This window comes from Tamandua tetradactyla, chromosome 9, assembly GCF_023851605.1.
Source record: "Tamandua tetradactyla isolate mTamTet1 chromosome 9, mTamTet1.pri, whole genome shotgun sequence".
NCBI lineage: Eukaryota > Metazoa > Chordata > Mammalia > Pilosa > Myrmecophagidae > Tamandua > Tamandua tetradactyla.
In genome coordinates, this window is record NC_135335.1 from 13,619,792 (window position 1) to 13,762,859 (window position 143,068).

A 143,068-nucleotide genomic window follows, 5' to 3' on the forward strand; every position below is an offset into this window, starting at 1 on the left:
TCTGGTTGTGCGCGCACCAGGGCGGCGGGTTCCAAGGAGAAGGAGTCGAGGACGCAGGAAGCGCAGCGACCGTACCAAGGTCGCGCCCAGTGGCAGCGCCGGCGCGGGGCCCTCTGGGCAAGTGGGTCTCAACGAGAGGCTGAGAGGTGCGGTGCGGTCAATCCCGGCCGCTCACCTCCTCCTGCGTGCGACCCATCTCCCCCACTGAGGCCACTTCAGGAAAGTAACTTGGGAAACTGTCACTTCCTGGTCTCTTTCGGGGTGGGTCCCATCTGGGGACTGGGGGGTGGGGTGGGTGGGGCGTGGATCCCAGGACTTTGTTCCCCACGTCCTCCCCCCACATTGGCCAAGAGGTCATTCATTCTCACTGGTGCGCTTATACCCTCACCTCCCACGGTCAAGGTCTGTGGTCGCTGTGGATGGACCGAGCTCCATCCTCTGGTGTCTGCTCCTGAGAGCCATTTTCCCCTGCCTTCCCCCCTCCAGTTTAGTTGTCCTGCCCCAGCTCCTGGGGGGAAATGCTCACTACCATTTTCTGAGCGCTTATGATGGGCCAAGCACCGAGACTTGCATTTCAGCTTTGCAGCACACCTCTGATACCCAATTTTAGAGTGATGGAAATGGAGGCTCCCAAAGGATAACTTGCTCAAAATCATCCAGTTGATAAGTGGCTGGGATTCTAAGCCAGGCAATACAACTCCAAAGCATGTACTCTTAACCATACACCACATCAATGAATGGAAACATGGGGTCACCTCGCCTCTGATCATGAATTTTCTCACCGTGGAGCTGGTGCTCTGTGTTGCTTTAACAGTCAGGATGAAATTGCAAGCAAGGAAAAGATGCTCAACATCATTAGCCACTGGGGAAATGCAAATCCAAACCACAATGGTATATACCACTTACCACCCACTATGATGGCTATTATCAGAAAAACAGAAAATAGCAAATGTTGGCAAGGATGTGGAGAAATTGGAAACCTCATGCATTGCTGATGAAAATGTAAAATGGTGCAGCAGGAAACAGATTGGCTGTTCTCCAAAAAGTTAAGCAAAATTACCATATGACCTGGCAATTCCATTTGGAGCTATATATCCCAGAGGATTGAAAAGAGGGACTCAGACTCATGTATGCCAACGTTCATAGCAGCATTATTCACGATACCCAGACACGGAAACAACCCAAGTGTCCCATTCCATTTTCAGCCCAACCCATTCATCGGTAGATGAATGGCTATGCAAAATGTGGTATATCTGCACAGTGGAATCCAGCCATAAAAAGGAACAAGGATCTGATGCATATGTTAAAACATGGATGAAGCTTGAAAACATTATGCTAAGGGAAATAAGCCAGAGACAAAAAGAATAGATAATGTATAATTCCACTTACATAAGAAATATCTAAAATAAGCAAAAGCATAGAGACAGAGAGTAGATTACAAGTTACCAAGGGCCTGGAGGAGAAGAGGGAATGGGGAGTTGTTGCTTAAAGGGTACAGAGTTTTTATTTGGGGTAAGGGATTTGGAAATAGATAGCGGTGATGGTTGCACAGTATTGTGAAACTAATTAATGCCGTTGAACTTAAATACGGTGAAAATGGCAAATTTTATGTTACCATAATTTTTTTTAAGAAGTCAGGTATCAGGTGGGCCACAGTGGCTCAGTGGGCAGGTTTCTCCCCTGTCATGCAGGAGACGCGAGTTCGATTCCCAATACCTGCCCGTGCAAAAAAATAATAATTCTTATATATTAAAAAAAAAGAGTTAGGTATTAAAGCAGCCCCAAAGGGATTAGGGAACTAGAGTTGAGGTCACAGCCAGGATGTTGGGATCTGCTGGGTCCAGAGTGTGTGCCCTTCCCCCACCCCCGTCCCCCTCCCCCATAGCATGTTGCCTGATCAGCCTTGCCAGCTGGGGTGGCCCATATAACTGGCCAAAAGGGCCCCAAATACGGCAGTCCCCTGTCCCTCGACCTACCGCCACCCCCTTCCCTGCTGCAGGGGGTCGGGGGGGAGACCGGCCCAAGGGCAGAGGGGTTATTGCCAATGCAAAGCAAAGGAAGTCACCTGCTGGGGCATAAGGCTTGCAGACAGGAGTGTTTGTCTCTCCCATAGCTGACCCGAGCTCTGGCACAGAGGTGGTACTCAATGAAAAGTTTTAACGTTATAAAAATGGACTCAACTTGGCCTATTGTGGAATGCACAGAACTTAAGGATACAATTGGATGAGTTGTGACATTTGCATTACCCCAGAGTGTTCCTCCTCTTTCAGTCCACCCCCACCTCCCAAAGGTATTTTTTTAGTTTTACCTGTTCCCGAATTTCAAATAAATGAAATTATTCAGTGGATACTTCTCCTCCAACCCCCCCCCCCCAAGCTCCCCCTAGCAGTTTCCCCCCGGGGAACTTCCACTATAGAGAGAGCTTCACCAGCCCACCCTCACAGCGTGTGCTCAGAGCTGACCCTCCTGCTTCAGGAGGCCTCAGGGGATCCTGTCGGCACAGGAAGGCACCGCGTGAACCCCCGCACACGGGCCCCAGGCTGGCATAGCTGCTGGGAGCCGAAGGTACTAGGAACCAGCCCTCTTCTTTCTCTGAGTCTTTGGCGTGCTTTGGGTAGCCCCCGTACCTTCGCCTCCCACCAGGCCCTTCTCAGCAGGTAAAGGTAAAATGTGCTGGCGTCCGGGCCCACGCAGGCTGGCAGCGGGACAATCACCGCGATGAATCACCTAATGAATTAGCCTCGCCCCCAGCACGGGGCCTCTCAGCCTTTCCTGGCTCCCCAGGGAGGTAGGAAACTGAGATGGGGGTGGGGGGCAGCAGGGAGGAGGGGGGACACCCGCAGCTCGGGGAAGGGGCCCAGAGCCCTGCCACCCAACACACACACAGACGGAAAAGACACCTAAAGCCCAAACATCCACAGGCCCCCCGAATTGGACCCACCCTTCCCCAACCACCCCAAACCTGCATTTTGAAAAAGAAGTTCTTGACATACAGAAAAAAGTACAGGGTTTTCCGTAATCACCACCCATTTGCCCAGCATGCAGCGTTGATGATTGTTCCCGTAGCGTCGTCACACTTGCTTCAAGCCTATTTTCTTTTAAATGAAGGGAAGAAAACAGCACACATAATAGAGAAGTCTCCTTTGTTTCCCTTCTCAAAACCCCAGAGGCGCCCTCTGATTACCCTCCTCCCTTTCCTGGAACCCGGGCCCCTGTGTCTGCTGAGACTTGAATAAGATCATGGAACATTAGCATCGTGGGTTCTTAGAAAGCAAGGATTTGAGCCTATCGGAGCCAACCACAAAATGTCAGAGCAGGGAGACGGCTTAGCTCCTCCAAGCCTCGTCCCAGAAAAACACACAGAGGCTGGGACTGGCCCAGCTATGCACACAATTCCCAGGAGTACGTGGTCTCCTGGGGCTCAACAGAACCCAAGCTAGTCTGGTCCAACTCCGTCCTTTGACAAAAAAGGGAAAGTGAAGCTTTCCTACTTGCCACTCCCCTTACCGTACTGGACCAGAACTGGAGTCCCCACCTACATTCGGTTATTCATTCAACAAACGTCCAGCACTTACTTCTATGCCTCGCCTCCGGGGATGACTGTGAAGGTGAACAAAAAAGACAAAAATCCCTGCCTTTGTGAAACTTAGGGAGAAATGAAGAAAAGCACCAAAATAAATTTTAGAGCGTTTCAGCTGGTGGTGAATGCTATGGAAGAAATAAAGCAAGGAAGGGAGGGGGCACATCACGGGAGCTAGTGGTCTTTGCAAACTTCGGCTTTGACTCTGGTTGAGAGGCCATTGGAGGATCCCTTTGGCTGCAGCCACAGGAAAAGGTGTGTGTGTGTGTTGGAGGAGGGGGTGTCCTTGCCAAGAGAATGGGGAGTTGGGGTATCTCGCACCCCTCTTTTCTTGCCTCTTCTCTACCTGATGATGGGAGTGGTCATTTACTGAGCACCTACAGGGTATCTAATTTACTTTTCACCACAGCTCTGCTAGGCAGGGACTATTTGCCCCACTTTTCAGATGAGTAGACACATTCAGAGAGGTTAAGTAACTTGATCAACGTCACACAGCTGGTAAGAGGCAAAACCAAGATTCGAACCCAGTCTATCCTATTTCAATGCTGGGGCTTTTCCCACTATGCCGGTCTTGGCTAGGAGAAAACAGAGTAACCTCCCATGGTGCCCAAATTCTTCCCCACATCCAGTACACAGCAAATCACTTTCCAGGACTGCCCTTCTTGGAGATTTTGGTGTTTTCAGAAACACTAAGGTGCCTAAGAGTCCTCTCCCCTTTTCCCATCCCAGCCCCCAGAGCTCAGTGTGTTTGCTCACCCGAGGAGTATTCTGGAACCCACAGGACCAGACTAGGACCCCAAAACAGGTTCAGGTGGACAAGGACAGAAAGATCCCCAAATCCAGGGGCACCCCAGGACTGCAAATTCCAGGCAGCCTCTGGCCCACCATTGGCCCAGGGCATTCTTTCGCTAGCCAAACTCACAAGGCTAGCTCAGCAACTCCAACCTGCCCCCAAGACTCTACTAGAAACCGGAGCTCAGACACACTCTAGAGATCAAATTCCCTGGAACCCTAGCCCTGTAAGTGACCGGCCTGTGGCTGCTGAAAGCTGAGACACCCTTGGTCCCTCCTAGGGACACCAGAGCCAACACCGCAGAGGCCGAGGGAATATGAGGACCAGGAGAGGTTGATTTAGTGTGCAGTGCCACAACTCCATGCCGTGGACAAGAAACTGACACCCTGGTGGCTTCTGGTAGACCACCACGTGGCAAAATGGGTTCCAGCTCGATAGTCCTTCCTCCTGGGAAGAGGGCGCAGTGGTCACAGCTGGCAGCTGCCCTTATGTTAATAGCCCCCCTCGACCTGTGGCCAAGGACAGATTAGATCTCCCCACACCCCTATTCCAGATCTTCCCGCACTGCAGTGAGAATACAGATCTGAGTCCCAACACTGACTTCCACGGACGTGCCTGGCCCAGCCCCTCTCTCTGTGGCAGGGGCTACTGAGCCTCACCAACCTCCGCTCACCCCCTCTTCTTTTGGGGTGCTCAGCTACACAACCTTTCCAGGTCCCTTACTGGTTGGCAGGGCCCTGTGACAAGCAATGAGTCACTGGAATGGGCAGAAGTGATGTGTCACTTCACCAGCAAGTCTCTGCTCTCTTTTATCTCCTGCAGTGTTCCGGAAAGAAAGGAGCCTGGATCCCTGAATCACCAAGTGGAGACGAGTCCCCTGACCCACATTAGACAGAGGTGAATGAGAAATGAACTTTCAATGGGTTTAGCCACTTAGACTTTAGGGCTGTTTTCTTACAGAATCAGCCTGCCCTGATTAGCACACTGCCTCTCAGCTTCTCAAACTTCTCAGCTGCTCTCCACCCCAGGACCTTTGCACACGCTGTTCTTTCAGCTTTGAGCCCTCTTCCTCCCACTCTGCCTGGCTCACATTACTCACCCTTTAGGTTCCAGCTAAAATGTTCCTCTCCCAGAGACTCTTTCTGGGATTCTCCAGATTATGGCAGACCCCCAGGTTACGAAGTCTTGAACCCCCACATTTCTAGCTCAAAGCACTTATACCAATTATGATTAAATCCATAATTAACTGTGAATTCTTTCACTGACATCTGTTTCCCCTTTACTATGGGATGTGAGTTCTAGGAGAGCAGGGACCTTGTTCCCTGACGTTCGTAGCTTGCAGTAGGGTGCCACCTGCCTGGCCTTTGCTTAAAGGGTTCCTCTGGGGCCGTTTGTTCCACTTGAGCTAGTCACCCCTGCGAGCCTCAATTCTCGCATCTGGAGAATGGGCCCCCGGCAGGGACTACAGGGAGGTGAGTGAGGCGCTTGTCCTGGGCACAAAATTTAAAGGGCACCCCCCAAAATTCAGTAATTGAGACAAATACTAGTTCAGGGCAATATGCTAAACAATCAACCTCAATGCAAAGAAAAAAATCCATAATGAACAAAATACTAAACTTTCGAATAAAGACAGGATCATTACAGAACAGGGCTGAGCTACACTGAGGCTGGAGGCCAAAGGAAAAATCAGTCTTTATTGAAACGTTGACATTTCGTTCATTGTGGATTTTTTGCGTTATTTTTTTTTAGTTATAATCTTTTTTTTTTTCATAATAAACTTTATACTTAGAGCAGTTTTAGGCCCACAGAAAAATTGCACACAAAGTATAGAGTTCCTATATACGTACACACACACACCTTCCCTTATTAATAGCATCTTACATTATTTTAATTAATGTTATTTCATTAACTATTATTTATTGCAATTATTGAATTTTGGGGCACCCCTTAAATTTTGTAGCTGGGGCATATGCCTCACTTGCCTCACGCTACTCCTGCCCCTGGAATCGGTGCAATCACCCTCTACTTGGAAGATAATCATGAAGCCTCAGGGGGATCCTATGGGAAGTGTTTATTGTATTTTGAGATATTAAGCAATGGTCTACCTGTCCACACCCTCCTCGTATCCGCTCCCCTCCATCCAGATGACATTCAGATTCCCAGTTCTCCAAGAGGAATGCAGAACAAAGAGGCAAATCTTCAGCTTTAAGTTGCAAAAGAAGCTTTGAAATCCAGAGCTGAGACTACAGGCTTGCAAGAGCTGGGCTTTGAGAGAGAGAGAAATATTTATTTTGTAGTTCCGAAAGCTTCGCTTTGAACTTGTGAGAGCAGAGAGTGATGCATAAACCCTGGAAGTGGGGAGACACTTGTTATCACAGATGCACAGCTCCCTCCCAAAAACAGATACAGGATCAGCTGGCAGGTGGGAGAGAAGCTGTGGTGCAGCGCCCCTCAACTTGGATGGTGGCCCAAGATAAGTTCCTCAGCCCCATCCTGGAGTAGCACCAGGGCAGAGAGTACCTGGCCTTCCCTACCAGGTGTGGCCTGAGGATGCAACAGATCTCCCACACACCCCTTTCCTATATGAAGAGAGCTCAGTAGTGTAGAAGTGGTGCTTAGCCAGCCCTTCCCCTGAACCCTCTACATATCCCTATGTCAAGAGGGGATGTGTGCTGATTGGAAAGGATGTATGTCCCCTAGAAAAGCCATGTTTTCATCTAAATCCCATTTCATAAATGCAGAATAATCCCTATTCAATACTGTATGTTTGAAACTGTAATCAGATCATTTCCCTGGAGATGTGATTTAATCAAGAGGGGTTATTAAGCTGGATGAGGTGATGACATGTCTCCACCCATTTGGGTGGGTCTTGATAAGTTTCTGGAGTCCTATCAAAGAGGAAATATTTTGGAGAACGAAAGATGCAGAGAGAGCAGAGCAGAACGACATAGCCACGAGAAGCAGAGTCCACCAGCCAGTGACCTTTGGAGATGAAGAAGGAAAATGCCCCCCAGGGAGCTTCGTGAAACAGGAAGTCAGGAGAAGAAACTAGCAGGTGACACGTGTTCACCATGTGCCTTCTCACTTGAGAGAGAAACCTTGAATGTCATTAGCCTTCTTGAACAAAGGTATCTTTTCCTGGATGCCTTAGATTGGACATTTCTATAGACTTGTTTTAATTGGGACATTTTCTCAGCCTTAGAACTGTAAACTAGCAACTCATTAAATTCCCCTTTTTAAAAGCCATTCCATTTCTGGTATACTGCATTCCAGCAGCTAGCAAACTAGAACAAGGAGCATCTGAACAAATGTTAAAACAAACTGAGTAGATTGAAATGCTAGTGATCAATGAAAGGGAGGGGTAAGGGGTATCGTATATATGATTTTTTTTCTGTTTTCTTTTTATTTCTTTTTCTGAATAGATGCAAGTGTTCCAAGAAATGATCATGATGATGAATATGCAACTATGTGATGATATTGTGAATTACTGATTATATACGTAGAACGGAATGATCAACAGTCAAGAATGTTTGCGTTTGGTGTTTTTTGGTATTTAAAATAAATAAATAAATAAATTTAAAAAATAAAAAAATGAAAGAGTCTTGAGGAAAGGTGCCTTTTTCCATGTCCCACAAAGGCACCTTACGGGCCAGCAACCTCCCTGCCAGGTGTGCGCAGCACCTGGCTTACAGGTGGCCCTCCACAGGTGCTCAGCTACTTCTTGATGACAACCCACATGTGATGGATGATTGACTTCTCATCAGCCTCCAGGGTGTAAACTCCCCTCCCATCTTGGAGAATCCCAACCACTTTCCAAAGCAGAACCCACACCTTCCACCATGGACGCCAAAAGGGCTGGGAACTCACTGCCAGCTTTCCTCGCAGGTTGGGTACAAGGACCTGGGGGCCACCCATCAGAAGCCCCCACCCCAGATTTTGAATCTGAAATGACAGGCCCAGCAGAAGGGACCAGACAGACCCCGGTGACTCTGGCTGGGGCTCCTGGCTGAGGAACCTCCAAGCTTTGTTCTCAGGTCCACCCGAAGATCCAGTGCCCACCAAATCCTTTTAATAAATACCTTTTCTGCTTAAATCACCCAGAGTCGGCTTCCGTTGCAAAGAACTCTGCCCCCCACCCCCACCCCACCTAGTCGGCCTTCATCAGCCTGTGATTACTATTACTCAGGGAATCACATCATTTTCGTCTCGCTGGCGCCAAGGGATCACTGCCTGTTCTAGTTTGCTAGCTGCCTGAATGCAACACACCAGAAACAGAACGGCTTTTAAAAAATGGGAATTTAATAAATTGCAAGTTTCCAGTTCTAAGGCTACAAAAACGTCCCAATTAAAGCAAGTCTATAAAAATGTCACTAAGGAATCACCAAGAGGTTACCATCGCTCAAGAAAGGCTGATGATCTCTCCAAGCCCAACTCTCCAAGTGAAATCATTGTCCTCTCCCCTACGTGGGACATGACATCCAGGGGTGAAAGTCTCCCTGGCAACGTGGGAGAGGACTCCCTGGGATGAATCCAGACCTGACACCATGGGATCAACAATTCCATCCTGACCAAAAAGGGGTAAAGAAGTGTAATTAATAAAGTATCAGTGGCAGAGAGAGTTCAAATAGAGTCAAGAGGCTACTCTGGAGGTTGCTCTTATGTAAGCTTTGGGTAGACCTTGCTACCTATCATAACCTGCCAACCCCCAACCAGAACCATTCCAGCCAATCCTAAAAAACACCTAGGGCAATATATAAGATTCCACAAGGGTTCCAGGCACTAGAGTAACTTTCCAGAAACCTACACCCTCCAGATGGGTCCCTGGTCCAGGTAAGTCCTGAAACCTAGCCCAGCCTCTCCAGAACATCAGATAGTTCCATCTCCCTACTCCATATTAGTAACAGACCCTTCCAATATCAAAAATTTAGAATTGCCATAGCCCAAACAACCCCAAAGAGAGGTATGGAAAGATTGGAAAGATCAAAGGTGATGGTGGAGTTATACATAGAAGATAGGACTTAAATGAATATGAATGCTGAATCATTGAATCGATATCTCTTTTAGTCTCCAGTATTTTAGAGCAGCTAGAAATAAAAAACCTGAAACTGTGAAATTGTAACCCAATCAAAGTCTGAAGTATGTTCTACCATTAATTGTGGTGCTGTGCTTTGAAAGTTGTTGGTTTTTTTGTATACATGTGTTATTGTTCACAAAAAAAAGAAGGAAAAAAGTCGATTATGATGATAAAAAAAAGTATTTAAGCCCTCTAGCCTCCTATATTCTGGAGCAATTAAAAGGAAAAATATGAGAGGATCGTATGGTAGCCCGTGACAAACTCTGGGATCTGTCCTGTAACCACTTGTTGAAGAGTGCTTTGAAAACGATTGCTGTTTTATTTCTCTGCTTTGTATACATGTAATACTGTATAATAAAAAAGAAGTTAAAAAAAAAAAGAAAGGCTGATGAAATTCAAGGTTTCTGTCTCAAATGGAAATGCACATGGTAAACATGCTGACGTCTGCTAGCTTTCTCTCCAGGCTTCTTGCTTCGTGAAGCTTCCCGGGGACATTTTCCTTCTTCATCTCCAAAGGTCTCCGGCTGCATGGGCTCCCCTGGTTCTTGTGGCTCTGTCCTCTCGTGGCTCTCTTGCTCTCTCCAAAATGCTTTTTCTAAAGCATCTTTTAAAGGATCCCAGTAAACTAGTCAAGACCCGCCTGGAATGGGTGGAGTCACAACTCTGTCTAATCAAAAAGTGAATACCCACAATTGGGTGAGTCACATCTCCATGAAAATGATCTCATCAAAAGATCCAACCTACACTATTGAGTAAGGATGAAAAGAAACCTTGCTCCCCCAAGATTGGATCAGGGTTAAAGCATGGCTTTCAAATTAGCACACTGCCCCCTACCCAGGCCCCCGCCCCAGTGTTGCTCCCTGGAGTCTCCACCCTGGGAGATGCCTCCTCACATGTGCTCAGGGAATAAGTCTGCCCATGTTCTTTAATGCCAGCCTCATGCCCTGGTGCCAGAGCCCACCAGGAGACCCCTGCTTTTGGCACGGCCACCTACCATAAGTCCACACCTGGCCACTGGGCCCCAGGCAGGCTGCTTGAGCCCAGAGGCTCACAAAGTCTTTCCTGGACAAGTGTCTCACTCAATCTCTCTGTCCTGCTCCTTCCCTGGGGACCTCTGAACCCATCCACAGATGCATGCACACACAGACACATGCTCCTTCCAGCAAGAGGAATCAAAGGATTCGTGCTTATCATTGGCTGCAAATGCCATTGATGCCTGACTCTCCTTGAAGAAGTTCAGGTCCCGCCCAAGACCCACAGTTATGGAATATGGGGAGGAGCCCCATGTTCAGAGCAGAGACCCAAGCAGGTGCTCAGGAAGCCATGTGGCTCCGTCTCCCTGACTCAGGGTGACTTGGTTGTCCCAAAGGTTCTTGCAGGAGTAACGTTTTATGACTCAAAGAACTTTCTCGGCAGAGCCCTGTTTTTTAGCAGCGTCTTGAGAAAGTGAGGAGGCACCACCCCCAGGGGCATCGTGGGGACCACCCCACCCCCACCCCAGACCATTTCCTGGATCTGACTCAGTCCTTGATTATTTGGTCGTTCAGGCCAACTGTTCTGCAGGATGGGTGACCCTCTGGCTGGTCAAAGAGGTCACTGGGGAACCAATGCAGCGTTTCACATGGCCAGTGTGCATGTGTGAAACACATTCTCCTGGCGACCTGTGGCCTCCGGCTTCCTGAGACACCCCCTCCCGCCCCCACCCCAGACCTCCAGGTCCCACAGACAGATGCCTTTGCCCCTGGGGGGGGGCCCGATTTCCCCAGTTGACCAGCTGTCAAGCCCACGGGCTGGCGGCTCAGCATGTCATCACGTGACCCAGGCCAGATGGCACCTGTCAGCACCAGCTGCCCCCGTGCCGTGCCGGGCCGCCGCCTGGCACACAGCCGCCTGCGTCAGAAGTGGGGCGATGGCACAGCCCCCACGTCAGTCCCGACGTCGCTGCCCCATCAACCTTCCACGGCCCCCACTCACCCACACACCCACCCACCCACCCACCCGCGCCATCAGCACAGCACCCACCAGCGTCCCCAGACTTCCTCCGGAGAGAGGCCTCTCCAAGTTTGCACTAAAAAAATGAAAACCCATGGCAGGCTGTGGGGGCCTTCATAAAGCTTAATCACCGTCCCTGCACACCTCGGGAAGTTTTCTAAAAACATCCGCGGGGAGAGGCGGGATGCTTGTGGTGGAAGCTTGCTGGAAGGGGTGACTCGGCTGAATTCCCAAAGCCAGGCTATGGGGGAGGTAGGAAGCTTCCAAAAAGGGCCTGGAAGAGGCTGGACCTAGGAGCAGGGTGTGCCTGGCCCCCTGGAGGTGCAGCCAAGGCCCTGGTCTAATGCTGTACAGGTTCATCACCAACCATGCAATCCCAGAGCAGGGTCTTGAGGGGACCTCTGTGGAGCCGAGCAGGAGGACGCAAAGGCCAGTCTGCAATGTGACCCTGGTTAAGTCCCCACGCTTCTCTGGGCCTCCATTTCCTCAGCTCTGGCAGCAAAGCAGCCCCTATTTGCATGGTAAGCCCTCTACCTGCATCATCTCGTTCGACCGCGAGGTAGGTGCTGCTGTCAGCCGAAGCTCAGAACGGTTAGGTGACCTGTTGCAGGTCACACAGCAGGGTGGCGGGCAGCAGCCTCGGGCTGTGGCAGCGCTGGGATTTGAACCCAGACTGCACAATTCCTCCACTCATGCCGGTGGCAGCCACTTTCTGCAGACTGCTTGGCCCAAGAGAGGAAAGGATGCTGGGCTGATACTGGCCTGAGTTCAGGTCAGAGGCCAAGGCAAAGCCAGCCAAGGGGACAGGGCCACCAAGCATAAATGAGGCTGCACTGTCACAGCCTCACCTGTTCCTCTTATCAGGGAAGTCCCTAAGGGGCTTCCTGCTCCCCACCTCTTCCGGATTCTCATCATTCCCATCCCATGCTCACCTGGCCAGACAGAATAGGAGAGTGTCATGGCAAAGACCACATAGCAGAATGGACCCTTCCATGGGTTTCCAGTGTCCTGAGCAGCCACCTGCGCCTCCCACCCTGGGGGTGCAGGAAGGATGGCTCAACCCTGTCTCTTCCTTGGTCTCAGAACCCACCTAAGTCAAAGTTAGGATGTGGAGACCCTTGGGCCACTCCACTGGGTGCCTGGTTGGGGTTGACCAGAGGCTGGGTATGGTGTAGAGAGATGGGAGTGGCAAGTCATGGAGCAGCCTGGGGGTGGGGGGGGGGGGTGGGATGGGCCACAGCCATGGCAACCAGGAAAGTGAGGGGTGGCACAGCAGTTCTCAGCTGCAAGGCTGCACAGGTGCCAGGGAGCATAGATGGCCAACATCTTGGCATCTGGATGGATGAGGCAGTGAAGCCAAGTGCTGGCAGGCAGTGCTCATTCCTTCCTTCCTTCCGTCATCTTAACATTTACTGAGCACCTACACATGGGCCAGCCACTGTCGTGGACTTTGGAATCTCAGCTGCGAACAAGGCAGACCTGACCTCTGCCCTCATCGAGCTTCATAGTCCAGGAGAGGTCAGAGAAGGGCTCCTTAGCTTGCAGCCTGGCTTTCATGGCCCCCTGAAATCTGACCTGCCCGCTTTCTCCACTGGGATGCTGTACTTATTGTCCCCCTTTCTAGCCAAGTGTCTGGAGCCAGTCCTTACCCACCAGCCTGGTCTCCTCTGTGCACCCCGCTGGCCACTTGGCCCGTCTAATAACTCCATTTCCTGGAGGGCAGTGGTGGGGACACTGAGTGTGGGTTGGTGTTGACTCATCCCCTACCGGGCCTTGGCCGCTCGGAGCTCCCACGCCGCCCCTTGGCCCACCTGTCTCCTGGGCTGTGAGATGGGAAGGTCCAGCAGGGGCGCCTGAGCCCCCGAGGTCCTGGCCTTGGCCCCTCCTGGGCACCTGTCATCATCTGCCAGGGCCGCTATGACAAATCCTGCAGGCAGTCAGCTTAAAACAACAGGAATTTATTGTCTCACACATTTTGGAGGCTTGGCGTACCAAACTTGGGGTCTCAACAGGCCATGCCTTCTCCCGAGTCTGTAGCTTTTGGGGCGCAGCTTGCTGGCAGTCTCTGCCTCCGTCAGTCCGTGACGTGTCCCCCTCGGTTTCCACCTGTGGCTTCTGCTTCACCTGCCCAGTTATCTGTCTCTCTGGATTCCCTCCCATTATGGGGACTCAGGGGATATAGGATTAAGACCCATCTTCATTCAATTTAGCCCCACCTAACAGGGATCTTTGGAGATCTTATTTACTAATGAGTCCATCGCTGCAGGACTAGGGGATTAAGCCCAAAACAAGTCTTTGTGGGGGACCCCATTCAATCTACCACACCCCTCTCCCTGCCACCCCTTGCCCTGGGCTGCTTTGTCCTCACACAACCCCTTGGGCTCGAACCCAGAACCCAAACACAGTGGCCTGGATGGACCATCTGCGGAGGGACTGCAGGAGCCTGCTCTGAATTGGAGCAGGGAGCAAGGGCGGGGGAGGGACAGGCGGAGCACAGGGGGTGCTGCCTGGCCCCCCTGCCCTTGTGGGGTTGAAAGCTCCAGCTCAGGAATCAACCCAAGGGCTGGTCCCGGCTCACACATCCTCGAAGCCGAGTCACAGCACAGCGGGCCGGGGGTGGGGGGAGGCGATGGGGAGAGGGTGCGGCTGGTTCCCACGGCCCTGCGACCACACCCCACACCCCACACCCTCCCCTGGTGCAACTGCATGTACATGCGTCTTGGGTGTTTGTGCGAACGTGTGTTTGCATACACGATTGTTTTCCATTTCCTTATGTTTCTGAGAGTGTGGTTGAGTCAATGAGCCTACATATGCTTTTGGTATTTATGTGCCTATACGTGTGTTTGTATGTGCGTGTCTCCAAGGGGTCTGAATTTGTGTGCTTTTGTGTTGACAGTGTGTGCATGTGTGTGGGGGGGGGGTAGGGGCTGGTGGATCCCCCCCTCCAACACCCTCTCCTCACAATGGCCAAAACATCCCTGGGGTCCAGCCTGGCATCTCCGGTTTGGTGACTCACCCCTAATCCTGGGTCCACGGAGCAGCCAAGGGTCTCCCTCCCCCCCACAGTCGGCGGGGCTCTGGGTCCCGAGCCTGCCTGGGTTTTCAGCCAAGAGACGCCGTGTCCCCTACCCCCGTCCCCCAGTGCTAGAACCAGCTGGAGCCACCCACATCCCCCATGGAGCCCCAGCCTGGCTGAGGGCCGGCGGAGCGGCTCCCGCACACACCCACTGAGGACCAGGGGTGGAGGCGGAGAGAGGGGCAGCTGCGGGGCTGCTGAGGCTGCCCCTCTGCGTGCCGGGCTGGGCTGCGGGTGCAGGCAGCGCCCCCAGCCCGGGGCTTCTGCTCTTCCTCACCGCCCTCGGTCCAGGTTTCTCACTGACAAAAACAAGGGGGCTGGTGCCAGCAGGACCACAGCGTACAGTTGCAGAGCCGTGCACTGCACAAACGCCCCTGGTTGAAGTGACCAGCGGCGCTGAGAGCCAGCCCGGCTTCTGCCTGGCGGACTGGGGCCCTCGGAGGAAGGGATGCCTTTTCCTTCCCACAAGACATAAGTTAGCTCACGAGGGCCTGAGCCCTCACGGGGTGTCCATTTGGAGGTTGGTGGACATGGGGAGAGAGGGGGCCTTGTACTAGTTCTCAGGAAGGGGCTGCCCCACCCTTCTGGCTGCGGCTGGAGCAGGGGTTGGCACCAGACTTGAGGACCAGCCCCACCCCACCCCACCCCATGTCCCGGTGTCCTTTGAGCTCTCTCCATCTCTCTCTGCAGAGAGATCTCTGTGACTCTTTCTGGCCCTGCTGCCCTTGACTCTTCTTCAAACCTTCTGGTGTAAGACCCAGCAGCACCCCCAGAGCCCTGCCCTGACCCCCTCTCCTCCCATTTTATAGACCAGGGACTGAGGCCCAGGGAAGTGCGTTGGCTGGCCCTCAAGTCCCCCTCCCTGCCCACATCTGCGACCCCTCTGGCCCCCTGCCCACCATGCCCGGCTCCCCTCCCACTTGGCCAAGTGCTTTTCCAGACCACACAGGTCTTAGCAGGGCAGAGATATAGGGAAGGAAATGGTGGCTCCAGAGGGAACAGCCTCGTCCACAGTTCCACAGTCAGGTTCAGACCCGGCCTCTCGGACTCCAATGCTGCACCCACTGCCCCTCACCTCTGCCCTAGCCACCCACTATGCCCCTACACGCTGCACTCATTGCCCCTCACCCCTGCACTCTGTGCCACTCGCCTGCACCCACCACCCCTCACCCCTGCACCCACTGCCCTTCCACCTGTTTCACTACGCTTCTACCTGCACCCGCCACCCCTCCACCTGTGCCTGCCGCCCCTCAACCCTGTACCTGATGCCTCTCACCCACACAGTCACCTTCCCTCACCCCATGACCTCCTAGCCACCCCTGACAGCGACACACGTTTCTCTGCTTTGCTACTCTTTATTTTGTTAGGAAAGTAGCTTGGGGGTGCCCGTTGAGGTGGGGAGTGGAGGACAGTAAGTAGCCCGCTCCCGTCCTGTTGGGTTGGAAAACCTGTGGGACACAGGGATGAGGCCATGAGGATGAGAGGCCCCCAGGTGGCCCTGTGCACTCCCCCACACCTGGGAGGCCCTCTGACCTCCTGTCCCCCACTCTAGGCTGGGGCCCTGGGGCATGCAGCGTTGCCCCCCTCCCAGGGCCACCCTCACCTGGGGACAGCTACAGGGGGCGGGTCCCCGGGCCCCTTACCCAGCCTCGGGCTCAGCTGGGCGCATTGAAGCGGTTGCTGTGTGGGGCGTCTCGGTAGAAGGGGTCAGCTGAGGTCAGGGTCCTGCAGGGGACCAGGGGGGCACCAGTGAGGGAGGGGTGGGGGTGGGAACAGGCCTCAAAGGGTCTGCCCGCCCCTCCCGCACACGGCCCGTGCTCAGCCCCGGGGGTCCAAGCCCCAAGCCTTCTTCGCTGGCCAACGCTGGGCCATGGACAGTACAAATAAAATTTTTGTGGAACCAAATTGAGCAGAGAGGAGGCAGAACCACAGTCCATTCCTCTTTGGGTCCCCCACCCCCACCCCCCACGCTGGAGGAGGGAGGCGCCACCTTCCCACGTGGGGGTGCAGATGCCGCAGGTTCTCCACGGGGCTGGGGGTGGCCTCCACGCGGGTGACCGGCTGGTTGAGGGCGTAGCCCCCCGGCTTCTGGGGCTGGATGCCCCCTCGAGTCCAGCCCTCCCGGTCCAGGCCCTTGGGAATGTTCTCGAAGTACCTGGAATGGGGGAGGGGGTGGGGTGTTGCCACGGGGGAGGGGCACTCAGGCTCACGGTCATCCGGTCCCCACAGCCTGCCCTGGGCCTACCTCACCCCTTCTAATGCATCGCCACTCGCCCTGCCCTGCGCTGGGACAGTCGCCGCTGTTGCCGCAGGTGGAAGCTGTTCCACCACGGCTCCCTGTCCCTGTCCTCACTCTTGCCAATCCCTCACTCCCAGGAGGGATTTCAAAGTGTGTGCCACCCCCCACACACTCCCCCCCCCCGGGTTGAAATCTTCCAGGGACTCTCTAGCACAGCACCCCCTTTGCCCTGGACCTCTGCTGACCCTGTAGCCTGTCCCCAGAGGGAATCGTGGCTCCCCAGGCTGCTGGCCTTTTCCCCCCTTCTGTTCCCAGCACTGTCTAAACTCAGGCCCACTCGGCTGGGCTCCTCCCCCTCCCCCTGAGCTGAGTGCCCTTTGCGCCCTACCCTGCCCCCAGCATCCCGACCCAGAGATGGCACATTAGATGGTAAAGTGTCACCTCTCTTCCTGGCCTGGGGGCATCTGAGGGTGTGTGTGGGGGGAGGTGAGGACCCCATCAGTTAAAATCTGCTTGATGGATGCATTCCATGGGGCATCCTACAGCAGAGATGGGATCAGGGGAGGATTTCTTGAGTTGGGCAGGATCTAGAGAGGGAGTCTGGTTAGATGGGGTGGGGGTGGAGCATCTTGTAGGCATGTGGAATTGGAGATTTGGGGGCAGGATGGAGAGAGATGACTCCCTCTCCATCCTGCCCTGTGAATGGAGGTTTGGGTTTCCCAGCTCAGAGGCTTTTTCCCTCCTAAGAATTATGCTTACTCTATCCTTATCCTGTAATGCCTTCCCCCACCCATTCCTAGCCCCGTGGTCCTTGCCTGTGGCTCTAAGGCCACCTCCTCCTGGAAGCCCTCCCTGATACACAGGACACTCATCCTTTGCCCAGGGCTCCCACCACACAGAGCTGACCTTTTGTGCTGATTTGAAAGGATGTATGCCCCCTAGAAAAGCCATGTTTTAATCTAAATCCCATTCCGTAAAGGCAGAATAATTCCTATTCAATACTGTATGCTTGAATCTGTAATTAGATCATCTCCCTGGAGATGTAAACTGATCAAGAGTGGTTGTTAAGCTGGATTGGGGGAAATGTGTCTCCACCCATAGGGGTGGGTCTTGATTACTTTCTGAAGTCCTATAAAAGAGGAAACATTTTGGAGAATGAGAGATCTGAGAGAGAGCAGAGCAGAGCGACATAGCCACGTGAAGCAGAGTCCACCAGCCAGTGACCTTTGGAGATGCAGAAAGGAACCACCCTGGGGAAAGTTGTTGGAACCCAGAGGCCTGGAGAGAAGGCCAGCAGAGATCACCCTGTGCCTTCCCACGTAAGAAAGACCCTCAGTGGAAAGTTAGCTGCCTTTTCTCTGAAGAACTATACCTTAACTAAATAAATCCCCTTTTATTGAAAGCTAATTCATCTCTGGTGTGTTGCATTCCGGCAGTCAGCAAACTACATCACCTTTAGAGACAGCACCGTGCCCATCTACTGTGGACAGGACGTGGTATGTCAGTAGATGCATTTCTTTGCCCCATTCAGACCCCCTGTTCTTCCCAAGCCCCATAGACTGACCGCCAATAGTCCACATTGCAGCTCTGTTGGGGGGCTACTCTTGGGTTGCCTGAGCAAGGAGGTACCCGGGACTTAATGTCACTCCTGGGGACAGTCTTTAACCAATGATAATTCCAAGTTGGACATTTTGCACTGCTTTGGGGAGTCTCCCCATGGGATATCTGGCTTATTTACGCACCCGTTATTGCCTGTTTTCCCTTCTCCTTTCCACTTCCCTACTCCTCCACACCCCCAATAAGCTGCCTGCATGCTCATCCTTGGGTCAGGGTCTGCATTTGGAGAAACCATGCTGGGACATTGTTGATCTTCTCCGCCAAGGCTGTGAGCTCATTGTGTTCGGCCCAGCCTCAGTCTCCCCATCTGTGAAATGGGTGCCAACTTTGCACCCCCAGACTTGGGCAGGGAAGGAGGGGTTCACCTTTGGTTGTAGGTGGTCAGGTACCGGTTATCCATGTCAGGGTCATAGGGGCTCCGGACGTAGCTGGGGTTGTTAAGGGTGAACCCTGTGGGCTTCTGCAGAAGAAGGGTGGGGGGTGGGGGGTGGGACGTCAGACCAGAAGGAGGGACGCTTAGGGGCGTGGGGGTGGGGGTGGGGGGTTGAGTGCACCAGGTCTCACCTTGTCCCCCACAGTCTCCTGGCCAAGCAGGGCCACGTTTGTCTGCTGCACCCTCTGGGGTGCCTGGAATTGCCAGGGTTTCATGCTGCTGGGTTCTGAGCAGGGAGGGGGTACCTGCAGGGGGGATGGAGGCAGGGTGGCAGGGCTGGCCAGGGGTGGGTGTAGCAAGGATGGATGGAGGGAGGGAGGGAGGGCAGAGGCTGGTGCAGCCCCGGGGTGCTCCAGCCTCACTCTCCCTAGCCATTCTTCCTTCTCCCCAGCCTGATGCACCGGTTCAGAGCTCACCCTTCACCTCCCAGCTCTGGGTCTTTATCCCTCTACCTGGGAAGCCCTCCCCCCGCTTCCACCCCGGGGCATCTCCAAGCACCCTCCTTCTCCCCACCCTTAGGTGCTGGTGGAGGGCCACCCTGACTGCTCCTCTTGGAGCATTCTCTTCTCTGAACCACTCACCCTGGGGGCCAGGGTCCTTTCATTTCCCCGGCTGAAACCAGTCTCCCGCTCGGACCCCCGGGTCAGCCCAGGCAGGAACTCATCTCCCTGGAGGGAGAAGAGCAAAGTAATGTGCAAACTGCCCCTACGGGAGGAACCCAAACCCCACCTCTCCCCACCCCACCCCTGCCACCCACTGCAGGTCTCTGCCCCCTGCTCCCGCCTCCAGCTCAGCCCCAGCTTACATGAAAGTGGGCCGTGGGAAGGAAATCCGACTTGGTGACACTCCTGCCCGGGAGAAGGGTCTGGAAAAGAGGCCCAGAGAGGAACCTTAGCCCAGCCGAGGCAGCTTGGCAGGACAAGCCTCTTGCCCTCCACCCTGCCTCTAGGCCCTCCCCACCGCGGCTGCCCCCAGCACAAATGGGTGCAATTGAGGTAACTGAGAAGAGCCGAGTTTGGGAGCCAAGAGCAGAAGGCGTGACTCTAAATGGGAACCAGCAGATCGGGGCTCTTGTCTGAACCCTGAGGGACCTTCTCCAGACCCCTTCTCCTCTTCAGGCTTCACTCTTCTCAGCTGTAAAATGGGGAGATTTTTTTACCCAGAACAGCTGCTCTTTCATCTTGTGTTGGAACAAAAGGTTCCCCGGCTCACTTTCTTTTTTTTTTAAAGCCAGAAACCCTAGAGTGGAGTATCTCCTGCAAGCTGGTGGGGCCCAGCCTGACTTACGGGGTCCCCAGGGAGAACCTGGGAGGGTAGCTGGAAGACAGTGGGGTTCTTGGCAGACCCTTCGGTGAAGCCCGTCCCCTCCTTAGCGCCGATTGATTTCTTCTGCAGCAGATCTGAAAAAGAGAGCGCCTGGTGCAGCCCCCAGGCCTTCTGGCCCCGGCCACATGGCCTCCAGGGACTAAGTCTGCAGGCAGGTGGGGAGGGGGGCTCAACTGGAGATCTGGAGACCTGACCCCCCCAGGATTGTGTTCCCAGGGCAAGGACTCCAGAAGCCAGGCCAGAGAACAAGAGAGGCAAGTGAAGGAAAGGTGGAGGTGGCAGGCCAGGAGCTGGCTGTGGCCAAGCCCAAGCAGCCTGCAAAGCAAGCCAAGTCCTTCTTTTTTGGGGGGGTGAAGGGTGGAGGGGGGGTGGCAGGACTGAGGCACCAACGTCATCCTGGGGGAGACTGTTCCCCCAAACCACCCACACATCCTTCTTTTTTCTCGCTCCAGGACCCCCTGAAGGTCTCTCTTAGGGCTCAAGAGGGAAGAGATGGGGCAAGGGAGATGGTTAGGAGCTCTAGGTGAGCCTACCTGGCTGGTTTGACGGCTCGTTGAGGTACTTGGAATTGTACTCAGAGGACATGAAACGAGGGCCCTGGAACCAGAGGCACAGAGTAAAGGGGACACGGGTTGGGGTGATGGCTTTTCGTGGTCTGAGCTCTGAGCTGCCTTGAGCAGACCTAGTGGGGTGTTCTGAGAAGCAAGACCCAGTGCAGCAGCGCTGCCATCGCTGGGACGGGGCATCGCAGTGCCAGAAACCCCACCATCAGCTGGCAGGTTCCCTTGCAACAATGAGCCCTCAGGTACTTACCACCCCGGGCTCCTAGGAAGGAGCGAGGGGACCCAGAGTCCCCAGGACCCAGACTTAAATGAGAGGAGAGAGACCCTGGGCTCTCGGGGTGCCAGGATGGCACAAGGGAGAGCAGAAGGCTTGGGTGTTAAATCACAAAATACATACAAGGGGCCCAGGGCAAGCCCTTGGATGCTGTGGTTTGTTTTGCTTTGTTTTGTTTTCAAAGAATTGAATCGTTTATATGTAATATCCATAAACACTGCTATTCTCTACCTCTTCAGGGAGGTAATTTTCTCTTATTATCATTTTGTTTCATTTTTTATAAACAACAACTTGAATTCGGCTTGCATGAAAGGGTTTCTGATATACTTTTGTTAACCAAACAGAACATGGATATATATATATATATTTTGGGGGGGTGCATAGTCCGGGAATCGAACCCAGGTCTCCCACATGGGAGGCTAGCATTTTACCACTGAACCGCCCATGCACCCAGAGCACAGATATTTTGTTTTACAACTTGCACCTAAGATACCCGTCCACATAGCCGGGCCGTTAGTTGTCACAGCAATTTGGAACTATTGTTCGAGATATGCATGGCAGTTTACATTTCCAAATCTCACTGAGAAAGGATGACTGTGATATGGCAAAGCTGTTTTGTAAATATCAGATCCTTCACCCTCCCCAGCTTTACTGGTGTCCTGAACCCACACAACATCAGCTTCTTAAGTGAGCATGTGTCTACCCAGGCTCGAGGAGGGAGAAGGAGGGGGATCCCGCCCCCATGCCCGGCCCCACAGCCCTCGGCCAGCCGGGCCCCACCCCACTCACATGCTGGCCATTCTCCCACTCCGGCGAGCCCTTGGCCTGCTGCTGGCGCAGCAGGGGCACGTCCTCGGGCTCCAGCCCCACGATGCCCTGTGCTCCATAGTCCCGGGTATCGAAATGGACCTTCCTGACCTAGGAGAAGGGAATAGCCCGTGAATCTCCAGGACCAGGCAACAGGATTGCAGTTACCTCCTCACTCAGGTTCTGCTCCAGAGACTCTTCCCCACAGCTGCAGGGGCCCCTTTTCAATGAAGTCAGGTCACGCCCCTCCTTGGCTCAGAGCCTGCGGTGCCCCCATCGCGGTCAGAACCCCCACAGCCTGACACAGATTGGCAGGGGCTCCCCACGCCCCTCCAGCCACCCTCTTACTCGCTGTCTCTCATCATGTCCCCGCCTCAGGGCCTTTGCATTTGTTGTTTCCAATGGCGTGGAACATGCTTCCTCCGGAAAGCTGCAGACCTCCCTCAAATCTGTCAAATGTCACTGTAGCAAGCTCTTTCCTGACCCTCCTGATCGGCAGTTACGGTCTCCTCACCCCTGCTGCACCCCTTACTTCTTCCCTGTTGTAATTTTCTCCCAGCACTTATTGCCTTCAAATATAGAGAGATGTTCAGGATATATTGGTTGAATGAATGAATGAATGAATGAGTCTCCATTATGTCAGTGATGATGACAATACAAATGCTAAAGATGATGGCAATATTGATGCTAGAAATGAAGAAGATGGGGATGATACGGACAAAAGTGTGACAATAGTGATGGGTCAATGGTGGCGGCGACAGAGATATGGGCTCAGAGACGCAGAGGGGAGTGGGAGGAAGTGGTGGGGCTGGGGACGGGGACAGGGATGAAGGTGATAAAGGTGAGTGGACCCCCCCATCCCCCCCACCCCACCCCACACTGTGCCCAGACATCTCAGCCCTGCCCACGCGCTGAGAGTGCAGTCCCAGCCTGCTGGAGGGATTCCCACCTCTCCCCTCTCCCATCCTAGGGCTGCCCCCCTCTCCCCTGGCCCTGCTCCAGCACTGACCTCCTTGGTGAGGGGACCCACACTGGCCTTCTCCCGTGTGTAGCCAGAACCTGTCCGGTGCATGTTCCAGGGCAGTGGGCTCCGGCCATCGGGCACCTCCAGCGGGCAGTAACTCTGATCGGTCACTGTCTGGAAGTTGTCCCGGACTTGCTCCCTGAAGGTGGGGCAGGAGCAGGAGCTAGGACCCACCAGAGCCACCCGCCTGTGCCGTTGGGGGCTACACTGCTTGACCCCCTGGGAGTTTCTCCTACCTCCCTCAAACCCCCCCTGCAGAAGCTTCAGGGTCCCAGCCCCAGGTCGGGCAAAACTCAGCTTCCCATCCGCGGGGCCTGGAGTGGGTCTGATGAGCTCTGATGTCCCTAAGAGTTAAGTCCTAGTTGGTGGCGGCCGAGGAGGAGGAAGTTGTACAGACCGTACCCCATAGCTGGGTTGTCCAGAGCGTCCAGATTGGCTTGGTAGGAGACCATGGGCCGGTAATTGGATTTGTAGCCTGTGCCTACGTGGTTGCCCGTTCGGGGCCTGAACTCCTCCCGACCTGCCAGGGAGTAAACGGGGAGGCCACGGGTCACGGTGCTGGGTCAGGAAAGAGCAGGGCTTCCCAGCTGGGGAAGCCCCCGAGGAGCCCAGGGGTCCATGAGCAGGAGTGGGTGGACAGGGCCTGGAACAGAAACTGGTCTCTTGGGACTGTGACAGCAGGAGGTGGTGTCGACACAATGGGGACGAAGTCACCGAGACAGAATCCCAAGAATCCCACCGACAGCATCAGAGGAGGGGGCAGCGTTGGGGGGAGGGGGTGCCAGCCTGCCGATATGGTTGTGGGCATGCTCTCCGGCCGGAGGGGGGCTCAGGAACCAGCGGGGCTGCCCCTCTTCAGTGTCCTGGAAGGGGACCCCAAACAAAGGCGTCCTCACCATAGGCCGTGCAATAGCTGGTGGCGTAGAATTTCAGGGGGTCCGTGCAGCCCCCTGAGCTCATCTTCACATAAGGGGAGACGATCCCCAGGGGAAGTTTCCCCATCATGATGCTGAAGGGCTTGGGGCCCAGGGGGGCCTAGGAAGGAAGCACAAAGAGCCTGGTCAGCCCAGCAGCCCAGGGGGCCTCTGACCTGTCCCAAACCCTGCCTGTGGCCACCCCAGAGGTGACAATCAACCCCCAGGGTGGTCGTCCCTCCTCCCGGAGGGGGGGTTGCCTCTCTTCCCACCCTCCCGTCTGAGGCCAGGAAAGAGCAGACAATCGTCACCACTCACCTCGGGTTGACTTGTGTTTCATTTCACCCGCCCCGCCCCTGCGTGGTAATTCTCCCTATCCCCCGTTTACAGCTGGGGGAAACGAGGCTCCATGGAATTAAGAATCTGCTCCCAGGAAGGGGTGAACCCAGGAATCGAACCCAGGATATCTGACTCCTGCGCCCCCCAGTTTTAACTACCACATGCCCTCCTCTTGGGAAATGAATGACCGGAGAACTTTTGGCCACGCCCCCCACCCTACCCCTAAAACCCCAACCCCAACCCCAACCCCCCCATCCCCTTTGTCTGCCCCTCAGCTCCCTCTGCCTTCTCTGCCTCCCCCTGGAAGTCCGCCCCACTCTCCCGGGGCCCAATCGCACGGGCTCCACCCTCACCTGCCCTCCACAGTGGCTCTGAGGTCCCAGCCAGAGGCGGCAGGAGGCAGGAGCTGCTCCAGAGAAGCGGGAGGTGGCCCAGCCTGGAGAAACAGTACGTTGCCTAGCAACCGGCGCCTAGCAACGGCGTCCCCACGCCTCTTGGTGGGCGGGTGGGGGCAGAGCCCTCAGAGGGGCTGACCTGACCAGGATCGGGCGTGGGGGGGGGTGGGATGGGGAGGGATGGGGGCCCCCCTACGGCCCCCCACCCCCACGTGCCCAGCCTTCCTCGACAGAGCCCGAAGCGTTGCCGTTAGCGAGTGACATGAAATAAAAGACAAGCCCTCGCATTCATCCAGTGCCCGCTTCTCGCCGGGCCCTTTACCTCCCTCACCACCCCCAGCCCTCTGAGCCGCTCTGCCTAGGAAGCTATGATCAACCCCTTGTTTTCACGGGGGGAAATTGAGGCTTGGACGAGCCAAGCGAGGTGACTGGTCCGAGAGAGCCGCGGAGTTAGGATTCAGGGCGTGGGTGCAGCCCACCCCACCCTCACCCTCTTCTGCCTCTTAGTAAATTAGCATTTTACTAGGTTCGCCCAGAGCCAAATCTGTGCGGCTCACTTTTTCTCATTGACTCCTGCACGCCCCAGAACCACCTGTGAACAGGGTACGATTATTCTTGAGCCAATGAAGCACAGCTGTGGAGAGCAGCGCCAACCCCGAGATCTGTCACCCCCGATGGGGTGCTTAGCCTCTCCAAGCCCACAATTCTTCTCTCCTCCCCAGCCGGGGGAGGGAGCTGCTCCCGCCTCCACGGGCTGCTGGAGAATTTAATGAGAGTGGCCATCGGGCCCCCGGCAGATAGGAAATGCTCCCTGGCGAAAAGCTGAGATCCTTTGCCTCATTTGGCAGACGGTAAGCATGAAGTTGGGGGGCAAAGGGTGGGTAGAGGCAGAGAGAGCTGGACGCCACTGTGCAGGGCCCCTCCTGGGTCCCCCTCTGCCCCACCCCACCCCACCACCACATTGGCCTTCCGGCTTGTAGATGCTTCACATCTGGGTTTAGGGTGCACCTGCCAGCCTCCGTGGTGTGAACCCTCCCGTGAAGGCTGATTTCAAGTTACCCACACAATGTCACCGAGCAGGGAGTTCGGGGGGAGGAACCCACCGCTGTGACAGTCACCACCAAACAGAAGCATTTAGGCAGAAGTAATCTTAAGAGCATAAATAAGAGCGACGCGTAGAAAAATCATCCGGACGTGACGAGTTCTGAGTTTTTGCCTTTCTTTGTAATTTAATTGATTGCATTGTAAGTGTCTGTAATGGAATTTGTAATATTGGCTGCATGTAACAACTGGCCTGCAAATTTCCTGAAAACTTCAACTTCAGCTCTCCTGGGCCGATGTGCGCTGGCTCCAGCACGGTCCAGCTCCTAGGGGGAAGGAGCGGGGGGGGGGGGGGGGGGTGAGGGGAGGCCATTGGCAGAGTGCCACCAGATGGCTTTGCAGTGCTCACCCTGCAGTGAGCAGGCTTGCTGGGTGGCTTGTGGTCACATCTGACCCCTGCACCCTTTACAGAGAGGCCCTGGGTTCTGAGGGCTCAGGTCCCAGTGGGGGAATACCGAGCAAGCAGAGGGGCGGCAGGGACCCACCCTAAGCAGAGGCAGTCCTGTTCAGGACCAGAGGCTGCAAGGACGCAGCCGTGAACGTGTCCAGCCCTGCCCTCCAGTGAGGGCTGGCTCCCGGTATGGTGAGGCAGGCTCACATGTCCTCCACCCAGAAAACACAAGGGAGGGTGAGATGGTCACAGGTGGGTGCCTACCCAAGCCAAGGGAGAGGGTGGCCCTCCTCAGTGCATTGCTAGAGAGAGACGTGGTTACAACCAAGAGCTCTGAATCTGCAGCCAGCTGGCATGGGCCCTGGCTCTGCCACTTAGTAGCTATAAGACCTTGTCCATGCTACTGGTGCCTCAGTTTCCCCATCTGGAAAACGGGGTGGTCATGCTACCTTCCTGTGGAGCTGTGGTACATATAAGCCCCTCAGCCCAGCTCCCAGCACATGGTAAGTGCCATCTATGGGTCAGGGAAAAGCCCTGGGGAGGGGTGCCTGTTGGGGGTAAATTCTGAGATGCTGAACTATTTGCATATACCTGGAACTTCAGGTATTTGTGTGACACCTGAGACTCAGAGTTAGAACTCTGAAGGTATGAAAGTCAACATTGCCCTATACAGCAACTGTTTAAAAAGTTGCAAAAGTGACCAGACTTCAACTCGAGATATGAATGAAACTGATCTGGATAGGACTAAGGTAAGTTAGAATACAGGGTAAAAGATGATAGAGTCTATATTTTAAAACTTCAACTTCTGTGTGAGACCAAAGGAAGAGATGTTTACTTGGTGCAGAATTTATATTTTTGGTAGTGCATTATCTAATTTATCTCGCATGGTCAGTTTATTCAGACACTAAAATTATATGGAATCTTGACTAGGGCATGAGATCTTGTTGGTTTGTACAGGTTAGTGTGATGCCCCAATATATCCCAGAGTAATTTTTGGCAGAGAATAAGAAATTATTTGCAAAGTCCCCTTGGGGGACCAGGAAGAAATGAGGAAATACTGAACTTCCCAAGCTGAGGAATTCCTGATATTCTCACGAGCAGTGGGGACAACCAATTCAATAGGCTGAGCCCTTGATCTTGGGATTCACCCCTAGGAAACCTATTCCTGCAAAGGAGAAGCTAAGCCTACTTAAAATTATGTCTAAGAGTCACCCCCAGAGAACCTCTTCTGTTGCTCAGATGTGACCTCTCTCTCTAGGCCAACTCGGCAGGTGAACTCACTGCCCTCCCCTCTACATGGGACATGATTCCCAGGTATGTAAATTTCCCTGCCAACGTGGGACAGGACTTCTGGGATAAGCCGGAACCCGGCATCGTGGGATTGAGAAAGCCTTATTGACCAAAAGGGGGAAGAGAGAAATTAGACAAAATAAAGTTTCAGTGGCTGAGAGATTTCAAACAGAGTTGAGAGGTTAACCTGGAGGTTATTCGTACACATTATATAAAATAGATATCCCTTTCTAGTTTATGGTGTATTGGAGTGGCTGAGGGAATTACCTGAAACTGCTGAACAGTATTCCAGTAGATTTGATTCTTTTTTAAAAAAATTTTTTTTATTGTGAAATATGTATACAAAAAAAGCAATAAATTTCCAAGTACATTTTAACAAGTAGTTATACAACAGATTTTAAAGTTTGGTATGGGTTACATTTCCACGATTTTTCGGTTTTTCTTTTAGTTGCTCCATGACACTGGAGAGCAAAAGAAATATCAATATAATGATTCAGCAGTCATACTCATTTGTTAAATCTTATCTTCTCCGTTATACTCCTTTTTTTTTTCTGTGATAAACAACATATATACAAAAAGGCAATAAATTTCATAGTACATCACAACAATTAGTTGAAGAATAGATTTCAGAGCTTGGTATGGGCTACAGTTTCAGGTTTTTACTTCTGGCTGTTCTAAGGTACCAGAGACTAAAAGAAATATCAGTATAATGATTCAGCACTCATACTCATTTGTTAAACCCTACCTTCTCTATATAAGTCCACCATCATCTTTGATCTTTCCCCCACTCTTTAGGGGTATTTGGGCTATGCCCATTCTAACTTTTTCATGTTGGAAGGGGCTGTTGATAATATGGGGTAGGGGGATGGAACTAGTTGATGTTCTGGAGAGGCTGGGCCCTCTGCAGTTCAGATCTTATCTGGTTCAGGGACCCAGGTTTCTGGAAAGTTACCCTACTCCATGGAATCTTTGTAGAATCTTACATAACGCCCTAGGTGTTCTTTAGGATTGGCAGGAATGGTTTTGGCTGGGGTTTGGCAAGTTATGGTGGGTAGCAATGTCTAACTGAGGCTTCCATAAGAGTGGCCTCCAGAGTAGCCTCTTGCCTCCGAACTCTCTCAGCCACTGATACCTTTTTAGTTGAAGTTCTTTTCCTCCTTTTGGTCAGGATGGCATTGTTGATCCCACACTGCCAGGGTCAAGCTCATCCTTGGGAGTCATCTCCCATATCACCACCAGGGAGGACTTCACCCCTGGATTATCCTTGATTCCTTTTTTTTTATTTTTTTGTTTTCCATGGGCAGGCACCCGGAATCGAACCCGAGTCCTCTGGCATGGCAGGCGAGCGTTCTTGCCTGCTGAGCCACCGTGGCCCGTCCTAGCCTTGATTCTTGAAGACAATTGTATACCCATACAGCTTTCACAGTGTGACCGGGAATTGTGAAAACCTTGTGGCTGATGCTCCCTTTATCCAGGATATGGACAGATGAGAAAATAAAAATAAGGACAATAAATAAATAAATAATGGAGGGAGGGATAAGGGGTTAAAAAAATTGGGTAGATTGCCACAACAGTGGTCAATGAGAGGGAGGGGGCAGGAGTACAGGATGTATGGGATTTTTCTTTTGTCTTTTTATTTCTTTTTCTAGAGTGATGGAAATGTTGTAAAAATGATCACGGTGATGAATACACAACTATGTGATGATAGTGTGAGCCACTGATTGCATAATGTGGATGGAGTGTATGTGCATGCAAATATCTCAAGACAAAAATAAAAAGTAAAAGAACCGGCTTCTGCTCCTGGCTACCCGTGTAACTCTGGGCTTCACCTCAAGGAAGGTGTTTCTCTACCTGGAAGCTGCAGGGATGCTGGGTGAAATGCCTTCTGCAAAGTGTCCCTGGGCAGGTGGGGGCATTGCACAAGGCTGGGGGTGGGGTGGGGGGCACACCAGGTGGAAGACGCCCCGCAGGGGCAGAGGTGGGGAAGTGCCCCCATGCTAGAGTTGGGATGGTTTCCTGCTGCTGCAGCACGGGGTGTGAACAGGAGGGCTCACCAGGGAAAGAAACCTCCGGGGAGGGGGACGCTGCAGCCAGGTTTTCCTTTTAGCATTTGCTGGAGTGGGGGTGGGGGGGAGAGGGTGTTCAGAAAGGTGCGAAATCTTTCCTTAGGGCTGTGAGGGAAACTTATGGCTGCAGAGGCGCGCCTGGCCCCTAAGCTAACGAAAGACTTGCAGAAATTCGGTGACCCGGCGGGCTCACGTTCCCCTAGGCAGCTGGGCGGGCCTCCCCGTGGCCTGTGTTTTTTTGCTGTGTGGCGGCACCCAGCGGTTCTTTCTCGGAACTGCAGGACAAGCCACAGGTGCTGCCCTAATAAGGCAGGAGGTGACCCCAGCCACAAGCCCTGGCGCCTGCCTCAACCCCCAACCCTCCAACCCCTGCTCTCTATAGCAGAAGTGGGGGAGGGAGGCTGGGCGCCTAGGGGCCGGCTCACCTGGGTGCTGGTCCCAGCTGTAACCGAATTGCTGTGGGAATTTTGGATCTCTTGTCTCTGACCTCCGTTTTCTATCTGCAAAATGAAAGAATGGACTAAACGATCTTTCCAGATTTGATTCCAGGTTGGAGATTCTGGGCCCACCGCACCCCACTTCCTTCCCATTTATTAAACATTTCCTTCTGTTAGAGGCTGAACTAAGCGTTTCAGATGCGTCCCATGTTACATATGCAGGAACTGCCTGAGACGTCACAGGCAGTAAGGGGTGGAGCCAGGATCCAAACTTGGGCTCCACCCCAGGCCTTCTCAATGGACCCCATTTGCAAATTCAAGTGCAAGTGCTGGGACTGTAGCAGTGAACTTTTATCACCACATGGTCAAGCTCAGTGATTTTCCAAAGGGAGAGACTGCTCAGGCCTCCCTTTCTAAGCCTGCCCAGTTCTGAGCAATGAGATTTGCTCTTGTTTCCTTCTTTTAAGAAGGTCAGGGGGCATGGAGCCACTGGCGCCGGCCGGCTACCTCCCCTCTGAAGCCTGGAAGGTTGAAGCCCATGGAGCTCCTTAGCAGCCCCAATGACCAATCCTGGCTGCGCCTGATGCAGTCTCTGAGGCCAAAGGGCACAACCATTCGACTGAGTCCTGAACTGAGACAGATTCAGTGGTCTGGGCTGCGTGGGCTTCGGTCCCGAACAGAGGATTAAGTCGGGCAGATGAGAAAGCACGAAACCAAAGCGTTTGTCGTTTTGCTTTGGTTGACACTTGTCTTCCTGGCTGGTGTCAGAGAACAGAGCCCAAATTCTTATCAGACAGAGACACATAAGCAGGTCTCAGCTGAATGCAAGGAAAAGCTTTTTTTCTTTTTTTTAACATGGGCAGGCACCGGGAATCGAACCCGGGTCCTCTGGCATGGCAGGCAAGCAGTCTTGCCTGCTGAGCCACTGTGGCCCGCCCAAGGAAAAGCTTCTTAACACACCAAACCATCTAACAGGGGAACGGGCTGCTTTGGGAGAGTGAGTTCTCCATCCTAGGAGGCAACCAAGTAGGAGCTGGATAGGATAGCAAACTCTCACTCAGGGTTTATAAGGCACCAGGCCCTGGTTTCTCAGGGTTTCACACTGTTAGCAAATTTCAGCCTTGCCATATTCCTATATGGTGTGTAGTAACAACATCTCGATTTTACAGATGAAGGAATTGAGGCACCAGAGAGGCTGAGTAACTGGCCACCCAGCTGGTAGGAGGGGAGCTGGGATTAGACAGCAGGCAGGCTGGCTGCAAAGGTCATGATGGCGGCCACTTCGTCACTGCTTCTTGGGTTGAGCTTAAGGTTTTCCAAGTTATTTTCAAAATCTGACCTTCAATGACAGTTTAGAAAAACACTTTTTTTAAAAAAAAAAGTCATTCCTCCTGTGCTCTCCCTTGCACCCCAGCTCCTTGGCCTGTGTCGGGCACTGCTGGGCAAGAATCCACACAAACATAAAAGATTCGAAATCATCCAAATCAGCCAAAATGATTATGAAGCTGGAAGCAGGTCTCTAAGGTGCAGGTGAGGGAACTGGGCACTCATGACCAGGAAGCAGGGGTGGTGGTGCAGATGGGTCTTAATTGTACTCATATGTTGAGGCTGGGGCAGGCACAAAGGGCAAGGGGGTGCTGGAGCAGGGGCTGGGAGCAGGGGATTAGATCAGAGGCTGTGCCCAGGGAAGGCCTGGGAGGAAAAAGCAGGGGCATGAGTGCTGAGTAAACCGAGGACACAACTCTGGCTCCTTCCTGAGCCTCTTCTACAGCATGGGCTTCAAGTCCAACTCCAGCATGAACAGTGCTGTGTGACCTTCGTTAAGTAACCACCCCTCTCTGGACCCATTGCCTGTGAAATGAAGGGGTTAGGTCAGAACTGGAGGTTTAGCCAGTTCGTTTGTTTTGAGTTTGGGTTGGGTTGTTTATTTGGCCTCAGAACTCTTTCTTCAAGTGGATATTTGGCTCCGATATCCAAATGATGGTGGGCTCCATGTCCCCCTCCCCTTCTCTGAGCCAGCAGGATTCCAGTCCACCCTGTTGCAAGGTCTTTCCTTGCTGCCTTACAGCAGGGGAGGCAGAGGGCAGTTTGCCCTGAGCTAGCCCTCTGGGGTCTGCTAACCCTGCACTGACAGTTTCTCCCAGGACCCCAATGTTCTGCAAATAGAGCTTACCAAACCCCTCATTCTACCGATGGGAAAACCATTTCTGAACCATTCTGGATTCTTCTGTGCCGAGCTTGACAAGCCTCCACCAGTTCAGGTGCCCTACTGTGTGATCACTGCAAACTGGGCTGCTCCAATTGCCCCTTCCTGGTGGGACATGGACTAAAGGGGACCAGGGCTCATTTGGGGGAACATCAGGAACCAGGGTTGGATGGGGATCTGGAGGTCACTGGGTGGTCTGAGTTCTTGCAACCACTTCTCGGTTTAGTCCTGGACAGAGGAAGGTGCTCCACCCGCTGGGCTCAGCTACTCTGAGAATGTTCTGGAAACCGAGCCAGGGAAAGTGGACTCAGAGGGTCTTGGGTCTGAGTGACGTAGCTGTGAAGAGCTTGGCTTGGGGACCCCGCAAGGTCCTGCATTCGGACCTTAGCTCCTTCGCCTCCCTCTCCTTGCCTGTGACATGAGGATGGCAGCTGCTCCCTATTGGGAGAGCTAAATGAGGCGAGATAAGAAAGGTGCTGGGCATGTGTTTGTCCAGGAGGCCATGGGGGGACTGTGGGTATGAAGACTGGACCCAGGGAGTGGAATAGAAGCTGGCCAGGGCTGCAGCTTCCACTGTCCACCTGTCACCCGTTCCCAGTTTCCCTCTACTGTGACTCGGTGCCCTCCAAAGGACCACTGCCTTAGCCAGGCGGGAGAGCTGCCCAGGACTGGGGTCTTAAAACGCCCACCTTTAGAAAATGCTTTTCCAACTCTGTTCACTGCTCCATGTCACTGCTGGGAGCTAAAATAGCCCCAGTCTACTGGTCCAGCCTCCCTTTTTTCTCTTTCCTGAAAGGCAATGCTTCCCTTGTTGGGCTCGCCACCCGGTGTCGGTTTTTGTAGCTCATTCCCTGCCCCCTCTGAGGGTGTTTCCTGGAAGAACTCCATTGAGTGTGCTGGTGGACTCTCTGTTTCTGCCTGTTCTGCTCTTTACTGTCTCCTCTGCATGCACTGGTTGATCTCACCAAAGGATGAAAAATTCATGACTCCTGGGAACGATGAAACGAGACGGAGTGCAATATAAGAATCCAATCCCGGTGCTCGAATGGGATATGGAGATATTCTTGGCCGCGGGATCAGCAAGTAGGTCCAGTAGAGAGGTAAAGAGGGTGGGTCCTGAGAGTACCGAGGTCTGGGTTCAAATCTCAAGCCCTTTATTAGGTAGGTAGCCTGGGAGAACTCACTCAACCTCTCTCAGCCCGTCTCCTTCACTGTAAAACAGGGTCACAGATGACCCAAGTTCGTAGAGTGAGCTGAGAACTCAGTAAGGCGATGTTCCCGAGCTCAGTACACAGCCTGACCATATAGAAAGCACCCAGTAGCTGTTTATGATCATCATCCCATTCTCTGGTCTCTTCTGCTGCCAGATATGGGCCACGTCATCAGTTCAGGCCAACTTGCCATGCGAGGGATTGACAAATATTGCTCCCATGAGGTGCTTAAGAGTGGGGGGTGTGTCTTCAGTCTCTCTGGGTGAAGAGCATCCACTGAGATGGCAGAACCAAAAGAGAGAAGGCGCCTGGGCCACTCAGTCATTGCATGGGGGTCAGCTGCCCAAGGAGTGCCACCTTGCTTGCACTGGTCTGTGAGGGGATAGAGAGATGAATCTTGTGGCTTTGAGCCCCTGAGATTTGGGGCTTCTTTTGTTACTGCCACATGAGCAAAGACAAGAAGACTTGAGAACCTTGGGAAGGAAGTTTGGATGTGATCCTGGCATATGGAACTCACTGGAAGCAGGGAGATGAGCGGCCCACTGGAATTTTGAGGGAACGGGAATGCCAAAGAGCCTGGTCTTTCAAAAGCCTGTGACTTCTTGAGCCTTAAAACTTCCCTGGGCAGGAAGTGAGCTGAGAAATCAGCCCAACCCTCAAGGAGGGCAGAGCCCACTACATACACATCAGAAGGGACCGAGGGGGACAGTAAAGAAGGCAGAGCTGCTGCATGTAGACAAAGTTGCAGCGAGCTCCTTCTAGAGAGTTGAATCAGAGCTCTTTCCCCATGCCACTGCAGAAGCCTTCCCAGTACCTTCCCAGTGACTGCTGGTGCCTCCTATTCTTCCCTCTTCCTAGTGGGTCAGGCTACCCTGCCCCTCCTCCCTGTTTGAGTATTGAGTGTATGGGGAGAGCAGATCACTTGCCTTGTACATTCATGCATCTTTAGATCAAGGAGACACCTCTAGGCCTGCTAAAGAGAACTCAGGACCTCCCTTAAGTCCCTGGACTCTTGCCTGGAGGTGGTGGCTACACATCGGTTGGGATTTTCTTTCTTGGAAAGGGGGTAAATGGGTGCTGTGTAGGAAGGAGGAGGAAGAGTGAATCAAATGCAGTATTTGGAGACCAGAGGGTAGACTGTGGTGAGACTTCTAGCAGTCAGCCATATCCAATTCTCTTGTCCTTCTTGGACACCCAGAGAAAGACACTTCTCATGCCCCATGCAACTTTGGGGTTGAGGCATTTGAGAATGGGTGTGAATTCTCCATCCTCTCTCATCCCCTCTGGTGGCGACTGGGGAACCCCGCGTTGAGATGGTAGAGCTCAAGGACGTAAGGAGGCTGGATCCCTGGGTCACCATACAAAGAGTTGCCTTGTTCACATTGGGCTTGGTCCAAGAAGGAACAAACCTTGCTTTATTAAGTCATGAAAACTTGGAGGTTTATTTATCACCGTCAATACCACAGTCCTCTGAAGGGAAGCTTGTGGTGAGCCTGCACGAAACAACCCAGGGAAAGCATAGGGTCCCCTGACTGGTGGGCCTCTCTAGTGGACTTTTCTCTTGGAAGGCAGGGAACAGTCCTGTCTGGGAAGACAATCAGAGGGATGTGCTCTAGTTTGTAAGCTGCCGGGATGTGATATACCAGAAATGGAACTCCTAAGGGTTTCGGCAGCAGATTGGAGCTGATGAAAGGATAAGCAAAATGTGGTATACATATGCAATGGAATATTATTCAGTTGTAAAAAGGAATGAAGTTCTAATACGTGGACAACATATATGAACCTTGGAGTCATTACGTTGTGTGAAAAAAAAAAAAGCCAGATACCAAAGGACAGATGTTGTATGATCTCACAGTTCTAGTTTGCTAGCTGCTGGAATGCAACACACCAAGAGATGGATTGGCTTTTAATCAAAGGGGATTTATTTCTTTAAAAACATGTAAGCCTTCAGAGGAAAGGCAGCTAACTTTCAACTGAGGTTCTTTCTTACACGGAAAGGCACAGGGTGACCTCTGCTGGCCTTCTCTCCAGGCCTCTGGGTTCCAACAACTTTCCCCGGGGTGATTCCTTTCTGCATCTCCAAAGGCCTGGGCTGAGCTGCGAGTGCTGAGATGAGGTATGCTGAGCTGCTTGGGCTGTGCTACATTGCGCTCTCTCATTGAAGTGCCAGCCAATTAAATCAAACATCATTCATTGCAGCAGGCACACCTCCTAGCCGACTGCAGATGTTATCAGCAACAGATGAGGTTCACATGCCATTGGCTCATGTCCACAACAACAGAACTAGGCACCTTCACCTGGCCAAGTTGACACCTGAACCTAACTACCACACTCACTGATAGGAAATAATTAGAATAAACAAATTCAGAGGCTCAGAAACAAGAATACAAGTTACCAGGGACAGGGGGAGAAAATGGAATGGGGAGTTATTGCTTAACTGGTAGAGTTTGTGTTTGGAGTAACAGAAAAGTTTTGGTAATGGATAGTGGTGCTAGTAGTACATAGTGAACGTAATTTAACACCACTGAATTATATATTTGAAAGGGCATAGTGGAAAGGGCAAATTTTAGGTTGTATATACGTTGCTAGAATAAAAATTTTTAGAGTACCATGGAATTGCACAACATAGAAAGCTCCAGTGTAAATGATAGACTATAGTTAATAGTATAATTATGATAATATTGTTCCATCAATTGTAACAGAAGTACCACACTAACGCAAAATGTTAATAATAGGGACATCTGTGTTTGTGGGAGTCGTGGTTTGTTTCTGCATGACTGCTCTGTAAATCTACAACTTCTCTAATAAAAGAAATTTCTTTTTGCAAAATGTACTACAAAATTCAAGAGTCCAGGGGAGGGACAGTGATTGTGGGGGACAGACTAATGAACCCTCAAAGATGTCCACATTGAAAAAAAAAAAGAATCTACCACATATCTGCCAACAGATGAATGAGTAAACAAAATGTGGTATATCCATACAATGGAATATAACTCAACCATAAAAAGGAATGAAGTAGAGTAGCTAGCAATGCTGAATGGTGTGTGAATGTGGTGGAAAGGGGTAGTGTAGAGTCATGTATGTCACTGGAAGGAAAGTTGGAGGTTAAACCATCAGAATATGTAACACAGTCAATCTTTTGGTGGATATGTGTTAGATTTCTCTAGAGAAAGAGAACCAACAGGAGAGACCTGTAAATATAGATTGATAAAGGTGTCTCACACAGCCATGGGAATGGAAGAGTGCAAAATCCGTAGGGCAGGCTGTGAAGCTGGTGGCTCCAATGAAGGGTCTGGATGAACTCCAGAGGAGAAGCTCTCTGGCTGAAGAAGCAGTGCAAGAGTCTCTCTTCTTCCTTAAAAGCCTTCAACTGATTGGACTATCTCGTGGGAGACATGCCTTGGCTTAGTTGATTGCAGATGTTATCAGCCACAGAAGCAATCAACTGACTGATGATGTAATACACCAGCCTTCTGGTTTATCCACCAGCCATGGAATATCCTCACAGCAACGGTCAGGCCAGTGCTTGTTTGACCATACAACGGTGCACCGTCACTTGGCCAAGTTGTCACCAGAACCCCATTACAGTGGGCAATATCTGTGATTAACTGTACAAATATTAAAAAGTTCTTTCATGAACTAGAATAGATGTACGACATGAGTACAAGGAGTTAATGATAGAAGGGTATGTGGGGGGAAATGTCCCTGTTGCAAACTATGGGCTTTCATTAACAGTAATATTTTAACACTCTTTCATCAATAGTAACAAACGTATCATATGAACCCCATGGGTCAATAATATGGGGGGATAAGGAATATGGGAGGATTAGGGTTTTATTTATTTATTCTTTTAGTATTTCTTTTCTGGAGTAGTGAAAATGTCCTAATTTTGACATGCGGCTACATGCAAAGCTATCTGATGATACGGGGAACCAGTGATCAAACACTTTGGATGGTTTCTATGCTATGTTGTTGTATCTCAATAAAATTACATTTTTTAAAAAAGGGAATGAAGCGCTGAAACATGTTACAATGTGGATGTATGTTGGAAACATTGTAGTAAGTGAAAGAATTCACACCAAGCACCAAAGGCCACATACTCTATGATTCCAGTTATGTGAACTCTTCAGAATAGGTTAAATCCATAACAACAGAAAGCAGATTAGTGGTGCCAGGAGTTGGGGGACAAGGAAATGCAGAGTAACTGCTTAAGGAATACCGGGTTTTATTTGGGGTAATGAAAATGTTTAGGAACTAGATAGCTAGAAATGAATTACTTTTATGCCAATGAATTACTAAATGCCATTTGAGTTACTAAATGCCACTGAACTGTTCATTTTTAAATGGTTACTGCTATGTCCTGTGAATTTCATCTCAATTTTTAAAAAAATGAGCAGCAGAGGGAGTGGGGAAGAAGCTATCATACAATCTTAAAATTGATGCAGGGGGCGGGCCACGGTGGCTCAGCAGGCAAGAATGCTCACCTGCCATGCCAGAGGACCTGGGTTCAATTGCCGGTGCCTGCCCATGCAGAAAAAATATATATAAAATTGATGCAGAACAAGGGAAATTATTCGTAGGATGTTAAAGATATGTGTGCCTGGTGTGGGGACAGGATTACCAAGCAGGACTGGATATCCTACTGCCTGCTCTCAGGGGATCATTGGCTGACACACATGGATAAATCCTTACTTCCCATCTGGAGAGTCACTTATTCCTCCTGGAGAGGGGCCCCCTGGGATATGGCTTGTAACTTACCCACTGCTCTGCCTCCTGTGTCTGGCACTAGGTCTAGGCTGGGGGGTAGATGATTTATGCTTGGGAATCTACGAAACAAAGGGTGAAAGAATAAACGGTGCATTCCTTAAGGACAGAGGAGATGCATTCTCCTCTGATTCCCCAGCATCTGGTGAAGGCCGTTATAATGTATCTTTTTGTTATAATGTATCTTTCAAATTAGATTTCTGAGCATTGCTTTTCCTGTTTGGACCAGGCAGTCTTCCTATTTCTACTTATGCTGGAAACACAGTATCTAGTGCAACATTTATTAAAACCCTCTCAATCCTGCATGACCCCTGTTAAAGGGGTGAGAGCCAAGAGAAACAGGGAAGTGAGGGGCCTGCCTGGTAATCTTTCTGGCATCAGGGTCTCTGGCCCTATGAGGAACCAGCACTGGCTAAAGAGCTGGAACCAATGGGTGTGATGGGGACAAGTTCACAAGTACTTCCTGACTAGGCACACCCCCCTCTCAGAGCCAAGCCAACTTGGAGGGAAAGGACAGCCAGTGACTGAGAGATCCAGAAAGCATTAAACTTTATCTTTATGCTCAGGATGAGGACAAAATCCATAAAGTAGGGCAGAATCTGAGCCCTTAACCCTAGCTGTCCCCAAATCCAAAGGAAGTGTCTCTGAATTCCAAACCATCACCTGGAGAGCTGGGTTGCACTCATCCTGCTTGGGAGACTGAGGTGGTTAAGTCTGGAGTTCTACCAAGGCTGGGATGTGATCTCCATGAGGGTTGCAGCTCTAGGGTGTCCCCCCCCCCCCCACCCCAGAAATCAAGAGAGGGTAGCTAAATCCGTGCAAAGGTTTCTGCACCAGCAAGCCTCCAGGGGCTAGGACAAGTCATGGGCAGAGTGAAGTGTAAAGATGATGGCTTTTGTATCTGGGCCTCAGTGCATGGATGCTGGGTGCCCACGGCAGGCTGCAGACTCAAATTCCACCACTTTCTATCTGTGACTTCAAGCAAATGACTTAACTTCGCCAAGCCTCACTCTCCTTCTCTGTACAAAGGGAATAAAAACGGTACCTATCCTGTAGTGGTGTTGTGAGGATTAACTGGTATGATGGAGCTTCTTAGCAGTGCTGGAAATTTGGTAAGCAATCAGGAAATGCCAGCTATCAAGTGTTAATGAAGGGGCCGCCTACTGTGTCAGCACTTCACATGAATGATGTCATTTAATCTTCACACCCACACTGGGAGATTAGGTTTCTTCTCTTTCCTTTTCCCAGATGAGAACTACAAGCATGGGAGGTTAAAACCATGCCCCAGACTACCCAGCTGGATGGAGATGTGGGAGCCTAAGTTATGTCTGATCCTCAAGCAGCTATTCTTAACTACACCACTCTATATCCCCTGGATGTGTGTCCCGGAGCATTGCCCAATGTGAACATTTCATTAAATACTAACTAAATAACCCGAAATACACTGGGAAACAAAAGGTACATATTAACATCATAATTGGCTTTTTAAATATGTGTGCTGTGATGTATAGTTAGGTAGAGTGATGTATCCATTTACTCTTTCTAGAGAGAACATATCTCCTCTTTGGTGGGAGTAATCTGAATCCCAGCAAGACCTGAAATGCAGCCAAGGATTTACGCTCTTCTTTTGTGGCTACAGGTTATGGGGCAGATCTTTTTCTCCCTTGGAGCCTGACAGCGTCTTGGATAAGTTAAACTTTTTTACAATCCCCTACAGAAGTACTACCTACCTTAAGCCACCTGTCCCTCCAGTGTCATTTCACCTAAGTGGCGAAGATCCTGATTATTATTATTATTATTATTTTTTGTGGCCAGGCACTGGGAATCAAACCCGGGTCTCTTGCATGGCAGGCGAGAAATCTGCCTGCTGAGCCACCGTGGCCTGCCTGATCCTAATTCTAATCTTCATTCCCAGACGGCTCCCTGGAAAACTGAGGTGGCGTTAGGTGGCTTGACTGGGAGCTAATCAGTCTTCAACTTGACATCTGCAGGAAGCTGAGTCTACCATCCTCGGGTACTATAAGGATGTATTAAAATAAAGAGACTGGCTCCTCTAAGCCCAACCAACCTGCTTTGTTATTTAAGCTTCCTTATCAGTGAATCTTCCTCTCTTCATTTAGCCCTGACAGCAGCAGATGGGCTGAAGGATAAATATGAGACTCTCAACTATGCAAGTGGGATCTCTTTCCCTGGTGATGTTTAAAAATATGAACCAGGTTTGTACCAGGCTGCCCTAGCGGGAGCCAAAGGCCTAAACCAGATGACTTTTAGATAATGCTCAAAGCCAGTTAAGAGGTGCCTTTATAATGACCCCCCAAAAATATACTCCATTTAAGGCAAAGAGAGCATGGGCACATGGTATTGGCTTATAGGTTTTTTTGGGGGGGTGCCTGGTGCGGGAATCGAACCCCGGTCTCCCGCATGGAAGGCAAGCATTCTACCACTGAACCATCCATGCGCCAGCTTATAGGTTTTAAAGACTTAAAATGACTAAGAGAAGAAACAATGGGAAAAGAGTAGCCTTTACTGACCCACTTTGACATGTCCCATGGGAGCCCATGTAATGGGACTCCCAAGACCCCTTAAGATCTGTTAGGGCACAACCGGGTGCTCATCAGGCCAGGGCAGGGGCTCTATGAGGCCAGCGGGCACTGATGAGTCCATGTCAGACTGAAAGGGATGAGCCCAGTTTCTGTTCTTCATGGGTCCTTGCGGGGCTGCAGGCTCTTGCTATGTGATTACTAATTTTTAAAAGATGTGCTGTGGCCAGCCTAGTTTTATGTAATGCCTAATAAAGGGAAAAACTGTTTACGTAGCAGCCCTGGCCTGACACTGAGCAGCTGAAGTTAGCAAGATCCTTCACTTGCAAAGATGAGACAAGCCAGCAGCCTGGGAAGAAAACATTTCCCTTCGAAGCACGCCATTCCCAGGTGAACGTGGCAGCAGTTGAACATCATGTTAAAGATGACAAAATCCGGGTAAGAAGGGATCAGACCTCAGGGGGAACAAAAGCCCAAACTGCATAGTTGGCGACCAAGGTTTGCTGTGTAACATGTTGAGGACGGATGGGTAAGCCACTGCCCAAGTCACGTGCACCTCTTACAGCCCAGATACATTTCTATATATAAACTCTCCGCCTGTTTCCCCTTCTCTCCACAGCACATCAAACGAGGCCTGAGAGAATGGCCAGAGTCTTTGGTAAGCTCCCAGGGTGACGTCTTCTCATCTGCCCTGCTTCTGCCTCTCACTTTGTACCTCCATTCCTTGCTTAGGTGAGAGTGCTACAGATTTTTCCATCAAAGGTCTCCTCGCCGGGGTCTGCTTTCTCTCCAGTCTTCGCTGGCCAGTGTGACATCCTTGTGGTTATTTTAATAGGCTCGGCTTTTCTATCTGTAGGTGGCACAGCCCTACATAGCTGTGGTGGCACCAGTGGCCTGCCAGAAAACGTGTGTTAGGGGACACGTTAGATGACTAAATGCTGACATTTAACATTTACTGAGTGTTTATTGTGCGCTAGGGACCAGGTGAGGGATGTACATGCTTTCTCTCATCTAAACTCATCTCTGCTGTTGGTGACATGGAGCATTTTAGAGAGGAAGAAACTGAGGCTCAGGTCAATTCATTTATCCCACAAGCAAGCAGCAAAGCTCTTAACTGGTGCCCTGGATGCTTCCTTCTTTAGGAAAGCTACCCAGGGTGGGCAAGTTCAAATTTTCTCACCTTAGGGAGCATCTGGCAGCTTCTGACACCCTACCCAACAAGAAGGCTGTGATGGTTGGGTTCCGGTGACAATTTGGCCAAGTGGTGATGCCCAGTTGTCTGGTCAGGTAAGCACGGGTCTGACCGTTGCTGCAAGGATATTTCGTGGCTGGCTGATAAACCGGAAGCTGGTGTATTAAATCATCAGTCAGTTGATTGCATCTGTGGCTGGTTACATCCGTGATCAACTAAAGCCCACCCCCCCCATAAGATAATCCAATCAGTTGCAGGCTTTTAAGGAAAAAAAGAGACTTTCACTGCTTCTTCTTCAGCCAGCGAGCCTCTCCTATGGAGTTTGTCCAGACCCTCCATTGGAGCCACCAGCTTCACAGCCTGCCCTGCAGATTTCAGATTCTTCCATTCCCACGGTTATGTGAGAAACCTTTCTATCATATTTACGTCTCTCTCCTATTGGTTCTGTTCCTCTAGAGAACCCTGACAAACACAGAGGCTGTGCCTTAGAATTGTTGAGTTTCTTTGCTGTAACTTTTCCAGGCAGAGATTTCAACCAAATTTCCAGCAATAAAGGAAATGTGTTCTAATAGAAATTTCTGTTCATGAGCTTTGGAAGCAGATAGGGCTAAATCACATTCTGGCTTTTTTGACTAAATAGCTACATGATCGTGGACAGATTACTTAATCTGATTACTGAGCCCACTTTCTCATCTTAAAATAGACATACCACCAATTCTCTAGAGGAGTGCTTGAGGATTTAATGAGATAATGTAAGGAAAGGTTGGTTCTCTGCCCTTATCTTTGCCTCTTTAACCAGGACCCAGGACAAGGCTCTGCAGTGGCTCAGCAACACTGGACATGCGTATTTACCTGCTGTGTGCAGCTCTTGTGATTACCAGCCATGTGCTTCCAATTTTGGCTTTCCTTCTTCTGGGCAACACCTGTAGATGTTCCCAGCCTCAGTGACTGACTTTTCTGATTGGATTATGGCCTTTTGTTCCAGGGAGACCACCACTAATCAATCACAAAGATGTCTTCCAGGCCTAGAGCGAAAGGCTTCCAACTAATTCATTCCGACATATATATATATATAAATGCAATTTTATCGAGATATATTCACACACCATACAATCTATCCAAAGTATACAGTCAGTGGTTCACAATATCATCACATAGCTGGGCATTTTCATATTATTCTTAGGTTTTATTATTATGTCCATTAAAATAATTGTGAGGATTGCAAAAATACAGAAAAAGTTTTGCAATAGTGCTACATGGAAATAAAGCCTAGGGCTGTGGTCTTGAAAACTCTATAAAACATGACTATGGATTATATGAGAATAGACACAGTTAGAAGAATGGTGTGAGAGCTGGGGGATTGTGAATTTCATTTTTTCAATATTGTCTGACATTAAATTATCTTTCAGTGGACAGGTAAACATTCTAAAGGAAAAGATTTTAAAGGATATCTGATGAGGAGGAGGTTTGACTCTGAAGCAGCTCCCCTCATTCTGGGGGCTTTGAGGGACTCAGCTCAGGGGTCCTGCCTGGTTCGGCTTCCCTGGGCTGCAAAGGGGAGTTTCACTTCCCCAAAGCCCTGGGCTCTGCTGCAGGGAGAGCTCTGCAGACAGCTGCCATGGTGGGCTGCCTCTGCACTGCGCTAGCCCAACTGCTTCCCCTGTAGTGCCCTCCCGTGGCAGAAGCCTGCCTCTGGAGACAGGGACAAGAGGAAGCAGCCGGACTGGAGGGTGGGAAACAAGGACACACAGCTTTAGAGACTCAGGACGAACAAAAAGTTTTAGAACGTGTCACGTGAACATTTAATTTCATGTCTGGGGAGAGAGGTAGGTCCACTTGTAGAGGCAGGAGGACCGATGGTCCGGGTGGGGTGAGGGTCTAAGGAGAGGCAGGAAACCAAGGTCGGTACCCATCACGAGCAGTCAGGGGTCCTGGGCTAAGTGCCCATGGCAGGCTGGGGGACACAGTTCAATGCGGCTTTTCAAAGAGGTATTCGAGATCTGGGGCACGTAGTCTCTGCTCTTTGTTTTTGTTTTTGGTAAAGTCTCTCAGCAGTGCCAGTACTTCATTTTCAAATATTTCCGGGGCTGGTTTTGCTTCTGAAAGAGGAGAATGGGCAGAAAGAATTACGTCACGTTTAGTTAGTGCCCAGGTGTACAGACCTTGAACTTGAAACTCTGGCCTTAACCAAGAACCACAGGTGGATACGCAGACCTTCTCTATTCTTTCTCTAAATATATGTGATTAAATTAAACTATACGTGGGGCGGGCCGCGGTGGCTCAGCGGGCAAAGTGCTTGCCTGCTATGCCGGAGGACCTCGGTTCGATTCCCGGCCCCAGCCCATGTAACAAACAAACAAAATACAATAAAAACAAGAAAATGTTTAAAGATGTTTCCCTTTCTTCCATCCTTCCTTCCTTCTCTCTGTCTTTCCTTCCCTTCCTCCCTAAAAAAAAAAAAAAAAAAAAAAAAAATTAAACTATACGTGGTGGACAAACTATGGCAGCCTGCATCCACAGATGGCTTTAGTGGAGCACAGCCGTGCGTTCAGTCGCATATTGATCTCGGCTGCTTTTTGTGCTGCAATGGCAAAGTGGAATAGCTGCTACAGAGAGCTCAAGTCCACAAGCCTAAAATATTTACTATCTGGTCCTTTACAAACACGTTTATCCTCCCCCGGCCTGTACAATCTTGGCTGTACTATTTTGCTCTGCATTTGACATTTCAGTTGTTTTCCAGGTATTGTGTTTCCCCTTCTAGTCTATAAATTTCCCCAGAAGTAAAAGTTCTATCTCCTTTATCAGTTCAAAGTTCCTTGGTTGTAAATGACAGAAATTCTATAGACACAGGCAAAAAAGAAATTTACTGGAAGGATATGAAAGGCTGACAAATTGACAGAAGCCTGGAGAAACGAACAGGCAACAGCAGCATCAGAGAGCAAAGACACCAGAGTGCCAACTTTGGCCTGGGGACAGGGAGTCCGGGCCGTACACTGCTCACCTCTGACCCTGCCACTCTTGAGGCACAAGATTCAAATCCCAAGCAAAGCCTCCCACTGGCAAAGCTTAGATAACATGCCGTGGAATACAAAGCTAGGAAAGGGAATTCCTGAAAACAAAATGATATTCCCCCTCACACGGCACAGGGCCTGAGATCTAGTGGGGTGCTGTCTTTTTATTTTTAAGGACTGGAATATCATCAAGGAGATCTAGGCTCCCCCCTAGGATGAGGAAGTTGGAAAGAGCATGATACCCACTGGAACAATAAGGAAAAGCCAGACAGACTACAGACAGTACAAGTTTTCGTGAACTCTTCAGAGAGCTAGGGTCACAGAGCAACCAGGACAGGATGGAGTCCAAGGGAAAAGAGGCCCCTCCAAGGAGAAACTGGTGCGAGCACTTGCTCACCTGTGACAGGGTACAGGAGGAAGAGACACGGGGCACCATGCAAATGAGTAAGAACTCAGCTGAAGTTTTAATGAACTGCTACGAGCGTGAGTGTGTAAACGCCCTGGTACCACAGACAAAGAGGGCCTGGCACCCACTCACAGGTCCTTCCCTACAAGCCTCTACGGGGTGTGCTCATGACAAAGACTGGGTGCAGAGCAAGAGGCTAGGAAACGCCTCCCTCAGCGATGCGGGCCAGGAGGAGGGGAGCAGCCGCAAACAACAACAGCCACACCATAAAGCCCAGCTCAGACCCTTTTCCTCCAGCAACTGGGACAAGTCAGCAAATCCTGTCACCTCCAGGGCACAGGTAAGGATCCAACTGGGTTAGGAAAAGGGTAAAAGAAAAGCCTCTACCCTTGTGGGAGGGGCAGAAAACCCTGAGGTTATACCCTCTTACTGCTGGGGCAAGGGCAGGATCACAGAGAAGACCCACCCCCAAAGGCCAGGGCCATGGGGCCTATGGAAGACGGAGACTGAGCCAGGACAACAGAGAACACCCTCTCAGCCTCCTCTCCCAGACTAACAAGCACTCACTGGAAAGCAACAGCAATTCGCCTCTGGGGGAGGGCAAGAACATGGAGAGAGAGTCTCCCCAAGGCACAGAAAGTCAGGGAAGGCTGAAAGCTGAGGGGAGAAGGGCGACACTGAGAAATACCCACTGGCAAATCAGGCCCCACTGTAAGCGCAGGGTAACACTGGAGTAACTTGAAGCTGGTGGTGCACTGAAGGTAACCAAAGCAACAACAAAATCCAAACCCAGCTCATTTCTTGACTAGACTGACTAAATCTCCAGCATTAACAGCCTGGTGGAAGAAATATGCACATTTCTAGGCATAAAGATACTTACCCAATCTTTGCTGTCTTGCCCATGATGTCTGGCATTCAATAAAAAACTATGAGACACATACATGCAAAAAAACCAACCCAATGTACTGTGAAGGGACAAAGCAATCAAGAAAAGCAGACTCAGGAATGGTGCAAATGTTGGAACTATCAGACAAAGAATATAAAATACCTATGACTAATATGGTAAAGACTCTAGTAGAAAAAGTAGACAATGTGTACGAACAGATAAGGAATTCCACAGAGAACTGGAAACTATAATAGTCAAATAGTCAAATAGTCAAATAAAGGTCAGAAATAAAAATACAGCAGCAAGTATGCAGAATGCCTTCAAAAGGCTAATCATGAGATTTGACACCAAAAAGGAAAGAATTCATAAACTGAAGGATAGGTCAACTGATATAAATATAAATTACCCAAAATGGGACACAAAGAGAAAAAGGTGAAAAATACAAAAAAGAGACTCTAAAAGCTGTGGAATAATAATTGTCTTATCTATACACAATTAGAATCCCAGAAGAAGAGGAAGAGAAAAAGGCAGAAGAAATATTTGAATTTTCCAAACAACAATGAAAGATATAAAAATACAGATCCAACACGCTCAGACTCCCAAGCAGGATATAAACCCAGAACAAATAACAAACACTTAGGCATTATCATATTTAAACAGCTAAAAATCAGAGAGAAAGAGAAAATCTAGAAAACAAATAAAAGTCATAATACACATAAAGGGACAAAGAAAAACATCTCTCTCATCAGACCTATAAAACAAAAAAATCTATAAGGTAACCCTGGGACAAATCTGAAGCTGGCAGGACACTGAAAATTACCAAAGCAACGACAAAACCCAAATCTATCTCAACTTCTGATAAGACTGACTTGAATCCCCATACTAACAGCCTAGCAAAGTAAGTGTGTCCATTTAAAGTGCTGGAGAAAAAAAACGACGAACCTAGAATTCCATATCCAGTAAGTCTTTCAAAAATGAAGAACAGACTTTTTCAGATTAAAAAAAAAAAAAGACAGAATCATAACAACAGGTCTTCACTACACGAAAGGGTAAAGGAAGGGCCTCAGGTAGAAGGAATGTGGCACCAGACAGAAATAGGGATCTGCACAAAGAGACAAAGAGCAACAGCAATGGTTAGACTGAAGATAAATATGAAATAGGTTTTACGTTGTTTTCCTTATTTTATATTACTCTAAAGAAAATTGAATGCTCAAAGAAAAAAACAATAGTAACGAATTATGGATTTTTGGCATAGGTAAAAGTAAATGTATGATGACAGCACAAAAAATAGGAGGGAGAAATGGGAGTGTACTGTTTGAACTATTTATATTATACATGGAGTAGTATATTACTTGAAAATAGGCTTCAATTAATTAAAGATATATATTGTGACATCTTGAAGCTCCAGACAACAGTTAAATTAACAGGGAGAGCACTGAATAAAGAAAAAAGCTACTTAAAAATGGTAAGATCTAACTGAGGGCAATATACAAGCCTCTACAAAAGTTCCATGCCCTGGATAACTCTCCAGAAACCTACAACCTCCAGATGGGTCCCTGGACTAGACATGTGCTGAAACCGAGAGGGCCCAGCCTCCCCAGAACATCAGCTAGTTCCATCCCCCTACCCCATATTATCGACAGCCCCTGCCAACACAAAAAGTTAGAATGGGTATGACCCAAATACCCCTAAGAGTGGGATAGAAAGAGCAAAGGTGATGGTGGAGTCATACAGAGAAGGCAGGGTATAACAAGTACGAATGCTGAATCATTATATTGAGATTTCTTTCAGTCTCCAGTATCTTAGAGAAGCTAGACGTAAAAACCTAAAATTGTGGAACTGTAACCCATATCAAACTCTAAAATCTGTTCTACAACTATAATTGTTGTGCTATGCTTTGAAATTTACTGCTTTTTTGCATGTATGTTATTTTTCACAAAAAAGAAAAAAAAGTCGATTGTGATGATAAAAAAATATGGATTCCTTCTAGCCTCCTATGTTCTGGAGCAGCTAGAAGGAAAAATCTGAGAGGACGGTATGGTAGCCCATGACAAACTTTGGGATCTGTCCTGTAACTACTTGTTGAAGAGTGCTTTGAAAACTACTGCTTTTCTCTTTCTCTGCTTTGTGTATATATTATACAATAAAAAAAGTTAAAAAAAACTCTTCCGAGAAGAGAGTGGAGCAGGGTGGACTGAATCCAACCCTGCTCTGTGGAACTGGGTAGGGGCGGGGGGAGAATGAACAAGACGTGCTCCCAGGGGGGCTGAGTGATCAAAGAGGGTCTTCAGTGTTTCTTGGGGAGGAGAGGGGTGGGGGGACTGGGGCAGGGAGAGCAGGGTGGGTCTGATGGGCTATGACCCTCACCAGGGGTGGATGGCTGCGCTTGGGGAAGTGCGGATTCAAGGGAACTGATCGTCTCTCTACTCCAGCCAGGTTAGCTGCTGGCTGGGGAAAACTCCCTGAGCGGCTTCACAGCTGGCAGTGCCTGTGGGGAGCCTGGAGGTGTGTTCGACTGTCCACCGCGAAGAGCCACATCTCCAGGTGCTGTGGGTAGGTGCTCTGCTGGGCACCTCAAGTAACCATCTTTTCAGTGCGGTGAGCAGCAGACCTGCCAGGTGCTGCAGGTGAGCTGCTCCCCCAGGTGCTGCGCTTGGGGAGGGGTGGGTCTAAGGGGAGGACATGCCTCAGGAGAGCCACCTTCTGTGAAGCAGTGGTCAGTGTGGTCTCTCAAACTCCCTCTATGCTTTTTAAAAATTTTTTTAAAATGCTTCTCCATTTTTAAAAATTATTATAGTTTTCTTATTTCTTATTTTAATTTACATATATTTTATATTCAAATCTTTACTATTTTTTTTTTTTAATTTAAAATTTTCTCTCTTCTGTGGGCAGCAGTGTGAGATCATTCTCAATATATCCTGGGGCATCTCCTGATTTGGGGGCCTACTACTGTTGAGATATATATTTTTTAAATTAAATTTTATTATTATTTATTTTTTTTGGGGGGGGGTGTATGGGCTGAGAATTGAGCCTGGATTTCCCATGTGGCAAGTGGGCAATCTGCCACTGAACTATCCATGCACCCCTGCCCGCTTTTAATAGACCCTCAAGTAAAACTGTACCCCTGACACGAGATTGGGCCTTGGTTTGGTGGGGAATTACTGACAAACCAGGTGTAAAATAAGACCTTCAACACAAACCCAAGTAAATAAAAAACTTCAGACAAGTAAAGAAAACCAACTTGCAAAATAACCTTATTAAGATAATCAAATGCCTCGAACACAATAGAAAATCATAGAGCATGGGAAGATCCAAGTAGAAATGGCCCAGCCGAACGACCAAATCAAAACACCAGAGGGGCCACAGAATACGGAACAACTACTCAAGGATATTTATAAAGAAATAAAGGCTATCAGGAAGACACTCAAAAAGTATAAAGAAGAATACAAAAGATTAAACAGAAAAATAGCAGATCTCCGGAGATGAAAGATCCAGTAGACCAAATCAGAAATATACTTGAGACACACGATAGCAGATTTGAAGTAGCAGAAGGAAGAATAAATGAGCTAGAAGGCAGAACAACCGAAACAGAACAAACGGCAAGAAAGATGGAAAAAATGGAACTAAATCCTAGGGAAATGATGGATAAGAAGAGGTGCACAAACATAAGAATCACTGGTGTTCCAGAAGAAGTGAAAAGTAAAGGGCTGGGAAAGTTAGTTGAAGATACAATCAGAGAAAACTTACCAACCCTTATAAAAGACATAAATATGCAAATCAAAGAGGCCCAACAAACTCCAAATAACCTACTAATCAAACTGTCAAAAGTTCTAAAAGCAGCACAAGAAAAGTGATCCATTACATACAAGGGAAAATATTTAAGAGTTGGACTACTGAACAGGCACCATGGAGGCGAGAAAGCAGTGGTATGATATATTTAAGATTCTGAATGAGAAAAGCTTCCAGCCAAAAATTCTTTATCCAGCCAAGTTGTCCTTCAAAACTGAGGGAGACGGGGTGCAAGAGTCATTCAGTGGTAGAATTCTCGCCTACCATGCAGGAGACTCAGGTTCAATTCCCGGCCCACGTGCATCCCCAACCCCGAAAAAGAAATCAACAAATGGTTCTGCAATAATGGGATAGTCACGTGGAAAAAAGAATGAAATGTGATCCCCACCATACAACACACAAAACTGAGGGAGAGATTAAAATCTTTAAAGACAAACAAAGACTAAGAGTACTAGTCAACAAGACACCTGCCCTATAAGAAAAACTAAAGGGAGTTCTGTCACGTGAAAAAAAAAAAAGACAGGAGACAGAGGTCTGGAGGAGGGCAGAGAATTGAAGAATACCAGGAACAGTAATTTAAAGGATAAAAAGAGAGAGTAGATTCAAGAACTGCTTTTACAGTAATAACTTTAAATGTTAACAGACTAAACTCACCAATTAAAAGATACACATTGGCAGAATGGGTTAGAAAATATAATCCATCTATATGATGCTTATAAGAGATGCATCTAAGATCCAAGGACTGGGCAGGCCACAGTGGCTCAGTGGCAGAATTCTCGCCTGTCATGCCAGAGACCCAGGTTCGATTCCTGGTGACTGCCTATGTTAAAAAAAAACAAAACAAAAAACAAGACCCAAGGACACAAATAGACTGAAAATGAAAGGGTGGAAAAAGATGTTCTAAGCAAGCTGTAACCAAAAGAAAGCCAGAGTAGCTATACAAATTATCAGATAAAGCAAACTTTAAATGTAAAGATGTCATAAGAGTCAAAGAAGGACACTACATACAAATAAAAGGGACAATTCACCAAGAGGAAATAACAATCATAAATGCTTATGCTCCCAATCACAAAGCTCCAAAGCATCTGAGGCAAACACTGGCAAAACTGAAGGGAGTTAAGGATGTTTCAACAGTAACAGTGGGAGACTTCAATACACCACTGTCCACTATGGACAGAACAATCAGACAGAGGATCAACAAGGAAACAGAGAACCCAAATAATGTGATAAAAGAATTAGACCTAATAGACATATATAGATCATTACACTTCAAAACACCAGGATAAGCATTCTTCTCTGGTGCACACGGAACCTTCTCCAGGACAGACCTTATGTTGGGACACAAAATAAGTCTTTATAAATTTAATAAGATGGAAATTATCCAAAGCACTTTCTCTTACCATAACGGAATGAAGCCAGAAATTAATAATCACCAAAGAACTAGAGCTTTCACAAATATGGAGATTAAACAACATACTTTTAAATAATCAGTGGGTCAAAGAAGAAATTGTTAGAGAAATCTGTAAATCTGGAAATAAATCGAGATAATGAGAATTCAATACATCAAAATTTATAGGATGCAGAAAAGGCAGTGCTGAGAGGGAAATTTATTGGCCTAAATGCCTATACTAAAAAACAAGAGTGAGCAAAAATCAAGGATGATTATCTGGAGAAATTAGAGAAAGAGCTGCAAACTAACCCCAAAGCAAATAAAGGAAGATAAATAACAAAGATTAAGGTAGAAATAAATGAACTGGAAAATAAAAAAATAAAAAGAATCACCAAAACCAAAAGTTGGTTCTTTGAGAAAATCAATAAAATTGATGGACCTCTAGCTAGACTGACAAAGAGAAAAAGAGAGAGAGGATATGAATAAACAGAATAAGAAATGAGAGGGGGTTCGTTACCATGGATCCTGAAGAAATAAAAAAAATCATAAGACAATACTATGAACAACTATATGCCAACAAACTAGACAACTTAAATGAAACGGACAAATTCTTAGAAACACACGAACTACCCATACTGACTCAAGAAAAAACAGAAGATCTCAACAAAGCAATTATAAGTAAAAAGATTCAATCAGTCATAAAAAAATCAAAGAAAAGCCCAGGACAAGATGGCTTCATAGGGGAACATTATCAAACATTCCAAAAAGAACTAAAACCAATCCTGCTCAAACTCTTCCAAAAAACTGGGGAAAAAGGAACACTACCTAACTCACTTTATGAAGCTAATATCACTCCAGTACCAAAACCAGATAAAGACGCTACAAGAAAGGAAAACTAGAGACCAATCTCCCTAATGAACATAGACGTAAAAATCCTCAACAAAATTCTAGCAAATGGAATCCAGTAGCACATTAAAAGAATTATACATCATGACCAAGTAGGATTCATCCCAGGTATGCAAGGATGGTTCAACATATGAAAATCAATTAATGGAATACACCATATCAACAAATCAAAGCAGAAAAATCACATGACCATCTCAATTGATGCAGGAAAGACATTTGACAAAATTCAACATCCTTTCCTGTTGAAAACACTTCAAAGGATAGGAATAGAAGGGAACTTCCTCAACATGATAAAGGGAATATATGGAAGACCCACAGCTAACACCATTCTTAATGGAGGAAAACTGAAAACATTCCCCCTAAGATCAGGAACAAGAAAAGGAGGTCCACTATAACCACTGTTATTCAACACTGTGTTGGAAGTTCTAGCCAGAACAACTAGAAAAGAAGAAGTACAAGGCATCAGAACTGAAAAGGAAGAAGTAAAACTATCACTGTTTACAGATGATATGATACTATACGTCGAAAACCCTGAAAAATCTACAGCAAAACTACTAGAGCTAATAAATGAGTACAGCAAAGTGGCAGGTTACAAGATCAACACTCAAAAATCTGAAGTGTTTCTATACACTAGTAATGAATGAACAATCTGAGGGGGAAATCAAGAAAAAAATTCCATTTACAATTGCAACCAAATGAATAAAATGTTTAGGAACAAATTTAACTAAAGAGACAAAAGACCTATACAAAGAAAACTACAAGAAATTGCTAAAAGAAATCACAGAAGACCTAAATAGATGGAAGGGCATACCGTGTTCATGGATTGGAAGACTAAATATAGTTAAGATGTCAATTCTACCTAAACTGATTTACAGAGTCAATGCAATACCAATTAAAATCCCCCAAACTTACTTTTCAGAAATAGAAAAACCAATAACCAAATTTATCTGGAAGGGCAGGATGCCCCAAATAGCTAGAAGAATCCTGAGAAAGAAAAATGAAGTCGGAGGTCTCACACTGCCTGACTTTAAGGTGTACTATGAAGCTACAGTGGTCAAAACAGCATGGTTGGTACTGGCATAAAGACAGATACACTGACCAACAGAACTGAATAGAGTGTTCAGATATAGACTCTCATCTATGGACAACTGATCTTTGATAAGGCAGTTAAGCCAACTCACCTGGGACCGAACAGTTTCTTTAATAAATGGTGCCTAGAGAACTGAATATCCACATGCAAAAGAATGAAAGAGGATACATATCTCACCCCCTATACAAAAATTAACTCAAAATGGATCAAAGACCTAAATATTAAATCTAAGATCATAAAACTGTTAGAAGAAAATGTAGGGAAATATCTTATAAATCTTACAATAGGAGGTGGTTTCCTAGACCTTATACCCAAAGCACGAGCATTGAAGAAAGAAAGAAATGGGAACTCCTAAAAAATTAAACACTTTTGTGTATCAATGAACTTCATCAAGAAAGCAAAAAGGCAGCTTATACAATTGGAGACAATATTTGGAAACAATATATCAGATAAAGGTCTAATATCCAGAATATATAAAGAGACTGTTCAACTCAACAACAAAAAGAAAGACAACCCAATTATGAAATGGGCAAAAGACCTGAACAGACATTTCTCAGAAGAGGAAATACAAATGGCCAAAAAGCACATGAAAAGATGCTCAACTTCCCTGGCTATTAGGGAAATGCAAATCAAAACCATAATGAGATATTATCTCACACCCACCAGAATGGCCATTATCAATAAAACAGAAAACAACAAGTGCTGGAGAGGATGTGGAGAAAGAGGCACACTTATCCACTGGTGGTGGGAATGTCAAATGGTACAACCGCTGTGGAAGGCAGTTTGGTGGGACCTCAGGAAGCTAAGTATAGAATTTCCATATGATCTGGCAATACCATTGCTAGGTATCTACTCAGAGGACATGAAGGCAAGGACACAAATGGATATTTGCACACCAATGTTTATAGCAGCATTATTTACAACTGTGAAGAGATGGAAACAGACCAAATGTCCGTCAACAAACAAATGGCTAAATAAGCTGTGGTATATACATATGATGGAATATTGTACAGCTGTAAGACAGAATAAAGTTATGAAATATGTAACAACATGGATGGACCTTAAGGACATTATGCTGAGTGATATTAGCCAGAAACAAAAGGACAAATACTGTATGGTCTCACTGCTATGAACTGACATTAGTGAATAAACTTGGAGAATTTCACTGGTAACAGAGAGCATCAGGAGATAGAAATAGTGTAAGATACTGGGTAATTAGCACTGAAGGGATAGCAGATTGTGCAACAAGACTGATTGTAAAAATTCAGAAATGGATAGCACAATACTACCTAACTGTAATACAATAATGTTAGAACACTGAATGAAGTTGAATATGAGAATGATAGAGGGAGGAGGGCTGGGGGCACAAATGAAATTTTCTGAGGGAAGATAGATGATAAAGACTGAGATGGTATAATCTAGGAATGCCTAGAGTGTATAATGATAGTGACTAAATGTACAAATTAAAAAATATTTTTGTATGAGGAAGAACAAACGAATGTCAATAATGCAAGGTGTTGAAAATAGATGGTGATTAATATTTTAAAATTTTAACTTATGTGTGAGACTAAAGCAACAAATGTTTATTTGGTACAAAATTTATATCTTGACTAGTACATTTCATAATATAACTTATGTGGACAACTTGGTTAACGCCATAAGTACATAGAACCTTGAGTAGGGCATAAGATTTTGTAGGTTTGTCCAGAGTGATGCTCCAGTAAAACCCAGAGTGATTTCAACAGTGAGTAAAAAAGTATTTGCAAAGTCCCCTTAGGGGAATGGTGAGAAAGGGGGAAAATTCAACTTCCCCAAGAGGAAAATTCCTGATATTCTCACACGCGGTGGGGACAACTAAAGCAATAGGCTGTGCCCCCAATCTTGGGGTTTGTTCATATGAAACTTAACCCTGCAAAGGATAGGCTAAGCCTACTTCAAATTAGGTCTCAGAGTCACCCCCAAGAGAACCTCTTTTGTTGCTCAGAGGTGGCCTCTCTCTCCAGCCAACACAACAAGCAAACTCACCGCCCTCTCCCTGTCTATGTGGGACATGACTCCCAGGGGTGTGGACCTTCCTGGCAACATGGGACAGAAATCCTAGAATGAGCTGGGACTCAGCATCAAGGGATTGAGAAAACCTTCTCAACCAAAAGGGGGAAGAGTGAAATGAGACAAAATAAAGTGTCAATGGCTGAGAGATTTCAAACAGAGCCGAGAGGTTATCCTGGAGGTTATTCTTACGTATTAAGTAGATATCATCTTGTTAGTCAAGATGTAATGGAGAGGCTAGAGGGAACTGCCTGAAAATGTGGAACTGTATTCCAGTAGCCATGTTTCTTAAAGATGACAGTATAATGATATAGCTTTCACAGTGTGACTGTGTGATTGTGAAAACCTTGTGTCTGATGCTCCTTTTATCTACCTCAACAGACGAGTAAAACATACGGCATAAAAATAAATAATAGGGGAACAAATGTTAAAATAAATTTAGTAGATTGAAATGCCAATGATCAATGAAAGAGAGGGGTAAGGGGTCTGGTATATATGAATTTTTTTCTGGTGTTTTTTTATTTCTTTTTCTGAACTGATGCAAATGTTCTAAGAAATGATCATGACGATGAATATTCAACTATGTGATAATATTGAAAATTACTGATTATATATAAAGAACGGAATGATCACATGTTAAGAATGTTTGTGTTTGTTGTTATATATATTTTTTAAATTTAAAATTTAAGTAAAAAATAAATAAATAAAAGAGGGGATTACACTAGGAATACAAGGGTGGTTCAACAACAACAAAAACAATCAGTGTAATATAGCACATTAACAAATCAAAAGGGAAAAATCACATGATCATATCAACTGATGCTGAAAACGCCTTCAACAAAATTCAGCATCGGGCAGGCCACGGTGGCTCAGCAGGTAAGAATGCTTGCCTGCCATGCCCGAGGACCCGGGTTCGATTCCTGGCGCCTGCCCATGTTAAAAAAAAAAAATTCATCATCCTTTCTTGACAAAAACACTACAAAAGGGAGGAATTGAAGGAAACTTCCTCAATATCATAAAGGGCATATATGAAAAACTCATAGCCAGCAGCATACTTAACAGTGAGAGACTGAAAGCATTCCCCAATCAGGAACGAGACAAGGACGCCCATTGTCATCACTACTATTCAACACCATACCAGAAGTCCTAGCAGGAGCAATTAGACAGGAGAAAGACATAAAAGGCATCCAAATAGGAAAGAAGTAAAACTTACATTATTTACAGATGACATGATCCCTACACCCAGAAAATCCTGAGGAATCTACAACAGAGCTAGTTGAGCTAATGAACGAACTGAGCAAAGTGGTGGGATACAAGATTAATGTACAAAAATCAGTAATGTTTCTATACACAAGTAATGACCTGAGGAAACAAGGAAAAAATTCTATTCAAAAATAGTGACCATACTTAAAATTAGGCCTAAGAGTCACCCTCAAGAGAACCTCTTTTGTTGCTCAGATGTGGCCTGTCTCCAGTCAATACAACAAGCAAACTCACCACTCTCCCCCTGTCTACATGGGATATGACTCCCAGGGGTGTGGACCTTCCTGGCAACGTGGGACTGAAATCCTAGAATGAGCTGAGAGTCAGCATCAAGGGACTGAGAAAAACTCTAGAATGAGCTAAGACCCAGCATCAAGAGATTGAGAAAACCTTCTCGACCAAAAGGGGGAAGAGTGAAATGAGACAAAGTGTCAGTGGCTGTGAGATTCCAAACAGAGTCGAGAGGTTATCCTGGAGGTTATTCTTACGCATTAAATAGATATCACCTTGTTATCCAAGATGTAACGGAGAGGCTGGAGGGAACTGCCTGAAAATGTAGAGCTGTGTTCCAGTAGCCATGTTTCTTGATGATGATTGTATAATGACATGGCTTTCACAATGTGACTGTATGATTGTGAAAACCTTGTTTCTGATGCTCCTTTTATCTACCTTGTCAACAGAAGAGTAGAACATATGGAATAAAAATAAATAATAGGGGGAACAAATGTTAAAATAAATTCAGTTTGAAATGCCAAAAAAAAAAAAAAAAAAGTGACCAAAAGAATCAGGTATCTAGGGATAAGCCTAACGAGGGATGTCAAGGACTTGTACACAGAAATCTACAAAACATTGCTAAAAGAAATAAAAAATGACCTAAATAGGTGGAAAGACATTCCATGTTCATGAATAGGAAGGTTGAATATAGTTAAGATACCAATTCTATCCAATTTGATCTACAGGTTCTATGCAATGCCAACCAAAGTCTCAACAACCTACCTTGAAGACTTTGAAAAGCTAGTGATTCAATTTATTTGGAAGAGAAAGAGACCCTGAATAGCTAAAGATAACCTTAAAAAGATGAGCGAAGTGGGAGGGCTAACACTTACTGACTTTAAAGCTTACTATAAAGCATCAGTGGTCAAAACAGCAAGGTATTAACCTTGTGTACAGCGCTCCCTTTATCCAGGGTATGGACAGATGAGTAAAAAAATAAGGACAAAAAATAAATAAGAATGGGGGGGGGGATAAAGGGAAAAATTGGGTAGACTGAAATATTAGTGGTCAGTGAGAGGGTGGAGTAAAGGGTAAGGGATCTACGAGTTTTTTCTTTTGTCTTTTTATTTCTTTTTCTAGAGTGATGCAAAAGTTCTGAAAATGATCATGATGATGAATACACAACTATATGACAATATTGTGAGCCAATGATTGTATACTTTGGATGGACTGTATTGTGTATGAAGATAACTCAATAAAAAAAAAACAAAACTACTGCATAGTACTTGCACAAAGACAGAAGTATTGACAAACAGAATAAAATAGAGCATGGGGATAAACCACTAAATGTATGCACAACTGATCTTCAATAAGGCCCCCAAATCCACTGAACTTGTACAGAATAGTCTTTTCATTAAATGGGCATGGGAGAATTGGATAACAATCACCAAAATGAATGAAAGAGGAGCCCTACCTTACATCGTATACAAAAATTAATGCAAAATATGTTAAAGACCTCAATGTTTAAGAGCCAGTACCATAAAACTTCTAGAATAAAGTGCAGGGAAACATCTTCAAGATCTAGTAATAGGAGATAGCTTCTTAAACTTTACACTTAAAGCACGAGCAATGAAAGAGAAAATAAAACAAATGGGAACTCCTTAAGATCAAGAGTTTCAGTGCCTCAAAGGACTTTGTCAAAAAGGTGAAGAGGTGGCAAGCTCAATGGGAGAAAATATTTGGAAACCACTTATTGGATAAAGGCTAGATATCCTGTGTACATAAAGAAATTATACAGCTCAAAAACAAAACAACAAACAACCCAATTATAAAATAGGCAGAGGATATGAAGACATTCTTCTGAAGAACAAATAAATACAAATGGCTAAAAAGCACATGAAGAGATGTTTATTTTCCTTAGCTATAGGGAAATGCAAATCAAGACAACAATGAGATACCAACTAATACCTATAAGAATGGCCACAATTAAACAAACAGAAGATTAAAAATATTGGAGAGAACACAGAGAAACTGGAACACATATTCACTGTTGGTGGGAATATATAATGGTACAGCCATCTGGAAAACAGTTTGGCAATCCCTCAGAAAACTAAATACTGAGTTGCCCTATGACCTGGCAATACCAATACTTGGTATATACCTAAAAGAGCTCAAAGCAGTGACATGCACAGACATCTGCACACTGATATTCACAGCGCCACTATTCATAATTGCCAAAAGATAGAAACAATCCAAGTGTCCATCAACAGACAAGTGGATAAAAAAAAATGTGGTACAGCCAGGACCTTTGGAGATGAAAGAAAATGCCCAGGGGAAGTCATTAAAGAAGCTAGCAGAGAACACCAGGTGCCTTCCCAGCCGACAGAGGTGGTCTGGATGGCATCAGCCTTTCTTGAGTGAAGGTAACCTCTTATTGGTGCCTTAATTTGGACACTTTCATGGCCTTAGAACTGTAAACTTGCAACTTAGTAAATTCCCTTTATAAAAGTCATTCCATTTCTAATATATTGCATTTCTGCAGCTTTAGCAAATGAAAAAGAAGGGCAAATGGGCAAAATGTTAATGGTGCATCCGAATTATCTGAGTAGGGAGTATACTGGAGTTCTCTGTATGAATTTTGTACTATTTTTACAACTATCCAATAAGTCTGAAACTATTGTAAAATAAAAGTTTAAAAAGCTAAAAAAAAAAAAAGTGGTATATACATACAGTGAAATACTATGCAGCAGTAAGATGAAATGAGGTCCCAAAGCACATGACAATGTGGATGAACCTTGAGGATGTAATGCTGAGTGAAGTCAGTCAGACACAAAAGGACAGATACTGTATGATTTTGCTATTATGACTCTGGGTAAAGGAAATCTCAGAGGTTACACTGCAGAATACAGCAGACCTAGAGGTACACAAAAGCTAGAGATGGGAGAAAGGCTACCCAATGAGGTTGAACTTAAATGCAAGGGAACAGATAGAAGTGATGGCTACTAATTATTAATAAGTAATATTGCCATATTGAAAGTGAACATGTTTGAAAGGGGATGTATAGTACCATGTATCTCACTGATTAAATATACAATTACAAACAAGTTCTTACAGTAACTATTTCAAAGGTTTGATATTGGACAAAGAGTCAATAGTAGAAGGGTATAGGGGGAAAACTAAAAACGCACGCCATAGCCAATACTTAACAGGAAGACATCAACAGTATCACAGCACTACCAGGAGCAGCTAACGGGGTGGGAATGAGGGACGGACAAGTGATAAGGGGTAGTTTTGATTTGATATTTGGTGACGCTGTGTTTGTTGGTTCTTTGTCGCTACAGACCAATGAAAATTGTCTAAAATTGAGAGTGCTGCTGATTGTACAACCAAATGCGGCTACTGTGAGGCACGGTTTACTTATTTTGGACATTACCCATGATGTGCAATAGATGGAAGGACGTGAAGGGTACAGTGACTGCGAAGCAGAATGGTGGACTGTAACAGATTTATATAACAGAATATGGTGTGGCTACAAAAAGGACATCGAGAGGCACACAACAAAATGAACAAACCTTGGGGACAGCGTATTATATAAAATAAGCTAGAAACAAAAGAACAAATATGATGTGGTCTCTTTCAGAAAATACTCACAAGAAAACTGGAGCCTCACCACAGCCACACTCCGGCTGAGGGGCTACGTGTATTCCTAGTCTCTGAGCCACTGAACTGTGTGTACCAGCTGGTATTTCCCTGGAACTCTGAGTAACTCTGTGACACCTCAGGCCTAGAAATGGAGTGCTGCAGCCCCGAAAGTTAGCATAACTACATACAATAACAGTTAAAGTAACCAAGAAAAGAGATCAGGCCTCAATTAAAGATAAAATCAAAGCCGATCTGGCTGGGATGAAGGAAAATCAGAACACAGGATAAAAGATGACCGAGTATGCACTCCAAACCATCACCTGCTGCATGAGACCAAAGGCAGAGGGATTTATTATACCTAGAACTTAAATTTTCTTAACACACAATCTAAACCAACCTGTCTGGATAGATGATTTAAACAACCCAAATGCCTAGAGTCCAGACGGGAATGAGGCCTTGTAATTCTGTATAGCTTTAATATAATACCAGGAAATATCTCAGACTATGGTGGGTTGATAATTTAAAAATATTGGTAGGGTGCATGGGTGGTTCAGTGGTAGAATGCCCACCTTCCATGCAGGAGGCCCAGGTTTGATTCCTGGACCATGCACCCCAAAAATTAAAATTAAAATAGATAAATAAATTCTAAAAAGTACTGGTAAAACAAATAAGGTATCAGTGGCTGAGAGAGTTCAAATAGAGTCAAGAGGCTACTCTGGAGTCACTCTTACACAAGCTTCAGTTAGAGATTGCTACTATCATAACTTGCCAAACCCCAAACAAAACCATTTCTGCTAATCCTAAAGAATACCTAGGGCATTATATAAGAGTCCCTAAAGGTTCCATGCAATAGGGTAACTTTCCAGAAAGCTACAACCTCTAGATGAGTCCCTGGACCAGGTAAGTCCTGGAATGCAAAAAAGCCAGCCTTTCCAGAACATCAACTATTTCCATCCTCTATCCCACATTATTGACAGCCCCTTCCAACATGAAAAAGTTAGAAAAAGTTTCTCTCACTCTTTAGAATACCTCTCAGAGTGAGAGAAAGATCTAAGGTGATGGTGGAGTTATACAGAGAAGGTTGGGTCCAACAAATTAGCATAAATCCTGAATCAGTATATTGATATTTCTTTTAGTCTCCAGTACCTTCGAGCAGCTAGAAATAAAAACCTAAAATTGTGGAATTGTAACCCATACCAAACTCTGTAATCTACTCTACAACTAATTGTTGCAATGCACTTTTGACATTTATCACTTTTAATATATATCTGTTATTCTTGTACACACAAAAAAAGAGAAGGCAGAGTTAACAGACAAGACAGGATTTAACAGACAAATATGACTGCTGAATCAATATACTGAAATTTCTCTTGGTCTCCAATGTCTCGGAGCAGCTAGAAGAAGAAATGAAAAATTGTGGAACTGTAACCCATACCAAACTTAAAAATCTGTTGCGTAACTACTTGTTAAAATGTACTTGGAAATTTAAAAAAAAAAAAGTATTGGCAGAGTTCCTTGAGGGTCTGAAGGAAAAAAAAAAAATCAAACTATTAAACTTTCCCATCTGGGAAACCCAGGTACCCTCCCAACCACTGGATACTCCCAAGAAAAGAAGCCAGACCCTTGATTTTTAGGCTTGCCCTTACGAAACTTATTTCAGAAGCTAAGCCTACTTATAATGAGGCCGAAGAGTTGCTTCTAGGAAACCTCTTTTGTTGCTCAGATGTGGCTGCTCTCTCTCTAAGCCCAATTCTACAAGGAAAATCATTACTTCCTCCTCATGTGGGACGTGACATCCAGGGGTGAAAAATCTCCCTGACAAAGTGGGGTGCGACTCCCAGGGTGAGTTTGACCCTGGCACTGTAGGATCGACAACACCTTCCTGACCAAGAGGGGGAAGGAAGTGTAATAAAATAAGGCATCAGTGGCTAAGAGAGAGCAAATAGGATCAAGAGGCTACTCTTAGGCAAACTTCAATTAGTTAGTGCTAATTGCCATGGTTTACTAAACCTCAACCAACATCACCCCTGTTAACTCTTAAGAATACCTAGGGCTTGAACTGAAATCTATAAAAGTTTCATGCACTAAGTTTGCATTCCTGGAGCCTATAATTTCCAGAAGGCTTTTAGGCCAGATAAATCCTGAAACCCAGAGGGACAAGCCGCACCAAGATTATCAAATTATTACATCCCCCTCTCCTTTAGTGTGAAATTCCTATAGATTGGGAGAAGGATCAAAGCAGAAAGAGAAGGTATAACAGAGAAAGGAGGATTTAACAAATGAGTATGACTGCTGAATCACTGTATTGATTCCTTCTAGCCTCCAGTGTTTTGGAGCAGCTGGAAGGAAAATCTGAAATAGCGAAATGGTAACCCATAATAAAGTTTGAAATCTATTCTGTAGCTACTTAGTGAAGTATACCTTGAAAAGTATTGCTTTTTCTTTCTTCTGTTTGTATATATGCTATATTTCACAATAAAAAATGTTTTAAAAAAATTGTGGTAGGATCTCATGGAACCCTGGTTGGCCCCTCAACCACCCCTTAGTAGTTCAGCAGGGAGTCAGCCAGTATTCCCAGAACTGGTGCCAGTTCCAGAAGGATCAGAGTAACCCTTGTGCTCATACTGGGAGCATGTACATGTGGCTCAGTCTGTCTGGTGGATGCCTGAAAGATTCACTGTCTCAGAACTTGCCCTTGTGAAGGTGGCACATGGCTCTCCTTTAGAACACTGTGGTACAGCAGCCGAGTCATGCTATCTGGGGCAAAGGATGGCTGGCTGTAGGGCTTACAGCGTAATGCTCAGAACCCTAAGGAAACTGTTTCCTAGGGAAGAGGGGCCATTCCTGTCTGTACCAATCAGGGAATTCCTAGGGCTAAACATGCATGCCCAAGACAAGACACACATGCAAAAAGTGCCAGGGAGGTCCCTAAGCTTTTAGCCTACAGCTATTCTCTAAATTCTACATGGATAAACTCAAAAAGTTTATCCAATTAGAGTTAATCCATGCAGTTAATCCATATAGATTGCACAGATCAATCTGCAAAGACTGGGAAATTTGTTTTCTTTTCTTTTTTTTTTTGTTAGTCCCTGGCATTCTAAGAAACCTCTGTCATAATGCTAGCTGGAGACAAGCTTAAGAAACAGATGCCACAGGGATAACACATTAAATATGTCCAGGTTTTAACAAAAGATTAGAAAACTTTTGAGCAAACAGGAAGTGAATGCCCAGCAAAGGAGATTAAAGCATTAGAAACCATCAAAGAAGAGGACCAGACCTGGACATTCCAGACAAAGAGTTTTTAAAATTGGTCCTAAACATGCTCCAAGAGCCAAAGAAAACACGGACAAAAACTAGGAACTCGGAGGTCGTGGTGGCGACAGGAACCGGCGATGGCTGCATGGCCTTGGACAAGGGTTTCTCACCCCAGCGGTTAAAAGACCAAGACCCTAACCATGGACTTCCAGCATCCACCCGGGGGCAAGACTGGGTGTGGGGGCGCTGCCTCCAGCAGCCAGCTCTGGAGGCCATCGATGTCCATCGACAAGGACCCAGATTTTATGAAAAACCACCTGGGCTCTTATGAGTGCAAGCTCTGCCTGACGCTGCACAACGAGGGGAGTTACTCTGCACATATTCAAGGGAAAACACACCAGACCAACTTGGCTCAGTGAGCCGCCAAGGAAAGCAGGGGTCCACAGCCCATCCATCAGCCAGAGATCACCGAGGGTATCGTGCCTCACCACGGCTTCACGTCCACCTATGAGGAGAGGATTGAGGCCCCAGACAGGCGCTGGCGCATCTGCTGATGGTCTCCGAGCCCTATGGGACCATCGCGTTCATCTCTCTGCCAAGCAGAGAGAATGATAAGGCCGAAGGCAAGTTTTGGACTCACTGGAACAGGGAAACCAAGCAGTTCTTCCTCCAGTTGCACTTTAAGATAGAGAAGCTGCCAGCTCCCCTCAGCCTCCCGGCCAGGCCTCCAAGGCTGAAGCGGCCCCCACAAGTCTCTGTCCCCATCCCCACCAGGAGGCCAGCCTCTGGCCTCCATGCCACTGGGCTGGCACCTTCAGGGCCCCCTGGACCACCCCAGCTGTCCTCACCAGCTCCTGGGGCCCAACCCCCGCCTTCAGTGGTCCACCTCCCCAGTCTCAGCTGTCCACCCTCCAGTACCTGGGGTCCATTCCCCAGCACGAGTGGTTCATCTACTGATCTCTGGGGTCCACCCTCCCCCATCTGCTGGAGTTCACCTCCAAGGCCCAGGGGGTCACCCACCAGCTGCAATTCACCATCAGCCTCCCGGGATCCATCCTCGAGAACCAGGGATCCACCTAGCAGCCTCCAGCATCCATCTAGCAACTCCTGGGGTCCATCCTCCAGCTCCTGGTGTCCACCCCTAGCCTTCTGGTGTTTACCCCACAAACTCCCCCCAGCACTCTCACCTCTGATGCTGAGGGCTCCCCTCCCCTCTGACAACCGTGCCTCCACCTCCTACCAACTGAAGAGCAGCTCCCTCCCCCAACAAGGCTGGGGACCTTTCCCCACAGAGAGACATCTCATGCTTTTGTGGGGGGGGGGGGGGATTTGTGCTGTGTCCCCAGAGCTTATCAAAATGTCCTCTGTTAAAAAAAGAAAGAAAGAAAGAAAACTAAGGAAAATCAAGAAAACAATAAACAAATTCAAAGAGAATATCAATAGAGAGATGGAAATTATGAAAAGGAACCAAACAAAGCTGAGGACAAAAGTAACTTTTTAAAATTTTAAATTTAAAATTTTTAAAGAAATTAAAAATTCCCTAGAGGGCTTCAACAGCAGATTGGAGCTGGCAGAAGAAAGAATCAGTGAACTGAAAGATAAGACAACTGAAATCACACAGTCTAAGAAGCAGAAAGAAAAATGAAGAGCCTGAGAAACCTGTAGGTCGCCACCAAGTGTTCCAACATACACACTGCGAGACCCCAAAAGGAGAGAAAAAAAAGAGAAAGGGGCAGAAAATAGTCAAAGAAATAATGGCTGAAAACTTCCCAAATTTAGTGAAAGAAAGCTACACATCCAAGATACGCAACAAACTCCAAAAAGTATAAATCCAAATAGATGCACATCGCACCATGTTATAATCAAACTGTTGAATGCCAAATATAATGAATTCTAAAAGCCACAAGAAAGAAGCAACATGTCTCATAAAAGGGAGACTCAATAAGATTAGGTACCAATTTTGCATTTGAAACCATGGAGGTAAGATAGCAGTGGGATGACATATTTGAAGTGCTGAAAGCAAAAATATCCCACCAAGAATTCTGTATCCAGCAAATGGGGGAGGAATCAAGACATTCCCAGACAAACAAAAGCTGAGGGACTGGTACAACTGGTCTGGAAAGTAGTTTGAATTGCCATATGACCCAGCAATCCCATTACTAGGTATATATCAGAGAACCTGTCGGCAAGGACACAAATGGACATTTGCACACCAATGTTTATAGTAGCATTATTTACGAGTGCCAAGAGATGGAAACAGCCCAAATTTCCGTCAACGGATGAGTGGCTAAACAAGCTGTGGTACATACATATGATGGAATATTACACAGCTGTAAGACAGAAAAAAGTCATGAAGCACATAACAATGTGGATGAACCTTGAAGATATTATGCTGAGTGAAATTAGCCAGAAACAAAAGGACAAATACTGTATAGTCTCCCTAATATAAACTGACATTAATGAGTGAACTTTGAGAACTGAAGTTAAGAACACAGGCTATCAGAAGATAGAAATAGTGTACAGATTGGGTAATTGGTGCTGAACGAATAAACATTGTGCCACAGGAGTGATTATATAAAAACTCAGAAGTAGATAGCACAATACTACCTGATTGTAGTACAATAATATAAGTACACTGAATGCAGCTGAATATGCATACGCTTGAGGAAGAAGGGCAGGGGGCACACATGAAACCCAAAGGAAAGATAAAGGATGAAGACTGAGATGGTATAATTGAGGTATGCCTAAAGTGGACAATGATGGTGATTAAATGTACAAATAAAAAACTCTCTGCAAGAGGAACAAATGAATGTCAATATTGCAGGATGCTGAAAACAGATGGTATACGGAAAAGTACAACCAATGCAAGCTAGGGCTATAGTCAACAGTAACATTGTAATATGCTTCCACTGAATGTATCAAAGTCCTTATGCCAAAACTAAATGTCAACAGGCAGGGGGGAGGAGGACATGGGGGAGGGGTATGGATTCTTTGTGGAAGAAAAGGAAGTATCTTCATATAGTTTATGGTGGTGAAGGCATGTCTACACACTTAGGTTGGATTGTATGATAGGTGAATAAAACTGTTTAAAAATGAACAAAAAAAAGATGCATGGGTAGTTGAGTGGTTAGAATGCCTGCCTTCCAAGAGGGAGACCAGGGTTCGATTTCCAGACTATGCACCCCTCCCCACCCCCCAAAAAAGTAGGCTCTCTAATTTCTCAGTGCTCTTCCCCAATACCTACCCTATCTTATTCCCTCCCTTAACAGCAAAGCTTTTTTCAAAAAAATCTATTTTGTATTATCAAACCAAAGCAACATATAAACATGAACATTCTTAACACAGAAACATTCCGTGTAGGGTGTACAATCATTGGCTCACAATATCATCACATAGTGGTATATTCACTATTATGATCATTTTCTAGAATGCGCATTTACCGAGGCCATTCTTTTCGCCTCCCTCACACATCATCAGACTTTCAAGACAAGGTTCTTAATTGCCAAATACCAAGGACACATTTCAGCCTTTGTCATCCTTGACCAGTTCTTTGACTTCTTGATACTCCCGGCCACTGCGTCACTCTTGGATGGCTCTGAATTCAGATGGCATGGAACTTGGATTAGGTGATGTGGTGATACAACTACGGGATGATATTGTGAGTTACTGTTTATATACCAAGAATGGAATGATCATATGGTAAGAATGTTCATGTTTATATGTTGTAAAAAAAAAAACAACCCACAGAGACAGAGGAAAATAGAACAGATGGAACAAAGAACACAGAGTAAGCTAAAGAGATGGTACTTTTTTTAATCACATAGTTGTATATTCATTATCACGATAATTTCTTAGAACATTTGCATCAATTCAGAAAAAGAAATAAAAAGAAAACAGAAAAAAATTCATACATACCATACCCCTTACCCCTCCCTTTCATTGATCACTAGCATTTCAATCTACTAAATTTATTTTAACATTTGTTCCTCTTATTATTTATTTTTAATCCATATGTTTTACTCATCTGTCCATAAGGTAGATAAAAGGAGCATCAGACACAAGTTTTTCACAATCACACAGTCACACTGCGAAAGCTGTATCGTTATACAATCATCTTCAAGAAACATGGCTACTGGAACACATACATTTTCAGGCAGTTCCCTCCAGCCTCTCTGTTACGCCTTAACTAAAAAGGTGGTATCTATTCAATGTGTAAGAATAACCTCCAGGATAACCTCTCAACTCTGTTTGGCATCTCTCAGCCACTGACACTTTATTTTGTCTCATTTCACTCTTCCCCCTTTTGGTCAAGAAGGTTTTCTCAATCCTTGGTGCTGAGTCCCTGCTCATTCTAGGGTTTCTGTCCCATGTTGACAGGAAGGAACACATCCCTGGGAGTGATGTCCCATGTAGAGGGGGGAGGGCAGTGAGTTTGCTTGTCATGATGGCTTGAGAGAGAGAGAGGCCACATCTGAGCAACAAAAGTTCTTTCAGGGGGTGACTCTTAGGCCTAATTTTAAGTAGCCTATCCTTTGAGGGGTTAAGTTTCATATGAACAAACCCAAAGATTGGGGACTCAGCCTATTGCTTTGGTTGTTCCCACAGCTTGTGAGAATATCAGGAATTCTCCAAATGGGGAAGCTGAATTTCCCCCCTTTCTCACCATTCCCCCAAGGGGACTTTGCAAATATTTTTTTGTTCACTGTTCAAATCCTTCTGGGATTTACTGACGCATCACTATGGACAAACCTACAAAATCTCATGCCCTACTCAGGGTTCCATGTACTTACGGTGTTCAATTAAGCTGTCCACATAAGTTATATTAGGAAATGCACTGGCCGAAATATAAATTTTGTACCAAACATTTTTTGCTTTAGTCTCACACATAAAGTTTTAAAATATTAATTACTATCTATTTTCAACACCCTACATTATTGACATTCCTTTGTTCTTCCTCCTGCAAAACATTTTTAAATTTGTGCATTTAGTCACTATCATTATACACTCTAGGCATTCCTAGATTACACCATCTCAATCTTTATTGTATATCTTTCCTTCTGATTTCATTTGTGCCCCCTGTATCATTCTCACATTGTTTCATTCAGTGTTCTAACATTATTGTATTTCAGCTAGGTAGTATTGCCCTACTCATTTCTGAATTTTTACAATCAGTCCCGTTGCACAATCTGTATCCCTTCAGTTCCAACTACCCAGTATCTACCCTATTTCTATCTCCTGATGACCTCTGTTCTTAACTGAAATTCTGCAAGTTCATTCATTAATGTTAGTTCATATCAGTGAGACCATACAGTATTAGTCCTTTTGTTTCTGGCTAATCTCACTCGGCATAATGTTCTTAAGGTCCACCCATGTTGTTACATACTTCATAACTTTATTCTGCTTACAGCTGCATAATATTCCATCGTATATATATATATATATATATATATATATATATATATATACCACAGCTTGTTTAGTCACCTGTCTGTTGATGGACATTTGGGCTGTTTCCATCTCTTTGCAATTGTTAATAATGCTGCTATAAAGACTGGTGTACAAACGTCCATTTGTGTCTTTGCCCTCATGTCCTCTGAATAGATACCTAGCAATGGTATTGCCGGATCATATGGAAATTCTATACTTAGCTTCCTGAGGACCCACCAAACTGCCTTCCACAGTTGTCCCATTTGACATTCCCACCAACAGTGGATAAGTGTGCCTCTTTCTCTACATCCTCCCCAGCACTTTTTGTTTTCTGTTTTATTGATAATGACCATTCAGGTGGGTGTGAGATGATATTTCATGTGGTTTTGATTTACACTTCCCCCAGGGAAGTTGAGCATCTTTTCATGTGCCTTTTGGCCATTTGTATTTCCTTTTCTGAGAAGTGTCTGTTCAAGTCTTTTGCCCATTTCATAATCGGGTTGTCTATCTTTCTGTTGTTGAGTTGAACAGTCTCTTTATATATTCTGGATACTAGACCTTCATCTGATATATCGTTTCCAAATATTGTCTCCAATTGTGTAAGCTGACTTTTTACTTTCTTGACGAAGTTCATTGATGCACAAAAGTGTTTAATTTTTAGTTCTCCCTCCCCCCCTTCCTCCCTTCCTCCTTCCTTCCTTCCTTCCCTCCCTCTCTCCCTCCTTCCCTCCCTCCCTCCTTCCTTCCTTCCTTCCTTACCTCCCTCTCTCCCTCCTTCCTTCCTTCCTTCCTTCCATGCTTGTGCTTTGGGTATAAGGTCCAGGAAACCACTTCCTGTTGTTAAGATTTATAAGATATTTCCCTACATTTTCTTCTGACAGTTTTATGGTCTTAGATATAATGTTTAGGTCTTTGATCTATTCTGAGTTAATTTTTGCATAGGGTGTCAGGTATGAATCCTCTTTCATTCTTTTGCATGTGGATATCCAGTTCTTTAGGCACCATTTACTGAAGAGACTGTTCTGTCCCAGGTGAGTTGGCTTGGCTGCCTTATCAAAGGCCAATTGTCCATTGATGAGAGGGTCTATACCTGAACGCTATTATATTCCATTAGTCAGTATAAAAAGATGGTATTTTTAAAAAGCTTTTTTGACCTGTTGATTTTTTATTTCTAATAGTTCTGCTTTATACCTTTATTGTCATACCCAAATAATAATGGTTCCTGAAAATTCTTATTATAAATTTTACCCTTTCTCTTGTTTTGATTTTTTCACTTCAATTCTTTTTCCGTAACATTAACATCTGAAACCCTTTGCATCAATCACGATAAACTAGGTCATGATGCAGTACTAACCACTCTAAAAATGTCAGAAGCCTAAAACAACAAAAGTTTATCTCTTGCCCATACTAGACGTCACCACAGGTCTGCAGGGGCCTCTGCTCACTGAAGTCTCTCAAGGACCACTCCAAATGGCATCACAACAGAACGAAGACATTACGGCAACTCATTTCCAGGCTCCTCATCCTCTGTTGAGAAGTGGCATGCCATTTCCAACCACACCTAGCATCAAGGGACCAGGGAAGTGCCATCCTACCATTAGCCTAGGAGGGGGAAGAGCTGGAATTATTTGATTACAGCTTATGTAATCACATGCTGGCCCTTCTTATTTTTTTCTAGAAGACCTTTGCCTTTTTTTTTTTTTTTTTTTTTAATTTAGCATGGTAGCTTATTATAACAAAATTTTCTACTTAAACCCCTTATGTATCCAATTCAGTGTTGTTAATTATTTTCACAATATTGTGCTACCATCACCAGCATGTATTACCATAACTTTCCCATTACCCAAAACTGAAACCCTTGTGCCCATTAAGCACTAACGCCCACTCCCTGTGCTCCCATCCCCAAGCCAGGTGACCAGTAATCTACTTCCTGTCCCTATGAATTGGCACTGTCTAGTTATTTTGTACAAATGAAACAAGGTTCATCCATGTTGTAGCGTGGATCAGTACTTCACTGCTTGTATAGTGGAATAATATTTCATTGTATGAATGTTCCAGTTTGTTAAAGCTGCTAGAATGCAATATATAAGAAATGGGTTGGGGGGCGGGCCGCGGTGGCTCAGCGGGCAAAGTGCTTGCCTGCCATGCCGGAGGACCTCGGTTCGATTCCCGGCCCCAGCCCATGTAAAAAACAAACAAGCAAACAAAATACAATAAAACAAGAAAATGTTTAAAGATGTTTCCCTTTCTTCCTTCCTTCCTTCCTTCTCTCTGTCTTTCCTTCCCTTCCTCCCTCTCTCTTTAAAAAAAAAAATAAATAAAAAAAAAAAAAAAAAGAAAAAGAAATGGGTTGGCTTTTGCAATGGGGATTAGATCAGCTTACAGATTTACAGTTCTGCAGCTGTGAAAATGTCCAAAGTAACGCATCGACAGGATGATACCCAGACTGCTGGCACCTTGGACACCTTTGTCATATGGGAAGGTACATGGCCGGCATCTGCTGGCTGTTCTCTCCCGGGTTTGCTGCATTCAGTTCCGGCTTCAGTGGCTCCTTCTTAGTTCCTCTGGGGGGCTTTTTTGCTCTTTTATCCTCCCATAAAGAACTCCAGTAAAAGGACTGAGACCCACCTTGAATGGCCTGGGTCACATCTCAATTGAAATAATCTAACCAAAAGGTCCCTCCCATAATAGGTCTGCATCCCTAGGAATGGATTAAAAGAACATGGCCTTTTTAAGGATGGTATGTTCAATAAAATGTCAGGAACAAAAAGACAAATATCATGCCTATTCATATGGACAAACTGTAATATACAAACTCAGAGAACTGAAGTAGAGAGCATGGGGTATCAGGTTGGGGCCTATTGTAAAGGGTCCTAGACTGTAAGCCTTTATAGCAGACACATCTGTTTAGGAGTTACAACTGTTATTTTTAAACTCTGAGATACTGAGCTATTTGTGCTTATCTTGGTCTTTCCTCGAACCTTTAGGTATTTATGTGACAGGTGAGACTCAGAGTTAGAGCTCTGAAGTTATGAAAATCAGCATTAGTCCACATGACAACTGTTTAAAAAGTTGCAAAAGTCATCAGACTTCAACTAGAGGTATGAATGAAGCTCATCTAGATAGGACTAAGATAAATCAGAATACAAGGTAAAGGATGATATGGTCCATATTTTAAAACTTCAACTTCTGTGTGAGACCAAAGGGAGCTATGTTTATTTGGTGCAAAATTTATATTTTGGCCAGTGCATTATCTAATATAACTTGGTCAATTTATTTGATATCCATACTTAGATGGAATCTTGGGTAGGCAGTGAGATATTGCTGCTCTGTACAGGTAAGAGTGATGTCCCAATATATACAGAGTAATTTGGGCAGAGAATAAAAAAAATATTTGCAAAGTCCACTTGGGTAACTGGGGAGACTGGAGGAAATATTCAACTTTCTCATGGGGGAATTCCTATAGTCTCACAAGCAGTGGGGACAAACAATTCAATACGCTGAGCGCTCAATCTTGGGGTTCAACCCTATGAAGCTTATTCCTGCAAATGAGAAGCTAAGCCTGCTTCTGATTATGCCTAAGACTCACCTCTAGAGACCTCTTTTGTTGTTCAGCTCTCTCTCTAAGCCAATTCAGCAGATGAATTCACTGTCCTCCCCACTACATGGGACATAACTCTCAGGGGTGTAAATCTCCCTGGCAATGTGCGACAGGACTCCTGGGATGAGCCAGGACCCAGCATCATGGGGTTGAGAAAGTCTTCTTTTCCAAAGGGGGAAAAGAGAAATGGGACAAAATAAAGTTTCAGTGGCTAAGAGATTTCAGAGTTGAGAGGGTAGCCTGGAGGTTATTCTTAGTCATAATATGGATATCTTCTTTTAGTTTATGATGCATTGGAGTGGCTGGAGAGAAGTACCTGAAACTACTGAGCTGTGTTCCAGTAGCCTTGATGATTGTTTAACTACACAGCATTTACAATGTGACCATGTGATTGTGAAAACCTTGTGTCTGATGCTCCTCTTATCCAGGGTATGAGCAGATGAGTAAAGAAAAAAAAAAAAGGAAAAATAACTAAATAATAGGGGAGGGGATAAGGGGTTAAAAAAATTGAGTAGATTGAAATAACAGTGGTCAATGAGAGAGACAGGTAATGGGTATGGGATGTAAGAGTTTTTTCTTTTTATTTCTTTTTCTGGGGTGATGCAAATGTTCTAAAATGATCATGGTGATGAACACACAACTTTGTGATGATATTGTGAGCAACTGTATACTGTGGGTGGACTGTATGTGTGTGAAGATTTTTCAAAAATATATACATAAAAAAAAGAACATGGCCTTTTTGGGGGTATATAACAACTTCAAACAAGCACAGTGGATATACCACATTTTGTTTATCCACTCATCTGTTGATAGACACTAGACTGCTTCTACCTTTTGGCATTATATAGTAGCCAAAGCATTATATAATAGCAGTATTATTATGAGTGCTATTTTTATGAATAGCTAATACACAAGAATCTATTTGAGTCTCTGCTTTCAATTCTTTATATACCTTAGGGAGTAACTGCCAGGTTATCTGGTAATTTTACACTTAACTGCCAAACAGTTTTTCACAGCTGTGGCATCATTTAACATTTCCTCCCACAATTTATAAGGGTTCCTATTTCTCTGCATCCTCAACACTTGTTGTTTTCCACCTCCTTAATAATAGCCATTTGATAGGTGTGAAATGGCTTCTCATGGTTTTGACTTGCATTTTTCTAGTGGATAAAGTTGTTGAGGACCTTGCCATGTGTTCATTGGCCATCTGTATGTCTTCTTTAAAGAAATATCTGTTCAAGTCCTTTACTCATTTAAAAAATTAGGTTACTGGTCTTTCTGTTGTTGATTTGTAGGGGTACTTTAAATATCCTGGTTATTAAATCCTTACCGGGTATTTTCTTCCATGCTGCAGGTTGCCTTTTTACTTTCAAGATTGAGTCTTTTAATGCACAAAAGTTCAAAATTTTGATGAAGTCCAATTTACCTATTTTTGTTGTTGCTTATGCTTTTGAAGTCTAAGAATCCATTGCCTAATTAATATAAAGTCATGAATTCTCCCCTATTTTTTTCTAGGAATTTTATATTTTTACCTCATATTTAGGTAGTTGATAAATTTTTAATTAATTTTTGTATATGGGTATATCGTATGAGATAGGGGTCCACTTTCCTTCTTTTCTGTGTGGATATCTAGTTTTCCCAGTACCACTTTTTGAAGTCAAGATGGTAAATTTTAATCCAACCACATCGATAATTCATTAATACAAATGGTCTAAACACAGTAATTAAAAGATAGAGACTATCAGATTCAGAGTAAAAGAACAGGACCTACCTAAGTTTATGTTGCCTACAAGAAACCAAATTTAGACACAGATGGTGGTGAGGTTAACATATTTTGAACATAATTAACAGCAATGAATTATATATTTGAACACAGTTAAAAAGGGAAGTTTAAGGCCATGTATATGTACGTTTATATTACTAGAGCAAACTTTTTAAAAATAAGCCTACAGTAATGTACAACATAGTGAACCCTAATGTAAACTATGCAGTATAGTTAATAGTACAATTATAAAAATATTCTTTCATCAAATGTAACAAAGGTACCACACTAATGCATGGTGTCAATAATGGGGGCAGAGAGAGGGAAGGAGCAGGTACATGATGTGGTGGTTTGAACCTTTAGGTACCCCAGGAAAACATGTTCTTAAATCTTATCCATTCCTGTAGGTATAATGCCATTGTAAGTAGGACCTTTTCCCAGTTGAGTTCCACCTCAACCAGAATGGATTACTATTATTACTACTATTACTGTAGTCCTTTATAAGAGAATGCATTCCAGACAGAGACAGTCACAGAATTAAGAAGCTGAAGTCAACGAAACCTGGAAGAGAAAGAAGAAAACCAGCAGACAATGTCATGTGCTTTACCGTGTGACAGAAGAGCCAAGGACTGCCAGTAACCAGTCTTTGGAAAAAACCATCACCTTGATGATGCCTTGACTCGGACATTTCTCAAGACTCAAAACCATAAGCAAATAAATTCCATTTCATGGTATTTGACTTGAGCAGTCTAGGAAACTAAAACAGATTTTGGTAATAGAAAAATGGGGTGCTGCTACTTCAAATACCAAAAATGTGGAAGCAGCTTTGGAACTGGGTAATGGGTAAAGGCTGGAAGAATTGTGGGATGCTTGATAGAAAAGGTTTAATTGGCTGTGAAGAGACTATTGGTAGAACTACAGATGCTAAAGGTACTTTAGAGTCCTTAGAAGAAAAAGTATAAATGTGTTACTGGAAACTGAAGGAAAAGTGATCCTTGCTTTAAAGTGGCAGAGAACTTGGCAAAACTGAGTTCTGATATCAGGTAGAAGGCAGAATTTGAAAATGATGAAGTTGTATATTTAGCTGAGGAGCTTTTCAAGGTAAATGTGGAAGAGTATAGCCTGGTTTCTCCTTGCAGCTTTTAGTAAAATGCAAAAGGAAGAGTGATAAGCTGAGAACTGAACTCCTGGGCACAAAGAAACCAGAAACTGATGGTGTGGAAAATTCTAAGCTTCTGGGAAGTGAGTCCCCAGAGAATAGTACTCGGTGTGAGGGTTTAAATGAACATGGATCCAATCAGCACCTTCAGTGTAAGTTGGGACTGGAGGTGCAGTTATCCAGAAGGATCTGTGGAAAGTCCTACTGTTTTATGGTTTGGACCCCTGTGTATTACATGGAAACTGACAAATTTTTTGTGAGATCTGTATGAATGGAACCACTGTCAGCTGGACTAAAAAGGACAGATTGAAGAAAAAATCATGTCAAAGGCAGAACATGGAAGCTGAGGTCTGGACTGAAGACAGTTTCTCAGACCAGAGAACAGGCCCACCCATGCATATGGAAAGGGTGAGTCTGCCTCAGAACTTGGAGAGAGCAGCCTTCCACCCAATTGCTCAGGAAGGAATGCTGTTGCCCCATTGTTTTCAGTTGGTAGAGCCTATGCCCTAGGGATTGTGGACAGTGTGGCTGCCATCCTGATGCTTGAAGAGGGTGGAGCCTTCAACCCAGTATTTGAAGAGAGCAAAGCTGCTGGGAAAGCACTTGGAAGACTTGGGGCTTCCAGTCAATTGGGCGAGAGGACAAAACATCATTCCATAGTTGATTCTCAGACCTTGAAATCTAATGTAGTATGCCCTGCAGGGTTTCAGAATTGTTGGAACCAGTGATCCATTTTCCTTCCAATTTCTCCCTTCAGGAATGGGAATGTTCATCCCATGCCTGTCTCTCTTATGTATGTGAAAGATAACTTGTTTTCTGCATTTCAAAGATGCACAGGTGGAGGGAAACTGTGCCCCAGGACAACCACACCCTTAACCAATTCTGCTAAGACTTTGTACTTAGCATTGTTTCTGAAATGACTTAAGGCTTTTGGGATATTGTCATGGAATAAATGCATTTTGCATATAGAAATAACATGTTTCTTTGGGGGGAGGGGTGTCCAGAGGATAGTGAGTGGTAGTATGAAGGTGCATGTACCCCAGAAAAATATGTTCTTAAATCTAATCTGAAATCTTACACCCATTCCTGTGGGTGTAAATCCATTGTAAGTAGACCTTTTTTCAGATAAGGTATGACCACCTCAACCACATTACTAGAGTCCTTTATAAGGGAATGAAATTCAGAGAGAGAGAGAAAGTCATGGCAGCAAGAAGCTGAAATCAGTGAAATCTGGAAGAGAAGGGAGACAGCGACACATGACACATTGTCATGTGTCAAGGATTGTCAGTAGCTGGTCTTTGAGAAGAAAACATAGCCTTGATGATGCTTTGATCTGGACATTTTCCAAGACTCAAAACCATGAACGAATAAATTCCCATTGTTTAAGCCAACCCATTTCATGGTGTTTGCCTTGAGCAGCCTAGGAAACTGAAACATATGGTAACGGGTGTTAAGACTTCAGATTAGATTTAAGAACATATTTTTCTGGGGTACATGCTGTGTTTTCTGCATGATTTTTCTGTAAACCTACAACTTCTCAAACAGAAAAATTTCTGATAAAAAAAAGCACAGTAAATAGTAAGATCTATGATCTGGAAAAATAGAAAAAGGTAAAAAGATAGTATGGTAAAGCATACTTCTCAATATTTCCTGCTCTTCAAGTGTACATGCCCTGGATAATCCTCAGGACTGTGAATATCGTTATTTTTACTCCAAAATTAGGGTATGTGACAGACACATTGACCTTAAGACAAACAGGCCTGACCTACAAGCTCTTTAAAAGCTGCGGATGATGACAGAAGGGAAGGCAGAGAGATCTGAAGGATGAGAGGGGACTTGACTGACATGATAAGAGAACTTGCTTGGATGGAGAGGGTCATGAGGTGAAACCTGAGAGGGTCTCTGGGGGCTGAGAGTAGCCCAAGCCTAGCAAGACAGTGGGGATCTCAGTCCTATACATACAAGGAAATGAATTCTAACAACCCAAATGTGCCTGGAAATGGATTCTTGCCTAGAGCCTCCAAACAGGAATGAAGCTCAGACACCATACTGATTTCAGATTGTAGGATTTGGGCATGGTTTCTGACCCCACAGAACTGTGTGTTAGTAAAGGAGTTCTGTTTAAAGTCCAGACGTCTGTGGTAATTTGTGACACAGAAATGAAAAACTAATAGAGATGGAAAAAGACATACCATACAAACACTAATCAAAGGAAAGCTGGAGTGTCTATAATATTGTCACTTTAGAACAAGGTATATGAGTTATAAAAATGGGCATTACATGATGGTAATTCATCATGAAAATCTAACAACCTTAAATATATGCTCACATCAAAACAGAGCTTCAAAATACATGAAGCAAGAACTGAAAGGAGTAATAGACAAATCCACAATTATAGAGATTACATCATTCCCCTATTATTAATTGATAAAATAAGTACACAGAAGAACAGTATCAACCAACTTGCTCTGACATTTATAAAACACTTCACCTATGAATGCAAAACACAAATAAAATTCAAATGTACATGGACATCGCATCAAGAAACCCTCACATTACAGGCAATAAGAAAAAGTTCAACAAATTTAAAAGAATTAAAATTGTACAACCTATATTCTTTGATCACAATATACAATAAAACTAGAAATCAATAACAGAAAATTATTTGGAAAATCCAATATTTGAAAAAAAAAACCACACTTCTAAATAACTCATGGGTCAAAGAGGAAGTCACAGACTTCCTGGAAGATGGCAGCTTAGTAAGACGCGCGGATCTTAGTTTCTTCTCCAGGACACCTACTAGGGGAGTAGAAACGATACAGAAAGCGCCCAAAGCCACAACAGAGATAAAAAAGACAGCGTACCCCATCCTGGAACGGCTGGCTGGCTGAGAGAAGCAGCTCGGGTGAGATCGCCGAGGCGCGCGGGCCTTACCGGGCGGGGTGGCAAGCGGCCGGAGTTACTCCCTTCCCCCTTCCCGGGTCGGCTGGGAGAATTGGAGAGGTGGTCCCCTGAAACCAAGGCGACTGGCGCCCACACCACGCGCAGCCCCCGGACCAACTGAGAGAATTGGATCGGAAACCCCCAGGCCGCGGAGAACGGTGACCCCGTGACTCCCGGGGAACGTGCACTCTCTCGGGCGGGCCGCTGCCGCTGGCGCCCTCCCGCCACGCTTGTTGCCCAGGGCCGACTAGGAAATTCGGATGGGCTCTTTCCCTGGCTGCGGCGACCAGCAACCCTCCATGCGTTCGGACACCCTCCCTGCGTTCGGACCCCGGGCCGGCTCAAGCCGCTTCGGCTAGCGAACCCCCAGGACGGCGAGAGTTTTCCAAAGTTTAAGGTCCCACAGCACCTTTTACTGGTGGGACCCGCAGACAAACGTGTGCCACGAGCGCCACCTACTGGGCAGGATAAGAAAAACAGAACCCAGAGATTTCACAGAAAAATATTACAACCTTGCTGGGTCCAACACCAAGAGAAATCTGAATAAATGCCCAGACACCAGCAGCAGAAGATAACTGTCCACGCTCAAAAGATTGAGAATATGGCTCAGTCAAAGGAACAAACCAATAGCTCAAATGAGACACAAGAGCTGAGACAACTAATGCTGAATATACGAACAGAAATGGAAAACCTCTTCAAAAATGAAATCGATAAATTGAGGGAGGACATGAAGAGGACATGGGCTGAACATAAAGAAGAAATAGAAAAACTGAAAAAACAAATCGCAGAACTTATGGAAGTGAAGGATAAAGTAGCAAACATAGAAAAAATAATGGATAGCTACAATGATAGATTTAAAGAGACAGAAGATAGAATTAGTGATTTGGAGGATGGAACATCTGAATTCCAAAAAGAAACAGAAACTATAGGGAAAAGAATGGAAAAATTTGAACAGGGTATCAGGGAACTCAAGGACAATATGAACCGCACAAATATACGTGTTGTGGGTGTCCCAGAAGGAGAAGAGAAGGGAAAAGGAGGAGAAAAACTAATGGAAGAAATTATCACTGAAAATTTCCCAACTCTTATGAAAGACCTAAAATTACAGATCCAAGAAGTGCAGCGCACCCCAAAGAGATTAGACCCAAATAGGCGTTCTCCAAGACACTTACTAGTTAGAATGTCAGAGGTCAAAGAGAAAGAGAAGATCTTGAAAGCAGCAAGAGAAAAACAATCCATTACATACAAGGGAAACCCAATAAGACTTTGTGTAGATTTCTCAGCAGAAACCATGGAAGCTAGAAGACAGTGGGATGATATATTTAAAATACTAAAAGAGAAAAACTGCCAACCAAGACTCCTATATCCAGCAAAATTATCCTTCAAAAATGAGGGAGAAATTAAAACATTCTCAGACAAAAAGTCACTGAAAGAATTTGTGACCAAGAGACCAGCTCTGCAAGAAATACTAAAGGGAGCACTAGAGTCAGATAAAAAAGACAGAAGAGAGAGATATGGAAAAGAGTGTAGAAAGAAGGAAAATCAGATATGATATATATAATACAAAAGGCAAAATGTTAGAGGAAAATATTATCCAAACAGTAATAACACTAAATGTCAATGGACTGAATTCCCCAATCAAAAGACATAGATTGGCAGAATGGATTAAAAAACAGGATCCTTCTATATGCTGTCTACAGGAAACACATCTTAGACCCAAAGATAAACATAGGTTGAAAGTGAAAGGTTGGGAAAAGATATTTCATGCAAATAACAACCAGAAAAGAGCAGGAGTGGCTATACTAATATCCAACAAATTAGACTTCAAATGTAAAACAGTTAAAAGAGACAAAGAAGGACACTATATACTAATAAAAGGAACAATTAAACAAGAAGACATAACAATCATAAATATTTACGCACCGAATCAGAAGGCCCCAAAATACGTGAGGAATATACTGCAAACACTGAAAAGGGAAATAGACTCATATACCATAATAGTTGGAGACTTCAATTCCCCACTCTCATCAATGGACAGAACATCTAGACAGAGGATCAACAAAGAAATAGAGAATCTGAATATTACTATAAATGAACTAGACTTAATAGACATTTATAGGACATTACATCCCACAACAGCAGGATACACCTTTTTCTCAAGTGCTCATGGATCATTCTCAAAGATAGACCATATGCTGGGTCACAAAGCAAGTCTTAACAAATTTAAAAAGATTGAAATCTTACACAACACTTTCTCGGACCATAAAGGAATGATGTTGGAAATCAATAATAGGCAGAGTGCCAGAAAATTCACAATACGTGGAGGCTCAACAACACACTCCTAAACAACGACTGGGTCAAAGAAGAAATTGCAAGAGAAATTAGCAAATACCTCGAGGCAAATGAAAATGAAAACACAACATATCAAAACTTATGGGACGCAGCAAAGGCAGTGCTAAGAGGGAAATTTATTGCTCTAAATGCCTATATCAGAAAAGAAGAAAAGGCAAAAATTCAGGAATTAACTATCCATTTGGAAGAACTGGAGAAAGAACAGCAAGCTAACCCCAAAGCAAGCAAAAGGAAAGAAATAACAAAGATTAGAGCACAAATAAATGAAATTGAAAACATGAAAACAATAGAGAAAATCAATAAGGCCAGAAGTTGGTTCTATGAGAAAATCAATAAGATTGATGGGCCCTTAGCAAGATTGACAAAAAGAAGAAGAGAGAGGATGCAAATAAATAAGATCAGAAATGGAAGAGGAGACATAACTACTGACCTCACAGAAATAAAGGAGGTAATAACAGGATACTATGAACAACTTTACGCTAATAAATACAACAATTTAGAGGAAATGGACGGGTTCCTGGAAAGACATGAACAACCAACTTTGACTCAAGAAGACATAGATGACCTCAACAAACCAATCACAAGTAAAGAAATTGAATCAGTCATTCAAAAGCTTCCTAAAAAGAAAAGTCCAGGACCAGATGGCTTCACATGTGAATTCTACCAAACGTTCCAGAAAGAATTAGTACCAATTCTCTTCAAACGCTTCAAAAAAATCGAAGTGGAGGGAAAACTACCTAATTCATTCTATGAAGCCAACATCACCCTCATACCAAAACCAGGCAAAGATATTACAAAAAAAGAAAACTACAGACCAATCTCTCTAATGAATACAGATGCAAAAATCCTCAATAAAATTCTAGCAAATCGTATCCAACAACACATTAAAAGAATTATACATCATGACCAAGTAGGATTCATCCCAGGTATGCAAGGATGGTTCAACATAAGAAAATCAATTAATGTAATACACCATATCAACAAATCAAAGCAGAAAAATCACATGATCATCTCAATTGATGCAGAGAAGGCATTCGACAAGATTCAACATCCTTTCCTGTTGAAAACACTTCAAAAGATAGGAATACAAGGGAACTTCCTTAAAATGATAGAGGGAATATATGAAAAACCCACAGCTAATATCATCCTCAATGGGGAAAAATTGAAAACTTTCCCCCTAAGATCAGGAACAAGACAAGGATGTCCACTATCACCACTATTATTCAACATTGTGTTGGAGGTTCTAGCCAGAGCAATTAGACAAGAAAAAGAAATACAAGGCATCAAAATTGGAAAGGAAGAAGTAAAACTATCACTGTTTGCAGACGATATGATACTATACGTCGAAAACCCGGAAAAATCCACAACAAAACTACTAGAGCTAATAAATGAGTACAGCAAAGTAGCAGGTTACAAGATCAACATTCAAAAATCTGTAGCATTTCTATACACTAGTAATGAACAAGCTGAGGGGGAAATCAAGAAACGAATCCCATTTACAATTGCAACTAAAAGAATAAAATACCTAGGAATAAATTTAACTAAAGAGACAAAAAACCTATATAAAGAAAACTACAAAAAACTGCTAAAAGAAATCACAGAAGACCTAAATAGATGGAAGGGCATACCGTGTTCATGGATTGGAAGACTAAATATAGTTAAGATGTCAATCCTACCTAAATTGATTTACAGATTCAATGCAATACCAATCAAAATCCCAACAACTTATTTTTCAGAAATAGAAAAACCAATAAGCAAATTTATCTGGAAGGGCAGGGTGCCCCAAATTGCTAAAAACATCTTGAGGAAAAAAAACGAAGCTGGAGGTCTCGCGCTGCCTGACTTTAAGGCATATTATGAAGCCACAGTGGTCAAAACAGCATGGTATTGGCATAAAGATAGATATATCGACCAATGGAATCGAATAGAGTGCTCAGATATAGACCCTCTCATCTATGGACATTTGATCTTTGATAAGGCAGTCAAGCCAACTCACCTGGGACAGAGCAGTCTCTTCAATAAATGGTGCCTAGAGAACTGGATATCCATATGCAAAAGAATGAAAGAAGACCCATCTCTCACACCCTATACAAAAGTTAACTCAAAATGGATCAAAGATCTAAACATTAGGTCTAAGACCATAAAACAGTTAGAGGAAAATGTTGGGAGATATCTTATGGATCTTACAATTGGAGGCGGTTTTATGGACCTTAAACCTAAAGCAAGAGCACTGAAGAAGGAAATAAATAAATGGGAACTCCTCAAAATTAAACACTTTTGTGCATCAAAGAACTTCATCAAGAAAGTAGAAAGACAGCCTTCACAATGGGAGACAATATTTGGAAATGATATATCAGATAAAGGTCTAGTATCCAGAATTTATAAAGAGATTGTTCATCTCAACAACAAAAAGACAGCCAACCCAATTACAAAATGGGAAAAAGACTTGAACAGACACCTCTCAGAAGAGGAAATACGGATGGCCAAGAGGCACATGAAGAGATGCTCAATGTCCCTGGCCATTAGAGAAATGCAAATCAAAACCACAATGAGATATCATCTCACACCCACCAGAATGGCCATTATCAACAAAACAGAAAATGACAAGTGCTGGAGAGGATGCGGAGAAAGAGGCACACTTATCCACTGTTGGTGGGAATGTCAAAGGGTGCAACCACTGTGGAAGGCAGTTTGGCGGTTCCTCAAAAAGCTGAATATAGAATTGCCATACGACCCAGCAATACCATTGCTAGGTATCTACTCAAAGGACTTAAGGGCAAAGACACAAACGGACATTTGCACACCAATGTTTATAGCAGCATTATTTACAATTGCAAAGAGATGGAAACAGCCAAAATCTCCATCAACAGAAGAGTGGCTAAACAAACTGTGGTATATACATACGATGGAATATTATGCAGCTTTAAGACAAGATAAACTTATGAACCATGTAATAACATGGATGGACCTAGAGAATATTATGCTGAGTGAATCCAGCCAAAAACTAAAGGACAAATACTGTATGGTCCCACTGATGTGAACGGACATTCGAGAATAAACTTGAAATATGTCATTGGTAACAGAGTTCAGCAGGAGTTAGAAACAGGGTAAGACAATGGGTAATTGAAGCTGAAGGGATACAGACTGTGCAACAGGACTAGATACAAAAACTCAAAAATGGACAGCACAATAATACCTAATTGTAAAGTAATCATGTTAAAACACTGAATGAAGCTGCATCTGAGCTATAGGTTTTTGTTTTGTTTTGTTTTGTTTTGTTTTGATTTTACTATTATTACTTTTATTTTTTTCTCTATATTAACATTCTATATCTTTTTCGGTTATGTTGCTAGTTCTTCTAAACCAATGCAAATGTACTAAGAAATGATGATCATGCATCTATGTGATGATGTTAAGAATTAATGATTGCATGTGTAGAATGGTATGATCTCTAAATGTTGGGTTAATTTCTTTTTTTCCTTTAATTAAAAAAAAAAAAAAAAAAGAGAAGGGATAATTGGAGATGAAGGGATACAGACTGTACAACGGGACTGGATATAAAAACTCAGAAATGGACAGCACAATACTACCCAATTGTAATGCAATTATGTTAAAACACTGAATGAAGCTGCATGTGAGGTATAGGTTTTTTGTTTTTGTTTTTTTTGTTTTTTTTTCTTTCTATTATTGTTTTAATTCTTATTCTGTTGTCTTTTTATTTCTTTTTCTAAATCGATGCAAATGTACTAAGAAATGATGAATATGCAACTATGTGATGTTATTAAGAATTACTGATTGTACATGTAGATTGGAATGATTTCTAATTGTTTTGTTAATTCTTTTTTTAATTAATAAAAAAAAAAAGAATTACTGATTGTACATGTAGATTGGAATGATTTCTAATTGTTTTGTTAATTCTTTTTTTTATTAATAAAAAAAAAAGAAATGTAAAAAAAAAAAAGAGGAAGTCACAAGGGAAATTAGAAAATGTTTTTAATTGATTAAAGATAGAACATAAAAATCTGTAACATGACGCTAAAGCAGTGCTTTGAGGGAAACTGATTACATGATATGCTTCTGATGGAAAAGAAGGTCCCAAATCAATGATCTCAGCTTCCACCTTAAGAAACTAGCAAATTAAACCCAAGACAAGCTGAAGAAAGGAAATAATGAAGATGAGAGCAGAAGTCAATGCAACTAAAACCAAAAACAATGGAGAAAACTGATTACATCAAAAGCTGATTTTTTTTTTTAGGGAGGAAAATTGATAAATTTTTAGCCAGACTGATCAGAAATGAACAATTATCAGAAATAAAAGTAGAACACTACTGCAGATATTGGAAAAGAAGGACGTCACTACAAATACTCAGGTTTTTAAAGACTAAGGGGACTTTACAATTTCATGCCTATCATACAACAACTGTCATTTTATGTGAAATGGACAAATTCATTGAAAGATACAAATTACCAAAGCTCACCGAAAATTAAAGAGATAATCTGAACTGTCCATTATCTTTTCATAAACATCTGACTTTATAGTTAAACACTTGCCAAGAAAGAATATGCCAGGTCAACAAAGAACATGCTAGGCCAACGTGGCTTCATTAGTGAACTCTACCAAACATTTAAGGAAGAAATATCAGTTCTACACAAACTCTTTCATAGACTAGAGGAGGAGAGAGTACTTCCTAGCTCATTTTATGAGAACAGCATGATTCAGATCAAAACCAGATGACGGCATTACAAGAAAACAATAGACCAAAATTCTTCATGAAGACAGATACAAAGATCTTCTACAAAACACCAGCAAATTGAATCCAGTAATGTATATGATGAACATGTAGTGTTTATCCTGGGAATACATGTTTAGTTCAATATTTGAAAATCAACCAATAATTCATATCAATAAACAATAGAAAAAATCACTAGAAAAAGATCTCAATAGCTCCATAGAAAGCACTTAACAAAATTAACATCCATTCACAATAAAAGCCTTCAATATACTAAAAATAGGAGACTTTCTCAATTTGATAAAAGGCATTTACAATTAACATACAGCTAACATTATACTCAATGGTAAGAGATGGAACACTTCTCCACCTAACACTGGGAAAAGGCAAGGATGCCTGATCTTACCACTGCTATCTGACATTTTATGGAAGTCCCAGACAGTGCAGCATGGCAAGTAACAGATATAAAAGGCCTAATCAGATTGGAAAGGAAGAAAAAAACACTTTTGTTCAGATGGTATGACAGTCTACATAGAAAATCTCAACCGAACAATCTTTAAAAAAGCTTCTAGAACTAAATGAATTCAGCAAGATCACAGTATGCAAGGTAAATACGCAAAATTCAATGGTATTTCTACAATCCTAACAATGAACTGGACATTGAAAAACAATTTTTAAGTGCTATTTACAATAGCAGCAGATAAATAAAATATTTAGGTGTAAGTCTAGCAAAATATGTTGAAAATTATAATACAGATGGTGGTATATAAACTTCTAGGATGGCCCTTATTGATCCACATCTCCTGGCATCACATCCTTGACTAATCTTCCCTCCCCTGGAGTGTAGGTTGGTTCTAATTACTTGACTGTATCCAGCATAATATGGTAAAGATGACGGGATATCACTTCTGTGATTAAGTTACAAAACTGTGACTTCCAACTTGCTAGGATACTCTGTTGCCTTCACAGTTTGCACATTTTGACGGCACAACCTGTTATGTGGGAAATGCCCATGCAGCAAGAACAGAAGGAGAGTAAGGAACTGAGGCTCTCTGACCAAGAGCATATGAGGAACTTAACTCTGGCAAAAAACCACAGTGAATTTGGAAGCAGAGCCTTCTTCAGTTGAGCCTTCAGATGTGGCTGCATGTTTTGGGCTGCCACCTTGAATTGCAATCTCATGGAAAACCATGAAGCAGAGGAACCAACTAAGCCATGTCTGGATTTCAAACTTGCAGAAACTATGAGATAATAAATGTGTGTGGTTTTAAGCAGCTAACAACTTTGGGGTAAGTTTTTTGCAGCACTAGATAATACACTAGTGAAAGAAATCAAAGGCTACATAAATGGATACATATACACACACATATAATGTTCACAGATTGGAAGATTCTAAGTTAAGAATTGCTCCAAATTGATTGAGAAAACCTTCTCGACCAAAAAGGGGAAGAGTGAAATGAGACAAAATAAAGTATCCATGGCTGAGAGATTCCAAACAGAGTTGAGAGGTTATCCTGGAGGTTATTCTTACACATTAAGTAGATAGTTATCCAAGATGTAATGGAGAGGCTGGAGGGAACTGCCTGAAAATGTAGAGCTGTGTTCCAGTAGCCATGTTTCTGGAAGATGATTGTATAATGATATAGCTTTCACAATGTGACTGTGTGATTGTGAAAACCTTGTGTCTGATGCTCCTTTATCTACCTTGTCAACAGACGAGTAGAACATATGGAATAAAAATAAATAATAGGGGGAACAAATGTTAAAATAAATTTAGATTGAAATGGTGATGATCAATGAAAGGGAGGGGTAAAGGGTATGGTATGTATAAATTTTTTTGTTTTCTTTTTATTTCTTTTTCTAAATAGACGGAAATGTTCCAAGAAATGATCATGATGATGAATATGCAACTATGTGATGATATTGTGAACTACTGATTATATATGTAGAAGGGAATGATCAAAAGTTAAAAAAAAAAACAAAACAGTAACATTGTAATATGCTTCCACTGGGTGTAACAAAGGCATTACGCCAAAACTAACTGTCAACAATTTGGGGCATGGGGGAGGGGTACGGAGTCTATGCAGAAGGAAAGGAAATGTTTTCATATGAATTATGGTGGTGAAGGCATGTCTATTTGTTTAGGGTAGATTACATGATGTATGAATAAAATTGTTTAAAAATGAAAAATAAAAAAAGAAGACACAAGGAAAAAAAAAAGAATAGCCCCAAATTAATCTACTGATTTAATGAAACCCCAAATATTTAGGCAGGATTTTTATTTTTATTTTTTAATAAATTGAATAGCTGATTCAAAATTTACATGGAAAAGCAAAGTTAACTAACAGAGTTTTTATGGACTGAACCGTATTTCCCTACTCCCAGAAATGTTCGAGTCTTAACCTCTGGTCTCGTGAATGTGATCCCACATGGAAAGAGGATTGCAAAGATATTTTTAGTTAAATGCAGCTAAACTGAGTTGGGCAGGCCCTAAATCCAATATGGCAGTGCCCTTATAAGGGCAGGAAATTTGGACAGACAGACAGAGAAGAAAGCCAAGCGACAGGGGCAGAGATTAAGATATGCCACAAGCCAAAGAATACCATGGACTGCTGGCAAGTTACTGCCAGGAACCTCACAGACTTCAGGGGATGCATAGCCCTGCTGACATGATTTAAAACTTCTGGCCTCTAGAACTATGAGAGAACAAACTTCTGTTGTTTAAAACCACCCATTTGTGGTACTCAGTTATGGTACCTCTAGCAAGAAAAAGACAAGAGCCAAGAAAATTCTGAAAAAGAAAGAAGTTGGAGGACTCATACTACCTGATTACAAAACATTACCATAAAGCTCTACTAATCCAGACCGTATGGAACTGGCAAAAGGACAACCATAAAGATCAATGGAACAGAACAGAGTTCAGAAATAAATGGCCAACTGACTGCAAAGCAATTTAATGAAGAAAGGATAATCTTTTCTACAAATCAAATGATGTTGGAACAAGTTAAACCTACATACTAAAACAAAAACTCAAAATGGATCTCAGAGCCAAACCTAAAATTATAAAATTCCTAAAAACAAAAAAACAGGTTAGGCAAATAGTTCTTAGATATAATACCAAAAATTACAATCCCATTAAACAAAAATTAAAACTCTGTATTTCATCAAAATTAAAAAGTGCTCTTTGAAAGACAATGTTAGGAAAATGGAAAGACAAGTCATTGACCAGGAGAAAAAATGTATGAAGCACACAGATGAAAAAGGGCTTGAGTCTGGAATATATTAAGATCACTCAAAGTGCAATAATAAGAAAACAATACAATTTTAAAAAGTAAGGGGGAGGTAGGTAACGGTAGCTCAGCAGGCAGAGTTCTCACCTGCCATGCCCGGGACTTGGGTTCGATTCCTGGCGCCTGTCCATGCAAAATAAATAAATAAATAAATAAAATAAAAAGGGAAATATAAGAAAAGACACATCACCAAAGATATATGCATTTAAAAACATTCTCAATATGATAAGTCATTAGGGATATGCCAAATAAAACTACAGTAATATACCACAGTGCTTTTTAATGAGCCATGTATAAAAAAAGGCTTAAAAACAAATAAAACCTAATAATACCAAGTCCTGGCAAAGATGGAAGCAACCGGAACTCTTTGGCATTGCTGGTTGGATTGCAAAAATGGTCTGATAAATTCGGGCAATAGTTTGGGAATTTCTTATATACACTAACCATAGGAATCCTTCTGGATATTAAAAACACCTAATATAAGATATTTTATATTGCCTATAAGAGTTAAGAACACCTAATACAAGATAAATTAAAACATACATTCACAAGAACCTGTATGCAAATGTTTATAGCAGGTTTATTCATGCTCATCTAAAAATGAAACTACCCTAATGTCCTTTAGTTTGGTCAATGGATAAACAAACTGTGGTATATCCAAACAATGGAACACTACTCAACAATAAAGAGTGAACCAGAGATACAAACAACGTGAATGAACCTCAAATGTATTATCTAAGTCAGGGATTGGCAAACTTTTCCTATAAAGAGCCAGAGAGCATATATTTTAGACTCTGTGGGCCATATGTTTTGTCAGAACTACTCAACTCTGCCACTGTACTGTGAAAAGAGCCACAGACGATATGCAAATAAAAAAGTGTGACTGTTCCAATAAAATTCTATGGACACTGAAATTTGAATTTCATATACTTTTCACGTGTCATGAAATATTCTTTTGATTTTTCTCTCTAACCATTAAAAAATTGTAAAGACCATTTTCAGGTCACCGGCTGTACAAAAACAGGCAGCAGCAGGCCATAATCCGCTGACGCCCGTGCCTAGTGGAAGCAGTCAGACTCAAACACTACACACATACTACATACTGCGTGATTCCATCTGCATGGTATTCTGGGAAAGGTAAAACTATCGAGATGGAAAACAAATCAGTGACTATGAGACTGGGTGTGATGAAAGGAATAACTACAAAGGGGTACAAGGGAACTTTTGAGGTGAAGGTATCATTTTATTCCTTGACTTTGTTGGTAGTTGTTCAACTATAAGCATTTGCCAGATAACTGTATAGTAAAAAAAGGTGAATATCAAGATGTAATGGCGAGGCTGGAGGGAACTGCCTGAAAATGTAGAGCTGTGTTCCAGTAGCCATGTTTCTTGATGATTGTATAATGATACAGCTTTCATAATGTGACTGCGTGATTATGAAAACCTTGTGTCTGATGCTCCTTTTATCTACCTTGTCAACAGATGAGTAGAACATAAATGGAATAAAAATAAGTAACAGGAGGAACAAATGTTAAATTTAGTTTGAAATGCTAGTGATCAATGAAAGGGAGGGGTAAGGGGTATGGTATATATGAATTTTTTTCTGTTCTCTTTTTATTTCTTTTTCTGTTGTCTTTTTATTTCTTTTTCTGAATTGATGCAAATATTCTAAGAAATGATCATGATGATGAATATGCAACTATGTGATGATGTGAATTACTGATTATATATGTAGAATGGAATGATCATATGTTAAGAATGTTTGTGTTTCTTTTTTGTCATTTTTAAAAAAAATTTAAAAATTAATAAAAAATTTTTTTAAAAAGGTGGCTACTACTGTATGTAAATTACACCTCAATAAACTTGACGATAAAATGTAATATAAATATATATGTAGAACGGAATGATCAAAAGTTAGAATGTTTATGTTTGTTTTTTGGTATTAAAAAAATAAAAATAAAAAAATAACATATTCATACAAAAAAAAAGTAATATAAATATATAAATTCCTGGGCTATCGGGAAGGGGTAATGGATGCTGTCAGTCCCAAAGAGTCAAATCTTTACATCATAACCAGAAAGGTTGTCTGCTATTAACTGATTCCCTTTCTGTGGTGCCTTGAAGAACATGCAATACCTCTTCTAGTATGAGGAGTACTGTTATGATTTTCTAGACACTCTTGACAAATGGAAGGAAAGTGATTTCTTCTCATACTTAGCCAACTGTGTCCAGAAAGACAAAGTTTCAACTGTGACCCGAGCCTGATCATACAGCACAACTAATATACTCGAATTTTATGACAGTCCTCCAGAAGCCCTACTTTTCAGGAAACTATTGCCTAGAAGAGTTAAAAACACCTAATGTGCTAGCTATCCTACCAACCAACACTTTCCATTTCTTTATAGCATTCAGGTTCCTTTGTATAGGGAAACAGCCCTTCCCAAAGCATATAGACCTGGTAAGAAGGTAAATCCACATGACTGTATTTGTGTTACCTAAGCTGCAAGGTCCCTGCAAGCATCTTTCTCTAGATCCTTCTGCTTACTGCAGTGGAAGGGCTAAGAGGAAAACATATGCCTTAAACTCAACCAAATGGACTTTCTCTTCAGGGAGTTTTATCTCGGGCTGAATCATCTCATCAACTAGACCTTCTCCACAATCTTTCTAAGGAAGCTAGGGGATTATGTGAAACAAAATCCTCTTCCTACATGATTCCATATTACAGTCTGCCAACGAGAAGCAGTCATGTGAGATTTGCAAGGTGAAAGAGGTCAGGCCAATGCTCTCTGGACAGAGGTATAGACAGATAAGTGGACTGACATGAGGTTAAAGCACCTTCTGGGTAGGTCTTTGAAACCCACTTATTTTGTTCCTGCAGTCAAAGTTCCAAAATACAGGCACTTGAGATTTACAGCAACTTCTGGACCAACTCTTAAGAACTACCCACTGTTGCTGCAGGCTGAGATGGTCAATAATTATTGGTAGACCATCACTCTTCCAGACTTCCAATTGTTGTAAAAGCCTGAATTACCACTTTTCATGCTTGGAACCTGTAAATTGGCTTCTGTTTCCTGATACAAATATGAGTGGAGACATAAAAACGTGAGACCGAAGGAGCATGGCAGAAACGAATGAGCTATTATATCCATCATCCCCTTTTTCCTTGATAAGAGAACCTTCAATTTAGCTAAGCACATGGCCCCAGAATACCATATTATTTTTCCTTTATGGCTGGTGTAGCTTATGGAAAATGAGTGGAAATACAATGTACAACTTTCTGAGAAGTATCTACAAAGAAGGGGATATGCTGTTCTTTACTCTTTTCTCTTGGCTGTAATATGGACATAACTGGCAGAGCTTTAGTAGCCATCTGGAATCGTGAGGTAAAGGACACATGCTGAGGATGGAAGAACAGCAACTCAAAAGAAACCTGGACCACAAGACTTTTGGAAGCCCCTCTATGAGTTTTGGACTTCTATTATGAGAAAGCAAAATATAATTCTTTCCATCCTGTTTAGGCCACTATTGGTTTTTACTCATAACCAAAACTAATCCTAAACATGCACAACTAGAATTCATTCCCAGCAAAGGCAGTGCTAGGGGGGAAACTACTGAGGAATTCTTGCTCTGCAGAAATAGAGTTATCTAGATCCAGTCCATACCCAGCCTAGTTTTTCCTTAGCCTTCCCTTTGATGCTGTGAGTTTTCCATATACCCTTTCACCAAATTACTTTTTTGCATAAGTTAGACAGAATGAGTTTCTGCAACTTGCAAACAAGGAACCCTTGAAACTTACAAACTTTGGGAAAATTTTAAGAGTGTCTGGGATGTGTGTCCACTGCCACGAAAAAAAAAAAAAAGCCTAGGATACAATTCTGGACTTGTATCACCCAAGTCATCCTACTTCCACTTTGTGCTGCTTGTCACGCCCAGTACCTGTGGCCCAGTAGTAAATATCCCAGTCATTACTGGGCTCATTAATCAGGCGATCATAGAGGTTCAGCTGTTTTTCTGTCATTTGGTGCAGATATTCTTTAGCAAAGAGGCTAAAATGAGAAAGAGAAAGGAGTTAAAAAAAAGCTGTCTCTGGTCAAAGAGAAATGACACCAAGACTCTAATTCCCCTACCTAAGGAGAATACAGTTTTCCAACATTCCCCTCTTTCTGCTTTCATAGAGTAGGCGGGCTCTTTTGGTTTCTATGGACTCATCAGTTCGCTCCTGCCACGGAGGCAAGGGAATTTCAATCATGTCTTTTTGAGAATCTGCTGGGCTGTCACCTCTGTAGAAGCGTCTGAATGATGTCACCCTGACCAAAGGAGACACTGGGCTGCGACCTGACAGAGCAAGCATCTGAAACAAATAAATCGTAAACATCTTTATAATAAAAACGACTACCATCACTGTCACTCACTCGATACTTACTAGGTGTTAAATGCTTTAGATGTCATTTAACAGCCAAGGAAACCAAGGCTCAAAAAGGTTAAATAACTTACTCAACTTCACCCAAACAGTAACGGAAATCTAGTCTTAACCGCAAGCATCTGTTCTTAACGGGTACCCTACAGGAGATTCTCCTAGCAGAAATATTGTCTCCTTTCTTTACATTCCCTTAAAATTACTACAATTAAGGTTTGTTTTCCAGTCTCTCGCCTGCGTTAAAAGGTGAGGATACAGAAATGACATTGTCCTAACCCCTCCCCCCTAAAGGCTCTCAATCTAGAGAGTAGCACAAAACCATCAAAACACGATCAGAAATCACAACAGATATCAGAGGCTTCAGAACAGGGAGGAATCACAAGAGGCGGTACGGCTTAATTTGCCCGGGAAGTAGGTGACACCTGCATTGGGTCCCGCACCACGACTGATCATGCAACGATATCACGGAACAGGCACAAAATGGGCTCACGAAAGGTTGGAAGCGACCCGAATCTCCTGAGCTGCAGGATCGGCCTGCCCTTGGCCTGCCCTTGCCCTCGGCTCTCCAGCAGCTGAGCCTTCCCGGCGGTCTCTATGACTGCAGCACAAGACGAGACTCAGCCAACGCTGCCTCCTGCCCGGGACCCTGGAACCTTACTATTCTCTCTCACCCGCGCCAGAGTCGGGAATACCGTGACCACTGCCATTTTCCCCGAACAGCACCAGAAGCCTTCAGCCCAGCTACTTCCGGGAATGCCCGGGTAGCAGGACCCGAGGACTTCAGCGCGAGGGTCTGAGCCGGAAGACGCGTCCCTGCGAATAGCGGAAGTGGCAATGCGTGTGACGCAGGCGGCGGTGAGGGCGGGGCCTGAGGCTGAGAGCGGTTCGCGCGCTTCGGGCCTAGTCCGGACTCGCCGCCGCCATATTCCCGGTAACGGGGGCGCGCGGCCACGGGCCGGCGGGGCCGGAAGAGGGGTCGGGGCCGGCGCTGAGGCGGGGAGGGGGTCGGTTGAGCCTGGGGCGTCAGCAGTTGGAGGGCGGAGGGAGGCGCGGGGCTTTAAGGGAGGTGGCCGAGGACGCCGGGCCCGGTCTGTGGGGAGGGAGCTGGGCGGGCCTAGCCTGGTGGGCGAGGACTCGGCCCGGATGGGGAAACGAGGCGGCTGGAGGCGGTGCGGATCCGGGCGGAGCTCCCGGTCCCGCAGGGGCTCTGGTCGGGGCCACCCCGGGGCTTAGGCAGGTTCGGCGGGCCGGGGCTGAGGGCTTCGTCGTAGTCGTCCTTCGCAGCGCAGCCGGAGGGCCCTTAGCAGCTGAGGCCTCGACTTTCCCGTCGCGCCATAGACGGCTGCGACGCAGTTCGAGCCAGGCCCGAGGGTGATGGGCAGCTCGCCCCGCGAGCCCGGTGGCCTGGGAGAGCGGGGCGGGGTGGGGGGGACGGGAGGGGGGCGGCGCGAGGCCGGGGGCGGGGCGGGAGGGGGGCGAGCCTTGGCTGCCGGGATGCTGCATCTCTAGAGACGGGAGGGTGGCAACCCTCGCCCTCCTTCCAGCTCAGGACCCTCTTTCTAACTCTTACTCTTTTCTGGATATCGCAGTGTCATCTTTTTTACTTCGTCGGTTCTCTGCACTCGAGATCTTCCTTCCGAAGCCATGTCTGAAGGGGTGGACTTGATTGATATATACGCTGACGAGGAGTTTAATCAGGTAAGGAGTTATCAGGAGCATCGTGGTATTCGTCCATCAGCTAAGGAATCACTTCCAGCAAACTTGGCAGTGGTTCCAAGCAGTGCCGGGCCTTAAGGACTTACTAAGCCTGGACACTCCCATCAAGTTTAAAGTTTTTCCTCTATCAGAGACCTCTAAAACTACCTAATACCCCGCTTTATGTTCATTTGAGCCTTTAGGCTTAATTTTAAAGAGTTTGATTTAAGAGCAAATAAAAACTCAGGTTTAATTGAATGGTGAATTAACTTGTGGAACTTGCTCCCTCAGGAATCCAAAGGTGGATGTGCTTCTCCTCAGTGACTAACCACACTTAAAAATCAGAATTGTATTTGGTGCACTGTTCATGAGGATGATTAAATAATTTTGATTTCTGTTCTTTTCCATTCTCTCACACTGCAACTGGAAAATGGTGTAGTCCCACCCCTTCGAAGGGCATAGTATAAAGCATTTCATTTCAGCTCTCCGTTGTTTTAGTAGAAAGGCATAGTATAGAGCATTTCATTTTAGCTCTTCAGTAAGTAGCTTGTCTCCTTTCTTGAGAAGTCCATAGCATTTTGGTGTAATAAATTTTATTGATGAACCTTACTGTGCCTAGGGGGAAAACGGGTGAAGGTGTTGAACTTACCAGTTGAAAAGCAGATATATACCCACTCATCTATCCAAGGGTGGGTTTGTTGGTTTCTTAACAAAGAAACCAAGGTTTCTTGGTTTGAATATTGAAAAATGTTAAATATAAGTATCTTTTCTCTTAAAGGGATACTTTTAAGTACATTTTGGTTATGAAATCTTGAGTTCAAATCTCAAGAATGTTTGTAAGTCTCTGCCTAAAGTTTACTAACACCTTGCTTGGTTTATTTTCAGCACTGGACTACTTGGGCAAACTGGTCTCTCTGTGGGCATCTTCCAGTTAGTTCACATGAGAACCTGAAAAGAAGATAATAGAATACTAGGGGGGTTAGTGCCCTGGTTGGGCGCTGACTTTGATATGAGGAAATAGGAAAGGTTGATAGGTGCCATTATTTTCACTAAGTTTGCATTTTGGGGGCGGGGTGGTGGTGGATGGATTGCTGCTTTTTTTATTATTAATAATTCCAATAATACAAACCCTATTCCAAGAATTCCAGCATACCCCCGCCCCTAGATCCTCCAATTTTAACATTTGGCCACCTTTGTCATGTCATTTTCTTTACCTATTTATGTATATTTTCTGAACATTTAAGAGCAGGTTGCATGTATCATAGTCCTTGAACATTTGGTACTTCCATGTACATTTTCTGAGGACGAGGGTGTTTGTTTATATAATCACCTTAAATGAATTTATCAAGTTCAAGAAATTTATCATTTATATCATGCTTGTATTCTATATTCCAATTCTTTTTTAAGTCCCATTAATGCCCTTTTGAGCATTTTCTCCATTTTTAGGTCCTATATAGTGTCATAATTGCATTTAAATGCCGTTACCTTTTTAGTTTTTTCATTCTTTATTTTTCTTAAATTGTGGGAACATATGTAAAACATAATCTTCCAATTCCAACCTCTTTGAAGCGTACCATTCCATGGGATTAATGATCTTCACAAAGGGCAGTACCTTCACCAACCATTACTATAACTTTGTCTTCACTACAAACACAAATCCTGCACTCATTTTACAGTATCTCCCCATTGCTTCTGTCTGACACCCCTGTTAATCTGTGTACTACTTTCTGTTTCTGTGAGTTTGCATATTCTCATACTTTCTTTGTAGTTATCAATGGGATTAAATTTAACGTCCTAAATCTGTAACAGTCTCTTTTGCGTTGATACCATCTTAACTTCAATAGCATACATAAACTATGTTCCCATACTCTTCTGTCCCCTTTTTGTAGGTCTTATCACAAACTACATTCTCATATATTATGAGTACCAAAGCTTTGATTTGTCATTACATTTTTTTTTTAACGTGGGCAGGCACCGGGAATCGAACCTGGGTCCTCGGGCATGGCAGGCAAGCACTCTTACCTGCTGAGCCACCGTGGCCCGCCCCATTTGTCATTACATTTTATGCATTTGCTTTTCAATCTTGTAGAAAGAAAAAAAGTGGATTTACAAAGATACAATAGTATTGCTGTTTATATTTACCTTGTCATTTTCTTTACTGGAGATCTTCAGTCAATTGTCTAGTGACCTTTCCTTATAACCTACAGAACTCCTTTTAACATTTCTTCTAGGGCCAGTCTAGTAGTGATGAAGCTTTTGTTTATCAGGGAATGTCTTAATCACTGCATCAGTTTTGCAAGGCAGTTTTGCTGGATACAGAATTCTCGGTTGGCAATTTTTTGCTGTCAGCACTTTAAAGACGTCATCCCACTTCTATCTTATGTTCATGGTTTCCAATGCAAAATCAGCATTTAATTTTATTCAGGCTTCTTTGTATGTGATGTGTTGCTTCTTTCATGGCCTTCAGAATTCTCTCTTTATCTTTGGTATTCAGCAGTTTGATTATAACATGGGTCTATTTGGATTCATCCTGTTTGAAGTTTATTGGGCATCTTGGATGTATCTTCATGTCTTTCACTAAATTGGGTAAGTTTTCAGTCATTATTTCTTTGAATATTTTTTGCCCCTTTTTCTTTTTTTCTCCTCCTGGGGCTCCCACAATGTGTGTATTAGTTCACATGGTGGTGAATCTTGGGTTCCTCAGGCTCTGTTCACTCCTCATTCTTTCCTCTTTCTGCTTCTGAGACTGGATGATTTCAGTTGTCTTACCTTCCAGTCCACTGATTGTTTCTTCTTCAGACTCCCATCTGCTGTTGAACCTCTCTAGGGAATTTTTAATTTCTGTTACCCTGAACCTCAGCTCTGTTTGGTTACTTTACACAAGTTCCAGCTCCCTGTTGGAATTTTCTTTTTGTTTGTCTAGTGTCTTATTTTTTATTTTTTCATCTTTTGTTTTCTTGATTTCCTTTAGTTTTTTGTCCATGTTTTCCCTTGGCTGTTTGAGCATATATAGGACCATTTTAAAAAAATCTTTGCCTGAAATGTCCCAGGTCCAGTCCTCTTCATTGATGGTTTCTAATGCTTTAATATCCTTTGCCTGGGCTGTTGCTTCCTGTTTCTTTGTATGTTTTCTACTCTTTTGTTGAAACCAGGACATTTTGCTATTTTAATATGTTATCATTAGAATTTATACTCTGAGATATCCCTTCCTTAAGCTTGTAACCAGCTTGTATTGACAGAACTTTTTTTTTTTTTGAATGGCAGGGGCTAAAAAAAAAAAAGGAAAAAAGAAGAAACAACTTTACCAATCTTTTCAAATTAACCTGTGCAAGTGTTCTCCTTCTGAGCTTATCCATATACAATATTTACAAAGTAGCTCCAGGCCAAAATGTAAGAGACTCCCTGGTCCTTTCTGCTACTTTGTATCTTGTCTTGGGCATGTACAAGTGGCCTCAGAATTTCCCCCTTTTAAGTGGATGGGAATGTTCCCTCTTTCCTAGGAAATGGTTTCTTTATGGATCTGGAAACTGCACTGTATCCTATAGTCAACAGTCCCTTACCCTAGGCAGCATGATGTGTCTGTTCTCCCTTTTTGCCCTGTATGAGTGTATGAGTTGCTTTCTACATGCAGGTCAAGTTCTGAGATAGCAAATGCCTCAGGTCACACGAGACAGATTGGGCCAGACATGCATGCTCCCAGTAGGTGCACAAGGGTTACTTTGTTCCTAATGGAACTGGGACCAGGGATCCTCCCTGGGAGCACAGGCTGACTCTGCTGAGCAGATGAGGGGATGGGAGAGGTGCCAGCAAGGATGCCACAGGAATCTACAGCTTTTAAGTGACTTTTCTTTGTTTAACCCTTGCCCTGTTACTGTAATCCTTTAACTTTTCTGGAGTTTTTAGGAAGATCTTTCTGCCTGTTCTTGCTGGTTGTTCAAAGCTTCTGTGGGGTGGGGTGGGGGGGATTGTGGAGCGTTGAAGTGTCTTTCTCCATCCTCTTGATCAGGGTTATTGCTGCATTATGACTTTTTAACATAGAGATATTAAAGTATATACAAAAGTAGAGTAGTACAGTTGTCTCATTGTACCTATCATACAGCTTCACCAAGTATACTTTTCAGTAGTAGTTTTACCTTATTTCCTCAGAGTTGGGTCATGTGTGCTGTCGTTCGTCCTAAATACATGAAAAAATTAACTTTAAACAAGTCAAATAATTATAGATGGAAGCACAAGATTTAAGTATATTAATTTCGTTCTAAAACTATTACGTTCTTCAGGTTTACACGGTCTTTTGGATCATCAGACTTCTATTTTTTGCAAATTATATTTTTTGTTATTGTTGTTGTTTGTTTAATACAAGAAAAGAGACTCCCTTAGTTTCTTTCTATTATCAGAGAAGTTTTTTTCCCTTAGTAACTTTCTTATCTCTGGGTTGATAACAATGCTACTGGTTTGCTTGGGGTAATAGTTAGAGCAGCGTCCTTGATCATATAGTTCTAGCCACATTTGGCCTGAGAAAATGAGATTTCAAAATTATAATTCCCTAAGCAATATAATTTGTAGGTCAAAGACAGGATACAAGCCTTGTCTAAACGTCACTGCACTTGTAGGGTAGAAGTTAGTGACCGGACCAATTTGTTCTGTGGTCTCTTTAGTTGCAAAAGATCTTTTGGGGTCTAAGACAGCCAAAGATGGAGCATGGAACCTAGTAGACATTTATACCAGAACAGTATTTGATGCTGGAGAAACTGGAAAAAAAGTAAATTTTGAGGAAGGAGAGGGAGGGTTACTCCCTCTCACCCCTGACACGCACACAAAGAAGTTACTTTTTGGCAAAGCTGGTTTTAGTGTAATCTGGAAACTGTCTAACTTGGATTGTTAGAAGTAGTAGATTGAAGGCAGTTGGTACCGATTAAGTTTGAAAAAAGTTTAAGAAGGTGTTGATTTACCCCACACCAGCCCATGCACAAGAGTTCCCTTCACAGGTTCTTTGCTCCCCAGGGAAATTGATTGAGCTGTGTTATGCTGACTCCCTGATCTCTTAGGACATGTACTGCCTCTTTTGCAGAACTGCTTTACTCCTGTTACATCAGGAGTCCTGGGATACACAGATGCTCTCTTGGGCTGGGGTAAAGAACTCTGGAAAGGTGGCTTAGGGTAACTACTCTGCTATATATTCTGTCTCTGTTCCTTCTTGTGCTGAGAACAAAGTATGCCCAGTTGCCTTTCTTATTTCCATCAACAAGTATTTATTGATCTACTTCTGTTTGCCAGACACTGTTCTGGAGAGGTAAAAGGAGGAAAAAAATGGATCCCTCTACTCAGGTTCCAGTCTGATGAAGGCAGTACACTTTTGATAGTGCAGAGTAACGAGTACAGTGTCAGAAAAGGAAGATGTGAACTGAGAACTATGGAAATTAAAATTTCAAAGCCAAAAAGTTTGAGCCCAGGTTACAGTTAAACATAACAGTATTAAATAAATTGCTTTGAGAAAAATAAACCCTATGCTATTACTTCCACTAGTTAGCTATCAGGAAGGAGGGGCCTTAGGGTAGGAACATTGAGCATACAGGTGGGAAAGATCTTATTTAAACTTAAATTCAAAATCCTGCAAGTTCTCTTGTTTAATAAGCAAAAATCTTTGTGAGATAATCACAGAGCTATTAAACCCAAAATTCTTCCTGGGACATTCATTTAATATTAAATACATATGTCCTATTTCATCTTCCTGGAATGAATAAAACCTTCAGTGTCAATGCGTGTAAAATATATTTCTCATTTAATTTACAGAATTAGGTTTTTCCTTAACCAAACCCATCATGGCATAAACCCCTGACTCATTCAATATTCGGAAGAACCTCAGACCCTTATCTCTATCCATATTACCAGCTGAATGAATAAAATGAATTAGTGGTGCTAGTAGATTACAGTCCAAATATAACTTGACACCTTGTTTTTTTCAATGAAACTTTCAATAGATCTGCACTGTGTTTTAGAACAGTTCCCACCAAATTCTTTGGACTGAGACCCTGTGGCCCAGAAAGACCATTTGAGTCCTGGGACAATTTTGTATTCATCCTTTTGTGTTTCTTAAATGACTATACAACAGGGTCCTCCAAGGATGAGTGAGTGTCATATTCTCTTAAGAGACCCAGAAAGAGTGGATTGATTGCCTAAGCTTATAGTATGAAAGATTTCCTTGTAATATATTTGGTTTCTGAGCTGTACTGACCTGCATTGTTAGTTACCATTATCAATAGTAAATTTTGTATTAGCGCTTTTAGTAACAAATTTATGAATCACAGATACTGTGTGGAAGGAATCCCATCTTGCTTCCACTGATTATCCAAGGTGGTGTGTTTCCTTATTTTGAAGTTCCATTTCAAAATCCTTGATTCAAAACCAAACTAAACAAAAAATACTACCTAGTACTCTCTAAGGATTAGAACGTTGGGTTGGAGCCAGTTACTTTTTGGTCCTCTCTCTACCTTAGGCCACAAAGGCAGAGCACAATATCTGGTACATGAATAAGTGATTCTGGCTAGAGTGGTAATAATTTGAGATATAAGATCTGTGAAATATTTAGTGTAGATTACTTAAGTTCAAAATGTCAAGTTATTTGTTTGCCTTGGCTTACTTTACCTTAATCAGTTCAATATCTCCCCTGTGCTCTCGAGTGTTATCTTCTCTCCTCAGTTGTCACACATTCACTTTTTCATGTAAGATCTTTAAAGGTGGGTTACCTAGAACAGTCTCCTTGTACTTATGCACCTTGCTGATTCCTTCTCTTGCTTTCAAGTTGGCCCTAAAAAGTTTACCCTCTTTTGCCATATTCTCTTTCTGATTATATTTTTACAAGGTTTAAATCCTCTTCCTGTGGGATTTTTTTAGAATATTCATAACATTTGAAATTATTTACATGCTGTAGGAAGTATTGAAATAGGTAGAATCCTTTCACTGTCAGAACAAAGATCATTATCTTAGTGCATGTTTTTCTTTTGTACTTCAGATAAACTGAGAAACTAAAAAGACTATAAAGGTTTGTGATGGTAAGAATATTTTAAAAGATATAAAGATGACTTTTGTATTGAATCTCAAGTCTGACCTTAGAGTCAGTAGTTCTTATGATGGTATTGGAGGGAGAAAATGATCATTGGAGCTTCCTGTCCTGAGTTGTATTAGAGGAGCTGTTTCACGGAGCTAAACAGGTTACTTTAGATTCCCCCTTTATTTCCTCTCTTTAAAAGACAGCAATGACATGAATGAACTGTAGGTTCCCTGAAATGCTTTTAAATTTCTGAGAATACACTATTTATTGTAATTTTGGCAGTATCATTCTTTAGCATTGCTTAAATGTTTTGGAGCGTTGTCTGAAAAAACACTTGTCTGGTCCTTTAAAAGATCTCTGAGGTAGTGGCATTGCAAAGTCTGACAAATTAAAGTCCCTTTATAGTATGTCTTGTGGCTTAGGGCATTTGGCATATAATAATATTTCACATGGGCAAAAGTTAAATCTTAAACATCTTCCAAAATACACAGTTATGTTCTAAATGCCTACTGTGACAGTTTATGACACGGTTCTTTTCCTGTTTTCTGACCCTTTTATTTTATTTTTTTTTTCAAGACAGAAAATTTTTATTTTAATTGATTTTAAGCAATAAATACAGTGGAAAATATTTTCTATATGTAGAAAACTTTAATAAACGTATCATTATATTCACATTTCTCAAATGCATTGTAATCAGATTTTTAACTCCTAATAGAGACATGATAGATCTGAATACAGGTCTAAAAAGCACTGTAAAAGACCATTAAATGACGGAAAGTAAATTTATACATTTAAATGATTAGAAACTAGATTTCTTAGACCTGAAAAGAAGCCTAACAAGAACCTTATAATTGTATTTTTTTTTTTTGAGAAGGTGAAAAACTACTATTTTATTTCAAGACTCTTAAGTCCCACTTACATACAAATAAATGACAGGAGTGTATTTGCTGGTCAGTGTTTGAATTTTTTTATTAATTAAAAAATTAAGAAACAAAATAAAATATCAACATACATAATCAGTAATTCACAATATCATCACTTAGTTGTATATTCATCATTTATTAGAACATTTGCATTAATTCAGAAAAAGAAATAATAAGACAATAGAAAAAGAAATAAAACGAACACAGGAGAGAAAAAAAAAGATTATACCTACCATACCCCTTACCCCTCACTTTCATTGATCACTAGCATTTCAAACTAATTTATTTTAGCGTTTGTTCCCCCTATTATTTATTTATTTATTTTTATTTTTATTCCATATGTTCTACTCCTTTGTTGACAAGGTAGATAAAAGGAGCATCAGAGGGAGGGCCACGGTGGCTCAACAGGCAGGAATGCTTGCCTGCGATGCCAGAGGACCCGGGTTCGATTCCCAGTGCCTGCCCACGGGGAAAGGAGCATCAGAAACAAGGTTTTCACAATCACACAGTAACATTGTGACAGCTGTATCATTATTCAATCATCCTCAAGAAACATGGCTACTGGAACACAGCTCTACATTTTCAGGCAGTTCCCTCCAACCTCTCCATTACATCTTGAATAACAAGATGATATCTACTTGATGCATAAGAATAACCTCCAAGATAATCTCTCGACTCTGTTTGAAATCTCTCAGCCATTGGCACTTTGTCTCATTTTTGTCAGAAGGTTTTCTCAATCCCTTGATGCTGAGTCTCTGCTCATTCCAAGATCTCTGTCCCATGTTGCCAGGAAGGTCCACACCCCTGGGAGTCATGTCCCATGTAGAGAGGGGTAGGGTGGTGAGACTGCTCGTCATGTTGGCTGGAGAGAGAGGCCACATCTGAGCAACAAAAGAGGCTCTCTTGGAGGTTGACTCTTATATTTCAGAGAATTACTGTTTCTTTTTGTATGTCATTGAATATCTCTGGTATTGTTCAAAGATGCCTCATATGTGACATGATAATGTTTTAGGTCTAATTTTCATCTGAATTTTGTTTGAGAAAAGGACCTTAGGGAAAAGTGGAAAAAATCAGAATTATTTCCTTCCCCTCTATTGCTTTTTTGTTTCTTTGATAGCTGTTAGAAAGGTGGGTTTATGTACTACGAGCTTTAGAGCTTCCCTAAATCACTTGTATAAATCAAAGAACTCCAACTAGTGACCATCAGTCTTTGGCATTTTAGTACCTGTTTTAACACAGTTTTCCTGTTTTAAATTTTTAGATAAATAGACTCTTTTTTAATTAAAACAGATTAAATAAAAAATTTAGTAAGTATTTTGTAATGCCTCATTTTGGAAATAGCATGAGATGTTATAAATAAATTTTCATTAATGTATTTTAGATATCGTCTTAAGCTGACTGATCGAATTAATACCATTGCTACATGCATCTCCTTGTATATTTTTAGTCTGTTTTCTTGATCATTATGCATCTTTTGATTCTCACAGGTGTTTAAAGCCAGAAAGATCTCAGACTATTAACAGGATTTTGGGAGGAAAACTGACATAAGTATAATTAATATAGTTTAAATGGGGAAGTTTTCCTTACCTAGTTTTTCTAGAGGAGGATAAGGAAGGTTTTGTACATTATTTTTTTTTAATTTTTTATTAATTAAAAAAAATTACAAGAAACAAACATTCCCAACACATACACTCAGCAATTCACAATATCATCAGATAGTTGCATATTCATCATTATGATCATTTCCCAGAACATTAGCATCAATTCAGAAAAGGAAATAAAAAGACAACAGAAAAATATAACAAACAGAAAAAAAAAATTTTACAGGCCATACCCCTTACTGATCCCTTTCATTGATCACTAGCATTTCAAACTAAATCTATTATAACATTTGTTCCCCCATTATTTATTTTTATCCCATATGTTCCTCTCATCTGTTGACAAGGTAGATAAAAGGAGCATCAGACACAAGGTTTTCACAATCACAGAGTCACATTGTGAAAGCTATATCATTAGACAATCATCATCAAGAAACATGGCTATTGGAACACAGCTCTACATTTTCAGGCAGTTCCCTCCTGCCTGTCCATTACATCTTGGATAACAAGGTGATATCTACTTAGTGCATAAGAATAACCTCCAGAATAACCTCTCGACTCTGTGTACATTATTTTACAAAGTATTTGTGTGAGCTGACTAAATGAGAATGAAGTAGAATGAATGAAATGAAACATTTGCAAACATCCCTTTATTAACCCCTTATCTTTTAGGACCCAGAGTTCAACAATACAGATCAGATTGACCTGTATGATGATGTGCTGACAGCCACCTCACAGCCTTCTGATGACAGGAGCAGCAGCACAGAGCCACCTCCTCCTGTTCGTCAGGAGCCACCTCCCAAGCCCAACAACAAGACCCCTGCAATTCTGTATACCTACAGTGGCCTGCGTAATAGAAGGGCTGCTGTCTATGTGGGCAGCTTTTCCTGGGTGAGCATGGGTAACTCAAAAAGGTTATGGGTGGAGTGGAGGGATAGTACTAGGAGGTAATGGCATTTTCAGAAACCATTGTTGCACTTTTTGTGCTCTGGTAGGGTTGGATGTCTTTTTCCTGGGATCAGGTTGGATTGATCTCTGAAATAGAACTATCCTCAAGAGGTACTGGTGCTGAAGAAAGCAGTGATTAAGTGGGTAGTTGTTTTTCCTGCCATATTGTTACTGCCCCAGACCCTGGGGCTTTATATCTATTTAGGAATGAACACCTTGAATTCTAGTTGGTTAGATGGTCCTTTGATAGTGGTGGGTGCTGGGACTCAAAGACTTTGATAATTCTAGTGCATTCTGGGGAGGTGGTGGCTGTTGTTCTGTACCAGTTGTTAGGTGACATGTTTGGGGGACTGGAGGTAAGGGTGGTTTTTCCAGACTAGGAAATATATATACTGAGGGGAAAGTTCCTGGCAGTTAGCTCTAGCCTGTTAGATAAGTAATTCAAAGCTGCTGTGGTCAGTGTTTGAACTGTTGACCAGCTAGCCCCAATGCAGTCAAAATTTAAGTAGGCAGCAATCTTTTTAATTTTTAAAGATGGGGATTGGTGAAGGGATGGAAGGGGGGTGTTTCGAATTCTGTATTAGGTGGGGACAATAAGAAAAGCCTATGCTAATTAAAATATTGCCCTTTAGGGTTTCCTTTGGAAAGCCATGGGTAGACTAGAGTCTTAGTTTTGGGAAAAGGGTTTGGGACATTCTGGGTGGGGAGGGGGCAGTCTGTAGCTCTTGACATTTCTTCCTTTTCCATCTTGCCGCCGGCCCCAGTGGACCACAGACCAGCAGCTGATCCAGGTTATTCGCTCTATAGGAGTCTATGATGTGGTGGAGTTGAAATTTGCAGAGAATCGAGCAAATGGCCAGTCTAAAGGGTGAGGTCTGGATTGAGAAGCCCCTTTTAGTTTGTAACCATTGGGATAACAGATCAGATCTACATTTTATTTTGACCCTATTTTTTTTGTGTCTCTCCCACCTCTGAATCAACTTCCTTCATTTTGGCAAACTACCTTAGAATAAGGATGTAACTGCAATGTAGTGGAATATCTCCATCCATTGAAGTTCAAAGAAGACTGATTTTTAATTTTGAAAAAGAGAAGATTATAGGCTAATGCCTTTCTGTTGTAGTTTATGTCTGTTTTTAGTAGTAGCAAGATATCTTCCTTTTCTAATTTCCACAAAATGAAAGGGAATTTCTTTGTTTTTCTCTCTTGGTTATCTAGTTGATCTCACTCATTTTTTATTTTTCTTCCTTAAGATACGCTGAAGTGGTGGTAGCCTCTGAAAACTCTGTCCACAAATTGTTGGAACTTCTGCCAGGGAAAGTTCTTAATGGAGAAAAAGTGGACGTGAGGCCAGCCACCCGGCAGAACCTATCACAGTTTGAGGCACAGGCTCGGAAACGTGAGTGCGTCCGAGTCCCAAGAGGGGGTACGTGGAGACCATCTGTATGAAAGGGGGGTTTTGTGGGTTTGTTTTCTGTGGTGTAGTCTCAACCTACAATTCGGAGGATTTAGGGGGAGGGTTGTGATGGTTATGGATAGTGGCATGCTTAATAAGTTGACTGCAAAATAAGACTTGTGTAGAAGAAAGCTCTGCACTAGGAGTCAAGTAGGTTCAGTTTGTAATTGGGCTCTGCCAGTAGCTTGTGTGATCTTGAACAAGTCATTTCACTGCTTAGGGCCTCTTTCCCCTATGGGAAATAGAAACATAATGTCTAAAGTCCCTATCCACTCTGAATTCTTTGTTTCTGTCTAAAAATAGGTATATAGTAAAATGGGCTTCTTTATAACCCATTTTACATTATGATTTAGAAATAGTTTACACAGGAAATATATGAGTCTATAAATTATCAAGAAGGACCCAATCTAAAATATATCTAATGTATATAAAGATAGTTGTAATCTTATCACAAATGTAGGTTGGAAGCATGGTCTGCAGGGAATCACCCAAGAGGAACATTGGAAGATACGAATTGTAACAATGTTTCTCCAGCATTGTTCAGGGAAAAGCTACCCTTTTGCTTATCAAATATTTTGGTCTGCTTGGCATATATAGCCCATCAGTAAAGAAAGTTGAATCATATGTATTGTCTTAGCTTGAAAGTATCCCTCAAGTTTCTTTCCCCATTTATTCTGACTCTGTAACTCACCAGGCAACCTTCTGATACTAATTTGGTTTCCCAACTAGGCTCTCCTACTGGGAAGAGAATGCGCTGACCAACTGACAAGTATTCCGGTCTGCTTGGCAGTTATATTTCTCATTGTAAATTAATAAATTCTGGTTTATGAATCAGTTTCTTGTGAGTTTGGTTAGCATGAATCAGTTTCCTAGGGTTTGATCTCCCTGGGGTGTACTGATAAAATTAAGTTTCTGAATCTGCAAAACTGAGGACCAGACCTTGGATTGTCCTGACCTTACAGAGTGCAGCCACCTCGCAAGGCCCTGCCTGAATCAGCCAACTGCCTTTACCTTTTTTTTTTACTTTTACTACAGCGGGGGTATGGCAGTGTTTCATCACCTACATTGTCATTATTTAAGGACTTGTTTTTAAAATAGTTGATTTAAAATTTAAATCCTTAAATTGAATGGATGTATCCCCAGGTGGACATATGGCCACTTTTCTTGCATAGGAACAATTATTCTTTTAACTAGATTGAGGGTCTAGATGGATATGTGAGCTCTCATTGGCCTGCGTTAGAAGGCAAGCATTTCTTGACAATTTGAATTTTCAAGTCCCTTCTATTTCAGAGTTTTTGTAATTTAGCCCTCTTCTTACTTTCCTTCCTAAAATGTGTAATTAGCAGCTGAGAGGTAATATTTCTACTCCACTTAGGCGTTTACTCCTCAGTGTTACCTTTCTTTGCCGAAATGATGGTGGTGACTAAGTGGTATTTTCTCCTCTGTCATGTGGATGGACTTAGACTCTGTTAATTCACTAAGTTCTGCTTATAATTCACTAAGCTTCCTTTACTCAAAAATGGTTGCCACTCTTGGGACTTGTAACCATAGGTACAAAACAGAAGATGTGGAACAGCAACTGGGAAGGCCTAATACCTCTTCTTCAGTTTGAGGGAGCTCTTCGTAGGGGCAGATTGCCATGTATGTGAAACAAGAACAAGAGAGTGCTGTGACAGACACTGGCAGTGTACTGTGGTAGAGAAACCAAGGTGGTTATCGAGATGATCCATTCCACTTTATACTTTAATTAGAAGCTGGAATTGATTAACAAGTATTAGTTTAAGAAGCACTCTTCTTTACCACCACACTTGTCTGCTAAAGACATCTCTCTACCTGCCAGACTTCCTGGGCCATATGATGATGTTCTTCTGTTGGATTCTGCGTTAACCAGGCTTAGAGTAGACTGTTAAATTGGAGAGGGAACAAGTTTAGTTGAGGGACTTGACAATGTCAGAAGCCATGTTTCCAGCTATGTACATGTTTTGTGCCCCTGTTGGGCACACATACCAGCATTCTGTGATGGTTTTCCCTGTAGGCTGTCCTGGGGAAGAGAGTGAGCTATCAGAATGTAGTGGGAGTTCCCCAGATTTGAAGCATGTTTTCTGTCAAGCTTTTGCTAGAAGTTCTGCTGTTAGCTGTATACCATCTGCTTATTCTGTGGGCACTTCTTTTCTTGGCTTATCTCCCATTTTCTCTTTCCCTCTCACTTATCCTCTAAAGTTCTACTCTCTGTCTCTTCTCCACCCCAATTAACAATTTTGGTTTGTGGATGGAGGCAGTGCATTCCATTCCCTGCCCTTCCACTCCTCCCCAAATTCCTTGCAAAGAGAAAATTTCAGATGGGTAGCAGGATAGAGCAGGTCAGTCAGTTCTAGCTTAAGGAAAGAGGACCTGAGCACTTACCTGGAGACATGGGATTTCAAGTAAGCTTGAATCCAGCTGAGCAGTAATAAACATATCAACACTGTCATTTTTTAATAGGTTATTAAGATCCCTCTGCATTTAAACATAAATATATATATATTTTTTAACATAAGGATAAATATGTTATTAAGCAATTCTGGGTAGAAAGCTTTCTTTGACATAGAGTGGTATTGCTTTCTAGGTTCATGTCTTAACTGAGTTGCCTCTGACTTTTTTCTTTGAAGTCAGTGAAGAAGCAGTAGATAATTTTACTTTTTTTCTGAGCTGCCGCAGTCACCTTCCTCAGTGTGTTATCAGATGATTCGTGCTGAAGGATGAACTGTTCTCATGGATATGTCTAAAGCCAGGGCAGTAACATTAGTTCTGCTTTGCTTCATAGGAATACCTCCACGGGCCCACTCCCGAGATTCTAGTGATTCTGCTGATGGACGTGCCACACCCTCTGAGAATCTTGTACCCTCATCTGCCCGTGTGGATAAGCCCCCCAGCGTGCTGCCCTACTTCAATCGCCCTCCTTCAGCCCTCCCCCTGATGGGTCTGCCCCCACCCCCAATTCCACCCCCACCACCTCTGTCCTCAAGCTTCGGGGTCCCACCTCCTCCTCCTGGTATCCACTACCAGCATCTCATGCCCCCTCCTCCTCGATTACCTCCTCATCTGGCTGTACCTCCCCCTGGGGCCATCCCACCTGCCCTTCACCTCAATCCAGCCTTCTTCCCCCCACCAAATGCTACAGTGGGGCCTCCACCAGATACTTACATGAAGGCCTCTGCACCCTATAACCACCATGGCAGGTAAGGATTATCTTGTTCTTTTCAGATCTGAGCCAGAAATAAATATTATAGACTATGTTGTGCATTTTGTTCTCCCTTAGGAAGAAAACATTGAGTCCATGTGCTTTCCTTAGGGGATCTCTGTTGTCATAGTTTTGAGTTCTGGGAAATAATTCACCCTCTCTTTGTTAGTGTTTTTATTCAGTGTTTTGTTTGTATCTTATCCATTTGACCCAAACCGTGTCCTCCATATCGTCTTTCAAGGAGTTTGATTAATGTGAGTGCTATGAGTGACTGCTGATGATACCTGTGGATATTTTGCACTATTAGGTCAAATAAAAATTACAAAGTTATGTAACATAAATCCTGTCCTTGAAGAGACAGGATTTTTATGTATACATGAAACATAAGTAAAGCATAATTAAGTAACATAGTACTGTAAAGTGTGCTGAGGATAAAAAGGAGTGTGGAAAATCAGGAATGGTATTATCTGTGTGCAGTCGAGATTCGGGCCCTCCGCCCTCCACGGTGAGTGAAGCTGAATTTGAGGAGATCATGAAGCGAAACAGAGCAATTTCCAGCAGTGCCATTTCCAAAGCGGTATCTGGAGCCAGTGCAGGTAATACATCCTTACTTTTACTGCCTTACCTTTAGTTTTCCCATTGTTTTCTGATTTTCATTGGCGAGAAGTTCTACAAGATAAAGTTGGGGGACTGTTAGGATTCTCTCAAGAGTAGCACATTTTGAAGAGTATTATGTAACCTGATTTCTTGACTTTTGGGAAGTTCCAATGTTGTTATTTATTTTAGCCTTTATCTTGAGCTGCCCCATTAAAAGCAACTTAGTACCTAAAATATAATTGACAAATACCATTCATTTGTTGTAGAATGAAATTTCTGCTTCATGGAAATCCTGATCTCAGTGGTTGATCAGTAGATAGGTAGTGGGTCCAATTCCAGGTATAGACCCTGAGTTTTTTTTAAAGCAATGACTCCACTAGATGATGTTTGATATGGAATTATATTTGGGATTTCTAGGCAGAATTGGTGGGCTCCACGTAGCCTGTCCTAAAAAGAGGTAAGTCTTTTGAGCATCATCTTAAAGCATGAGCCCTTACAGCTAATTTTTTTGCCCTGTTCTCAGTCTTCAGTATGTAGAACCAGAAGCCATGGTTTGTTTCCCAAGGGAAGAGGATGTAGGAAGTTTCAAGGACCTGTTCCAAGTTTCAAATGACATTAGTCATATTCAGTTCCTTACTGTCTCTGAGTTTCTCAGATATTATCTTACATGAACATAAATACTTGTATTCTGTCAGATTTCCTAGGAAATAAGTTAACCCTAAACATTATCATCTATTTTCTGTAATTTCTCATCTTTGGCTATAAAACTTGAATTCAGAGTAGGTTAAAGACAGGAAGTCTGTTCTCTTCCCTTTTTTTTTTCTGCTTGAAAACTTTCATTGACATCTGAGTGAAATTTTTTTAAATAAATATACATATATATACACATACACACACAGAGTATAATTTTGTTCTCATTCCAGTTATTCAAAACATAAATACTTACGGAATGCCTGCAAAATAGGCAAAATTCCCTATCCTTGTGGAGCTCATGTGTTGGGTTTCTAGAGCGCCACAGTATCATGGAGTTCCTCCTCTTGTTTCCTTGTACAGAGGAAGCTGCCAGTCTTCATTTTCACCAAACCCTTGTCTACATTCTCATGCTCTCCTGCATTATCTTCTGTCCTTAATGCTCTTTACATGGCTTGGAACAGAACTGTGGAATGGTCCCTGACCATTATCTCTGACCCCGGCATTGCTCATATTTGGAAAATGAAGGGGCTGATTCTTGATGGCAACACTGTTTTTATCACACATATATTACATATAAATGTTATACATATCTATGTATACGCACATATCTCTGATTGTAAATGATGATATGTATTTGTAATATAGTTATTGATAATGCAGGCATAGAAATATGTTTTAAAAAAATGAAAAACCTCTATCCAATAACTGCCAGTAATACCACCTTAAACAGTTTAGTGTATGTTATAAACTTCAGATTTTTTTTCTATCCATACATTGACATGTATATAATTTTGATTGTTTTTACAAAAGTGGTATATTGTAATTTCCTATTGAGAATTTATTGAGCCCTTGCTATGTTGCCTGGCACTGTTCTAATAAGCACTTTCAATGGATTTCCATGTATTTTGTTTACATACAGATTTACCTCATGTATTTTAACTATATAATTTTCCATACATCAGTGTTCATAATTTATATAGCCAGTCTCTATTCAAGGAATGTTGTCTCCAGGTTTGTGTTTGTTTGTTTTTTCCAGTGGGCAGGTACCGGAAATCAAACCCTGGTCTCCGGCATGGCAGGCGAGAACTCTGCCTGCTTATTATTATTATTATTATTATTATTATTATTATTATTTTATTTATTTATTTTGCATGCGCAGACGTTGGGATTTGAACCTGGGTCTCTGGCATGGCAGGCGAGAACTCTGCCTGCTGAGCCACTGTGGCCCACCCTGTCTCCAGTTTTTAATAAGCAGTGCTGAAACAAACATCTTTAATCATTACATACTTGTGAACGGTAGTAGGAAATTTTTAGTAGAATTGCTGGGTCAGAAAGTATGCACATTGTTTATTTTAATAGGTGTTGTCAAAATGCCCTTTGACAACAGTGTTTATTTGGCATCTAACATCTGTCTGATTTCCAAACCACTGAAATATAGGTACTATAGTTTTATGTGTTCTGCTTCTGCTTCATCCATCTTACCTTGGTTCTGTGGGACAACTGGTTGATTTGTGTCTTCGTGAGTTCTCCTTTTGGTCCTGTTAGTTTACTGCCACTGCTCATCCTTGGCCTTTCCCATCCACTCTGTTCAGGGGATTACAGTGACGCGATTGAGACACTGCTCACAGCCATTGCTGTTATCAAACAGTCCCGGGTTGCCAATGATGAGCGTTGCCGTGTCCTCATCTCCTCTCTTAAGGACTGTCTTCATGGCATTGAAGCTAAGTCCTACAGTGTGGGTGCCAGCGGGAGCTCTTCCAGGTGAGTTGATGATTGTTTCAGTGCCTGCTAGCCCTAATCAGCACTCTTCCAGGGATTGGTAGAGGGAGAAAAGGAGCCCGGGCTATCTGGTAAGAGTGAGACCTAGCTGTACTGTCTTTCAGGGGAAGAAATTATTACTCAAACACTTTCATTAATAAATACTGTAATATTAGAAATCTGTGTTGGGTGAGGCAGTGGGCTCATGTAGGGAAAGAAGAAAATTTTAAGTAAAGAACATGGGTGATGGAGCCACACAAGCTTGGATTTGAGTTACAGTTCTGCTGCCAACTACCTGCATGACCTTAAGGAAGTTACTTAACTTCCCAATCCTCCTTTTTCTCATTTTTTAAAAAAGGGCAGTAGTAAGACTTATCTCACAGACCTGCTGTAAAGATGACATGAAATAACGCATGTAAATCTCTTAACACCATTACATACTAAGAGCTCAACAAATTTAGCTGTTATTTTGCAAAAAGAGGCTAGCCCTCAGAGAACTAACATTCTCAGACAAATGGGCCCATAATAAAATAATAGTAGTTTAGACAGATGCTGGAAGACCAAACATAAAACTCTTGAAAGGAATGTGCTAGGCCCACTGAATGAGGCTAAAGGATCTTTCTAATAGGAAAAGACATCGGTCCCGGGAGAGGTCACCTAGCCGGTCCCGAGAAAGCAGCAGGAGGCACCGGGACCTCCTTCATAATGAAGATCGGCATGATGATTATTTCCAAGAAAGGAACCGGGAGCACGAGAGACACCGGGATAGAGAACGGGACCGGCACCACTGAGGAAGGTGGGAAGCCCCATGCCTGGTGGATGACCTTTTTATGAAAGGAAAATTATTGATAGTTAAGATTTCTCTTTCTCTTCCTTTTTAAAGCAAATAAAGGGGTGGGAGGATTTCTTGGCTTAGTAACTGAAAGTTCAGGAGAGCAGATTTCCTGCTTGTTTGTGGGGAGTCTCACTCTGAGGTGGATCTGACATTAAACTGTTTGCTTATTTCTTGATGGCCTTAATCTGGTATCTGAGCAGCAGCATGGTATTAATGACTGCGGGCATGGAGTCTGCAATCAGGTGTCAGAGTTTGAATTCCAGCTCCTTCTCTTTTAAGCTATTCTACTTTCTGTTCCTCAGTTTACTCATCTATAAAGGAAGATAATAAAGCACCCCATTTGATTATTGAGTGTTTAGTAAGTTCTCAATAAATGTTAGCCATTGCTATTATCATTATTATATTTTAACCCCACCAAGTACTTTCAATTTAAAAAATACTGGGAAAATTAACAAAGATAGAAAAGTAAGACCATTGCCTACTTATTATCAATGTGCAACATCAATGATTTTAAAATGCTATTTATTAAAAGATTTTGAAAATCAGGATACTTTAGTTGGAGAGTAAAAAACTGATAAAAAATTATCTTTTATAACTTTTAATGAGCATGTGGAAAATAACCTCAATCGAAGGGTTTTTTGTTTGGGGGAGAAAAACTTAAAGTTTTTGTTGTTGCTGTGTTTTTAAGCACAGCAAAGGAGAGTTGAGGTTACTTTTATTTAACTTGGGTACTTCAGAGATTCAGTTAGGGCTTACGTTAATTTAAGCTTGGCTGGATTCAGGGCTTCTAGCTATGTCATCAGATCTTAGTCTCCCTGCAGCTTTCAGCTCTGCTTTCCTCTATACTGTTTTTATTCTCAGACAGGCTCCATATTGGGGGTCTCCCATATCTCTAAGTTAAATCCCATTAGCTTAGCATCCCACCTTCAAAGAAAGCCTCTAGCAGACATTGTAGTGTACACATAAGCAAGAGCAGTTGTTAGTCTATTTCTCTGGAGATCTTTAAAGGTAGGCTAGACTCTGACTGGGATAGTTAATTTGTGGTTCTTGGAGTCAGCATGACCCAGATGACTTTGGGGTTTCTTTTAATTCTGTGGTTACAGCCTTGTAAGTCTCTGGGACTTCACACTCTTCTCTGTCACATCAAGTGCATTATGAATATGTCCTTGGTCTCTTTCCAGTTTGGTCATTGTAATGGTAATTTAAAAGGAGAGTGAAGGAATTGAACAGTGGTTGTATTTGTATATCTTTATTGGTGTGGAGGTTGATAGATGGATGACTGGATGAAGAAGGGAAAAGAAACCCACTCTATCACCTATGTGTTCCTCTAGATCATGAGCAGTAGCTAGATGGTAAATGGTTGGAAAATTCTGAAGTATTTTGCCTAGTGACACCTTCTAACAGATAAGAAAATAGTCTTCTTAAACTGTTCGGCTACTGATCTGATCATTTGGCATTATCTGTAAATAACTTAGGCATACCTAGGAATTGTTTTTATCTTTTGGAGGAGACAAGTGGAAGATGAAAAATTGCACTTTTTACGTGTCTCCCTTAGACATTGAAGTCTAAGATAACCCATTTAGAATCAACAAGCTCTGTGTTCTAGATAATTCTTTCTAGATTTTGCAACAGATTGAGATTTGGGAGGTGCCCATATATCCAGGAGAAGTGAAAAAGCAGACTACAATATAAATGGAACCCCCAAACAGCTTTGGCCTACCTAACTCAGTTTTGGAAAGTAGACTTTTGAGTAGCTCTTTGATCCAGTGCCATCCTTTCTGTAGCGGTAGCAGCATTTCCCTTTTCTTGTTTGAGCTAGCACAATTTTGCTAGTATTGTTTGTTGAGTCAGTACCACGCCACCCTCACCCCTACCAAGTCCTGCGGCCTAGTCTGTGTGCTTTGAAGCTAGCTGAGATATATAACTTCATGTCACAGTTACTCTCAGGCTTTGTTCCCGAGAGCATTTTGACTAAGAAATTAATCGCTGAGATCCTTTGATCATCAGAACTTTGAGATTGAACATCTCAACCTAAGTTTAGGTATCACTTTGCCTCATTTCTTCCACCTATAAAATGGGACTCTTCCAGTTTGAGGGTGATTCAAATTTGCATAGCTCTGAAAATCTTGTAACCTAGAAGTCAGCAGAGAAGTCATCTGACAGGTGTTGACCTATATCAAGATAAGGAAAATGAACTCACAGGAGGTTTTCTACTTGCTCGCTTTACCTAATCACTCCCTATGTGTGTTGGTTATTCGGTCTTTGTCCTGGATAAGAAGTGGATCAGATATCCCCAAAATATCGGATTCTTACATTCTTATCTCACAGACTCTTAATTCTGTCTGCAGTTACCAAGTGGTGACTTCAAAGGTTTTATATGTCAAGGAAATAGTGTGTGGGACTCATTTCTTCTAGAAAACTTAGTTTTATAACTTTTTAGTTAGAAAATAATAGTATTTATATTATATGAACAGGTGAACCCTGAGAGTGAAAGTATGTTCAGTCTAGAAGCAGCAGTAGTAGAGCAGCAACCTTCTTTGTCCAGTGGTGGCCCCTGCTTGAGGGTTGATTGGCCACTTCAGGAGTCTTTGACTTCTGTCTTTTCTCACACATCACCACCTAAAATGTAGCCATAGACTTTCAAGAGCTGAGGACTGTTGTCTCCTTCTTTTGACGCAGTAGTTGCCCTCTTAATCTTGTTGTCTAGGGATAGTTAACAAATTACATCTCTTCCAGGGTATATGTGTATATTCTTTGGAGTTTGAGGATATTTTTAAGTAATCCGGAGTTTTGATTTTTATAGTTTTCAGCTATGTCAGTTGTCTTATTATTTTAGGACATTATCTTATGTGAGTCATTCTCAGCCCATTCCTGTCCCCTGATCCATTGAAACTGAGGTTTCTGTTCAATTTTGATCCAATCCAAAGGTTTCAGAAACCCTTATGATATGAAATTGAGAAGGCACTGAGTGCTTATTTTTTCCTTATAGAAAATGGGACAACTACCTGCCTACTTAGATGTTTAGAAAAGCCAGTGGGGCAGAAGCCATAACAGATTCTGAGCATCCCAGGCCTGAAAACACTTATTTCTGTTTCAGTGTGTAGGATTAGGTTAGCATGTGGGCTTTTTTCCCCTTGGATGACTCCTTCAGGGGTATGCCTTTTATAATGCCTCTTTACAGAAAAAAGTTCCTGCAGAATAGCTGAGAATTTATTTGTGTGTAGGCGGTGGGGCAAGTTTGAGAATTAGTAGAAATTCTAAGCCTGACTTTAACTCTCCTTTTTCCTTTTGACTTATTTCTGTATTATCTGGGATCACTGTCAGAATAACCAGGTCACTGCCCACAGATTCATACTGCAGCATTGGAATAAGGGCTTGTAATAGGGACCTTAAGTTTCATGGAGATGGAACCGGTGGGCAGAAGTTCTTAAACTGTGTTTTTAGTTTTCATTTTATTTCCATGCTTTCTGTTCAAGCCAGGCTGGGGCCCCTTCTCCTTAATGTTAGTATGCTTGGTCCCTCATCCACAACTACACTCTGAGTAAAGACTTTAAAAAGTCTTTCAAGTTCTACTAGGGCTCGGTTCTGGGGCCTGCCCGTGCAAAAAAAAGAAGTCTCTCAAGTTTTAATACAACTTAGAATCTGTGTGTGTGTGTGTGTGTGTGTGTGTGTGTGTGTGTGTGTGTGCGCGCGCGCATGCATGCTCCTCCTAGGACCTCTTAGATGTTTGGGAATTAATGGATTTGGTTATATACACACTTGTTTTTTTTACCATTGTACCTCCCATTTCCAGATTTTTTTCCTTCCCCTTTAGGTAAGCTAAGGGTTGCTCAGAACAGATTTTCTGAAACAGTGTTTAAACTTATCATGTTCCTTGTAGCCACTTTTCTTGAAATGTTTTAGTTTCCATACTTTCCCAACCAAAGACTCCCCTCAGTCTAACTGCTTTCAGAAATCTCATCTCATTATCTGATTTCCTCCTACCCTTAAAGTAAAAATGTCATTGTTTCTTTGTCTGTTCACTGTAGATTTTCTTCTAACCATTCCCTCACTACTAAGTGCCAGGGAAGCTCCTGCTTCTCTCTTTTTTTCAGAACATCCCAGACAATCCTGTTTCTTTTGTCTTTTTCTTTCCCACGCTTGCATTTTCTTACTGTTTACATCTCCTACTTCTTTAGTTATAACCTTAGAAAATGCCAGTGTATTTCAGATAAGCCCCTGTTAATCAGAAAGTAATCTCTAACTTACATTTTCTTTCCTCTCTTCTGATATTCTCTTTGCAGGAGTCTGGTTGGAAGCAAATGTTTTTTTTAATGGACTTGCATCTCCTCACCTTGATCAGGACTAAAGGACGGAGGCCGCTCACACCTTCCCCTTCCTATAAATCCCTAACTCCCTCCAGACACCCAGGGAATACCCTCTGCCCCACAGGATTGAAGATTGCTTGACAGCCCTCCCAATCCTACACCTCCTGTTTGCCAGGGGGTAAAAACCTGAAGACTTTATATGGTTGGGAGGGGTGGCAGACAGAAAGAAAACACCATGTCCAGACAGACCCCTGGTCTCCATAGAGAATGGTGCTTTGTCAAAGGAAATGTATGAGTTTCTGATTCTCCAGGAGCAGTTCAATGGTGAGGTCAATGGGAAGAGCTTCCCAAAGAAAATGGATCCTCATTGTGGGGTCTAGGCGAGTGACTGGGTGTGCCAAAATACGCCTCGGGTCCTGCTCTCGGCACTAGATTTGATGGGGCCAAGAGTGTCCAAACTCCTTGCTAATGCACCACATCTTTGTTTAACTCTTCTTTACCCTCCAAGCTCTTTGAGGAGGTTATCTGAGAACAGATACATCTTAGGAAAAGCTACTTCTGTTCTTGCTTTCCCTCTCACATATTGACGGTTTATTTCCCTGACCTCCCCAGAGGGCTGAATCCTTTCAACTCCCTGCTGCCTAGCCACCTCCGTGGACTTAATACCCTTCTAAGCGGAGAAGGCCCAAGAGGTTGCTTTCTGCTGGGGAGCCTGGCAGAGCCAATTACTACTCTGCTGCTCAGTGCTTGGTTGCCTCTTACAATAACCAGCTCTGCTAGGTGTTTTCATTCCCAGGGGGTTTTCCATTTCACACATGGAACCCTTCCCCCTTGAAGGCTGCTTCCTTGTTTTAGAGGAAGGTACTGCCACTGGGATTTTGGGACACTGGGACCTCAGCAATGAAGAACCCTTATGATGTACCAGGACTGGGGAAGGAGGGATATTGGGCTGGATATGGCCTACTTCCATAGACTTTTCTTTTCCAGGTTTGATGTAAGCATGGGCTTGCATTCCCGAGGTATATGCCTTTACTTATTGTGGGATAACCTGGCACTAGTAGGCAGGTCAAGTCACAAATTTGGTGTCTTTCCACTTTTTGACTGTTGACTTAATAGCTCCTCTCGCTCTGCCTAGAGTTACTTCTGCCTCTGATAATGAGCAAGGAAGAAATAGAGCCTAACTTGAATGAACTCAGCTCAGAGTTCTAAGGACCACCACTCCAGGGGCCACTTTTTACACAGCAAATGAAGTTGTTTCTCCCATAACATCCAAATTGTGATGTGGTTGCTGCTGAAGGGGAGGCAGCAACAGGGTCCGGCAGTGCCCATGGGGTGATGCTAATTCTGCATACATCTACTGAGCATATGACAGCTAAGATGAGAAGAGACATGGCATGTGAGATGTAGGGTCACTGGAGACCCTTCTGGCTCAGAGAGGAGACACCGAATTTGACTAAACCCTTCCTCTGTTTCCAGCATGTTTCTGACAGTCCTCAGTCAGTCACTGCGGGAGTCCCCCCAGAGTTGAAGAGGCACATTCCCTTGGGACAGAGGCTACAGGTAGTAGCTTTTTCCCCCGTTCCCCAGCCCCATCCCCACTTGAAAACACGACACCCCCAACCGGCCAAGTGTTAAGTGATGTGCTTATCCTCGAGCAGCTCCGGGTGTCTTTTTAAAGTGTAGAGAAAACCAAGTAAGGTGACAGTTTAAGGAAAAAGATATATAGAATACCAGGAAAGCCGTTTACCCGGAGAATTTTTTTCTCCCCATTTTTTTGTTTTGTTTTTACTCAATGACACAATTTTTAGTTTTATTTCCTGATAGCAAAAGGGAAAAAGAAAAAAGAAAAAAAAAAAACACCCATTCCTTAAAAAAGGCCACGGCCCCGTCCCCCTGTTGTCGGTGATTTGTTTGTCTTTCTGATAGGTTGAAAATTGTGTAATAAACTTGATGACGCTGTCAATCTTTTATACTGCATTGTATTTTTTTTCCTTTTGTAACAAAATATTTTTAAATAATAAATGGGGTGTGAGCTGTTTTATGGATTCTGCATTGAATAGATTTGTTGAGGTGTCTGGAGCATGGGGTATGGGCTGATGTACAGCCTGCGGGATGGTAGTGAAACCCTGAATTCTTAGTTGGAATTGCATGTTGAGTAGTGGTTCCTTTACAGCTGTAGTTGACTTAAGTAAGCCCATCTAGGAAACTAGTGTTGCTTTGGAGGCTCCCCTTGAGATTTAGCTTAGTTCCTTAGAATTTTGGGGTGGGGTTGGGGAGGATGTATGGGATGGGAATTGAACCTGGGCCTCCCACATGGCAGGTGAGCATTCTACCACTGAGCCACTGTGCACCCCACCTTTAGCATTCTAAACAGCCTGACTGAAGAAAACTTCCATGTTAGCCTTTACCTTTCAAGATTCCTAAGAGAAATTTCCTGCAAAAGGAGTCAGAAGACCTGATTGCCAGTGTCTAATTCCACCATCTAATCTGTTTATCTAAATGTGGGCAAGCAACATAACCTCACCATCTTTCTCATTTGTAAAAAAAAAAAGAAAAAAGGTCTGCCTCCCTTACAGTGATTCAGAGACAAATGTGGACATGTTTTGTAAATGGAATTGCTATCTAAATGAGGACATGGAAATAAAAAAGCTTAGAAGGAATGATCTCATTGGGATTCCAGAAAGATTTCTGGCTTTTTAAATAGCCATGTGAACAAGAGGAGAGGTGGATGATTAAAGATGAACAGAGACTGGATAATAATGTGTATTGGAACCAGAAAAGGCAAGATCAGTATAAAAACAAACTTTAGAAAGGAAATTGCTTAGAGGGCCTGTGATGATGTGAAACTTAAGAGGAAAAGAATAGTTTACTACTCAGAGTTTAGACCAGTGTTTTCAAATTGGGGTCCATGGTCACCTGCTATGTTTGTAAAAATGCATAAAATTGTAATTATTTGTAAAATTGTAAAAATGCATAAAATGGTAATGCATGAAAATGTAAAAATTCCACGTGATCCTTGGTGGAATCGGTCACTACTTAGGGTCCAGGAATCTCCTTTGTATGCCCCAGATGACTTTTATGTAAACTAAAGCATGAGGACTGCTGGTTTAGACACAAGCAAATACACTCAATTTTCTAGGAGGCACCATGGTAGTATAGAATGGGAATTAATTAACTCCAGGTTTATATCCCAAATCTTACCATTTTTAAACTGCCCCGTGTTATTTAACATCTGAGGCAATTTTCTTCTGCCTCATAGGATCATTGTGTGGATCAAATATATTCTGCCATGCACTGAAGGAATAATTAGTCCTCTAGGAGCCACTGTCATGGTGTGGGGCGAGAAAATCTCTGTGTCCTGTGCATCCTCAACTGGGCTAGACTTCAGCCCATAGAAATGGTCACTGCAGAGTGGTGAAGGTTCTAGCCTCAGAATGTGAATATCTGAAGAAGCCTTTGCCAACTCATGACCATGGCCTTGTTCATTTCCTCGGTCCTTTCCATTTCCCAGAATGTTGGTGCCTCCAGGTCTTTATGAGCTGTAAGTGGCTTCTTTTGGCATGCAAGTGAGCCTGGCCTTTGGCCAGTGTTAACCCTTAAAGACTTTAGTTACGCAAGTTCCCATCCTCCACTGCCTAGGTTTCTGTTTTATGATGTTCTCCTCTCTGGTGTGACTAGCTGCATCCACTCAGGTGGCTCCAACAAGCATCAGGAAGAGTGAACATTTCTGGAGCCACCCACAAGCAGCACAACAGTGCACCAAGTGTCCACAAGAACATGGTGCAAATGAGAGGTCTGTCCTATACCTAATCATAGCCTCACTTTCAATCATGTCTGTTCATCCTCAAGTGGTCCCTACTGAGAAATGGAATTTACTTGATACAGACTGAGACAACACGTGGTTTCTAGCTCCAACGGTTAGGAACTGGTTGTGTGATACTGACTATGCTACTTCATTTCTAAGCCTGCAAAGTGAGACATTAGATTTAATTGATCTCTAAGGCCCCTTTGAATGCTAATATTTAGATTTTATAAACCACTTCTAAACTTCCAGCTGAGCCTTCCATTCACTTAACCTGGGTTGCTGGGAGGGTGACTTAACTGCTGAACCTGTAAATGCACTAGGAAGCCAGGAAATATGAGTTCCTTTGTAATTGGATGCCAGTGGTTTCTTCAAAACGGGGCTAGAGAAAGCAGCAGTGTGAGAAGCAGGAAATTAAGGTATTAGTTGGATACGTGATTGAAATAAGGAAATTCTTAATGGAGTTACCTTGCTGTTTCATAGTTGGTTATGCTTGTTTACTATATGTTTTGGGTAGACTCCTAGAGAAGACAGGAAGTAAGAAAGAGCAAACAACAAAACGATGCTACCAAGCAAGATGAAGAACAGTTTTAAAGATGGCTTTAAAAAAAGTATATCTTCCTTATTCATTAACTCAAAATTTTAAAATAAATACCAGTTTGTTATAAATGCTTCTAATTACACATTCCCCACTGGTATGGCTAAAGTGCCAGAAGTGTTGGTAACTTCTCTGTATGAGGAACGAGAGACAAGATGTTGACTTGGGGGCAGAGGTGGAGGATATAACCATTCTTTTGTAGGATGACAGACTGCAATCAAGAAAAGAGATTGGCAGTGCTTTTGGGGTAATTCAGGCCACAGCTTGGAAAAAAAAAAAAAACACCCAGATACCTTCACCATGGCCTTTGTGTCCACACTATGTAACTAATCACAGCCTGAGAACAATCTCTACCCTCTCTTAAAACATACAAAGTTCTAGGGAAATGTGCCATAAGGAAAAGGCTGCAACCCCCACAACAGAAAATACACATTTATTATAAAAAATGTTTGTTTCATGATGAGAATAGAAAAATAGCACTATGAGCTACTAAAAATGTCCTGCAGTTTTCTCTTTTTTGAGGGATGGGATGAAAGGCTTTTGCGTCACTCTGGGACCACACCATCATGAGGCTCTCCGTGCTTGTGTGGAACAGGTGTGGCACGGCGTGCACAGGGAGGAGGTGGCCCAGGTCCTGCCGGAAGCCCAACATGCCTAGACGGTTCACCCAAGATGCTCTGGCCACAATGATCAAAGAGGAGTGCTTGAGGTCAGCAGGGAATTCGTTCTGAGAAGGTCTAGGATAGGAATGACCTTGCCCCTCCCTATACTGGAGTGTAGAAGAATCTCTTGGGTTGATGATCCTGGTTTAGAAGGCGGTGTCCAGTGGCTTTATGCTCGGTTTGTTACTCAAATGTCTGTGCTGAGAAAAAGCTGCAGCCTTCCCCAGGACAACTTGACCCACCATTTCCCGCTGGTATGGCTAAAGTGCCAGAAGTGTTTGTGGTGCCAGCCTTCCAGGACTGCTGGCTGACATTTTTGTACTTCAAATCCTGTCCATACTGATGACAAAAGAAAGAAACAAAATGTTAAGAGACCAGTGAATAAGAGTGGCTAGCCCAAACTGCTCTATATTCCAAGCCTCTTGACCCCAAAGAACAAGGAGAATATCCCTAAGCAGGTAACTGTCTACCTTAAATGGGAAGGGCAGTCCATAGACACCCTTTTCCCCTTAAAAGTCCACTAGAGCCCTCAGGCTTCAGAAGAACAATGAATGCCTCCCTGGGATGGGATGGGAACCCAACCCTCAGGGATGGGAACTGTCCCCTTGGCAGCAATACCTGGAGAAAGCAGCCATGGTGAGCACCTCAAGCAGCAGCTCTGAACCACAGAAGAAGAGCAAGATGCCATTCATGATGGCTTCCAGGCGGAGCACGTAGGTCTGCAGCAGCAGGTAATAGGAGGCCATCACAGCGGACGGAAAGGTCAAGGCCACGCTAATACCAAGTGGCATCTTTCTTTGGCAGAGGTTTCCCTTTGTACCTGTCAGACACAGCTTATGGAGTCACCTCCAAGTGGCCTGCTTTCCCTGGCTTTAGAGGAAAGGTGGGTGGGGATGTGATGGTCTGGCAAGACAGAGAAAAATTATCCTGAATGGGGCTGTGGAGATTTATAAATGGAGTCCCACTGGGAGAGATGCAGGATTGGAGTCTTCACCCTAAAGGGCCTCTTTCCAGTCTGGCTCCCACTCAAGGGATAATGGGATCTTTATTTAGGTTAAAAAACTTTTTTTTTTAATTATAAAAATAACACGTAATCATTGAAAATTTTCAACTAATATGGAAAATAATTTTAGCAAATATAAAATGTGAAATGCCCCTGTGACCTTTCACCTGTGACCCCACCCCCTGGAGATAGCCATTATTACAGACCAATGTATATTAGTCTAGATTTTTATATGTTTATACTCACATATTCCTGTTTATCATTATAAAGATACTCATGTTTTACAAACTGCTTTGCAAATTATTTTTTCCCATTTAGAAATTTTTTCACACACACAAATACCACATTCTTTTTTAATGGCTATATACAAGTCTACTGAGCCAATACCATAATTTAACTAATCTTGTATTGATGGGCCTTTATACTGCTTCTAACGCTTAATGTTACAGAGCATGAGGCAATAAACACTCCTGTATAGATTAAAATATTTCCATAGATTTATGGAAATTTTTTTAATCAGTTTTGAAAGTGAAATTGTTGGGTCTAAGGATATGAATTTTACATATCATATCCACCTAGAGTATATAAAAATACCTGTTCCCCACACCTTCTCTAATACTGGGTATCATAATTTAATCTTTACCAATCTATGAGTGAAAATGTTACTTTGTTGTTTTAGTTTGCTTTTTATTATTAAATTCTTTTCCTTAATAATTTATATGAGCCTTTTTTATCTTGTTTGTCCTATGTGTTGCAAGTATTTTTTTCTCAATCTGTGATTTGGCATCGTATTCAGAGATGGGATATTCTAACTAAAAAGGGACTTTCTCAGTATTTCTGGGGATATAAAAACGTGTCCTAAAGAGGTGGGGTTGCCATATGATCTTGCAACCCCGTTGACAGGAGGAACTGAGAGTGTGGACACAAATGGACATTTACTGGTGTTTATGGCGGAGTGTTGGCGATTCGCAATGGATGGAGGTGGCCTAAGGGTAAAAATACTGAGGAATGGAAGGGGGAGCTATGGTTCTGAGGTGGACAACTAAGTGGATGACCCTTAAGGACAGTATGCTGAATAAAATGTCAGGAACAAAAAGACAAAAAAACAAAAAAAAACTTACCCTAAAGAGATCCTTATTCAGAGAAGTAGAGGGGATCTTATTGAGTGCTGATCTGTGAAGGCATCTACTGCCTGGACTCAGAGTTACAGTGAAAACCAGTCTCCCAAAGCAAACCATTCAGAGGAACCCGGAACTCTTAGAGCAGTTAGGCAGCTGGGAAGGAATTATCTAAGCTCCCATACTGCTGCCCACCACTAGCCCTTACAGAGCAACAGACAGGCAAATCTTGATCCAAAATATAAGGCAGCTTGAAACTTCAGAAGCAGTAAGGGCATATCCCACAAATCGAATCTGATTGTGAGCCTGGGTTATGTACTTTTTCTTGTTAATCAAGTTACAGATACCAACTTATCTCATAAAGAATGGAAATATTCTCTGAATAATACTCACCAAAAAAGAGTCGAATGACTTCAATTCCAAGATAAAGGAAAAGCATCACCACATCCAGTATGAGGTTGGCTGTTGGATATGGCAATAGGAGACCTGCCAATAAGAAAGACATGGTTTGCAAACAACACATAACAGCACCCACAAGGACTCCCACACACTTGGGAAGAAAGAGATGAGTCTTATCAGCTTTCCAAAAACTAGTTAGTGAGAATGTAGACGCTATTACAGCTGTGGGATAAGTTAACTCATAGTGTGACTATGTTTGTTAGAGGGAGGCCCATTATTATGGGGTTTTATTCTTAATTCCAAAAACCTGTGGACACATCCACATGATCTGACAAACGTAGGCACACAGGCCACTAAATAGTTTCTGAGGGTCACCAATGGCCTTAGACTGAATTGAACAAAGAAAAGTGATGGGCGAGTCAAAATGGAGACTAATTCATTTCCTAAACTCAAGAAATTCTTACTGAGAGTCTTCCTACTTATTCTCCAGGAAACTATCTAATGAAGAGACTTCTGCCTTGCAGTGAAGAGAAGCTACAAGAGGCAGAAAAGAATGGAAATAGGCTCTGGGGTGAAGTGGGGAAGGGATATTGGAGCACGGTTAGTCAAGCCCCAAGCCTTACCTTTATAGAGAAATATGAAGAGTTCCAGCAGGAAATAGGTAGCATAATACCACCCGTTCAGAAAAAACAGGATTTCCAGGGGCGTGGAGGACAACCGTTTACCTGAAAAGATGGACACAGACAAAAGGGTTGGGCGGGGGGGGGGGGGGGGGTGTGGGGGGAGTTCAATCTCCTTTCCCTGCACCGTTCGGTGTCTAACTTGGGAAAACCCGAGGTCGCTGCTGGGGGGAAAGGCTGTTGGGTTGTGAGGGGTCTTCCTTCCCTCCCCATTTCTCCTCGGAATCAACCGCCAAACCCAACTCTGTCTTTCGGGTTCGGAGGTGAAAGCCAAGAGGAAGCTCAGAGGGTATCCCAGCCGACAGGCGCCGCTAAGATCTCATCCCATCACTATTCGACACTGGCCTGTTCAAGGTCACGCGGCGCATTCCTAACCGAGCCGGCCTGGAACAAAGCCAGCCAAGGATTTGGGGGTGTCTGAGACCGCACCTCGAGACCTTCGGGCTCTCAAGGTGGGTGAGGCTACAAAACCCCGCTTTGGACATGTGAGGAGCAATGTCTTCACCACCTGACAGCGGAGTGTTTAGGTCGAGCTCTGGGAGAGAAGGGAGGTCGGAGTGGGGGGAGACGGGGGGCCAGCGACTCACACACCTCCGGAACCTCACCTCGCGGCGCCATCTTCCGTCCCCATGGAAACTGCATACGCGGCAGTCTCCGCTCCGGGAGCAGCGAGGCGCCGCGGGAAGCGGAGGATGGAGCGGCCCGCATTGGCCTTTCTGCCCGCTCGCCGTACTCTATGGCTGCCCCGGGCGGAGCCGCCCTGGGTGCCGTCTGCGCGTGCGCCGGGAGGAGCCGTGGCTGCAGGTGCTGCTGGCAGAGAGCGCAGTTCGTGGGGGCTGGCGAGCATTGGCCTCCCGCGACGCTGTCGCCCTGCGTTGCTGCGCTTTGGGCAGGAGGGGCCAGTTGTGACAATGGATCCAGAGAATTGGCAGACAGATCCTAGCCCCGCGGTTCTCTTTCCTAACAACCGCCCGGGGACGGAGTCGGGGTGCCCCATGCTGCTCAGCAAACGCCTGCTGGGGTTTAGCCTTGGTCTTTTGTGCGGCACGTTTACGTACCAGGTAGTCAGGGACACTGAAAGGAATCGGAAGGAGAGCTTCTTGGGTTTTGAAGCCTGGTTCCGATTTGGGGCAGGGGAGTGGAAAGAGAAAGAGCTTTGAGCGGACGCAGGCTGACTTGACTGTGACTCCGTTGTCAGGGTCCTTGAGGACACATGGCAGAGTCGAAACAGCGATTTGAAGAGAGTGGCTAATCTTCAAGGAACAGTACTGGAGTCCTGGCTGGTGTGTGTGTGTGTGTGTGTGTGTGTGTGTGTGTGTAGGGGCGGGGGTGGGGGTGGGGAGCTGCTGTTGATCCCTGGGTGAAAAGAGGCAGTAATTGTTATTTCTCCAGGGCTTAAAGGGAAGGGGGCCTTGGAAGCCTGGAGAGAGTAATGTGTAAGAAGCAGGCCTGCCCAGAAGAGCTGTGACAGTTTGGAGGGTGGGTGGTGCAGTATGCAGCCCTGTACTCCTCTCCTCCACCTCGCAGGCTCTGATTTGCTCCAACCTGTGAGAATCAAACTAAGCTTAGCTCTCACAAAGGTGACGCAGGCAGGGAAAGGGGAGGGCTTCTGACGCAAGGCCGAATCCTTAATGGCCAGGGTCATTGAAAAGGTAAAACGTAAACAAAGGGGGAACCTGCGGCGGGAAGTTCACAGTAGTTAGATTATCCGGATAGGCTGTAACCTCTGGGGTAGCCGATCAGCCGAGAAACGGGAGGGACTGCGGGTCCGGCACAGGAATAACTTTCAGCTTCTGTGGTTTGGCTCCAGCCCCCCTTGTGTGTTCCTCTAGGCGCCCGTTCTTGCAAGATGGTGAATAAATTGTCTTCTCCTCCGCAATCGGATGAGCGTTTGTTCTCCTTCAGGTACGGCGTTCGTTCTGACAACTTTGGGGGCCCTTCCGGGATCCCAGGCTTCGCAGGAGCACCCACCCACCCCCAGGAGGAAGGGAAGGCGCACCCCGCTGATTGAGCGGTCTTAAACTCTGTCACTGGGGGCCAGCTGCCGACAGCCGGGATGCTTCGAGCCACCGACTGTGAACGAGAAAGAGGAGGGGCTGCCTCACAGTAAGCAAGCAACTCTGTGCACGGACCAAGGTAAGAAATCGGCTGTTAAGTATTGCCTGGGTGGTCAGGAAGGATCCTGATGAGTCTGAGGTGGAGTGTGTGTGTGTGTATGTGTGTGTGTGTGTGTGTGTGTGTGTATCTGAGACGCCCAAACATGTGCCGGGTCCCAAACCACCGTGAGGAAAAGGGGGCTGGAGACGGTGAAAGTGAAACAGGGATGAGAGAAAGGGACCTTGGCAAGACACAGGATGGGGAATAGAGGCAGGCGGCTTACCTGGAGAAGAAAGGGAGGGGGTGCTGGTAGACGTTCAGGGGACATTCCCCTGGACAGTCCATTAGGGAGAATGTTAAAATATTGGGCTGATAATTATGGAACAAAGGGGAAGGACAAAAAGGAAATGGTTAAATATTGTTGTTATATTATGACCAAAGAAAGCGTTGTGCTGTCCGATATATTCTGGCCAAAATACGGGGCAGATGAGGGTTGGATTTGTACAAACCTCGTGCTTTATGCTAATAAGAACCCTTTCTCGAAAGATGACTCGGATTATGCCAAGTGTTGGCTAAAGGGAAGGGAGAGTCCTCTTTATCCTGTAAAGGTAGCAGAGTCAGAGGCTAAATCTTTAGAAGCTAAAGCCTGGGATCCTTTATTGAGTCTTTCCTGCCCTGTGCTCCTCCCCCAGGACAGGGACTGTTGGACCCTGAAGGCCCAAGAAGACTAACATGCATTCCCCACCCCCACCTGCCTCAGGGAGCGGGAGGGGCAATCAGGGCCAACTGTTCCACCTGTGACAGTCCACCAACCATTGAGGAAGGAGGTGGAACAACGTAAGAAAGATGGAATTTTCCATTTCCGAGGGCTCCTGAGGGTAAAAGGGTGAGGTAGCATAGGCCTTATAAGTCGATATTCCCTCTTAGAGAAGTTCCTATTGGACCAGGGGAAACTGGTTATGTCAGTGTCCCCTTGACCAGTACAGAAATGAGGAACTTTAAGAAAAGAAATGAAATCGTTACTGGATGATCCAGTAGGGCTAGGTGAACAACTGGATCAATTTTTAGGGCCCAGCTTATACACCTGGTCTGCATTTACATCCTCATGGGGGAAGAAAGGGCACAGGTGAGGAGGGCATCTATGGAAAAATGAGAGAGGCAGCCCCCACCTGGACAAGGGATGATGGCAGCAGAGCAGCAGTTCCCTAATGTAGATTCCAACTGGGATAATAATGATGAGGAAGACAGGGTACAAATGAGAAATCTTAGAGACCTCATTATACAAGGGGTATAGTTGTTAATACCCAAATCTCAGAACTTAAATAAGGCCTTTGAGGTGGCCCAAGAAAATGATGAGACTCCTTCTGCTTACCTACAAAGGTTGAGAGACCAGGCAAAGAAATACTCAGGAATGGACCCTAATAGTCGTGTGGCCCGAGGAATATTAAAGGTCAGCTGTGAAGGGATCTTGGCCTGATAGAAAAAGATCTAGAAAATAGATGGATAAACCACTGGAAGAGTAATCTGGAGAATCCCAGAAAGTATTTGTGAGATAGGAAGACAAAAGATAAGCAGAAAGCTAAAGTCATGATAAGCACATGATGACCACATGGTCAAGAAGAGATTAGAGATAAAGCAGGGAGGAGACAGGCACAGGCAAGATAGAGAGTTGGAGCTAGAGGAAATAAAGGAGAGAGGAGGGCCCGGGACACAGCAGTTCTGTGTATCACTGTGGGATAACATGTTAAAGGGGAGTGGTTGAGTTTAAAGAAAGAAGGTCGGGGTGAGACCCCTGATGAATTTTGAAGATTGGGGAGGTCAGAGGCCCCTTGCCTCAAGAGCCCACCAGGAGACTTTGGTAAATCTGAAGGTGGGTCTATATTCAAGAAGCAATTACATTTTTGGTAGACACTGTGGCAGCTCCATCTTCCGTGCACCACATCCCAAAGGGGATTGAATTCTCTGGTAGCTCTGTCACGGTTTGGGGAGTAAAAGGCGAAAGGTTTCAAGTCCCCATTTTCAAACCTACTAATATCTGTTGAGAAGGGAACCAAATTATAAGTTCCCTGTTCAGAAGCTGGGAGTAATTTATTGGGAAGAGATCTGATAATACCCATGGGACTGGACCTGGAGGTGAGGGATGGCCAAGTAGAAGTTGTCTTAAGCCTTGCTTACCGAGAAAGATAAGAAAGGCATCCAAGAAAAAGTATGGGTGAGGGAGGGAAGTGGGGGAGTTGCACGTTTCCTCTATAAAAATTAAAATGTAAAAGGAAGGGGAGGTGGTTTGTCAAAAAGAGTCTCCCATCCCATTGAAGGGGAGACAAGGACATCATCCAGTCATCGAAGGTCTCCTTCGAGATGGGCTCTGGGAAACTGAATGTCCCCTTTCAGTAATCCCGTTCTTCCCACCCAGAAAGCAGCTGGTAGCTGGAGGGTGGTTCAGGACCTGAGAGCCATCAATCAAATTGTTCAGGTTAGACACCCCGTGGTCCCTAACCCTTATATGCTCCTATGATGGATTCCCTACCATCATAAGTGGTTCAGTGTAGTAGATCCGAAGGGTGCCTTTTGGGTCTGCCCTCTTACCCCAGAGAGTAGGGACTTGTTCGCCTTTGAATGGGAAAATCCCTTCACTAGAAGGAGGCAGCAATATAGGTGGATGGTCCTACCCCAGGGCTTCACAGAGTCCCCCAATCTCTTTGGGAAGGAACTAGAAAAAGTGTTGGGAAGGTTTTCTATCCCATCTGAAATTACCCTTTTACAGTATGTAAATGATCTGTTAATATCGGGTAAAGAAAAGCTAGGGCATTGCCCAGGCTGCAGGGGACCTGTTGAGCTTCCTGGGGGGCCAAGAACTAAGGGTATCAAAAAATAAAACTACAGGTTGTGAAAAGGGAAGTTAAATACTTAGGCCATCTCGTAAGTGAAGGGAAAAAAGGAAAGTAAATCCAGAGAGAATTCAGGCCATAATTAGATCGCCTCTTCCCTGGACAAAGAGGGAACTAAGGAAGTTCTTAGGATTAGTGGTGTACTGTAGGTTGTAGGTAGATTCTTCAGCCTCTCCAACTAAAGGGTTATACCAAAAACTGTTAGAGGAAGAGCCTGACAAATTAGAGTGGAGGGAGGGGGGAGTAGGAGCTGCAGAAGGGCTCAGACGGGCACTGATGAAGGCTCCTGTCCTAACTCTCCCCTCCCTCGAGAAACCTCTCCATCTATTTGCTACAGTAGATAAAGGAACAGCATTAGGGCTACTAACCCAACCCTGGGGAGGCCAAAGGAGACCCGAAACCTTCCTTTCTAAACTTTTGGACCTGTCTCCGGAAGATGGCCCAGGTGCATTCAGGCTGCTGCAGCACCCACTCTCCTAGTAGAAGAAAGTAGGAAACAAACCTTTGGAGGGGCATTAGTGGTCAGCACTCCTCATCAGGTCAGGACTGTTTTATCCCAAAAGGCAGGGAGGTGGCTGACTGATTCCTGAATCCTGAAGTACAAGGCAATCTTAATGGAAAAGGATGACTTGGTTTTGACTGTAGACAATAGCTTGAACCTGGCCTCCTTTCTTTGGAAAGGGCCTGACCAGACAGAAATCCTTGAACGTGACTGTTTGGACTTACCTGAATATCAAACGCAAGTTTGGCCTGACCTGGGGGAGCTCCCCTTACATTCAGGAGAAAAACTGTTCCTAGATGGGTCTTCTGGGGTCCTATTGGGAAAGAGGCACAATGGTTATGCAATTGTGGATGGACTAACTTGTGAAGTAAGGAAGCTAGTAGATTGCCCAATGATTGGTCAGCTCAAACTTGCAAGCTGTATGTATTAAACCAAGCCCTCAGATTATTAGAAGGAAAAGATGGTACAGTCTACACTGACTCTAAGTATGCCTTCGGGGTAGTCACACCTTTGGAAAAATCTGGGAAGAAAGGGGACTAATTAATAGCCAGGGGAAGGCATTGGTCCACAGAGAATTAATAAAACAAGTATTAATTAATCTACTCTTACCAAGGGAGATATCAGTGGTGCACGTAAATGGACACCAGAAAGGCGTACCTTTGAGGCAAAGGGCAACAGGTTGGCAGATGAAAAGCCTAAGGAAGCTTCCCTTTGCCCCCATTGAAGGTAATGGTCTTAATACCCTCCATTTCCCAGGGAATTTGAAGTCCTTGTATTCCCTGAGAAGGACATAAAGGAACTGGAACAATTGGGAGCAAGCCCAGACAGTCAGAGAAGACAGGTCCTCCCGGATGGCAGGCAGATGGCAGTTGGATAAACAGGTAATGAGGAAAATTTTAGCAGTCTAACATCAGGGAAGTCACTAGGGGAGTACCAGCCAGGTGTGACCTGATTCTTAAACAGTTTGGGTGTGTGGGTCTCTACACCATAGCTAAACGAATATGTGAATGGTGCATAATTTGCCAAAAAAGCAATAAAAAGTTCTAAGGAAACAGGTACAAGGGAAAAGGGAACCAGGCGTCGGGCCGTTTCAGAGCATTCAAGTTGATTACACTGAGATGCCTCCAAAAGGACGGCTAAAATATATTCTGGTTCTTGTAGCCCATCTGATAGGTTGGGTGGAGGCATATCCTCTAATCTCAGCTACAGCCGAAGGAACTTCCAAAATTATCCTTGAACAGATTGTTCCCCACTATGGGTCGGTAGAGAATATCAATTCTGACAATGGTGGCCACTTTACCTCCAATGTACTGTGAGGTGTTATGCTTCGCATGAGATTTTCACACACCCTGGCATCTGCCATCCCCAGGAAGGGTGGGAAAGAATGAATCAAACCTTAAAGAAGCATCTTTCTAAACTGGTCTTAAAACCAAGTTACCTTGGACTAAGTGTCTCCCTGTAGCTCTGCTAAGAATTAGAACTGCCCCTAGGAAAGAGTTAGGGACCTCCCCTTATGAAATGCTCATTGGCTTGCCTTTTCCAAGAAAAACTAGGGATCTCCCTTCCTTAGACTCAAAGGACCTCTTAAGAATTATGTCCTGGCTTTGTCCTCTACTCTGTCATCCCTCAGGCACCGTGGCTTGCTGGCTCAGACTGCACGTCTTGAATTTGCTGTCCATCAATACCAACCTGGCAGTTGGGTCCTCATCAAATTGTGGAAAGAGTCCAAACTTCAACCTCCTGGGAAGGCCCCTATCAAGTTCTGTTGACAACTGAGACAGCTGTCCAGATGGCAGAGAAGGGCTGGATCTGCTATACCCGAGTGAAAGGACCCGTACCTGAGCAAGATGATAAGTTTGATTCCTGGGAAATAAGTCCAACTTCAGACCCTTTAAAAATTACATTAAAGAGACAATAGTTTGGTGATAAAGTGGGTTTTCGGATTTGAGGGTTTTGGAGTCTGTATTTTTACCTAACATAATTAATAGTGAACCTGGTCAAAGGACAGATGAGGGATCTGAGGCCCAATTTAAAAATGAGAATAATTATACTAATCATAATGCACCAAACTGGGGACATAGTACGCCTTGTCAAACTGGTGGTGAGTGTAACTGAAGGTTTAGAGCCCCCAAAAATGCTTGCCAAGTGGTGGACCATGGAAACTTGATGAGTCAGCAGCGATTAAGTTGGGAAAATGGGTGCCTGTGTCCAGAGCCAGAAAGCTATCACAAATACTCCCCTCGGTCACAGGGGCCTTGCCACCCTGGGATAGTGTGTAGTAGACTACCCAATATAAGGGATGTACTACTGCCAGTGACTGGAGCTCACAAATATGGCAGAACCTCCAAAATAAAATACCCTTTTATGAAGAAAACCCCCCACCAAACTGCCAAGATCTCCAGTATAAGCCTGCACTGATGATGATCAAAAAAGCAGATGAAATCAATATCACCACTCAGGGTGGGAAATTCAGTTTGGGCTCAACAGGTGTACCTCCCCTGATGAGTATATGGAATGTGGGTAAGATTTACTGGAGGGGAGGCTCTGGGAAGGTTCTAGGTGCAGGTCCTCTCCCCAGCACCAACAACGTCCTTTTCGGTTGGCCCTTTGATAGCACCAAAGGACACTCAGCTAGGGGTTAGTTCCCTAACACAGGATGATCCAAAAGTTGTCAGGGTGGACAGGATAGAAAAATTAGAGCAAACCATAAGGGCAAGAACAGGTTGCAAAGATACAAATGCCTGGGTGGAATGGATCAAATATATAGTCCAGAGTCCAGACAAGAGCAGCTGTTATGCTTACACAACAGACCAACCCACTGTTCTTGTCGTGCCCTTCCCAATGGGTATGGAGGAACACGAAAAGGAGTTCAAGTGCATGGTACTCCTTTTTCAGACTGTCCCTCCTGGTGGAAATTGTAGTATGTTGTCCTCTCTTTTCCCTCCAGTCAAGAGTGGAAATGTCAAGGCCATACTGGCTTCTTGTCTTGGTTCAAAAAACCACTTGCCTGTCTCTAGATGGGAAGAAGGTCTCCAGCACCTTAGAACCATGGTCTTGCGTAACCCAAGCATGGAGTATGACTGAGGAGAGCACTGGCAGTTTCTCCAGTTTCCCCACACCATGAGCAGGCCTTTGGTGGTATTGTGGAAAGGGCATCCTCTGACCAGATTTGCCCAAGGAGTGGAAGGGAACCTGTGTGCTCTGGTCCATTGGCCATGCCATATACCCCGGCATTTGGAAAGGAAGAGGATCAAGTTGATTTAGACAGTATAGGGGTGCCAAGGGAAATCCCAGATGAGCTTAAGGCTAAAAGCCAAGTACCTGCAAGGTTTACGGCATCATTATTCTGGTGGATCACCATCAACAAAAATGTAGATTCGATTAATCAGCAGAGATTTATCTGTTACGTCAAGGATGCAGTTGAGGGAATAGCAAAACAGTTGAATGCTGCTAGCCGAATGACCTGGGTGAATAGGATGGCCCTAGACATAATGTTAGACAAAAAGGGAGGCATTGGCATTATGGTTGGGGGTAGTTGTTGTACATTTATCCCCAATAATACAGCCCCAAATGGAACTATCACCAAAGCTTTACAAGATCTGAGGGCCTTATCTGAAGAATTGGTGAAAAATTCAGGCATTGACGACTCTCTTACAAGATGGTTAGAAAACTGGTTTGGGGAATGGGAAGGGGTGGCACTGTCCATGCTAGCTTCTCTAAGAATCATAGCTAATACCTCTGATTATTATATATTATATAAACATTTTTTAAGTTAGTTGTCTTTTTTGTTTTTGTTTTTAATTTAAGGTACGGAAAAGATTGTGGCAAGATGGCAGGGTAGGTAGCTCCATGGATCGGTCCCCCCACCAAAACTTTTGAGCTGTTAGGAACTGAGTTTTGAATTGTTTTGGAATTCTGGAGTTCCAAATGCCTTCAGGGACATTTTCACAGCCTTAGAATTGTGAACTTGTAAGCTAATAAATCCCCATTGTTAAAAGCCAGTCCATTTCTGGTATATTGCAGTTCATCAGCTTTAGCAAACCAAAACACACATGAAAAATGTTAATATTTTTCAGGTTTCAACAAAAGGTCACAAAACATACAAAGGAACAGGAAATGATGGCCCAGACAAAAGAGAAGATTATAGCATTAGGAACTATTGTTGAGGAAGACCAGGCTGGGTCATACCAGAAAAGACTTTTAAAAAGTCCTAAATATGCTTAAAGAGCTGAAGGAAAACATAGGCAAAGAACTAGAGGTAATTCAGGAAAATTATAGATCATCACATAGAGAATATCAATCTAGAAATGGAAGACATAAAAAGGAACAGAATGGAGCTGAAGACCACAGTAATGGAAATTGAACATTTCCTAGAGAGTTTCAACAGAAGTTTGAGGCTGGCAGAAGAATCATGGGACTTGAAGATAAGAAAATTGACATCACTCAATTTAAAAAATTTAACATCCTAAATCTATTTCTTCTTTACTTTGATACCAATTTAACTTCAATAGGATACACAAACATGACTGATTTATCATTACATTTTATGAATCTGCCTTTTAGATCCTATAGGCAGTAAGAAGTGGATATACAAACCAAAAATGCAATAGTATTGGCATTTATATTTTCCCATGTCATTACTCAGTCTGAGGAGCAGTGTGCTGATTTGAAAGTATTATGTACCCCCGAGAAGCCATGTTTTAATCCTGATTCAGTAGTGCAAGGTGGAAACTTTTGATTAGATTATCTCCATGGAGATGTGACTCCACCCATTTCAGGTGAGTCTTGATTAGTTTATTAGAATCTTTAAAAAAGGAGACATTTCGGAGAGAAACTTCAGAGCTGGCAGAAACTTGAGAGCCGACAGAGTCAGGAGAACCCACACAGCCAAAGACCTTTGGAGATGCATAAAGAAAATGTCCCTGAGGAACTAGCAGATGTCGCCTTGTGCCTTTCCAGCTGAGAGAGAAACTCTGAAAGTCATCAGCCTTCTTGAACCAAGGTATCTTTTCCTGGATGCCTTAGTTTGGACATTTTTACAGCCTTAGAACTGTAAACTTGCAACTGAATAAATTCCCCTTTTTAAAAGCCATTCCATCTCTGGTATATTGCATTCTGGCAGCCTTTACAAACTAAAACAAGCAGAAAGAGGAGAGAGTACTTGTGGAGCCTGTGGGACACCATGAAATGTACCACTGTATGCATTGTGGGAGTCCCAGAATGAGAAGAAGGGGGCAGAGATAAATACTGGCTGACAGCTTCTTACATTTAATGAAAGACATGAAGATGCCCACCCCAGACACTCAACAAATTCCAAATAGGATAAACTCAGATAGAGCCATGCCACAGCATATTATAAATCAAATTTTAATCCTGAAAACCAAAACAGAGTAGCAACATGTCACATACAAAAAGAGTCTCCATATAAGACATACTAAAAGAGTGCTGGAGGTTGAAAGGAAGGAGAATAGAAAATATAGTGAAACAGCCTGAAGATTTTTAAATACCCAGTTAAGGTAATGACATGGGAAAATATAAATGCCAATACTATTGCATTTTTGGTTTGTATATCCACTTCTTACTTCCTATAGGATCTAAAAGGCAGATTCATAAAATGTAATGATAAATCAGTCATGTTTGTGTATCCTATTGAAGTTAAATTGGTATCAAAGTAAAGAAGAAATAGATTTAGGACGTTAAATTTATGTCCCATGAGTCTAACATATTTGCACACCCATGTTCATAGCAGCATTATTCACAATTGCTCAGAAAGATGGAACCAACCCTAGTACCCATCCAAAGGCTGGATAAACAAAATGTGGTCTATATATACGATGGAATATTATTAAGCATTAAAAAAGAATGAAATTCTGATTCATGCAACAACATGGATGAACCCTGAAGATACCATGTTGACTGAAATAAACCAAACACAACAGGACAAATATTTTATTATCTCACTGATATGAAATAATTAGAATATGCAAATTTATAGAGTCACAATCTGGAAGATGGGTTACAGGGGCAGGGCTGGAGATAGGGAATGGGGAATTAACTTGTAAGAATTTCTATTTGGGTTGATCATAAAGTTTAAGAAATGGATGGTCGTTGTTGTAGTTTGCTAAAGCTGCCAGGATGCAATATACCAGAAACGGAACAGTTTTTAAAAAGGGAATTTTTTAATTTGCAAGTTTACAGTTCTAAGGCTGTGAAATGTCCAAATTAAGGCACCAAAAAGAGGTTACCTTCCCTCAGGAGAGGGTGATGCCATCGAGAACACTTCTGTCATCTGGGAAGGCACATGGCCATGTCTTGATAGCTCACCAAGCATTCTATAACCAAAAACAGTAGCCTGCAAGAATGAAGGAGAGACAAAGAACCTCTTTTGTTGCTCAGATGTGTCCTCTCTAAGCCAACTCGGCAGGTGAACTCACTGCCCTCTCCTATGTAGGACATAACTCCCAGAGGTATAACGCTCTCTGGCAACATGGTACAGAACTCTCGGGATGAGCTGGGACCTGGCAACATGGGATTGAGAAAGCCTTCTTGACCAAAAGGGAGAAGAGAGAAATGAGACAATATAAAGTTTCAGTGGCTTAGAAATTTCAAGCAGAGTCGAGAGGTTATTCTTATGCATTATCCAGATATCCCTTTTTAGTTTATGGTGTATTGGAGTGGCTGGAGGGAAGTACCTGGAATGGTTGAGCTGTGTTCCAGTAGCCTTGATTCTTGAAGATGATTGTATAACGATACAACTTTTACAATGTGATGTTGTGATTGTGAAAACCTTGTGTGTGATGCTCCTTTTATCCAGGGTATGGACAGATGAGTAAAAAAAATATGGATAATAAATAAATAATAGGGGAAGAAGTGGTAAAATAAATTGGGTGGATTGCAATACTATTGGTCAATGAGAGGGAGGGGTAGATGATTGTTCTAGTTTGCTAGCTGCTGGAATGCAACACACCAGAGACGGATTGGCCTTTAATGAAAGGGGAATTATTTCATTAGTTCTTCAGAGGAAAGGCAGCTAACTTTCCACTGAGGTTCTTTCTTACGTGGGAAGGCACAGGATGGTCTCTGCTGGCCTTCTCTCCAGGCCTCTGGGTTCCAACAACTTTCCCCAGGGTACTTCCTTTCTGCACCTCCAAATGCCTGGGCTGAGCTGCGAGTGCTGAGATGAGGTATGCTGAGCTGCTTGGGTTGTGCTACATTGTGCTCTCTCATTGAAGCGCCAGCCAATTAAATCAAACATCATTCATTGCAGCAGGCACACCTCCTAGCCGACTGCAGATGTAATCAGCAACAGATGAAGTTCACGTACCATTGGCTCATGTCCATAGCAAAAGAACTAGGCACCTTCACCTGGCCAAGTTGACAACTGAATCTAACTGCCACAGTGATGTATGAGGTTTTATTTTTATTTTTTTTCTTTTCCTGGAGTGATGTGAATGTTCTAAAAATGATCATGGTGATGAATACACAACTATGTGATGACATTGTGAGCTACTGATTTTACACCATGTATGGACTGTATGTGTGTGAAGATTTGTCATACAAATATTAAAAAAAATAATAAAAAGAATAAAGGAGAGAAGAGGATTGTGGGAAGATGACAAAGGAGTGCCAGCAATTAGTTCTTTCACCAGGAAGTATCTGAATTAACTATTTTGGAATTCTGGAGTCTAGTGGAACATGTGTAGCATACAGAGAAGAACAAGAGGAAGTGGTTGGTAAATTTGGGTAAATATCAGTAAATTCTACCCTCTGTGCAGCAAATACCGCCCCCATCCCCTAACCATGTGGTGGGCAGCACTGAAATCTGCAGCCTGGCCTACTGGGGCAGTTTGCCAGTGCGAAGGTGAGCTGTAATGGCCTAGTTCTCCATAATCCAGGGGGGTGTGGTCCGACTAGTTGTCATGCTTTGGATCAGCTATTTCAGATCACTGGGGGTCTGCTCTGAGAGCAGCCATTGCTCTAACTCCCCTCTAGGAAAAATGGCAGAAGACTCTTTTAAGAAGTAATGCCTATTTTTTTTCTCCTCTTGACACGTTCTCGTCCCTGTTTGGGGGCGCAGTTAGTTCAGAAAAGTCACAAATTGATGGCTCAAGCCTTCCCCAACAACAGCAGCAAAATAGTTCCCATCCCAGAGAAGCCAGGAACTAGAATCTTAGAGTCACATAACATAATAGTCAGAGTGTTCAGTTCTCAACGAAAATTACAAAATACACAAAGAACATACAGGAAAGTATGGCTCATTCACTGGAAAAAAGAATTTGCCAGAAACCATCCTTTAGGAAGCTCATACATTCGAACAATTAGTCATTAAATCAAACATTAAAGACATTAAATCAAAAATCTTAAACATGTTCAATGAGCTAAAGGAATTCATATACAAAGAACTATAAGGAACTAGGGAAAAAAACTGAACAAAATGAAGAAATGGAAGTTATTCAAGGTAATCAAATTTTGGAGCTTCTAAGTATAGTAATTGAAACTGGAAACTCATTGGAGATAATGCCCAAAGATCCCTACAGATTTTGGGAAGGATCGAAGGAGATATAACAGAGAAAACAGATTTAACAAACGGGTATGGTGCTGAATCACTATATTAATATTTTTTCTAGCCTCCAGTGTTTTGGAGCAGCTAGAAAGAAAACTCTGAGGTGGTGGAATGGTAGCCTATAGCAAACTCTAGGAGCTATTCTGTCATCACTTGTTGAAGTGTGCCTTGAAAATTATTGCTTTCTCTTTCTTTGCTTTGTATATACGTTATGTTTTACAATTAAAAAGTTAAAAAATTCCTTGGATAGATACAACAGCAGATCTGAACAGGCAGAAGAAAGGCTCAGTGAACTTCAAGATAAGATGATAGAAATTATCCAGAATGAGAATCAGAAAGAAAAAATCAGGAAAAGTGGACAGAGCCTGAGGAACCTTTGGGACACCTTGAAGCACACCAGCATATGCAACGCTGGAGTCCCAGAAGGATGAGGGAGAGAAAGGGGAAGAAAAAGTATTTGAAGAAATAATGCCTGCTTTGGTTTGCTAAAGCTGCCAGAGAGCAGTATACCAGAAATGGAATGGCTTTTAGAAAGGGACCACAATGGGATAAAGCTAGAAATTAGTAACAGGAGGAAACCTGGAATATTTATAAATATGTAGAAATTAAACAACAGCACTAAACAGCCAGTGAGTCAAAGAAGAAATCACAAGGGAAATTATGAAATATCTTGAGATGAACAAAAGCACAGCATACCAAAACGTATGTGATGCTGCAAAAAAAGTTCTGAGAGGGAAATTTATAGCTTGGAATGCCTACACTAAAAAAAAAGAAGAGCTCACAGACCAATAACCTAATTTCACACCTAAAGAAACTAGAATAAGAAAAGCAAACTAAACCCAAAGTTAGTAGGAGGGAGGAAATAGTAAGATTAGAGAAGAGATAAGTGTAACAGATAATAGGAAAAACAATAGAGATAATCAACAAAACCAAAAGGTGATTTCTTGAAAAAAAAAATCAATAAAACGGATAAACCTTAGCCAGACTGAGACAAAAAGAGAAAAGAACACAAAAAACTAAAATCAAGAATGAAAGTGGGGACAATACTACTGACTTTACAGAAATGAAAAAGACTGTAAGATACCAACAAATTAGAAAACCTAGATGAAATGAACAAATTCTTAGAAACAAACAAATGGCCTAATCTGATGCAAGAAAAAATAGAATATCTTAACAGATCTGTATGAGTAACGAAATTAAGTCAGTAATAAAAAAAAAACCTCCCCACAAAGAAAGTCCAGAACCAGATGGTTTCACTGCTGAATTCTATCAAACATGTAAAGAATATTTAGCACCAATCCTTCTCAAACTCATCCAAATAATAGTAGGGTTACTTCCAACTCATTGTATAAGACCATCATTACCCCGATACCAAAGCCAGATAAAGACAGCAAAAGAAAAGAAAATTACAAACGAATATACTTATGAGTACAGATACAAAAATCCTCAACAAAATAGTGGCAAACTGAATCCAACAGTATATTAAAAGGATTATGCACCATAACTAAGTTGGGTTTATTCCAGGCATGCAAGAATGGATCAACATAAGAAAATCAATCAATATAATACACAATAAAATGAAGGTGAAAAAAACCACATAATCATCACCATCGATGAAAAAAAGACATTTGACAAACGCCAACATCTTTTATTATAAAAACACTTAGAAACCTAGGAATAGAAGAGAACTTCTCAATATGATAAAGGGCATTTATGAAAAACCCATACCAAATATACTTAATGGTGAAAGACTGAAAGCTTTCCCCTTAAGTTCAGCAGCAAAACAAGGATGCCCTCTGTCACCACTCAACATTGTACTGGAATTTCTAGTCAGAGCAATCAGGCAAGAGATAAAAATAAAAAGGCATCCAAATTGGAAAGGAAGAAGTCAGATTATCCCTATTCACAGATGACATGCTCCTATATATAGAAAATCCTGAAGATTCTACAAGAAAGCTACTAAAACTAATAAATGAATTTATCAAAGTTTCAGGATAGACAAACACAGAGAAGCCAGTTGCGTTCCTATACACCAGTAACCAAAAAAGAAATCATGAAAACAATTCCATTTACGATAGTATATAAAAGAAGAAAATACTCAGAAATGAGTTTAACCAAGGAGGTAAAAGGCTTGTACGCTAAAAACCACAAAATATTGATGCAGGAAATTAAGGATGAACCAAACAAATAGAAAGACATCCTGTGTTCCTGGATTGGAAGACTTAATATTTTTAAGATGTCAATTCTTCCTTAGGTGATCTACAGATTTAGGGAAATCCCTATCAAAACCCCCGCAGCGTTTTTTACAAAAATGAAAAAGCTGATCCTCAAATTCATATGGGATTGCAAGGGGCCCTGAATAGCCAAAATAATCTTTCATAAAGAACTAAGTTGAAGGACCCAGATTTCTTGATTTCAAAACTTACTGCAAAGCTATAGTAATTAAAACAGTGTG

At 43.7% G+C, this 143,068-nt stretch overlaps 4 protein-coding genes, 2 long non-coding RNA genes and 1 pseudogene across 22 annotated transcripts; 4 read left to right on the top strand and 3 right to left on the bottom strand.

The window, feature by feature from the left end:
• Positions 1-15,856: 15,856 nt before the first annotated feature.
• Positions 15,857-24,529, bottom strand: SAXO4 (stabilizer of axonemal microtubules 4). 2 transcript variants are annotated; one of them, XM_077114989.1, is made up of 14 exons: positions 24,405-24,529; positions 23,695-23,833; positions 23,201-23,318; positions 22,784-22,937; positions 21,757-21,885; positions 20,664-20,727; positions 20,110-20,204; positions 19,610-19,669; positions 19,386-19,472; positions 18,936-19,049; positions 18,737-18,831; positions 16,506-16,670; positions 16,159-16,240; positions 15,857-15,963 (listed from the first exon to the last, which is right to left on the bottom strand). In XM_077114989.1, exons 2-13 carry the CDS (start codon positions 23,801-23,803, stop codon positions 16,171-16,173), a joined length of 1,260 nt encoding a protein of 419 aa, XP_076971104.1. In that variant the 5' UTR covers positions 23,804-23,833; positions 24,405-24,529; the 3' UTR covers positions 15,857-15,963; positions 16,159-16,170. The 2 variants fall into 2 exon arrangements, with proteins under 2 accessions (XP_076971104.1, XP_076971103.1); XM_077114988.1 differs by having other exon boundaries at positions 20,092-20,204.
• Positions 24,530-24,599: 70 nt separating this feature from the next.
• LOC143645880 (uncharacterized) lies at positions 24,600-25,642 on the top strand. The gene is made up of 3 exons (XR_013157204.1): positions 24,600-24,870; positions 25,033-25,297; positions 25,448-25,642. It is a non-coding gene; the product is annotated as an uncharacterized LOC143645880 (long non-coding RNA).
• Positions 25,643-43,422: 17,780 nt separating this feature from the next.
• On the bottom strand, positions 43,423-94,137 carry SDHAF2 (succinate dehydrogenase complex assembly factor 2). 4 transcript variants are annotated; one of them, XM_077116034.1, is made up of 6 exons: positions 93,918-94,137; positions 93,648-93,823; positions 92,936-93,159; positions 92,745-92,854; positions 88,896-88,931; positions 43,423-43,743 (listed from the first exon to the last, which is right to left on the bottom strand). In XM_077116034.1, exons 2-6 carry the CDS (start codon positions 93,651-93,653, stop codon positions 43,613-43,615), a joined length of 507 nt encoding a protein of 168 aa, XP_076972149.1. In that variant the 5' UTR covers positions 93,654-93,823; positions 93,918-94,137; the 3' UTR covers positions 43,423-43,612. The 4 variants fall into 4 exon arrangements, with proteins under 4 accessions (XP_076972149.1, XP_076972147.1, XP_076972146.1 ...); XM_077116032.1 differs by lacking the exon at positions 93,648-93,823; XM_077116031.1 differs by lacking the exon at positions 93,648-93,823 and having other exon boundaries at positions 93,897-94,101.
• On the top strand, positions 63,745-64,737 carry LOC143646308 (splicing factor 3A subunit 2 pseudogene; annotated as a pseudogene).
• On the top strand, positions 94,037-120,271 carry CPSF7 (cleavage and polyadenylation specific factor 7). 6 transcript variants are annotated; one of them, XM_077116030.1, is made up of 11 exons: positions 94,037-94,156; positions 94,815-94,923; positions 105,162-105,380; positions 106,202-106,305; positions 106,689-106,861; positions 109,695-109,850; positions 110,052-110,109; positions 110,589-110,707; positions 112,994-113,162; positions 113,788-113,955; positions 118,278-120,271. In XM_077116030.1, exons 2-10 carry the CDS (start codon positions 94,870-94,872, stop codon positions 113,948-113,950), a joined length of 1,215 nt encoding a protein of 404 aa, XP_076972145.1. In that variant the 5' UTR covers positions 94,037-94,156; positions 94,815-94,869; the 3' UTR covers positions 113,951-113,955; positions 118,278-120,271. The 6 variants fall into 6 exon arrangements, with proteins under 6 accessions (XP_076972145.1, XP_076972139.1, XP_076972144.1 ...); XM_077116024.1 differs by having other exon boundaries at positions 109,695-110,109; XM_077116029.1 differs by having other exon boundaries at positions 106,689-106,834; positions 109,695-110,109.
• A 2,847-nt stretch (positions 120,272-123,118) lies between these two features.
• On the bottom strand, positions 123,119-127,786 carry TMEM216 (transmembrane protein 216). Of its 4 annotated transcripts, none has more exons than XM_077116036.1 (5): positions 127,169-127,786; positions 126,507-126,608; positions 125,878-125,970; positions 123,982-124,183; positions 123,119-123,702 (listed from the first exon to the last, which is right to left on the bottom strand). In XM_077116036.1, exons 1-5 carry the CDS (start codon positions 127,269-127,271, stop codon positions 123,687-123,689), a joined length of 516 nt encoding a protein of 171 aa, XP_076972151.1. In that variant the 5' UTR covers positions 127,272-127,786; the 3' UTR covers positions 123,119-123,686. The 4 variants fall into 4 exon arrangements, with proteins under 4 accessions (XP_076972151.1, XP_076972152.1, XP_076972154.1 ...); XM_077116037.1 differs by having other exon boundaries at positions 127,155-127,258; XM_077116039.1 differs by lacking the exon at positions 127,169-127,786 and adding an exon at positions 126,993-127,092.
• Positions 126,730-135,825, top strand: LOC143646746 (uncharacterized). Of its 5 annotated transcripts, XR_013157600.1 has the most exons (5): positions 127,336-127,624; positions 127,762-127,846; positions 128,469-128,699; positions 132,807-132,931; positions 133,681-135,825. It is a non-coding gene; the product is annotated as an uncharacterized LOC143646746 (long non-coding RNA). The 5 variants fall into 5 exon arrangements; XR_013157601.1 differs by lacking the exons at positions 127,336-127,624; positions 127,762-127,846 and adding an exon at positions 126,730-127,015; XR_013157602.1 differs by lacking the exon at positions 127,762-127,846 and having other exon boundaries at positions 127,289-127,367.
• Positions 135,826-143,068: the final 7,243 nt, after the last annotated feature.

Coding starts and splice junctions, on each gene's coding strand:
- SAXO4 (XM_077114988.1), bottom strand. CDS start 23,803: ATGATGGGGAAACTTCCCCTGGGGATCGTCTCCCCTTATGTGAAGATG. Junction 18,832..18,935: donor AGGAGACTGTGGGGGACAAG/GTGAGACCTGGT, acceptor CTTCTTCTGCAG/AAGCCCACAGGGTTCACCCT. Junction 16,241..16,505: donor CTGCACCCCCACGTGGGAAG/GTGGCGCCTCCC, acceptor GGTCCCCTGCAG/GACCCTGACCTCAGCTGACC.
- SDHAF2 (XM_077116031.1), bottom strand. CDS start 93,932: ATGGCAGTGGTCACGGTATTCCCGACTCTGGCGCGG. Junction 93,160..93,896: donor TATTCCCGACTCTGGCGCGG/GTGAGAGAGAAT, acceptor TATTTGTTTCAG/ATGCTTGCTCTGTCAGGTCG. Junction 43,744..88,895: donor CCAAGTCCCGGGCATGGCAG/GTGAGAACTCTG, acceptor CTCCTCTTTCAG/AAGCAAAACCAGCCCCGGAA.
- CPSF7 (XM_077116024.1), top strand. CDS start 94,870: ATGTCTGAAGGGGTGGACTTGATTGATATATACGCTGACGAGGAGTTT. Junction 106,862..109,694: donor CGTCCGAGTCCCAAGAGGGG/GTACGTGGAGAC, acceptor TTTGCTTCATAG/GAATACCTCCACGGGCCCAC. Junction 110,110..110,588: donor CCCTATAACCACCATGGCAG/GTAAGGATTATC, acceptor ATCTGTGTGCAG/TCGAGATTCGGGCCCTCCGC.
- TMEM216 (XM_077116036.1), bottom strand. CDS start 127,271: ATGCGGGCCGCTCCATCCTCCGCTTCCCGCGGCGCCTCGCTGCTCCCG. Junction 125,971..126,506: donor CTTCATATTTCTCTATAAAG/GTAAGGCTTGGG, acceptor TCTTATTGGCAG/GTCTCCTATTGCCATATCCA. Junction 124,184..125,877: donor AGTCATTCGACTCTTTTTTG/GTGAGTATTATT, acceptor TGTGTCTGACAG/GTACAAAGGGAAACCTCTGC.